This window comes from Erinaceus europaeus, chromosome 7 (assembly GCF_950295315.1).
Source record: "Erinaceus europaeus chromosome 7, mEriEur2.1, whole genome shotgun sequence".
Classification (NCBI taxonomy): domain Eukaryota; kingdom Metazoa; phylum Chordata; class Mammalia; order Eulipotyphla; family Erinaceidae; genus Erinaceus; species Erinaceus europaeus.
Genome location: NC_080168.1, coordinates 64,002,564 through 64,112,850, shown reverse-complemented (window position 1 = coordinate 64,112,850; position 110,287 = coordinate 64,002,564). Strand labels below are relative to the sequence as shown.

Here is a 110,287-nt window from a genome sequence, read left to right as displayed (position 1 = left end):
CTCCACCCAGCCCCCCTTCCCCACCCTCTCAATTTCTGTCGGTTCTGTCTAATGAAAATAGTCAGAAAGAAAAAAGGAAGAGAAAAGAAAAGAAAAATTGACTACCAGGAGCAGTGGTTTTGTAGTGCCAGTACTGGGCCTTAGCTATAACCCTGGTGACAATGAAATAAAGGTAGGAAGAGAGTAAGAAGAAAAGAAAGAAAGATCGATCACTGATCCAAGGGGTGTTCCCAGCACAATTTAATAACTGTGGCAGCAGCAGTAGTAATAATAGCAGCCACACGTGATTGTTTTTGGGGCTCCTAGGTGGGGCTAGGGCTTGAAGCCAGGGCCTTAGGCAAATGAGGTCCACACTCTTCAGGATAAGCTATCTCTTGACCCCTGGCATTCTTTTAAGCTTTGTCAGAGAGACATCTGCAGCACACTAAATGCCTGTAGGCTCCTGTTCTCATCCATGGGTGTGGAGGAACCACTGCCTGCAGACTTATACTTGGAAACGGGAGTCAAAAGTATAAAACGCTGTTACTGCAGCCCTGGAGCCCAGCAGCAGCTGAGAAAGCCTTCCCAGCCTGGAGGAAGAGAAGGCCATGACCACTACGATAAAAAGCATCACTCATTCCACCTCTGGGAAGCCCCTGGCCTGTGGCCATTGTATAAATCCATCAGGCCACTGTTTTCTAGGATGTGCAGAGCTGAAAGAAGAAAACTAGGAAGGAAAACTGTGCTGTGTTCTTTGACAGGAAGGAAAGGTCTTGGAAGCCAAATCTAGACATTTAAACTCTTGTATAAGAGTTAAGACACACCTTGAATGTCGAGTTTTTTAGTTTTTTTTATTTTTCCCTTTTGTTGCCCTTGTTTTTTATTGTTGTAGTTATTATTGTTGTTATTGATGTCGCCGTTGTTAGGACAGAGAGAAATGGAGAGAGTAGGGGAAGACAGAGGGGGAGAGAAAGATACCTGCAGGTCTGCTTCACCGCCTGTGAAGCGACTCCCTTGCAGGTGGGGAGCCAAGGGCTTGAACCTGGATTCTTAAACCAGCCCTTGCGCTTCGAAACACATGCACTCAACCCGCTGCGCTACCGCCCTACTCCCGAATGTCAAGATTTTTAAAGCAAAAGAGATGTCTGAGTCAGAGCGATAGAAATTGCTAAAGGGGGAGCCAGGCGGTAGCGCAGCAGGTTAAGCGCATGTGGTGCAAAGCACAAGGACCAGCGTAAAGATCCCAGTTAGAGCCCTCAGTTCCTCACCTGCAAGGGAGTCACTTCACAGGCGGTGAAGCAGGTCTGCAGGTGTCTGTCTTCTCTTCCCCTCTCTGTCTTCCCCTCCTCGCTCCATTTCTCTCTGTCCTATCCAACAACAATGACATCAATAAAAACAATAATAACTACAACAACAATAAAAAGGCAACAAGGGCAACAAAAGGGAAAATAAATATTAAAAAATAAATTGCTAAAGGGATTGCAGAAGGAGAAAGATAAGGGTTAGTGATGCTCATCTAAGGACTGAAACATCCGTATAAATCCCTTCTATGGTAGAAACAGCTTCCCAGCTCCCTCACCTCTTCACAGATGTCCATCAGCTGCTGATCTGACTCAGGCTGTCTCAACCTTCAGTAATCAAAAAATTTTTTTTTCCTTTTTAACTGTAGCTCAGCTCTGGCTGTGGGTGGTACTGGGGATCAAACCTGGGGTCTTTCGCTTCTTAAGGCTGTGTATTAACCTCTGTTTTCACCCCAGCTTCAGTCAGTGTTTAAGGAATAGCGGATGTTGATCGGCAGGCAGAGTAAGCACTACCCAATTTCAGAGCAAAAGGGTATGGGGAGGACTGGGCAAGTTCGGCTTTCTTAATCCTTTTCTTTCTTTTTGTTTTGTTTTGCTGGGGTTCACTGCATGTCTCCACTACTCCAGTGGTCATATTTTTGAATAGAGATGGGGAGAGAGAGAGAAGGAGAAAGACCTGTGGCATTGCTCTATTGCTCTTGAAGCTTCCTCTCTACAGGTGGAGACTTGGAGGGGGTTGAGCCATCCTTGCATATGAAAACATGTGCACTCTAGCAGTCGAGCCACCACTGTGTTTCCTAATACACTTATTTATTTATTTATTTATTTATTACCAGAGCACTACTCAGCTCTGGCTTATGGTGGTGCTAGGGACTGAACCTGAGAACTTTGATGCCTAAGGCATGAAAATTATTTGCATAACCATCATACTATCTCCCCAGTCCTCTCCTAATACTTTCAGAGAATTTCATACCAGAAGTGTGGCTTACTAATAAATGGAGCATAAATAGAGAAGACAGTGTTCTCTTACTCTTATTTATTTTGCCTCCAGGGTTATTGGTGCGGCTTGGTGACTGCACTCCACTGCTCCTGGAGGCTGTTTTTTCCCTTTTGTTGCCCTTGTTGTTTATCGTTGTTGTTATTATTATTGTTATTGCAGTCATTGTCATTGGATAGGACAGATAAATAGAGAGAGGAGGGGAAGACAGACGGGTGAGAGAAAGATAAGACACCTGTAGACCTGCTTCACCTCCTATGAAGTGACTCCCCTGCAGGTGGGGAGCTGGGGCCTGGTACCAAGATTCTTACAGCGGTCCTTGTGCTTCACGCCATATGCGCTTAACTCGCTGCGCTACTGCCTGACCCTCCACCCCTGTTTCTTCTCTATCTGCCTCTCCCTCTCTTTCTCAGCAAAGTGAAGAGTGAAAAAAAAATTGGAATGCCACTCTGTGGTGGTATCCTGCATGTAGAAGGCCCTGGGGTCATGCCCAAGGCGCATTACAAATAGTAATAATAATAATAGTAATAATAAGGGGGCCAGTGGTAGTGCAGCAGGTTAAGCACACATGGCACAAAGTGCAAGGACTGGTGCAAGGATCCCTACCTGCAGAGGGGTTGCTTCACAGGCGGTGAAGCAGGTCTGCAGGTATCTATCTTTCTCTTCTCCTCCTCTGCCTTCCCCTCCTCTCTTGATTTCTCTCTGTCCTACCCAACAACAACAACAATGATAAACAACAAGGGCAACAAAAGGGGAAAAAATAGCCTCCAGGAGCAGTAGGTTCATAGTGCAGGCACCAAACCTCAGTAATAACTCTGGAGGAAAAAAATGGTAATAATAATATCACATTGCATATGCTTAAGGAACAGAGGCTAACTAAATATTTCTGGAAGAGGGAGCCCATGAGGCAGGAGCTCGTAACCTTGACTGGACACACTGTCTGCAGTTGCTGCCAGCTCACCTGTATCCCCTGCAGGGTGACATGAGGTGTTGTATGCTTCACATTGGTTTGGTCTCGCTCCCCACCCCACCCCCACCAGGAGAATTGGTTTGGCCCTTGCTATTTTGGCGCCTTTCTCCCTGCCCCCTATGCTACATAGTGCCAGAGTTCTTGGTGCGGCTGCGTGAGGGGATGCAGAACAGATCTGTGTGGTGATTAGTTTAAGGGTCTCTCTCTGCTGCCAGAGCAGAAAGACAGGAGAGCACGTTTGCCCACTCGTGAATAAAGCTTCACTGCCCAGCCGTGTGTCTCTGGTCATCTCTGTCTACCGCCGCAAAGCTAGCCCGGCCTGCTGGAGCCCTGAACATTAACGACAATGGGGGATGAGGGCAAGGCTCCAATGTTATGATTCCTGTCAATCTCTTAGTCCCATGCCCATCCTTTGAGGACAGACTGAGCCACACCCTGCCCCCTCCCCGCCTGCAGGTGGCAGGTCCTCTGTAATTCCAGGGATCCATCACTCAGGAACTCTTGGGATGAGAGGCCTGTAGCTCTGGTGTGTAGGATGGAGACCCATTGAATCTAGCAGGGTCCTCTGTTCTGAACCCCAAGGCCCTAGGCCCAGGGGAGCTCACTGTGTGGCTCCACACTGAAGGCTGGAAGGAGGGTGAGACATGCCAGCTCAGGCAGGGAGCCAGAGGGAGGGCCAAGTCTTCCTTCATCTGCTTTGTTCTGTCTGGCTACTCAGTGGGCTGGGTGATGGCTGCCCCTTGAGGAGGGCTGTCTGCTTTAATGAATTCCAGGCACCAAACACTAATCTCCAGAAGCACCCTCACAGTCACCACTCCCCATGTCCCACCTGCACCCCCATGGCAGGTCCAGCTGATGCCTAAAATTCACCAGCCCCCTGTAGCTATCACGGTCAGCTTGGCTGCCTCCTTCACCTGCAGAGGGTCCTTCAGCAGGAAAGCCTAGACATTTGCCCTTCCATCCTGTTTTTCCAGCCACCTGCAGCTGACAATGGCCCACTTTATGCCTTGTCCAGATGAAGAGAGCCAAAGGTCATCATGTGTGTTCATCCAAATGCTGCTTATATGACGTTTGGTCTGAGTACAGCCATTCAAAGAGGGTAATGACTGGCCCATTTGCTCCATCCCTCATGAGGCACCCCATCTTCAGGTGAGATCCCCAAGCCCATCATCTCAGCAGAGCATGTATTCAGGCTCAGAGTCTGTAGAGTGACAGAGGTTTGGGGGACCTGAGTCAACATACTGTCCAGTGTACTGTGGACAGAGAGCCCCAGTCCTCTCACCTTCTCTCACCTCTCTTACCACCCCCTCTCCGGTCCTTTTAACCCTCTGATCCCAGTGTCTGTCATTTCATCCTTCTCTCTCTTTCCCTTCTCTTCCTATCTCTCTCTCCTCTGGGTTAGGAGTTAGAGGGGTTGGTATCATGTGGCTGGAAGAGGGTGAGGGTACACTAGTGATCACAGAGACAGTGTCACAGAAACTGCCAGGCTGATCCCAGTGAGCGTTGTAATCTCTGGCACATGTGTCTGAGGCACAGAAATAGAGACAGGTAGGTAAAACCCTTAGAATCCCAGTGTCCCAGAGCCTGGCTGGGACCAGGAGGTCAGCATGGCTGGGGAATCCATGTTTGAAGCTTGTCTGTTCTCATTTGCACACTCGACTCCTTATGCTTGGCATCTGGAGATGCAAGATAATTGGGATAATTGGGTTCAGTTGAGGGCCTGAGCTTGGGCCCAGGTGAGGGCCTGAGCGTGGGTTCAATTGAGAGCCTGAGGATGGGACCAGGTGAGGGCATGAGCGCCCTTATAAAAAGACACACCCAGGGGGCTGGATGGTAGCGCAGTGGGTTAAGTGCACATGGCACAAAGTACAAGGACCAGCATAGGGATCCTGGTTCGAGCCCACCTGCAGGGGGGAGGTCACTTCACAAGTGGTGAAGCAGGTCTACAAGTGTCTCTTTCTCTCCCCCTCTTTTTCTCCCCTCCTCTCTCCATTTCTTTCTGTCCTATCCAATAACGATGACGACATCAATAACAACAACAGTAATAACCACAACAATGATACACAACAAGAGCAACAAAGAGGAAAAAGATGGCCTCCAGGAGCAGTGGATTCGTAGTGCTGGCACCAAGCCCCAACAATAACCCTGGAGGTGCAAAAAAAAAAAAATATATATATGCCCCAGGCTTCCGCCCTTTCTCTCTCTTCCCCCCAAGTTAGGATGCAGCATAAAGGCATCCGTCTACACTGGCCTCATCAGTTCCCCACACTGGCACCTCCCTGAGGACTCCCCAGCCTCCAGAAAGGTAAGAAAGCCAGGCTCTGGGACACTGGGATTCTAAGGGTTTTACCTGCCTGTCTCTTTCTGTGCCTCAGACACACGTGCCAGAGATTACAACGCTCACTGGGATCGGCCTGGCAGTTTCTGTGACACTGTCTCTGTGATCACTAATGTACCGTACCCCTACCCCTACCCCTACCCCTAGGTTTCTGTGGTTTCTCTCGCCCAGGAACTGGCATTGAGCTAACTAGACTCGCCTGCTGTCTCTGGTGCCCATGGGTCCCCAGTGTTGCCATGTGGTCTCATCTCAGAATTTGCAAGCTTGAGTGTTTTCTAGTGGTAACAGTTCAGTGAGAGCTCTATAGCATCTTCTGTGTCATGAACTAAGGCAGTGGTGTGACAACAGGGTTGCCAGAGAAAAATATAGGCTGTTCAATTAAATGCAAATTTAAGAAAAACAGCAAAGAATAATTTTTTAGAAGAATTTATTTAGGGCATAGGGTAGATAGCATAATGGTTATGCAAACAGACTCTCATGCCTGAAGCTCCAAAGTCCCAGGTTCAATCCCCTACACCACCATAAGCCAGAGCTGAACAGTGCTCTGGTGAAAAAAAAAATTTATTGAGGGTCGGGTGGTAGTACAGCAGGTTAAGCACACGTGGCACAAAGCCAAGGACCAGCATAAGGATCCCAGTTTGAGCCCCCGGCTCCCCACCTGCAGGGGGGTTGCTTCATAAGTGGTGAAGCAGGTTTACAGGTGTCTTTTTCTCCCCCTCTCTGTCTCCCCATCTCTCTCGATTTATCTCTGTTCTATCCAACAACAGAAGCAGCAATGGCAAAAATAACAAGGACAACAAGTGCAACAAAATGGGGAAAAAAATGGCCTCCAGGAGCAGTGGATTCGTAGTGCAGGCACCGAGCCCCAGCAATAACTCTGAAGGAAAAAAGAAATTTAAAAAATTTAAAATTAAAAAGAATTTATTTGATTCATGAGAAAGGAGAGAGAACATGAACCAGACATCACTCTGATACATGTGCTCCTGGGGATTGAACTTAGGACCTTATGGTTGAGAGTCCAATGCTTTATCCACTGCTCCACCTCCCAGACCACAAGAATAATTTTTAGTTTAAGTATGCACCCAATAAGGCGTGGACTTTACTTACATTGCAATTGTTGCTGGAAGTCAAAATTGAGGGCAAAATCACCCACTTGGACAATACACTGCTTTACCATGCACACGACCCAGGTTCGAGCCTGGCCCCCACCTCATTAATGAAAGATTTGGTGCTGTGGTCTCTTTTACTCCCTCTATGCCATTGTCTCTCTTAAAATATTAATAGGATATTTAGTGTTTGTAGCTGCTGAACTGACAACTTTCACCTTTGAAGATTCCTTCTGATCTCTTGCCAAAAGCTGGCTGAGTCAGAAGGGATGGATTTAGGAGCTGAGGGCAGCCAGATGGAGGTGAATTTCTCAGAGCAGGTGAGCTCACAGAAATCAGCTGTGGGCACAGGAAGAGTTCCAGGGCGAAGTTGGAAGGAAGTCATTCCAACGGTGGAATGATGGGAGAGTTGAGAGAGAACCCAAGGGGGCTGGGCAGTGACTCACCTGGTTAAGCACACTTAGTACTAAGTGCAAGGGCCTGGGTTGAAGCCCTAGCTCCCCGCCTGAAGCAGGGATGCTTCGCAAGTAGTGAAGCAGGTTTGCAGGTGTCTAGCTTTCCTCTCTTCCTCTCTAACTTTCCCCTCTCAGTTTCTGTCCTAGCCAATACAATGTAAAAAGAAAAGAAAAGAAAAAATGACCAGGAGTGGTGAATTTCTGAATTTGTAATGCCAGCACTGTCCCCCAGCAATAACCCTAGAGAAGCAAAGCAAAAAATTAAAAAAAAAAAAAAAAAGAGAGAGAGAGATTGAGAGAGAGAGGTGGGAGTGAGTTCTCATCCAGAGGCTGAGGACAGTTGCTCTGAGGACAAGGAGGTGACAAGGAATCCCCATGACCATTTCAGTGCAGGAGTGGAGAACGGGGTATCTGCAGGTGAGCAGATTGAATGCAGAAAAGTATGTGTCTTTGGGCAGTTGAATATTCCAGCCACACAGGAGGATGAGAGATGCAGGAGGACATGGGCCCAAAGGTGATTGCTTGATGCCTAATCAATTTATTATTTTATTTATTGGTTCATTATTGGATAGGGACCAAGAGAAATTGATGAGGTGGGGAGGTGAAGGAGACAGACACCTGCAGACCTATTTCACCACTTGTGAAGCTTTCCCTTGCAGGTGGGAGCAGTGGCTTGAACCTGTGTCTTTATGTGCTGTAATGTGTGTGCTTAACAAAGTGTGCCACTGCCTGGCCCCTATTTAATTATTTTTATGTAGTTCTAATATTTTAAGTTTTTATACTGATCATGCCATGAATTCATAGGGAAGGGGTTCCAGCAGCTCTGGTTCCTTTCCATTGGTTCTCACAAAGTGTGCTTCTCTGGGTGGAGCAGGCTGGCGCTTCAGTTGAACCCAAGTCCCCTTCTCTTTGGCTTACTTTTTTTTTCTGATCATTTTCCTTCACACGTTTCAAGAAGCTGTCTCTGCTCTTAGTGCTTAATATGCTCAATACAAACATTAATTCTCTTGGCAAGAATCTTGCCCTTTACTTGTTTGTTTACAACAATATCAACAGTATGCTGGGTAACATTGTAGACTCTTCCAGTTTTGCCATGGTAACATTTGTGGGGCATTCCTTTTTGAACAATGCCCATCCCCTTTATATCTACAATAATATCACCTTTCTTGTAGATCTGCATATATGTGGCCAAAGGAACAACTCCATGTTTTCTAAAAGGCCTAGAGAACATATAGCAGGTTCCTCTCCTCTTTCCCTTTGTGTTAGTCATTTTGGTGATTTACTAGAAGATGGCTGCTCCACTGTTTGTTTTTATTGCCACCAGGATTAATGCTAGGGCTTAGTGCAAGTGGATTTGTAAATCTGTTCCCAGTGGCCATTTTTCCTTTTTAAAATTGTATTTATGGGAGTTGGGGGTGGCGCAGTGGGTTAAGCGCACGTGGCGCAAAGCGCAGGGACCGGCGTAAGGATCCCGGTTCGAGCCCCCGGCTCCCCACCTGCAGGGGAGTCGCTTCACGGGCGGTGAAGCAGGTCTGCAGGTGTCTATCTGTCTCTCCTCTCTCTCTGTCTTCCCCTCCTCTCTCCATTTCTCTCTGTCCTATCCAACAACAAAGCAACGTCAACAATGGCAATAATAACCGCAACGAGCCTGCAACAACTAGGGCAACAAAAAGGGGGAAAAAATGGCCTCCAGGAGCGGTGGATTCATGGTGCAGGCACGAAGCCCAGCAATAACCCTGGAGGAGAAAAAAAAATGTATTTATTTTTATTTGATAGGACAGATAGAAATTCAGAGGGGTGGGGAAAGGAAGTAGATATGGAGAGAAAAAGACACCTGCAAGGTCTTTTTCACCATTCATGAGCTTCCTCCCTGGCATGTGGGGAAGTGGGGGCTCAAACCTGGGGCCTCATGCATAATAATGTGTGGGCTTAACTGGGAGCACCACTGACTAGGCCCCGATTTCCTTTTTTTCTCTTTTTTTTTCTTTCTTTCCTTTCTTTTCTCTCTTTTCTTTCTTTCCTTTCTTTCTGTATTTATTTTTGCCTCCAGGGTAATCGCTGGGGCTTGGTGCCTACACCATGAGTCCACTGCTCCTGTAGGCCATCCCTTCCATTTTGTTGTTGTTGTTATTGTTATTGTTACTGTTATTGCTATTGTTTCACAGGACTGAAAGAAATGGAGAGAGGAGGGCAAGGTGGGGTAGAAAGACAGACACCTGCAGACCTCTTCACCACCTGTGAAGCAACCCCCCTGCAGGTGGGGAGTCAGAGGCTCAAACGGGGATTTTCATGCAGGTCCTTGCACTTAGTACTATGCACTTTGCACTCGGTGCACCACTACCCAGCCCCCTTCCCTTTTTTGCCTCCAGGCTTATTGGGGCTCAGTGCCTGCACCATTAATCCATTGCTGCTGGAGGTCATCCCCCCCATTTTGTTGCCCTTGTTGTTACTATTGTTATTGTTGCTATTTCTGTTTTTGGATAGGAGAGGGGAGAAAGATAGACACCTGCAAACCTGCTTCACTGCCTGTGAAGTGACCTCCCTGCAGGTAGAGACCTGGGACTTCAACAAAGATCCTTACACTAGTCTTGGCACTTTGCACCATATGTGCTTAACCCACTGCGCCACTGCCTGGCCCCCTCTTTCTTTTTTATCATTATTTAAAATATGTTTTCGTGGGAGTTGGGCAGCGGGTTAAGCGCACATGGCGCAAAGTGCAAGGACCGGAGGAGGGCTCCTGGTTCAGCCCCAGTTCCCCACCTGCAGGGGGGTCACTTCACAGATGGTGAAGCAGGTCTGCAGGTGTCTGTCTTCCCCTCCTCTCTCCATTTCTCTCTGTCCTATCCAACAACAATGACAGCAATAAAAACAATGATAAAACAACCAGGGCAACAAAAGAGGAAAAAAATGGCCTCCAGGAGCAGTGGAATCATGGTGCAGGCACCGAGCTCCAGCAATAACCCTAGAGGCAAAAAAAAAATGTTTTTATTTACTTATTATTGGATATAGAGAAGTTAAGAAGGGAGTGAGAGATAGAGAAGGAGGAATACACCTGCAGCCCTGCTTCACCACTAGTGAAGCTTCCCTCCTGCAGGTAAGGACCAGGAGATTGAACCCAGGTCCTTGCACACTGTAATGTGTGTGCTTAGTCAGGTGCATCACTGTCTGCCCCCCCCACTTTTTATTATTAATTCATGGACAGCCCCCCATCCTTCCTCCTCATCAGGAAAGAGCTTGGTCCCCAAGGTGTGTGTGTGTGTGTGTGTGTGTGTGTGTGTGAGAGAGAGAGAGAGAGAGAGAGAGAGAGAGAGATGCAGAGCCCAGGGGAGGGGTCTAGAACAAGGACAACCTCTGATGGTGTCTGTGTATGTGTGTCCATGAGCCCAGGGGCTGAGGGCAGGAAAAAATGACATGTCTGTAGAGTTCTCTCATTGAGCGGACGCTTCCTTTGTGCTGTGTTTGTGCCTGTTGTGTTACACTATTGAGTCATGAAAAGTGAAAGCACAGACGTTTTCTTTTTTATTTATTTATTTTATAAATTAAGTTTTTATTTATTTTCCTTTTTGTTGCCCTTGTTGTTTAACACTGTTGTGGTTATTAATGTCATTGTTGTTGGATAAGACAGAGAGAAATGGAGAGAGGAGGGGAAGAGAGAGGAGGAGAGAAAGACAGACACCTGCAGACCTGCTTCACCGCTTGTGAAGCGACTCTCCTGCAGGTGGGGAGCCGGGGGCTCGAACTGGGATCCTTATGCAGGTCCTGGCGATTTGCACCACGTGCGCTTAACCCGCTGCGCCACCGCCCGACTCCCAGCACAGACGTTTTCTATCACATGAAGTGATAGAAAGCGTTTTCAGGAAGCTTAGCCCTTGGAAGACTCAAGGTCACTCACTACTTTTCTCCTTGAAATAAATGTGAACAGCACAAGTTTAAAAGCTGGCATTTAAAAAGAAGTCCCATAGGATTTTGTCCTCCTTTTGCTTCATCGTGCTGCCAGAGATGCAGGATTTCCTGGTTCACACAAGTCCATTTGAAGGACCTGCTCAAAAAATACAAAAGGCAGGGAGTCGGGCTGTAGCGCAGTGGGTTAAGTGCAGGTGGCGCAAAGCACAAGGATCGGCATAAGGATCCCGGTTCGAACCCCGGCTCCCCGCCTGCAGGGGAGTCGCTTCACAGGCGGTGAAGCAGGTCTGCAGGTGTCTATCTTTCTCTCCTCCTCTCTGTCTTCCCCTCCTCTCTCCATTTCTCTCTGTCCTATCCAACAACGACAACAACAATAATAACTACAACAATTAAAAAAACAAAAAACAAGGGCAACAAAAGGGAATAAATAAATTTAAAAAAATACAAAAGGCCCTGGTTCTAGCTCCAAAGATGAACACACAGAGACACATATTTGTGGTCAAAATAGCACCTTGCACAGGTATTTCTTTGTTATTCCCTGTTTAAGAATTATTTACCAGCACTCTTTCATCTAATTTCATTAATGCATGCTTGACAAAACTGCATATATTTAAGGTCTGCAGTATGCTATTTTGATGAGTACATGATTGACAAAAGCTGCATGTCTTTACAGTAAAGATGGACTGGTTTGATGTATGCATCCATTGTAAAATGCTTACCATAGTCAAGCGAATTAGCCTTCGTGAGATCAGTTCTATTTGTGTGTATGTTTGGGGTGCGGGAGGGAGGGGAGACAGGGTGGTGGCAACACTTCATATCCACTTTTATAACACGTTTCAAGCATACAGGGCTTTATTATTATCTGCTGTCACCATAGAGACGCTCAGTCCCCAGAATGTATTTTTCTTTTTTTTAACTTATTTTTATTAGTGATTTAATACTGATTTACAAAATTGTAAGACCATATAGGCATAATTCCATACTTCTTGCCACCAGAGTTCTGCGTCCCATCTCCTCCATTGGAAACTTCAGGAGTTCTGCCAAGGCCACTGATATCAGCTGATATTATCTATATCTATGTATATATAGATATATTTCTCCTCTAATTTTTTTAATTGTCCTGCCTTCACTTCCTTTCTAAGTTACTCCTACATTTATTACTACTTCCAAGTGTCCTTCCTTTTTTCGTCTTCTCTCCCAGAGAAGAGAAGCAGTGCCTGGCTTCCTCTACTGTTTTCCAGATTTGCTTCCCTTTCAGTGATGGTATAAAAAAAAAAAAAAAGATTCCTGGTGACAGATGCTTTGGGTCCTGGTGGAATGGGGGTACAGAGCCCTCTGGTTTACTTTCCTGATCACTTACCTCTCTGGGAGCATGGACCAAAATTCGTTTTGGAGTGCAGAGGTGGGAGTTGTGGTTTCTGTAACTGCTTCTCCACTGGACATGGGTGTTAGCAGGTGGATCCACACCCCCAGCCTGTTTCTATCTTTCCCTAGTGGGGTAGGGCTTCTTAAAATAGACTTATTAGCTTTCTTTCACCCTAAGGTCTCTACATTCATCTGTTCTATTCCTACTTTATGGTTCCTTTTCATTAAACATTGACTTGCTCTTTATATCTCACTGCATTTCAGCCACCCAGTTGCAGATGCTACTATGGTTCCATCCTGACTTCTCTGAATATCCTCACATAGACTTCCTGGAAACTCACCTCTCCAGAATGTATATTTCTCATAACTGAAAGTCGGACACGTCTCACCGACAGCTCCCCCACCCACAGCCCCTGCTGGTGACCATGTGCTACTCTGGCTCCTCCTCACCAACTCTGCCCCAGGGAGGGGCCCAGTGCTGCTTGTTGTTCAATATCTGTCCTCCCATCTGTCACCTGAGGCAGGATTTTCTGCTCTTTCCTAACTGCACAGAGTCATAGATGGCACAATCCAGGCACCTGTTCATGTGTCAGCACACACTGGGCTTGTTGCTGCCCTGCTGTCTCTGAATCCCTGGCAGTAAATGTGGGGTGGGGGGCAGTGTCTCTGTGATCCCTGTTTCATTCCCTTTGGATGCAGATGCAGAAGAGGGATGGCTGGGTCATACAGTGACTGTTTTTTTTTTTTGATAGAACAGAAATTGAGGGGGTGAGGTAGAGAGGAAGAAACAAACACTTGCAGCCCTGCTTCACTTGTGGAGCTTTCCCCCCGCAGGTGGGGACCAGGGGCTAGAGCCTGGGTCCTTGTGAATGGTCCTTTTTAATTCATTTATTTATTTATTGGGGGATTAATGGTTTCCAGCCAACAGTAAAATACAGTAGTTTGTGCATGCATAACATTTCCACATAACAATACAACCCCCACCAGGTCCTCCTCTACAATCATGTTCCAGGACCTGAACACTCCCCACAACCCCAGAGTCTTTTACTTTGGTGCAATAAACCAACTCCAGTCCAAGTTCTGCTTAATGTTTTTAACTTCTGTTCTTGTTTTTCAACTTCTGCCTATGAGTGAGATCATCCTATATTCATCCTTCTGTTTCTGGCTGATCTCACTTCACATGATTCCTTCAGGCTCCATCCAAGATGGGGTAAAGAAGGTGAATCCAACATTTTCAATAGCTGCATAGTATTCCATTGTGTATATATGCCTCAGCTTTCTCAGCCACTCACCTGTTGTTGGACACATGGGTTGCTTCCAGGTTTTGGCTATTACAAATTGTGCTGCTATGAACATAGATATACATATATAGAGAGATCTTTTGGGATGGGTATGTTTGATTCCTTAGGATATATCCCCCAGGAGAGGAATTGCAAGGTCATAGGGTAGGTCCACTTCTCTCCTGAGAATTCTCCAGACTGCTCTCCACAGAGGATGGACCAATTTACATTCACACCAGCAGTACAGGAGGGGTCCTTTGTCCCCACAATCTCTCCTGCATTTGTTACTGCTACCTTTTCTGATATGTGACATTCTCACAGGAGTGAAGTGGTATCCCATTGTTGTCTTTATCTGCATTTCTCTGACAATGACGTGGAGCATTTTTTTATGTTTGTTGGCCTTTTGGATCTCTTCTATGGAGAATATTCTGTCCATATCCTTTCCCCATTTTTGGATGAGGTCACTTGTGTCCTTGTTGCTGAGTCTGGTGAGCTCTTTATATATTTTGGTTATTAGCTGCTTGTATGATATATAAAGTGTGAAGATCTCCAATTCTGTGGGAGGTCTCTTTGGGTAGTGGTTTTTTATGCTGTGCAGAAGCTTTCGAATTTGATTTAGTCCCATTGATTTATTTTTGACTTAGCCTTCTTTGTAATTGGATTTGTTTCATTTGAGTTGTCTTTAAAATTTATACGGAAGAGTTCTGGCAGTACTTTCCTCTAAGTATGTGATAGTTTCTTGTCTAACATCCAAGTCCTTGATCCATTTGGAATTTACTTTTGTGTTTGGTGAAATATAGTGGTTCACTTCATTCTTCTGCATGTTTCAACCCAATTTTTCCAACGCCATTTATTGAAGAGACTCTTCTTTCTCCATTTAATAGTATGGGCACCTTTGTCAAAGATTAAATGCCCATGGGTATGAGAGCTTATTTCTGAGCTCTCAATTCTATTCCACTTGTCAGTGTGTCTATTCATGTTTCAGTACCAAGAAGTTTTTTTTCTTTCTTTTTTTAAATTTTTTTATATTTATTCTCTTTTGTTGCCCTTTTTTATTGCTGTAGTTATTGATGTGGTCATTGTTGGATAAGACAGAGAGAAATGGAGAGAGGAGGGGAAGACAGAGAGGGGGAGAGAAAGATAGACACCTGCAGTCCTGCTTCACCACTTGTGAAGCCGCCCGCTGCAGGTGGGGAGCTGGGGGCCTGAACCGGGATCCTTATGCTGGTCCTGTGCTTTGTGCCACATGTGCTTAACCTGCTGCACTACCACCCAACTCCTTTTCATTTCTTTATTGGGGAATTAATGTTTTACATTAAACAGTAAATACAATAGTTTGTACATGCATAAAATTTCCCAGTTTTCCATATAACAATACAACCTCCACTAGGTCCTCTGTCATCCTTTTTGGACCTGTATTCTCCGCCCCCACCCACCCACCCCAGAGTCTTTTTGGTGCAATACACCAATTCCAGTTCAGGTTCTACTTGTGTTTTCTCTTCTGATCTTGTTTTTCAACTTCTGCCTGACAGTGAGATCATCCCATATTCATCCTTCTGTTTCTGACTTATTTCACTTAACATGATTTCTTCAAGCTCCATCCAAGATGAGCTGAAAACAGTGAAGTCACCATTTTTTATATTTATTTATTTTCCCTTTTGTTGCCCTTGTTGTTTTTTGTTGTTGTTGTAGTTATTGTTGTTGTTACTGATGTCATTGTTATTGGATAGAACAGAGAGAAATGGAGAGAGGAAGGGAAGACAGGGTGAGAGAAAGATAGACACCTGCAGACCTGTTTCACCACTTGTGAAGCGACCCCCCCTGCAGGTGGGGAGCTGGGGGCTCGAACTGGGATCTTTATGCCGGTCCTTGCACTTCACGCCACATGCACGTAACCCACTGCACTACTGCCCGACTACCGAAGTCACCATTTTTAATAGCTGAGTAGTATTCATATATATATATATATATATATACCACAACTTGCTCAGCCACTCATTTGTTGTTGGACACCTGGGTTGCTTCCAGGTTTTGGCTATTACAAATTGTGCTGCTATGAACATAGGTGTACACAAATCTTTGAATGGGTGTGTTGGGTTCCTTAGGATATATCCCCAGGAGAAGAACTGTACGATCATAGGGCAGGTCCATTTCTAGCCTTCTGAGAGTTCTCCAGACTGTTCTCCACAGAGGTTGGACCAATTTACATTCCCACCAGCAGTGCAGGAAGGTTCCTTTGACCCCCACAACCTATAAAGCATTTGTTACTGCTACTTCTACTTATGTATGACATTCTCACAGGAGTGAAGTGGTATCTCATTGTTGTGTTTATTTGCACTTCTCTTTCAATCAAGGAGTTGGAGCATTTTTTCATGTGTTTCTCAGTCTTTTGGATCTCTTCTGTGGTGAATATTCTGTCCATGTCCTCTCCTCATTTTTGGATGGGGTTATTTGTTGTTGTTGAATTTGGCAAGCTCTTTATATATTTTGGTTATTAGCCTCTTGTCTGATGTATGGCATGTAAAGATCTTCTCCCATTCTTTGAGGGGTCTCTTGGTTTTGGTAGTGGTTTCTTTTGCTGTGCAGAAGCTTTTTAATTTGATGTAGTTCCATAGGTTTATACTTGCCTTAGTCTTCTTTGTAAATGAATTTGTTTTATTGAAGATGTCTTTAAAATTTATGCGGAAAAGAGTTCTGCCAATATTTCCCTCTAAGTATCTGATAGTTTCTGGTCTAACATCCAAGTCCTTGATCCACCAGTACCAAGCAGTTTTTATGACAATGGCCCTATAAAACAATTTAATATCTGGGTGTGCGGTGCCTCCAGTTCTGTTCCTTCTTCTCAAGATTGTTTTAGCAATTCTAGGGACTTTTCTGGTTCCAGATAAACATCTGTAGCTTTTGTTTTATTCTCCTAAAAAGTTATTTGGATCTTGATGAGAATTGCTTTAAATTTGTATATGGCTCTGGGTAGAATATTCATTTTAATGATAATTCTTCTAACCTATGAACATAGGATATATTTCCACTTTTTTTTTTTTTTTTGCCTCCAGGATTATCGCTGGGGCTTGGTACCTTCACTACTCCTGGAGACCATTTTTTCCATTTTGTTGCCCTTGTTATTGAATAGGACAGAGAGAAATTGAGAGAGGAGGGGGAGACAGAGAGGAGGAAAGATAGACACCTGCAGACCTGCTTCACTGCCTGTGACGTGACCCCTCCCACAGGTTGGGAGCCAGGGACTCCAACCTGGATCCTTGTGCCAGTCCTTGCAGCTTCATGCCATGTGCACTTAACGCACTGTTCTATCACCCAGCCCTATACCTTTTTCTATTTCCTTGAATAATAACTTACAATTTTCAGTATACAAGTCTTTCACTTTTCTTATTAGGTTTATTCCCTCTTTCTTGAGAGCATGTTTGGAGGTTCTATCAGGGGAGCACAGCTACTCATATACCCTCCACCGAAGACCAGTCCAGCTCTGTTCAGGGAAGGCTATCCTCTTTGTCTGAGGGTGCAGCTTCAGGAGGGATACACATGGAGCGGTGAGGGAGGAAGGGGACACCCGCCTAGCCAGAGGGATCAGCCAAATCAACTAGCGATTGGGTGACAGATGTCTCAGACAGATCACCCTCACATCCTATTCCCTCATGTCTTTATTGATTTTCTGCAGGGATGATCTGTCAAGTTGAAAGGGTGGGATGTTGAAGTCTCCTACTATTACTGTGTTGCTGTTAATATATTGCTGTAGCTCTTTCAGTAGATGTTTAATATATTTGGATGGCCTCTCATTGGGTGCATAGATGTTGATAATCATTAAGTCCTCTTGACTGACTAATCCTCTGAGCACTGAGTAATGTCCATCCCTATCTTTTTATATTATATTTATATTAAGGTCTATTGTGTCAGATATGAGAATAGCTATTCCTGCCCTTTTTTTGTGGTCCATTGGCTTGTATGGTAGTTTTCCATCCTTTTACTTTGAGTCTTTGTTTGTCTTGTTGAGTTAGGTGGGATTCCTGCAGACAGCATATGTTTGGATTGTGTTTTCTGATCCATCTTCCTACTCTGTGCCTTTTAGTAGGTGAATTCAGGTCATTGACATTTATCTATATTATAGATTGAAGATATTTTAATGACATTATTCTAAACTTTTACAGTGTTCTGATATATATGTTCATGGTAATGTGGTTGTTTATAGGAGACCTTTCAGAACTTTTTTCAGGGCAGGCTTGGTGATAACTGCCTCCTTGTCAGAGTTTTTTTTTTTTTTTTTTTCCTCCAGGGTTATTGCAGATCTTCTGAGTTCCCTAGTCAGTGGTCAGTTCTCTGCCCCCTGGTGTCAGCACAGGGCATCCCTGCTTCTGTTCCAGCCTCTAAGGGACAGTAACAATGGAGACTCACAGTTGTAATTGGTGAGCCTTAGGGGATCCTCTCCTTCCTTCAGCAGTCTTTTTGTTGATAAAACTCAGACCAGAGGTAGATCCTCAAATGGCAAACTGCCAGGCTGTTACCAGCCACTCTTGAGTAGATTTGGGCCCCTTAGCTCCTCTCTGTCCAGAAGCCACACATGTTTGCACTCACCGGAGACTTGGTGGCTGCCCAAAGTATTTCTCAGCTTGTTTTGGTGCATTCTCAGGTGATCCTCATTGTTATTCTTAGTTGACTCAGAGAGCAAAATGTACCTGCTGCCACTCTGTAGCCCTACTCCTGTTTTTAATTCTTTAAGGACTCTGCTTCCTGTTTTTCATAAAGACCAAAACCTAGTCAAGTTCCTACCACCCACCCAACTCCCACCCATCACCATCACGGGGCTTCTTCTACACTCTTGCCAACCCTTGGGTTTCTGGGGTCATTACTGTTCTCACTGATGGGAACAGTCTCACTGACATTTTGATGGCATTTTTCCCCCCAATGTTGAATATATATTGTACCTGTTGGGTATTTTTAGGTCTTCTTTGGGGAAAATGTCCATTCAGGTTCTTTGTGAAATGGACTCATTTTGGGTTTGTTTCCTATTGAGTCGTACCAGTCTTTGTATACTGTCAATCTTGATCCCTTTACCTGATATGTCATTTGGTATTTTCTCACATTCTGCAAGTTGGCTTTCCTTCTTAGAGGCAGTTTCCTTTGTACTGGACACACCGTTCAGCTTTGATGAAGGGCCACTTGTTTGTTTTGCTTTTCCTGCTTTTGCTTTTCCTGCTTTTGCTTTTGCTTGCCCTGTCTAAAAACATGATCACCAAGCTGTCCCAGAGTTTCTTGATCTCGGCACTTGCATTCCAGTGTGTGACCCATTCTGAGCTGCTTTCTGTAGATAGTATAAGATGGAGATTCTGTCTTATTCTTTTGCATGGGATATTCCCACATTTTTGAACATTATTTTGTAAAGCCATCCTTTCCCCATGATATATTCTTGGCTTCTTTGTCTAAAACTAGTGGACCGTATATGTGTGGGCTTATTTGGGAGAATTTTTGTAATATTCTGTTGGTCGTTATTCCTGTGTTTATGCCAGTACCACATTGGGTTTGGTTTTTGTCATCACCAGGGCTTTACCATTCTGAGCCAACTTCATCAAATAGAGACAGACATGTATGACCAAGCACAAGGAACTAGGTTCAAGCCCCCGTTCCCCACCTGCAGGGGATCACTTCATGAGTGGTGAAGCAGGTCTACAGGTGTGTATGTCTCTCTCTTCTCATTCTCTTTATTTTTTTTAAATATATTTTTATTTATGGGGCCTGAGAGGTGGCACACTGGATTAAGCGCATTTAGAACAAAGCACAAGGACCGGCACAAGGATCCTGGCTCGAGCCCTCAGCTACCCTGCAGGGGGGTTGCTTCACAAATGGTGAAACAGGTCTGCAGGTATTTATCTTTCTCTCCCCCTCTCTGTCTTCCCCTTCCCCTTTTCTCAATTTCTCTGTCCTATCTAACAACTGCAGCAGCAGCAACAACAACAGCAACAATGAGAAAAAATGGTTGCCAGGAGCAGTGGATTTGTAGTGCAAGCACTGAGCACCAGTGATAACCCTGGAGGCAAAAAAAAAAAAAGTATATTATTGGATAGAGACAGAGAAATTGAGGGGGGAGATAGAGAGATGAAGACAGAGAAACAACTGCAGCCCTGCTTCACTTCTCATGAAGCTTTTCAAGCACTAGGTGCTTGAATCTGGGTCCTTGAGCAATGTAATGTGTGCACTTAACCAGGTGCGCCACCACCAAGGCCCTCCCCATCCTCTAAATTTCTCTGTCCTATCTAATTAAAAAAAAAAATAGGAAAAAATGGCTGCCAGGAGGCATGGATTCATAGTGCCAGCACTGAGCGCCAGCAATAAACCTGAAGGCAATAGAGAGAGAGAGAGAGAGAGAGAGAGACCATAGCACAAAGCTTCCCATGTATGCTGGGGGGCTCAGACTTGGGTTATGCACATGGCAAAGTAGGGCCCCTCCCAGGTGAGCTATCTCACTGGTACCTCCCCCCCATTGTCTGAGTAACATAGCTCTGTAATAGCACATTGAAACCAACGCATGTAACATATAGAGCTTTGCTCTTTCTCAGTGTTGTTTTAAAATGGAGGAGTCTCTTGGATGTGAGGGTGATCTGGCTGCAACATCTGTCACCCCACTGATCACCAGGGTTGATACGGCTGATCTGGCTGGCTAGGCAGGTGTCCCTCCCTCCCTCACCGCTCCATGTGCGTCCCTCCCGGTCTTCAGGTTGATTGAGGGTATAGGAGTAGCTGCGCTCCCCTGCTAGAACTTCCAGACAAGTTCTCATAAAGTGAAGGAGTCTCTTGGTGCCACATAAATTTCTGTTTCTAAGGGAATAGCTACTTCTGTTAGAAATGAGAATGTCTATTTATAATTGAGTGCATTTCTATTTCCATGAAAAACTACTATCACATTTTTGATAGGGATTGCTTTAAATCTGCACATGGCTTTCAGTTAGTGTGGATGGTCTTTTTTATTTATTTATTTTTTGCTGTGTTTATTTTTCCCAACTCCAGTATTACTTGATGACAAATATTAATTTACAGGATTGTTGTTGTCACAATGAACATTTCTACACTTCCCCAAGATAGTGTGGGCATTTTCACAATATTCTTCTGCTATATGAGCACAGGGTTGCTGCCCATTTATATGTGTCTTCGATTTCTTCTACTAGTGTCATAGTTCTCAGTGTCCAGGTTTTTACCTTCTTGGTTAATTTACTCCCAAATAAATGATTATTTTTATTTATTTATTTATTTTTGCCTCCAGGATTATTGCTGGGGCTCGACACCTGCACTCTGAATCCACTACTCCTGGAGGCTCTTTTTTCCCTTTTGTTGTCCATGTTGTTGTTGTTATTATTGTTGTTGTTGTTGTTGTTGTCATTGTTGTTGGATAGGACAGAGAGAAATGGAGAGAGGAGGGGAAGACAGAGAAGGAGAAAGATAAACGCCTGCAGACCTGCTTCCCCGCCCATGAAGTGACCCCCCTGCTGTTGGGGAGCAGGATGCTCAAACCTGGATTCTTACTCTGGTTAGAGCACTTTGTGCCATGTGCGCTTAACCCGTTGCACTACTGTTCGTCCCCCATATGATTATTTTTATGATGCTATTGGATTGTCAGAAAAGTCACGACACATTTAATGAGAGGGATAGGAGGAGAGAGAGGAAAAACCAGACATCACTCTGGTACATGTGCTGCCAGGGATTGAACTCAGGACCTCATGCTTGAGAGTCCCATGCTTTATCCTCTGCACCACCTCCCAGACCACAATGAGTACAATTTCTTTCTTTTTTTCCCCTTTCTTTCTAAAGGAGGAAAGACACCTGCAGACCTGCTTCACTGCTTGCAAAGCTACCCCTCTGCAGGTGGGGAGCTGAGGGCTCAAACCAGGATCCTTATACCATTGCGCTTTGCACCAGGTGTGCTTAACCTGCTGCACTATCGCCCAGCGCCCCCTTGTTGTTTTTTATTGTTGTTGTGGTTAGTTTTGTTATCGATGTCATTGTTGTTGGATAGGACAGAGAATTGGAGAGAGGAGGGGAAGACAGGTGAAGAGAAAGATAGACACCTGCAGACCTGCTTCACTGCTTGTGAAGCGACCCCCTTGCAGGTGGGGAACCGGGGGCTCGAACTGGCATCCTAATGCCACTCTTTGTGTTTCTCGCCATGTGCGCTTAACCTGCTGTGCTACTACCCGACCCCGAGTACTATTTATCTCCTTGTGATAGGCATCTGTTCACCGCCAATCCAAGTCTTTCTCCCCAGTGGTGCACCAGGTCCCCAAGCCCTCAGCCCATCCAGCCTCCTCCCTTCAGAGTCTTTAGCTCTGCTGAATACACAACTAATCTTAAGTGTCACCCTGTGAGAGGTTAGATCCTATTAACATTTTGTGAAATGCTTTCCCTGCATCTGTTGAGGTGTGACGTGTGGCTCAGTCCTGCGTGCTAAGGTAATGATACAACATGATGGACTTTGCATCCCTGAAATAATCCTGATTTGATCCTGGTGTTTAATCTGTGTGTGTATACACACACTGTTGTGTTCAGTGTGCTAACATTTTGTTGAAACCAGGCTTTCCTTACTAATTAGTCTTCCTGGCCAGATCCATCTCTTGTTGAATGGTTTTAAAGTTCCCTGCTGTTGGTAAGTTGTTATTTCTCTGTCCAGGTCTGTTCATGTTTAGGGTCTTAAAACAAAAAGTCTTTTCTAGAATCACTGTGCTGATTCTCCAGCCCTGAGCAATGTTTTTAAAGTTCCTTCTCTTGGATTTTTGAAGTTTTCATTCCTAATTTGAATATATGCTAATATGCCTGATTTATTTATTATTTTAAAGGAATATTCTTGTTTAGCCATCAGATAACTTGTGGAGACCCAATTCCACAAGAGGCAAAATAAAGTCCTCTGACCTTTTTCCGAGAAGCCAGTGGTGTGACACAGGATCCCTCACTGGCCGGTGCCAGATCTGTTCCAGTGTTCCCTATATAGCTGCTACATGAAAATTGAGTTCCATGGTATGTTAATAGAAACAGCATCACAAAAGAAGCTGTCAGGACAAATGTGCTTAGGAGATGAGGGCTGAGCAGTGGAGCATTTCTTCTGGGAGCTGTGTTAGCTTGTCACCAGGAGTCCACAGTTAGTGCCTTCTCCACATGGTGTGTGTAAAGAAGCCGCTCTTCCTGACCTGGTTCCCAAGTACAGTGGAGGCCAGTAAGACAAATAGGTCACATCACGTCTAATAGGTTGCCTGAGTTGATTGTAAGTGGTTACCTAGAATTCTGGTGGGGGGGGGGGGTCGGGCGGTTGCGCAGTGGGTTAAGCGCAGGTGGTGCAGAGCACAAGAACCAGCACAAGGATTCTGGTTTGGACCCCCTCTCCACTCCCCACCTGCAGGGCAGTCGCTTCACAAGTGGTGAAGCAGGTCTGCAGGTGTCTTTCTTTCCCCGTGTTCCCCTCCTCTCTCCATATCCTCTGTCCTAGCCAACGACGACATCAATAACAATAACAATAAAACAAAGGCAACAAAAGGGAAAATAAATAAAATAACAGAAATTTAAAAAAAGATTAAAACATTCTGTGGTGGGAAAGATTCTGAAACCCAGTTGAATTCAAAGTCTGGTATTTTTCTTTTCTTTTCTTTTTCCTCCTCAGAGCTCTGGTGGTGCTGGGCATTGAACCTAGGACCTCAGAGCCTTAGGCAGGAGCATCATTTGCAGAGCCGTTATTCTTTACCCCCACCCCTCAGCCCCTGGGCTGGTGCTCCTGTAGCCATGCCTTGCAGGTGTACACAGAGAACAGGAGCCCCAGTAGGGTGGCTGGGCCCAGCTGCAGCTCACTTCGGGACCCACAGAGAGAGGGCTTTGTCTGTGTCAGCTGGCTTTTCCTACTTGCTATGCAGAACTGAATCAGAATTTGTAAAGAATTTTCTCTCTCCATATTTCAAGGTTCCTAAGGTCCTTAAAATACATTTCATCTTTTTTTTTTTGTCACTCGTTTTTCTTGTGTTTTAATGTACAATTAGGATGGATGCCTTAGTGACCGAGACGGTGACAGACACCCGAAGTACAGTGAACAGAAGCAAATCTTGAGGGTGCCGGGTGGCTGGCCTGGTGGAGCAAATACCCTACTGTATTTGTAGGCTGGGGGAGTTGTGGGGAGTTCTGCCCTCACCGAGCCAGGAACTAGAACTAAATACATCATCTGCCCACCAGCAGAGACAGAGCAGAGGACTCTGAGCTGGGGACATAGTTACCAGAGTGACCCAGTGACTGGAAAATGCCAGAGGCGGCCCAAGTTCAAACCAAACCAACAACTGGATCCTTCTCACATCCCTACCTAAAACACAAATCAAACTGGTGTGGAGGCTCAAGTCTACCACTGTGGAAACTCAGTGTCCCTTTGGCTGGTGGCTCTTCTATCTTCTGATAGGCTGCAGAGTTGACTGTTTTTCTACATGATACACCCCAAGACCGCTTTCCAAGTGTAAACATGTGAGCCAAGTCTGAATAACTTGTGTGTTCCAGCCTGTTGACCAACAGAAGGCCCACATGACACAAGATAATACAGTGGCCACTCAGAGAAGAAACAGGGAATGAACTGAAGGCTTCCCTGGTATGTGATTCCACTCCAAGTGGCCTCCTTAGGCTGGTTTTCATTCTTTGAGAAACACAGACATGTAGCTCTGCTGTGTCACCAATGAGGCTCCTTGTGATGCTCCATGTGGTACCAGGACTTGTACATGGTTAAGTATGTGCTTTACCAAGTGAGATGTTCCCTGGGGTCTAATATATTAGAGACTCCTCCCAACCCCCAACAGAGCTCTGTTGAACTTTGCCTTCTGGTGGCATTAGGGATTAAACCTGAGGAGACTTTTAGATACTTAATATATATTTTATTTTCCTTATTAATACAGTAGTTGGTACATGTGTAAGATTTCTCAATTTTCCATATGATCCTCAAATCCCTTTTAAATATATATATATATATATATATATATATATATATATATATATATGTAATTTGCTGCCAGGATTATTGCTGTGGCTTGGTGCCAGCACTATGAATCCACCACTCCCAGTGGCCATTTTGTCTTTTTTTTTTCTCTAATTTTTATTAGATAGGATAGAGAGAAACTAAAAGACGGGAATATATAGGAGAGACACACCTGCACCTGTTTTTCTGCTAATGAAGTGGGCCCCCTGCAGGTGGGGAGCCGGGACCTGAACCCAGGTCCTTGCACTTGGTAATACGTGTGCTTAACCATGTGTTCCACTGCCCGGCCCCCTGTATATTATAATTAAATGTTTGTAGAAAGCAAGCCAGAGTATCACAGAGTACCTCTCTTTCTCAAATAAGTTTAGAAAGCAGTATTACAAGTGGGACGGGTTGCTCCTCTTCAGGTTTATATATCTATTTATTCCCTTTTGTTGCCCTTGTTGTTTAACATTGTTGTGGTTATTGATGTCATTGTTGTTGGATAGGACAGAGAAATGGAGAGAGGAGGGGAAGACAGAGGGGGAGAAACCTGCAGACCTGCTTCACCACCTGTAAAGTGACCCCCTGCAGGTGGGGAGCCGGGGGCTCGAGCCAGGATCCTTACACCGGTCCTTGCACTTCATGCCGCCTGACTGCCAGTTAGTTTTTTACTAGAGCGACATCTGGAAGGTTCCTTGCACCAAAGTCCTTATCCTGTGTGGGAACAATCTCCCTGGACTTTTTAAAGAGCCTTTCTCAGGAAACACCCCACCCTGATCCTGGGCCCCAGGGGACTTGGAAACTGAAGACAAAGCTCTAACCTGCATGAAAGGGTGACACCTTGTGGCCACAGTGCAGTCCTGCCACTGTCAGCCCTGTGGTGGGGGGAGCATGTCTAGTCCCAGAGCCCATGGCTAAGCTGCCAGCTCTCCAAGGCAGGAACCGGTCCAGTGACTAGACAGCTGATGTTCTGCTTCAGCAATAGCCATTCTGTGTCCCAGAGCAGCAGTCAGACAGAAATAGAATTTGTGGAAAGATATTCAACGTTTGCTGTTGGGTGGTTGGAAAAGTCGTGATGCACTGTTGCTTTGGAAAACATAGAAAAATCTGTCACTATTCCAGCAATCCAGTTGGACAGTCCACAGGAGCCATGTGCCCGAGGCCCCAGGTTCAACCCCCAGCACCACCTCACGCCAGACCTGGGAGGCACAGGCTGGTGGTGGGAGGTGATGGGGACTCAGTGGCAGGGCAGGACAGCACCCTGGTTAGTTATTCTGGAAGAACCTCTCCAGCACCGCTAATGGAATATTTAGGTGTACAAGTCAATCCAGCCACCCAAATGGCCTTCAGTTTTCAATTAAAAAAAAAAAAACTAATAGGAATCTGTGAAACGCAGTTTTTATTCTTACCTTTGGTGAAAAAGCCTTTATGTCACCAGAACATTTTCTGGACACTCAAACCACCTAACACACTCAATAGTCTGATGAAGCATTTATATTGCTTCTTAAAAAGCTTAGGCTGCTTTATTTTTATTTTACTATATTCCTTTTTAAAGAGCAGTATTCCTCCACACACACATAAAAATCTGAAAGTTTTAAAATAATTATATTTACTGGATAGAGAGAAATTGAGAGGGAAGATGAAGAGAGACACCTACAGCACTGTTTCACCACTTGTGAAACTGCACCCATACAGGTGGGGTCTGGGGGCTTGAACCTGGGTCCTTGTGCACTGCAATGTGTGCACTCAATTGAGTGCACCACCACCTCTTTTTTTTTTTTTTCCCACAAGAGCACTGCTCAGCTCTGACTTGTGGTGGGAGGACTGAACCTGAACTCTGGAGCCTCAGGCTCCATGAGTCTCTCTGCATAGCCATCATGCTATCAACCCTCCACCTAAAATATGTCTAGTAGCCCCAAATGTCTTATGTTAGCTGAGTGTTACATTAAAACTTTTCAGGTGTAAGTGCACTCCTAAATAGAGAATATGATTCAGATAAAGACAAGAGGAAATAATTGTGGTCAGAGCAAAATAAGCATTTCTGAATGTTCAGAATCAGCAGTTTGGAGAGAAGTGTTTCATAGCAGGGACCTCTCTCCTGGTTAGTGTCCCAGTCCATTTATTTGCTCAAAGGGTGGAGAGCTGTCCCCTCATGGCAGAGACTGACCTACTGTCTGAAGGTTTTCAACAATGAACACCCAAACAGAATTTAAAAGATCTTAACTTACACAAAGCTGTAATTACTTAAAAACAAAACAGAAAAGGCATGCTACTAGAGAGATGAATGAACCCTTACTGGAACCTTCGCCACCAGTGGAAGTTTTGCACATTTCACACTTGTTCTTTTCCATTGAATTGATAGCTTCTTAAATCTACTACATATTCTATTCAGAAAAAATGTTTATAAGAAATTCCTTAATTTCAGACAACTGTGCCCTAAGTTTAAAGGTTTAAAGCTTAGTTGATAAGAAAAGTGCAAAAGAAAAATAACATAACTTGCTTCAGTACAGTTTTTTTAATAAAGACATCAGTCTACATTAGCCAGGAAATCAATAGATCTGAATTACATAATCTTTCTATATATGTAGAAAAAAGCAAACACACGTTTTATAATAAAACTCTTTAATTCAAAATAGAATTTAATTTAAATAAAATATTGTTCGGGATTAATTAGACAAGGTTTTGTCCTTTACAATGAAAGGCTTCACCTGAAATATGGGGTTATTTATCTGAGAAAGTCAATCCCAAAGGTACTTGCAAACTGTAGAGCTAATCTGCCTCTTGAATCAAATTCGCAGCTTCCAAAGGGCAAAGAAAGTCTTCCATTGCTTTTAAACAGGCACTGAATAACATGCTTTTGGTGAGAATAAGCCCCAAAGCTTGTGAACCACTTGATTAGCTCCAAGGAAGAAAATGAAACTAAACAAAGTTCCCAGAACCTCCCCAAGTCAGACCTATTTTCTCAGTTCTTCTTGTTAATCAGATGCTCAAATTCAATTAAAATAAATAGACCGGTAATTTAGTTCCTTTATCAGTCATGCTCTCAACATGAATCAGTGTTGTTCTATATTAGGTAGTAAACTTGAGAAGTTGAAACTTCCTCCCATCCTCCCATTCACTAGTACAACAGAGCAGTCTCAGTGAGGCGTCAGGCTGGCTGAGGACCAGCCCACCCCACCCTAAAACCAAGTACACATTAAAACAAATAATTTTTTTTTTTCAGTTAGAGGCAGTTATCAGAAAAATCAGTTAGTGTTAGATGACCTTACTAGTTTAACAGCTCTCTCGTAGCTACTCAGCCACATGATCCAGATGAGAATGATGAAGAGAAACAAACACCAGATGAACTCATGACAAAAATCAAACACTCAGTTAAAGGAGAGAACCTGTGGGGACCTGCCCAGGGTGGCAGGTCACCCACCCTGCCCTGAAGCCTCCCTTCAGAGTCTGGCTATATCTCTGTCATGTCTGCTGCATCTGAAACCCAACAACTGGCAAAAGCAGTGAGCTCTCTGATGAAGTCACTGTCCAGCTAGGGCCAAGAAACTGAAACTTGAGAGAGTCGTGTTAGAACAAGATGACAATAGCCCCTGGCCTCCCTCATCACCTCCCTGCCTGCACGTTGGTGATTCCATTTCCACGAGCCACAGCGATGGAACAAAATAGCAACAAGATGAATGGCTCTGGCTCAAAACCTAGTGCCACCTGAACTCTCCGGGAAAGGAAACCTCTGCTTGGTCATGAACTCTGTTTGGTCGGGATCTTTGGTACATTTGGAGCAGAAGAACAGAATGGCATGATAAGATTTATCTGATAAAACAAGGACTGTCAAAGGCAATGGAGGTTAGCCAGCCATGTTAAGTCACAACTTCCTAGAAGACCAAAGAGGCTCTTTATTCTCTCCAAGCCTATTTACATAATCAGAAGTCTGACACTTAAAAAAATAGTTTAATAAAAATACACTCATTCTACAAGCAGCCTTAACGGTCATTTCTTAATTTCCAATCACCACAATCAAGTTAAAATAATGCCATAATCTCTTGTTAAAAAAAAAAAAGGCCCTCTCAAGATGAAAGCAACTTTACATCTTACATCATATAGCCTGCCTCTCTGAGTGACAGACTACGTACAGAAAGAGGGCATTTCAGAACGCAAAGGAGGGGTTAGTGGAATGCTAGAGTGACAGCTACTGGAGGTAAGAGACTTGTCACTCCCTACTGTGAAGTGACAAGTGACGGGGAGCTCTACGCTTCCACAGCCAGTGCAGTGCCCTTCCCAAGTTCCCCAAGACCACTGCAGAGTTGTCGCCAGATGTGTTCCGCGCAGGTCCAAGCCTATGGGGCAGCTGCGGGCGGTGGCTTTGGCTGGCTGGACCCGTAAGGTGTGCGGTTGGTTGAACAGACTGATGGACAGCAGGGCTGAGGCGATCTGTGCTCTCTCTGCATCCTTCTGTGACAGGCGACAGCACAAAGCCACGGACCACATTGCCACTCAGACCTAAGACTTGTGTAGGCAGTACAGGTCCAGAGGGATACTTTCCTCTCTCTCATCCCAGTACCTTCATAATAATAAAGTCAAAAATAGTAAAAAAAAAAAAAAAAAAAAAAAACACAGCCAGCTGGCACTGCCAGCCAAGTCAAGTAGTCTCGGAAACCCAAGTCCTTCAGGATTTCTTTCTCTGTCGAAAGCACCACCGTCCCTCCCTCCCGGTAGTATCTGCTGGACAGGTGATGCAGCTACCTGAGCTCCTGTGGGCGCCTCTGCGCTCTCCTTTCACAACTTCCCCGCTTTAATGTAGGTGGGAATGGAGCCACGTTGAGTCAGCCCCTCAAAGCGTTTATACGTGTAGTTGAGGAAAACCCAGTCTTTGGACTTGTAGTCTGGTTCCGAGGCATTTGGCACTAAAGGGAGAGGGGAGCCAGGAGCAAAGGGAGGTGTAGTCAGTGAGCCCTGCCTCCCTCTACGGGAAGCTGCATCTGCCCTACCTCCATCCCCTCCCACAACTGCATCTGCCCTACCTGGTTGTAATATGTCAGACTCGGGAAAGTCATCGAAATTGGACGTATCGTCGATGCTTTTGATTTCGATGGGGATCGCCGCTGGCCTTTCCCTGGAAGACACACGGACAGTCAGGTCTCCTCCAGGCTTCACTGCCCAGCCAGCCTGTGACCTGCCTGCAGACCCTCCATGCTCTGCAGCAGCTAGCAGACACTTGCTGTAGGTCGGAAACCAGCTGAGTGCTTTCTACAGGTGACTATGCTTTTTGCTTTTTATTAAGATACTATCGTCTACTTGCAAGTCTCATTTCTTTACACCAAACATTATTTCCCCTTTTGTTGCCCTTGTTTTTATTATTGTTGTTTTATTGATGTTGTCATTGTTGGACAGGACAGAGAAATGGAGAGAGGAGGGGAAGACAGAGAAGGGGAGAGAAAGATAGTCACCTGCAGACCTGCTTCACCACTTATGGAGCGACGCCCCTGCAGGTGGGAAGCTGGGGGCTCAAACCGGGATCCTTAAGACGGTCCTTGCACTTCACACCATGTGTGCTTAACCCACTGCGCTACCCCGACTCCCACCAAACTTTTTTTTTTTTTGCCTCCAGGGTTATTGTTGGGTCTTGGTGCCTGCACCACAAATCCACTGCTCCTAGAGGCTATTTTTCCCCTTTATTGCCCTTGTTTATCATTGTTATTGTTATTGTCATTGCTGCAAACTACATTTTATGTATGTGTGTCCAGAATCATCAATGGGGCTCACTGCCGGCACTAGATGGCCATTGTTTCCATTTTATTGGAGACAGAGAAATTGAGAGAGATGGGGGAGAGACAGACACCTGTAGACCTGCTTCGCTGCTCATTAAGCATCTCCCGCTGCAGGTGGGAATCGGGGGCTCAAACCAGATGCCTAGCGCCCACCTGCAAAGGTGTGGCGGGTGTGTCACCACACTGCTGTGTGCAGAGAAGACTACACTGCAGAAAGGCCACTCTCAGGAGCTCCTGGGTCACTTGATTTTAGGAAAGGGGCTGCATCTGCATATAAATTAACAGAAGATTGGGTGGGGGGAAGACTGGAGAGAGGACAAAACCTTGAGGTTACAGTGTGAAGTGTAAATCTGTCTTTTCTATGTTAATGGCCAAATCATCTTTCTTGTTCTCTCAGATTGGGCATTAGCTAAAAGGAGTCCCCTAACCACAGCCCTCACAGCCTCCTTTCTAGCCTCCAGAAACACTGGTCAGTAGCACCAGAGGGGAACCACACCCTCGGTGGCCATTCCTCTCAGCAGACCTGGCCTGTTCAAAGCCAGTGAACATACCTGATATGTCCCCAGTCCACACCTTCAAAAAAGGAGTGCCCCTTGATTTCTTCTACTCCACTATTCCCAATTCTGTTTTCAGAGTCAATACAAAATCTAGATAATGGAAACAAATTATCATATGCAAATTACATCTCAACTACAATGGGCACTGTTTCAAAGGTGTCTTTTTCTTTTGTTTACTCAAGTTGCCTATGAGAGAAAATAACATTAAACTTCAGAGATGACAATTGAACAGATCAGTCATTTCCTTATGGCCTCATCATTTTTTAAATAGTGTTGACACAGTTACTATTTTAGAATTTTCTTTTGACTTAATAGCCTGAATGTTCTATAGCTATCTTTTTCTATAAACTTCATTTCTCTAATTTTTTCCACATGTAAAAATTACTGTTTATTTAGCCAGTTCATTACAGTGCAACATTAGGCTATTTTTCAATGTTTCATTAGTAAGCATATCGTGGTAAAACACTTTGTACCCAATTCTTTACACATATCTGTGTAAGCAAAACAGCCCGAGTGAACTGCTAGATCAAAGGTCACAAAGATGTCCAGTTATTAGCTGTTCTGACTGTCCATTTGTATTCCTTCAAGCCAATCACAGCAGAACCAAAATTATCTGAGCAGAAGGAGAGGATGGGATCCTTTGCTTAGAAGAGATCTTAAGTACCAACTACTGCAATATGAATCACTACAATTGATTTTCTCTTTTTTCTTTTTCATGGGTGGGGGGGGGGGGCTCATGGCATTCTAATAGGAGGGACCTTTGAAACAGTACCAGAACTTTCTCCTCTTTATAGCTTCCTCTTATTTATATATTTGTTTATTTATTTAAATTTATTTATGAGAAAGAACCAGACATCACTCTGGTACATGTGCTGCTGGGGATGGAACTCGGGACCTCATGTTTGAGAGTCCAATGCTTTATCCACTGCACCACCTCTCAGACCACTTATTTATATATTTATTTATTACTAGATGGAGACAGAAATTGAGAGGAGAGGAGACAGACACCTGCAGTCCTGCTTCCCCCCTGTAGGTGGGGACTAGGGGCTTGGACCCAGGTGCACCACTGCCTGGTCTGCCCTTCAAGAGTTTGCATTGCATAACAGATATAAAAAATACACATCTGTTAATCTCCTTTATACCAGTGGCTCCTCTTTCCTCCCCAAGACTGAAATGGGCAATTGAGTCTATGTGTCTGGAACATTTTTTTCTTACCACCTTCAGTATCATTTTACTGAGGTGATGTTGGTCTACAGAATTGCTGTCAAAGGGTCCATCTCCATGGGTGTCAGTATACCTCAGTTTGAGGACAGCAGCAGCTCCTCTAGGGGGTGAGTCACTGACCTGAGAATTAAGTCCTTGGCTTTCTCAGATATAGGCACCTCTGGAGGAAACACCAGAGTTTCTTTCCAGTTCATCACTTTTCGGTATGTTTCTTGAGGGGTTTCAGAGCAGAAAGGTGGGTATCCTGTGCACCAAGAAAACAAAGACTATAGCTTTTATGATCCTGTCTGCTTCACTAGCGGTACCACTGCCACAGGAATATAACAGCCCTGAGTGCTTTTATTAACAGTAAGAATGCCACCACTCACCAACGTGGAAGAAAACTACTACTCAAACATGGATGTGTGTTAGAAAATTTTCTTTTTTTTCCAGAGCACTGCTCAGCTCTGGCTTATGGTGGTGTGGGAGGCTGAACATGGGACTTCAGAGTCTCAGGCATGAGAGTCTCTCTGCATCACCATTGTGCTATCTACCCCCACCCCAGAAATTGGTTTTTCTTTTTAAAGTTTTATTGAAATAACAGATTTTTGTCCCCTTTTATTGCCCTTGTTTTATCATTGTCATTGTTATTGCTGTCGTTGTTGGATAGGACAGAGAAAAATGGAGAGGGGGAAAGACAGACACCTGCAGACCTGCTTCACCACCTGTGAAGTGAACCTCCTGCAGGTGGGGAGCTGGGGGCTCGAACCAGGATCCTACATGGGCTTAACATGCTGCGCCACCACCTGGCTCCCCAGAAACTGGTTTTTATGAGAGATTATGAAGTCCACTTGGTCAGTAGCACTCCTGGGGAAGTTACACATGAGGTACAGAATGCTGAAACATACCTATTAGCATTTCGTACATGATCACCCCCAAAGACCACCAGTCACACAGCTTGTTGTAGCCAGTCTGCATGAACACTTCCGGGGCGATGTAGTCTGGCGTCCCCACAGTGGAGTATGCCTGCAAAGGAGCAGCTTGTCAGTCACCTGTCCCTCGCTGGCCATGTGTGTCTACATGGGGAGCCTGTCACAGGCATCGAGTCGATGTACTACTGAGGACGTGATTTCTGGCTCCTAAGAAGCTCAGCTAAGTTATTTCTATGTTTGGCCCCAAAGCTACTTCTAAATGAAAGGGCTAAGCTCAGGTTTGGCTTCCCTGCTCTATACCACTGTGTCCTCTGGCCAGTTATCCTCTCTGAGCTGGGGCTCTTGGTTACAGAAAACTTGAGAAACAACCCCTCCTGAGACAAAAGTACTGTTATAATCTACAACCTGCTACACACAGGGCAGGTGACTTCCACCAGAACCTTAACTCCAGGCACTGCGTATTCACTATGAAGCAATGTTGTCTTCCTCTTCAATTCACGTGAAATCTTAATTTAAGGCGGTATTCTCAACTAAGAGCTAGGGGTCTTGTGAAAATGTGTGCCAGCAGACTTTGTCACGTCAGTGACCTGGCACTTAGTGGAAGGGGATTCCTGTTGTGAAGATATTTCTAGGCCCTTCACTGTCCCCATAGGTGGCAGGGTCACAAAGGCCATGTGACAACAAAACGACAAAAAAAAAAAAAAAAACAGTCCAAGCAGGTCCTAAGGTGTCTCTCTCCCTCCTCAGTTTCTTTCCTTTCCAATAAAGGGGGGGAAAATATGGCCACTTGAAGCAATGGATTTGTTCTGCAGGCATCAAGTCCTAGCAGTAACTGGCAGCAAAATAAAGTAGGAATGGTAAAATTTTCTCCTCAGTTGTAAAAAATTTGACCTAAAAGCACACAATTCAAATTACAAGTTCTTAACCTTAATAAGACATATCTATGTTTTAAGAACTTTAACTTTTAAAAAAGGAACTGCAATGTTTTATATTCACAGGAAGCTTGCAATTGCTTTGGGTAAAGAGAGGAGTCTAACAATGCAAAAAGCACTTTATTTGGGTTGAAAGTGTCAGACTATTACCTCTCAGTCTTCTGGCCTGCCTCAAAGAATAGTGGATTTGTTTCCCTCTTTCATCACCTGAGTTCAACTACCATTTACAGAGTATTTCTGTGTGGGTCTTGTACAAGAAATCGGGAAACCAAAGTCCAACAGCATGTTCCTATCCTCAACAATGTTCACAGAGCTGGTTAACCAGATAAAGGAAGAATGGAAAAGAAGCAAAGGAAAAACAAGGCTAAAAAGGCATCGTTCCCTCACTTTGCCATCTGTACCACCAGATTCAAGTCTGGTTCTTACCATACTTCGCTGCTGTGGTGTCTTTCTGTTTGAAAAAATCTGGAGTACAGTACCAGTGACAACAGGAAAAAAGTATAACTTGACATTAAAGGGGGTGTGTTTACCTGTAGTTTAGGTCTGTTTCCTAATTTATTTCTGTTACTGTACTAGTCTACAGGCCAAAATTTACTTTGCCTCTAAAAAAATTCTTACGAACATGCAACCACCTAACTCCTGCTGACTGGTTACTACATTAGGGTTTGTACCTCAGAGATAATGTTCAAATCGAGAATCACTAGCCACTCACTTATCAAACTCACCTCTACTTTTCATATAAAATGCTGATTACTAGTAAACATGTTAACTCTTATATACAGGACTCTGAAGTTAAATCAGAACTTGTAAAATGAGTGTTTCCCTTTACAGGCACAGAAATTTAACCAAGAGAAAACTGATCACAGAACAAGCCTGACCACTGCTACCCAGTAAGTATTAATTGTTCTCAAGATGTAAAATCCAAATGAGACTAGAGCCAGGAAAGAGTTCTTTCCTCAAAGCGTGGCTAACTTACCAGTTGCCTTCTGTTCTTCTTCCATGTTTCTGCTTTCCTCTTTGAGTTCATGTTCTGAAATGCTAATTTCAACAAGACAGAATTGTAACGAAGAGGGAAAAATCCTTGCCAAAGACTAGAATCCCATGAAGACATGTAAAGTACACTGGTTAGGAGGGAGAGCCTTCAGTTCTCAGCAATACTGAACTGTACCTGCTGTGACTCCCCCTCCCCAAAACAGCACTTACAGAAGTCACTTGGTGGATTGTGGGTAAGGTTCCTGTAGAATTCTGTCCTGTGAGCTTTCTTTAACCCCGTGCACAAACCAAAGTCAGACAGTTTTACGTGACCCTAAAAAAGAAAAGATCTCATAGAATCATGAAATACTAACTTGGAAAACAAAACCCTTATGGTAAACTCCCCTTTTAGGTGCAGCCATCATTTGTTTAAATTTAGGTTAGCATTCATATCAGTAAAATAGGAAAGTGCAACTTCTCATGATGGTTTTACAGAAAACTAAAGATAAATGGCAGCTGTACGTCCTGAGAGCATTTCATCCCCAGCCCCATCCTGTGATGTCACACAACTCAGCAATGAGTTGCAGCTGCCTGTCTGCAACCAGTGTCAGCTCTGTACGCTCTGATATCACCAGAGTCTTCACATGCCTTTGCGTCCAGTAAGAGGTTGTCTGGTTTGATGTCCCGATGGATGAAGCCGAGCTGGTGGATGGCATCAATAGCCAGGACAGTCTCTGAGATATAGAACTGGGTCTCCTCTTCTGTCAAGGTGTCTTTCTTCATCAGCAACGTCATCATGTCACCTAGGAGAGAGTGTCGAGTGTCAGGTAGGCCTCGGGGACCTTGTGCAGACCTGTGTGCCCAAGACTATGATGGGCTTCACAGTTGGTCCACCCAGTAGCTAACCCTCCAGTGATTTCCAAGTCCAAATGAAGGACCAGTCTAAAGATCTCAGGACACTTCTGGGTCTCTAGGTGTAAGTATGCAGAGTCAGGTCAGAGCAGAGCTGAGACAGCACACAAGGTTCTTCAAGCCTCTCCAAACTAGGACCTGATCCCAATAGGAGTCATTTGCACAGTCTTTCACTTTTCAAGGAACTTTTTCTTTAAAAGGGGATAAAGAAGGGCCAGGTGGCAGTGCACCTGGCAAAGCACACATTACAGTGCACAGCAGCCTGGGTTGAAGCCCCTGGACCCCCACCCGGTGTGTGCATGGGGGAGACGGGAACTCCATGAGCAGTGAAGCAGTGCTGCAGGAATCCTCCTTCTCTCTTCCCCTTCCCTCTCAATTTCTGTATCCAAAATATTTTTTAGAGTTTGAAAAAATATATATTGCTCCAGATTTTTAAAAAGGGTGTGGGGGTGTAGGGGGTAAAGAATAAATTTGGGGGGGGTGACCGGTTAAGTGCACATGTTACCAAGTGCAAGGATTCAGGCTTGACTTCCACTCCCTACTTGCAGTGGGGGGATCTGCTTCATGAGCGGTGAAGCAGGTCTGCAGGTCTATCTTTCTACTTAATTTTCCTGTCAAGAGAGAAAGGAAGAAAGTGGAAAAGGAAAAAAGTCCACTGGGATTCATAGTACTGGCACCAAACCCAAGTAATATCCCTGGAGGGGGAAAAAGAATAGATTTTAGGTGGTCCAAGAGATGGCACAGTGGCTATAGCACTGGGGTCTCAAGTAGGAGCTCTTGCATTCACTCCCCAACAGCACATGTTCCAGAGCACATGTTCATAATAAATTATATATATATATATATATATATATTAAAAGGGAATAAATTTGGGGGGGCCAGGTGGTGGCACATCTGGTTAAGCACACACGTTACAATGTATAAAGACCCGGGTTTGAGCCCCTGGTACCCACCTGTGGGGAAAAGCTTTGAGAGTGGTGATACAGGGCCACAGCTCTCTATCTCTCTTCTTTATCTCCCCTATAGTCTTGATTTCTAGCTGTCTCTAACAAATAAAGATTAAAAATTTTTTGCACTTAGAGAATTAATAACTGCAGCCAATTTTAAAATAAGTTCATATATATAACCTTCACTTGCTTTTTAACAGAGCACTGCTCAGCTGTGGCTTATGGAGATGTGGAGAATTGAACTTGGGACTTTACAGCCTCAGGCATGAGTCTCTTTGCATAACCATTATGCTTTTTTAAATTTTCTTTATTGGGGAATTAATATTTTACATTTGACAGTAAATACAATAGTTTCTACATGCATAACATTTCCCGGTTTTCCATATAAGAATACAACCCCCACTAGGTCCTCTGTCATCCTTCTTGGATTTGTATTCTCCCCATCCACCCACCTCAGAGTCTTTTACTTCAGTGCAATACTCCAATTCCAGTTCAGGTTCTACTTGTGTTTTCTCTTCTGATCTTGTTTTTCAACTTCTGCCTGACAGTGAGATCATCCCATATTCATCCTTCTGTTTCTGACTTAATTCACTTAACATGATTTCTTCAAGCTCCATCCAAGATGAGCTGAAAACGGTGAAGTCACCATGTTTTACAGCTGAGTAGTATTCCATTGTGTATATATACCACAACTTTCTCAGCCACTTACATATTGTTGGACACCTGGGTTGCTTCCAGGTTTTGGCTATTACAAATTGTGCTGCCAAGAACATATGTGTACACAGATCTTTTTGGATGGGTATGTTGGGTTCCTTAGGATATATCCCCAGGAGAGGAATTGCAGGATCATAGGGTAGGTCCATTTCTAGCCTTCTGAGAGTTCTCCAGACTGTTCTCCACAGAGGTTGGACCAATTGACATTCCCACCAGCAGTGCAGGTGGGTTCCTTTGACCCCACACCCTCTCCAGCATTTGCTGCTGTTACCTTTTCTGATGTATGACATTCTCACAGGAGTGAAGTGGTATCTCATTGTTGTCTTTATTTGCATTTCTCTGACAATCAGACTTGGAGCATTTTTTTCATGTGTTTCTCGGCCTTTTGGATCTCTTCTGTGGTGAATATTCTGTCCAAGTCCTCCCCCCATTTTTGGATGGGGTTATTTGTTTTCTTGTTGTTGAGATTGGCAAGCTCTTTAAATATTCTGGTTATTAGCCTCTTGTCTGATGTATGGCATGTAAAGATCTCCCATTCTGTGAGGGGTCTCTTAGTTTGGGTAGTAGTTTCTTTTGCTGTGCAGAAGCTTTTTAATTTGATGTAGTCCCATAGGTTTATGCTTGCTTAGTCTTCTTTGTAATTAGATTCGTTTCACTGAAGATGTCTTTAAAATTTATGCGGAAAAGAATTCTGCCAATATTTTCTGGTCTAACATCCAAGTCCTTGATCCACTTGGAATTTACTTTTGTATTTGGTGAAATATAGTGGTTCAGTTTCATTCTTCTGCATGTTTCAACCCATTTTTTCCAACACCATTTGTTGAGACTCTTCTTTCCCCCATTTAATAGTCTGGGCACCTTTGTCAAAGATTAGATGTCCATAGGTGTGGGGGCTTACTTCTGGGCTGTCAATTCTATTCCACTGGTCAGTGTGTGTATTCATGTTCCAGTACCAAGCAGTATTGATGACAACGGCCCTATACTATTATGCTTTCTACCCCTGCCCTCAACCTTTTATTAAAAAAAAAAAAAATGCATATCACACTGTACATAGAATTCCATAGGCTGCTTTGTATTTTCCCTACCAGAGTTATCACTGGGGCTCAGTGGGTACATGATGACTCTCCTGCACCTGGTGGCCATTTGTTTTTCCTTTGTACTTGACAGGACAGCAGTGGCAGAGTGGAGGTGGAGACCAAGGGCTCAAAGTAGAATCCCTAAGCATGATAATGTGTGCTTTACCTGGTATGCCACTGACTCGACCCTAGTAACACTTAAATCTAGACGTGTAATAGTCTCCCCTATGTACAGTGAGACCAGCATGGACATGGTCATTCCTTTTTATTTATTTTTTTAAATTGCTACCAGGGATATTGCTGGGGCTCAGTGCCTACATGACAAATCCACCACTCCCAGTGGCCATTTTTCCTTTTTTTTTTTTAATAGGACAGAGAAATTGAGAGGGGAAGGAAAGATGGAAACTCCTGCAGACCTGCTTCACTATGTGTGAAGCTTCCCCCTATAGATAGGGAGTGGGGACTTGAACCAGGACCATCACACATGGTAATACGCATGCTTAACTGGGCATGCCACCACCCTGTCTAAAGTCAGCAGTACAATGGGAGGAAATGTGGACAAGCCACGAGTATGTGAAGGGAGCCCTAGTCCTCGAGGTGGGGGCTGGGAGGGGTGCTCCTACCTCCGGGAAGGAACTCCATGATCAGATAGAGGTTCCTCTTATCTTGAAAACTGTAAAACATCTTCACCACCCACGCACCATCTGCTTCCACCAAAATATCTCTTTCTGCTCGGATATGGGCCACCTAGATGGACATGGTTTGAAGAAATAATCACAACGTGTGACACATTTTCCAAGCTCACTCTTATAATTATCTACCTGGTTCCTTAATAACAGCCAAGGAGGGAAGCTGGAAGTCTAGCAAAAGGTCTGCAGCATATTTATAAAGTCACTTTTTTTTTTGCCTCCAGTTGCTAGGGTTTGGTACTGGCACTATGAATCTACCACTTCTGGAGGCCTTTTTTTTTTTCTCTCATTTGGTAGGACAAAAATTGAGGCAGGGGGACAGAGAGAGAGAAAGAAGGAGAGACAGCTGCAGATCTGCTTCACCACTTGTGAAGCATCCCCTCTGCAGGTGGGGAGTGGGGACTTGAACCCGGGTCCTTGCATGTATCCTTCTGCATAGTACTATGTGCACTTAACCAGGTGTGCCACCATCCACCCCCTGAAGCCACATGTTCACTAAGCACGGAACGTCTCAGTAAACAGTTCACTTCAGCTGAGACCATCAGTCCTGACCAGCAGGGACCTGTAGGAGACTGAGGAAAGTCCCAGTCTATGAGTACGGATCAGTGAGTGTAAAGACCTGATCAGAACCGCCACCTAACTGAGGGTCCGAGTTTGTCAGGTGAGTTTCGGGCAGAGCTCTGACTCATGAGAGTTAGGAGAGATAAACTGCCCTGCAGACTGACAAGACAGTGCCAGGGTCCTCAGCAAAGACTATTTGAATCCCAAATAGTCAAAAGGCCAACAGGGGTGTGGTTCAGGTGATGAAGTGGTAGATATAGTGCTGGACTCTCAAGTGTGACGTCCTGAGTTCAATCCCCAGCAGCATATGTATCAGAGTGATGTCTGCCTATGTCCTTCATGAATAAATAAAATAAAATCTTAAAAAAGGCCACTGGGTCTTCAACTGATTAAGCAGAAATGTCTATAATAACTTCATAATAATTTATTATAATTAAAAGCTCTAATATCTATAAGCACATCAGTAAATTAGTGTGATTCTGGGGAGTTCTGCTACTTATGCTGCCCAGACCTATTACCTGGGGCTATGTATCTTCTGTTGTATGAAAAATGTATAGATCCAAGAGGTTTTGTTTTTTTTTTCAATTTCTGTCTCTATCCAATGAATCTGTGTGTGTGTGTGTGCTTTAACAAACTGTAAAGCCAGATTTCTGTGCCAGGATGCAACCTTGAAGTTAGTTCTCTCAGCAATGTGAAGATTAGGGTTTAGTCCCTCCTGACCTCCAGCCCTCAGTCTACTTATTTTGCAAATGAGAATGAGCAAACTACCAGAATATCATGAAAGCATAGGTCACATTCATAGATAAATTTATCTTTTAAATTCTGATCTGATAGTTGCTCCAGCACCTAGCAGGCCATGTCCCTTTGGTGACAGGTTAAAGAATCCTGCCTGGTGGCCCGAGAGGTAGCACAGTGGGTAAAGCTCTGGGCTCAGGCATGAGAACTCTGGCATCCCATGTGTCAGTGACGCTCTGTTTTTCTTTCTCTGCCTCTGTTCTCTTAATAAATATCCCTTCAAACATTGCCCGTCTGGAACTATGCTGTCCTAGGACTCCACAAGGCAGACACATCAAAAACAAAACAAAATAAATAAATCAATAAATGTCTTTTAAAAAGTGAACTCTTACCTGTTCTTTTTCAAGCATGTCAGCTTTCCTCAGGATCTTCATTGCATAGATATGGCCTGTGTCTTTTTTCTGAACCAGCCGCACCTAGAATGTGCAGAGAATATGCTACAGAATCATGTTCCACACTCACTGCTATTGATTTCTGCTACAGAAGCATGTTCCACACTCACTGCTATTGATTTATAACAGTAGCAAAAGGCAGATACAAGGAGTCTGTCTTGCTCACACCTTAACTCTCATGAAGCTCTCTGTTTTAAACTATCTCAAGATATCTATTTTCAACAGCAGTGACTTAACAAAGCAGCACACCTCCCCAAAGGCTCCTCTTCCTATAACTTTCAGAGATTCAAAGTCATCCAGGCCAAGTCTGGTTCTCTTGAGTCGTAAGAACTCTGTTTCCTTCCGAGCGTGTTGAGATCGACGCAGCTTTTTCTGTTAGCGCAAGAGAGAGAGAGAGAGAGAGAGAGAGAGTGCAATGTAAGAGTGATCTGAAAAGCACCTACATTATCAGAAGGTGAAAGAAGATGGACGTCCATTCTGTTACACGTCGCATACTGATGCTGCAACTTACCACATCAGTGACTGGCTGAGCATGGAAATGACAACACAGTCTATAGAGACCAGTCTGTTTTCTAAATGAAAGATGCATTCTGTGAGTCAGTGCCACATATGTGGTGCATGGGGTCAGACCCAGGGCCCCTGGGAAGTAAGGGGGATCTGTAATCTGCTTGCCCCGCCCCCCCCCCCCCCCCCGCTAAAAGGTGTTTAATGCTTGGTCAACAGCTGTTTCTTGGACTCCAAGAAACATGCCATCTTAGCTAGTTCACCATACTCTTCCATCTACAGGACAGCCTGAGTCAGAAGAATTAAACTTTAACAAGTGGCTACTGGCATGCTGATACTGATTTTAATGTCAGGTCGTCAACTCTGCCTTGACTCCGATTTCCAAAGTTCTTTCAAAACCACAAGCACGCAGTACCAGGGCAGTGCTGTTATGAAGACTTAAGGTAGAATCTATTCTGGGACAAATCTGAAAATATAAAATTGGTGGGAGGTGGAGGGAAAGACTTGCATGAAAAAAAATTAACTAAAATATGCAGTCAAGGAGCATTCTTCATTCTCAAAAACAAACAAAAACCCACCACCTGCCTGAAACAACAGAGGAGTCAAACCTGGCCCCCCTGTGCTCAGGCTCCACTTCCCCGCTAAGCAACAGTCCAGTTGGGGGCATAACTGACTTCTGGTAGAGGTAACAGAGAACAGGAAATAAAACTGGCGGGAAGTTTAAATTCCTCTCAGCCTCAGGGATGGGGGGTGTGCAAGTCCACAGGAGTTTGAGAGTTAATCAGCTCAAATATCCCCCCAGCTGTTTCCAGATGAGGATGAACCATCCCTGTGTGCCATCCTGGAAGGGGATTCAGACGCTTCTAACCAAGTTAATTGGAGAGAACACAATCAAGAGACAGATGTCTCCAATTCAAACATCCTTTGGGAGCAAAATGAACTTACAACTTTGGGGCTATCAGTGATAGACTATGAAGACTCTTTGTTCAAAATGCCTACTGAATAATTGAACAACCAGAATTGTAAGAAACACCCAGGTGAACACCCAGGTAGTTTTGAAAAGGTTTGATTCAACCTCTGAGACCATAACAGAAATGGCCACATGGTGGCACTAGAGCACCGCGTCTTTCATAATCACCAAGCCAAGTGGTTTTTGAAAAATGATCTGTGGATCAGGGGTTGGGCGCAAGGTTAGGGTAAAAAGAAAAATGACGTGGATAAATATATGAATTTTGAAAGGCATGCTGGATTTCTCACTTGTCTAATCTGAATGGAAGTGCCACCCTCAGCACAGTTTCATCAACTGCTCAAAATTGAGACACAGAGGCAAAAAAGATCATGAACAACCACTGGCCTGTGTGACCTGCACTGCATAAACAGTGTATGTGGTTCTGGGCACGGCTACTGCACTCAAGGGAGTCTCGCAAGTGTGTAAAACAGCATTTCACTAAACTGAAATCACCAATGACAATTCTAGAAACCTACTCTATGAGAGCCCTTAGGTCAGAGTGGGGAAGTAGGTGCTCTGGTGTCTCAAAATAAATCGTCAAAAAAAAAATAGCAGTGGGACTTGCATGTCAATATAATGAATGTGTTATGTATATTAACACCAATAAATAAAAATGAGGAAAGGTGTGTTGGTAGTCTCAGATTTTTCTCTGTAGGGCCAATGAGATAGCTCATCTGTACAGTGCAACTCAGGCTTGGGACTGGTTGCCCTACACTGGGGGAAACTTATGGCTGTGGTATTGTCCCCTCTCCATCTGAAAGTTAGCTCAGTGGTCAGCATGGCCCTAGCTCTATGCATATGTCATTTCATAGTAGTTATTTTTTTGATTGAGTCAGGTAACAAAGTAATATCTCTGGTGGATATCAAAAGACCTTTTTTTAGTTGATCTAACATTACAAATATAAAAACAGAGGTAGACTCCAAGGAAAGATGCGGAAAGCATGACACGCTCTAGCCGTGCGTGAGACTGCCCGATCACTGAAAGCTGCTAGTGGAGCCAGGTGGCATCTCCAAGCCCGAGACGGTGAAGTCTGGTCCTGGAGAGCCAGGCCTCCTCTCCTCAATGCCAGCTGCCAGTCACCACTCGCTCCCTGCACAGGCGCTCGGAGTCTAGCATGTGCCTCTTCTCTCTAAAATCATCTAATTTTATTTCTCTTCCTCTCTCTCTCTCTCTCTCTCTCTTTACACACACACACACACACAAATCTTTTTTTTTTTTTCTACCAGGATTATCACTAGGGCTTGGTACCAGCACAATGAATCCACTGCTCCCGGTGACCATTTTTTTCCCTTTTCTTTTTTTTCAATTTTTAAATTATCTTTATTTATTGGATAGAGACAGTCAGAAATTGAGAGGGAAAGGAGGGGGAGAGACAAGAAAGATACCTGCAGCACTGCTTCACCACTTGTGAAGCTTTCCCCCTGTAGATGGGGACTGGGGGCTCGAACCTAGGTCCTTGTACATTGTAATATATGCGCTCAACCAGGTGCACCACCACCCGGCCCTCTTTCTATTTTATTTGATATGACAGAGAAATTAAGAGGGGAGGAGGAGATAGAGAGGGAGACAGAGAAACACCTGCAGACCTGCTTCACTGCTTCTGAAGCTTCCCCCCTGCAGATGGGGACTGGGGGCTCAAACTTGGATCCTTGCTCATGGTGATGGGTACACCCAGCCCTCCATTTCCTGAACCCCTGAATTTAAGGGGGGAAGATGTATTTTCAGGGCTACCATACTCCCCCATGTATACAGACACATGCTCTCTCCTTCCGTTGACTGGTGGAGGGAGCAGTGTTGTAGTCATCTCTCCTTCTCTCCCTGCCTATCTGTCTGTCACTATCAGAAAGAAAGAAAAGCCTTAGGTTCTGAGGTCCCAGATTCAATCCCCAGCACTAACACAAACCAGGGAAAAAAAAAAAAAGGCCGCCAAGAGTGGTAAAGTCATCTCAGAGGCATCAATGATAACCCTGGTGTCAAAGAAGAAAGAAAAAAGAAGGAAAAGAGAGAGAGAGAGAGAGAAAAGAGAACAAAAAGGGGGGGCTGGGGAGATAGCATAATGGTTATACAAAGTTCTTTTTTTTAATCTCCAGAGTTATTACTGGGGCTCAGTGCCTATACTACAAATCCACTGCTCCTGGAAGCTCCATCACCCTCTCCCCCCATTGCCCTTGTTTATCCTTGTTGTTGTTGTATAGGACAGAGAGAAATCGAGAGATGAGAAGGCAGAGAGGGAGAGAAAGATAGACACCTGCAGACCTGCTTCACCACCTGTGAAGTGACCCCCCAGCAAGTGGGGAGCCGGGGGACTTGAACTGGGATCTTTATGCAGGTCCTTGCGATTTGCGCCATGTGTGCTTAACCCACTGCACTACTGCCCAGCCCCCTGCAAAGGACTTTTTTTTTGCCTCCAGGGTTATTGCTGGGGCTCAGTGCCTGCACCATGAATCCACTGCTCCTGGAAACCATTTATTCCCCCTTTTGTTGCCCTTGTTGTGGTTATTATTGTTATTGTTGATGTCATTTGTTGCTAGATAGGACAGAGAGAAATGTAGAGAGGAGGGGAAGACAGAAAGGGGAGAGAAAGACAGACACCAGAAGACCTGCTTCACTGCCTGTGAAGCGACGCCCCTGCAGGTAGGGCGCCGGGAGCTCGAACTGGGATCTTTACGCAGGTCCTTGCACTTTGCACCACGTGCGCGTAACCCGCTGCACCACCACCCGACCCCCCAACAAAGGACTTTCATGGCTGAGGCTCTAGAGGCCCAGGTTCAATTCCAGGCACCACCAAAAGCCAGGACTGAACAGTGCTCTGGTATCTGATCTCTCTGTCATTAATATCAATAAAAGGTTTTTAAAAATTTGCTTCTCTTTTTTTTTTAATTAAAATCATCTTTATCATCATTTCTGGATACTGCTTCAAATTTCCATAGCATTAAGTATTGTTCCTTTCCTCTAAGATCCAACTCTTCCCGGTTTATACATCTGTTCCCCACGGTGAAACAAACACTTATTATGCTGAATAATAACTGTCTATCTTTCCTTGCCTGGAACAAAAAGGTCCTTGAGGGCACGATAATTTTTTTTTTTTTCCTCCTCCAGGGTTATTGCTGGGCTCGGTGCCTGCACCATGAATCCACCGCTCCTGGAGGCCACTTTTTCCCCCCCTTTTGTTGCCCTTGTTGTAGCTTCAAGGGCACGATAATTTTTAATTGCTTTTCTGTAGTTAACTACTACTGCTATAGGATGGATGGGTACTCAAAAATATTCATAAGATGAATGAATACACTTTGAATAACTCATGTATATATTAAGCTACTTATATGTAACTTGACTTTTTTTTTTTTTTTTTACAACTATCAATGACATTTATTTCATCTGTGGCATGTTAACGTATTTACTTTTCACCACCTATATGTGCTTTTGAAGGTGGTAAATTGAGTTGCTTCTCAAATTGTACTTATTTGATCTTTTGCTCATGTGAAATGATAGTGTCACAAACGTCAAAAAAAAAATTGCTTCTCATAACAATAACCACAACAATAAAAACAACAAGGGCAACAAAAAGGAAAATAAATAAAATATAAAAAATGCTTCTCTTTTTAAAGAATACCCATCCTAACAACAAACACTCATATTCAAGTGATGAAACCCTATTACTCATAAGATCCCTGACAGATAACTGCAAAAGACTGCACACTTAAAAATTCCCACAGCTTGACTGAGGTAAGTAGACACAGTGCATTAGTTCAAGGCGTGCAGTACGAGGGTTTGATGCATACATGGATTGCAAAATGATCACCAAGATATGGTCAGCTACTTTTTTTTGCAGTGACAACATCTGAGAGCTATTCTGCACCTTCGAAGGCCACCACCCAGCCTGCGCATGGCAGTGCAGCCACCAGCCCACATTACCTCTTCATCTGCCAGCCCTTCTTCCTCCATGGCCACTTCTAATTTCTTCTGCCTTTTCAGAGAAAAAAAGATGACATTTTACATACGCTCCTAACTACTCCCATGTAAGAAATGTACATGTGTTTACTTATTTAAGCTCAAGGCTTCAACTTACTATGCTAGAAGTTAAAACCTTTCAACTGGAATCAAAATAATCACCAAGAATAGCTTCTTTCTCAAAATATAAACACAACTTCCTTTCTCATACTGGCCAAATAGTTTACTTCTGAAGCTGAGTAATTCTTAGCAAGATGACTAATGCTTCGCTAACGTGGGGGAACTCATGTAATGTATAAACCACCAAAATCATTAACATCTACCAGTGTTTACACTAGAGATGAGAAAAAATGGTCCCCAGGTTGACTGACAGTACACACTCCAAAGCAGATGGACATCCTTGTGTTTGACTCATGGCTGAACAGTCAGCTGTGGCTAAGATGTATGGTTCTCTGTCCCCTTCCAGCTTTGTCTGCGATTGCTTCCCCTGTCTGAGTGGACTCTTTAAGAGTCTGTCCTGCTGCTCCACTTTCCCCTCATTCTCTCTCATGTTTCACGTCTGGCTCAGAACCACCTTCAGTCCACCTTCTCTGTTTTCTTTGTTGAGTCACACTCCTAGCTCAAGCTTCCATCCCATTTATGGGACTATATCACTGGCCTTCCTTGTTCCTGTTTCTGCTCCCACAATCCACTGCAGAGCACAACCTAGGCATCCTTCCTGAGAGCCACTTGAGATCATTCACCACTCAAGAATGCTCAGGGCTCTCTGCTATTGTACGCTGACAGAGTGCCGAGGGCCCAGGAGATGCTGGGATGTGCCCTGAGCCACACCAGGCACTTCTGCCTGGCCATCTCCAATGCCCTTCCTCCTGATCTTGTTTCCCTCTATCTGCCCCTTAGTGGTGTATCAACACTGCTCTTCCTGTCTAAAGAGCACCACCTCCACGAAGCCTTCCCTAGTGCCATGCTCAAAAGTGCTCTCTCATCTTCCTTTGTTCTCTTAGTGACACTTTTCCCTCTTTCAGGCAGTGCTTACATGCATGGTCTCATGTTCTTTTTTTTTTTTTTTAATTTATTTCTTTATTGGGGAATTAATGTTTTTGGTCTCATGTTCTATGTCTCTGGGAGGCAACATTATGACCCTTTTCTCATTCTTCCACCCCCACTGCTATGGACACTGCATTCTGAATGGGGAATAAAGTCATTCATTCACAATGCACCCTCCTTATGGGAAACACAATGATAGTCCACAACCTCCTGTTTGGAAATACTAGATTATTTGACATTTAACATCAAGACAGAGGTCTCTGGGTGTCTCAAGGACCTCTCCTACAAAAACGACACCAGCAGGTTGCTGCCTGAGAGTAGGAGGGGGGAGCACAGCGAGCCAGGGTCCTGTTACGACTGGGCACGCTCCCTGCCTCCTCGCAGCGCTGCGGCCATTGCAAGGGTCAGTGAGTCCGGCCCTCGGTGCATACCTGGTCTCTCTCTCCTCGTGCTGTAAGATCAGGTTGCTGTAGAAGTTCTCCAGAGTCAGCTTGGCCACGGTCACCCGTTCCCGGGTGTGGTTGCTCATAGGGAAGGTGGCTGCCGTCCCTGCCGTCATTGCCATAGTCACGGGCTGAAATGACATGCACCATGTACATTCCTCCATGGAAAGAAATGCTCTGCTCCTCCTGCTAACTCTGGAAATGGCCTGGCTGCTCCTGTACAAAGTCCCACCCAGACAGCACATGCAACTCTTCTGATACCTCTTCCTGAAGCAACAACGACCGATTCTGTGCAAGGCACAGAGCAGAGTCACAGACAGGACACGATGGGGGAGGATACACATGGCTTGGGCACGTTTACAGATGAAAGCATCCAGAACAAGGCAGGTGCAGCTCGCTGTGTCGCTGTTTCATTGGTTACTACATAATATCCACAACATGTCACTAGTTCTTTTTTGTTTTGCCTTCCCATTATTTAAATAATGTATTTTTAAAGATTTATTTTTCCTTTTGTTGCCCTTATTTTATTACTGTAGCTATTATTGTTGTTGTTATTGATGATGTCATTGTTGGATAGGACAGAGAGAAATGGAGAGAGGAGGGGAAGACAGAGAAGGGGAAAGATAGACACCTGCAGACCTGCTTCACTGCCTGTGAAGCAACTCCCCTGCAGGTGGGGAGCCGGGGGCTGGAACCGGGATCCTTACACCAGTCCTTGCACCACGTGCACTTAACCCACTGAGCTACTGCCCAACCCCCAAATAATGTATTTTTTATTGAGGAAATATCTCATAGAACTGCTGTCACGGGCACTGTTTCATATCACCCTGAGACAGACATCAGATATTGTCCCCCCTCCCACAACCAAGATCTTGCTAATTCTTACATCACTGACATTGTGACCTTGAGAGTCAGCTGGTTTAGCTACATGCTAAGATATAGTTCCTCCCCACTTGCAGGGGGTAAGCTTCACAAGTGGTGAAGCAGTGCTGTGAGTGTCTTTCTGTCTCTCTGCCTCACCACTGATCAACCCCTTCCCTCTCAATTTCACTCTACCTTATCAAAAAAAAAAAAAAAAAGAAAGAAACGAAACGAAACGTAATTCCCCCCCCAGCATCTCACATCTAGGTCCTCGTGCATGGCAACATGTGTGCTCTGTCAGCTGAGCTGTCTCCCAGGCCACCGGCAGTCAGTCCCCTTCATGAGCGGTGAAACATGTCTGCAGATGTCTCTTTCTCTCTCTCTCTCTCTCTCTCTCTATCTCCCACTTCCCTCTAAATTTCTGTACCTAAATAAATAAATGAAAGAGTTAAAGAAATATCGAACTGGGAGTTGGGTGGTAGCACAGCAGTTTAAGCGCATGTGGCGAGAAGCACAAGGACCTGGGTAAGGATCTCAGTTTGAGCCCCCGGCTCCCCACCTGCAGGGGAGTCGATTCATAGGCGGTGAAGCAGGTCTGCAGGTGTCTTTCTCTTCTCCTCTGTCTGCCCTCCTCTTTCCATTTCTCTCTGTCCTAACAACGATGACGACATCAATAACAACAACAATAAAAAAGGCAACAAAAGGGAAAATAAATAAATATTTTAAAGACTTTTAAAAAATATCAAACTAATGTTTAAAATTAGGCCAGACGATTGGTCGATGATAGCATGAAATAAACAATGGTGAGGGAAACAGTACCCCCAAAGTGTAACAACATGAGAAATAATGTTAAGTATGCAGGATACAAAGTTCTGGCTTCATGCAAAGAATGAGCTCAACTGTCAAAAAAAAGGGTGTGTGTGATCATGATGTGAAAATATGATTTAAAGTTCTTTACCATTTGTTGAATTTTTATAAAGTAAAAATAGTCTTTATATTGAGACATTCAGAGTAGCTATGAGGTTGCCAGTTTGCAGCCCGTGGGGGCACAGAGCCTGCTACCATTCTTAGGTTTCTAAGAATCAGATTTGTGGGTCTGAGCAATGGCGCACCCAGTAGAGCCACATACCTTATTACCATGCACGGGAACTCAGGTGCAAGCCCCTGTTCCCACCAGCAGGAAGGAAGCTTCATGAACGGAAGAACAGTGCTGCAGATGTCTCTCCTCTCCTCCTCTATCTGAAAAAGACAAAGGGAAAGCACTTTAAAACAAAATTCTTTGATAGGATTGAAAGAAATTGAGAAGAGAAAGGTAGATAGGGAGAGAGAAAGTGAGAAAGAGATATACCCACAGCACTGCCTCAATGTTTATGAAGCTTGCCCCCCTGCAGATGGGGACTGGGAGCTTTTACCTGGGTCTTTGTGTAGGTAACCAGTAAGATTAACCAGATGTGCAATCACCCAGCCCAGCCCCCTGTACCTGAGGTTTTTAAAGAAATACTTCTTTTTTAGATTTTATTTATTTATTAATGAGAAAGATAGGAGGAAAGAACTAGCCATCACTCTGGTACATGTGCTGCTGGGGACTGAACCTCATACTTGAAAGTCCAGTGCTTTAGCCACTGCACCACCTCCTGGACCACAGAAATACTTCTTATTGACTTATTTACTAGATGCGGTCAGAAAAATCAAGAGGGAATGGGGGAGACAGGGACAGAGAGAGAGAGACACACCTGCAGCATTGCTTCACCACTTGTGAAGTTTCCCCCTGCAGGTGGGGACCAGGGGCTTGAACCCAGTGGTTGTTGCACATGATAACATGTGTTATCATCACCCTGCTGCCACCACCTGATTCTTACTGGGGGGGGAGGGGAGATAATTAAAAGGCCACCGGAAAGGAGCCAATGAGAAAAGAAAAAAAAACACACACCCATATTCATATGAAAAATATGCCGAAGTCTGAAGTCAAGACCAGAAGACTGAGAGACTCTGCGCAGCTTCTCAGCAGCTTCTAGCTGTGCACATTCCAGGCCCACACTCTGATCAGTCAGTACTTTCACTGGGTACTCAAAGGGCTACTTCAAAATCAAAAGGGAAGACAGTACAAGTTTTAACTACTGTGGCTTCAAGTCTTTATTTTGCCTTACTATGTATTTTTCCTTTCACTAAACAGCTGTTGACATATCAGTAACATCTCTCACCTCCCTGTGACAGCTGTCTGCTATACTTGATTTTTTAAGAATTCTTTATTGGGGGATTAATGGTTTACAGTTGGCAGTAAAATACAATAGTTTGTACATGTGTAACATTTTCCAGTCTCCCACATAACAATTCAACCCCCACTAGTTCCTCCTCTGCCATCATGTTCCAGGACCTGAGTCTTCCCAGCCCACCCAGTATTTCATTTTAGTGTAATACACACACACACACACACACACACACACACAACTTTTAACAGAACTAGTCCCCCAAATTCCTAAAAAGATGTAAGTTTTCTGGCATTAAAGATCATGCCTGATTCCAAATAAACAGCATCTGCTTTGTGCTGATGAGTGCAGGTGTGGCAAGACCAGGGAATACTGGTGATTGAGTCAAGGAGAGGAGTGGGGAGGCAGGCCGACAGGCAGGGCCTGACCACACAAAGCTGCCCTCCTTCAACAGTAAGCTTCTAAATAGACTCACACACAAAATGGAACTTGAGAATCAGACTGAGTTTAGGTAAGGATGTAGACTATGACTCTCCAGGGGCTGGGCCATGATAACTACCTGGTTGAGCGCCACTGCCCGCCTGCAGGGCAGAAGCTTCACAACCAGTGAAGCAGGTCTGCTGGAGTCCCCCTCCCCTCACAACTTCTCTCGGTTTCTATCCAAAAATAAAATATTTTTAAAAGTTCAAAAAAGAAAAATAAAAAAAATATCAATCTCCCAAAGGTTACTTTTTAAAACTATGTTATTTATTATTTTTTTCAATGAAAGAGAAAAGAGAGAGAGAGACTGACTGACCACAGCATTGCTCTGATCACCACAGTAGTTCTGGGGATTAAACCTGGGATCCTGGAGCTTCAGGAATCAGACTTTTACAGAACCATTATGTTGTCTCTCCAATCTCCAGGCATAACTTTAATGAAAATGTAAGCTCATATTTTCATTTTCTCATTTATTCAAAATATTCTGGGGGGCCAGGTGGTAGTGTATCTGGTTGAGTGCACATGTTACAACATGCAAGGACCCGGGTTTGATATGCCAATCCCCACCTGCAGGGGGTGGGGAGGGAAGCTTTGCAAGTGGTTAAGCAGTGCTGTAGGTATCACTCTGTCTACCTCCCTATCACCCCTTCCCTCTTGATTTCTAGCTGTCTCTATCCAATAAGTAAATACTAAAAGTTTTTTAAAAATATTTCAAGCCATCTACATCACTCATTTTATGTTTTCAGGACAGAACTGTGGACTCACCCATTCCACCAATTTCTCCTTTATTCTGTAACAGTAATCTTTATTTTGTTTTATTTTTTACCAGAGCACCACTCAGCTCTGGCTGATGGGGGTGGGGAGAGTTGAACCTGGGACTTTACAGCCTCAGGCATGAGAGTCTCTTTGCATAACCATTATGCTATGTACCCTCCACCCCTGTAACAGTAATCTTCAAATGGCAGTGTTCTTTTGTTTGCTTGTCCTTTTCAGAGGGAAACCACTTAGTGAAGGAGTTCAGGCTAATGTAACACCTAGAGGGAGGAGTAGATCTCTACTGGGGGCAGAGATCTCAAAGAGACTCAAAACATGGTCTCAACAAGCTTCCAACAAGTTTCCAATTTTCAGACCTGAGTCACCAGGAGATACTTGGAAGCATTCTGAAGCCCTAAAGCTTTCCCGACTGGGAACATCACAAGTGATCAAACCCCCTTCTCTCAGGACTTACCCAGCCTGTGAGCGAAGCACACGGGTGACTTTCACAACCAAGAGAAAAGCCACAGCCCAGGGAGGCAGCATAAGGAGCACCTCACTGAGCACCACAGCACAAGACAGGAAAGTTTTAGTGCCAACACCCCTTACAATGACTATCTGAAGAGCACAGCACGCAGGTGTCTGCTGGTGACGCATCAATGTTTGGAACTGTGAACTTTAAAATGCAATTCTGATTTATTTGGGAAACAAATGTAGGAGAGGGGGGAAAATGCCTAAAATGGAAGAAAATGTAAATTGTGTGGCTTTTTTTGTCATCAAGGATATCCTGTGATTCAGGCAAGTGCCCTGGCAAACCCTCCCAGAACCCAGACTCAAGGCTCAATTCAATGTGGCGCTTTTCTGCACCCTAGGGAGGGTCTATGGTGGCAAGCTGAGTTCACCAGCAGGCAAGACCATGTGCCTCCAGGCCGGAAAACGGATGCTGGGCCCTCTCCAGAGCAGGACTGGTGCAGGGTGGGCACTTTGGTGCCGGGCTTGAAGACTCTGGGGGAGGGGCAATGTGGCATGCCAGACATGTGAAGAGGTGTGAATCAACATAGAGGATTGCAAGCCAATGTTCTCTAAAGACAAGTGCACCACTGCTTATGACTAAGGACACAGATCAAGTAACTGCTCAGATGACCAGAGAATGACATTTTACCCCAAACTGTCTGGAAACCACAATTACCAAGACCAACGGTAGGTTTCTATCTCAGTGCTCAGTTTCATTTCATGCCAATGGGCTCATCTACACACTCTGCCCAGTGACTTGCTCTTCCTCTCATTCTCCTGCAGACATCCTTTGATCTGATGCAGACCGACTGTACCTTGTAAGCAGCCCACAGCAGTAACATTTTATAACATAGAGTCTGACTGTGCTTTAGGCTTACCATCATTTACCCTTCACACCAGCCCCACTGAGGAAGAAGAGTGAGACTTCCATGATGAAATGACTTGGTAAGTGGACTCTGAACTCCCAAGCACTCTGCCTCTGCAGCAACAGGGCTGTGGTTCCAAACTACCGCTCACTCACAGATTCACGCACACGTGTGAAGTGTCTGTCTGGGGAGGAAGGTGCAGTGAATGCATTTGGTCAGAGACTGTACGCTCCTGGTTTCCTTATCCTGTAAATCTCCACGTGCAACTTTTGCACCAAATGCTGACAGTTTAACTTTTTTTTTTTTCCTCCAGGGTTTATCTCTGGGGCTTGGTACCAGCACTATGAATCCACTGCTCCTGTGGCCATTTTTTCGATTTTTTTTGGAGAGGAGAGCGAGAAAGATAAGACACCTGCAGACCTGCTTCACCACTTGTGAAGCCACTGCAGGTGGGGGGGTCAAAACAGGATCCTTGCCTGCATGGGTCCTTAAACTTTGTACTATGTGCACTTAACCCAGTGAGCCATGACCTAATGCTTCAACTTTTGATACTCTCTGCCAGAATGCTTCCCAGAAAGACCAGCTGACCCTCTTCCTGCACATGAATGAGCCTGCCCAGGCGCTGAGCCCCTTCCCACTTAGGGCCAGCTTGGCAGCTTAGAAGCACCTCAGTTCTGCCAAGACACTTCTCTGCTGACAGGAGTTAAACATGTCTTCGGGAGTCAGGTGGTAGCGCAGCAGTTAAGTGCACGTGGCACAAAGTGCAAGGACCGGCATAAGGAACTGTAGCGCAGTGGTTAAACATGTCTTCATATCTCTTCCATGATTGGTTCTTCTTTTATAAACTGTGTCACTTGGGGAAATTACTGGATAGAGACAAAGAGAAATTGAGAGGGGAGATAGAGAGGAAAAGAGACAGAGAGACACCTGTAGCCCTGCTTCACCACTTACAAAGCCTTCCCCCTACAGGTGGGGACCAGGGGCTTGAACTTGAGTTCCTTGTGTACAGTAATGTGTGCGATTAAACAGGTGCACCACCACCTGGCCCCTGATTTAAATTCTTCATCCACTATTATTCTTAATTTGTTCTTTTTAAAAAGGGAGGTATGTTGGGCAGGATAGTGGCTATGAAAAGTCATTCTTTAAGTGACTTAGACTATCTGAAAAGTTACCACTACTACTCATTTTTAGCAATTTTAAGTTGCTGAAATTATAGTGTTGATATTTATTTATTTTTGTCCTCTCCAGGGCTTCACTGTTGTGGGCTGAGTGTTTCACATGGAGACAGAGAAAGAGAGAGGGAGAGAGAGACACACACAAAGCAGCAAAGCTTTCCCCAAGTGACACAGCAGGGGCTCCAACCTGCACTAGACACATGGCAAAGCAGGTGCCCTCTCAGATGAGCTATCTTGTCAGCCCAACCAACACTTAATTAATCCCAAACCTCACTACTTAAAAAAAAAAAAAAAAAAGGCAGAGCACACCCTAGCTCACATGGAAACGATCATCATCACACTAGAAGCAGGACAATTTTCTCTGAAATGACAACACCAATAGCTTGAAGGCGGGAGACGTACATAAAGTTTCCCAAACTAAGCCCAATTCCCCTGTCTGAAAGGGACAGTTTCCAGAGCATGTTTATCTGGCATTCACAGCAGGGGCAAGCTACTCTCCAGCAGAAAGCTTCCCAGCCCAGAGAATGACCCTCTAGAAGGAAAATAACCAGTGCCCTGTCGTTGTTCCGTCACTGCCACGCTCCTGCCTGCTGTGCCCAACAGGCTGGGTGTGAGGTGGGCACTGTCCCCAAAGCACAGGGGAGAAATGGGCCCAGAGATAGGCAGGGGAGCACCTGGTTGAGTGCACACATTACAGAGCACAAGGACCCAGGTTCATGCCCCTGGTCTTCACCTGCAGGGAGAAATCTTCATGAGTGAAGCAGGGCTGCAGGTGTCTCTCTCCCTACCTCCCTCCCCCTTCATAATTTCTGTCTCTAATAAATAAATAAGTATTAAAAAGGGGGACCAGAGAGGCCTCTCAGCTAGAAAGTGGCAGTGTTGCCTGACTACAGGCGATTGTTATACTGTTCTCATATCAGGCCTACTCTTCACAACCAAGCTCAAGGAGTGAAACAAGTGAGTGCTAAGATTAAGCCTGGGACTTCCTGAAGGCTACTCCTTGAGAGAACTGCTGGTCATGTCTTAGGTGGTCACATTATATAGTTGAGGCAAGTCTGCAATTATTGTGGAGTTCCAGATTTCACAGAAACAACTATCAGCTCACCCATCCTCTGAGGAGAAACGTGTGTGTGACAGATACTGTGCAATGCTAATGGCCAGCACGCACACCATTCCTGCACCTTCAAGACCACTCTACCCAGCAGGTATTTCCCACCTGACCATCGAGGTACCTGCATCCCAGACACGCATGAACACGTGGACCCTGGGCTGCTTCATCCCACCACATCCCACACGACATTTACTTTCAATGAGTGAGACACCTTACAGAGGTTTTGTTCCTCAAAGCCCCGTATCTTAAGGACTAAATCTTATTTTCCTCACCTTTCTCCATTCATAAAATCTGTGGGGGGAGGGAGCTGGGCAGTAGTGTAGCAGGTTAAGTACACATGGAGTGAAGTACAAGGGCTAGCTCAAGGGGGGGTCACTTCACAAGGGGTGAAGCAGGTCTGCAGGTGTCTTTCTCTCCTCTCAATTTCTCTCTGTCCTATCCAACAACAATAGCAATAACAAGAACACAACAACAAGGGCAACAAAAGGGAGAAAAATAGCCTCCAGGAGCAGTGGTTTTGTAGTACAGGCACCAAGCCCCGGCAATAACACTGGAGGCAAAAAAAAAAAAAAATTGTAGGGGGGGAAAAACTATCTCAAATTTCCTCTTCTCTCTCCAATATAAGTTATAAGTTATTTGTAGAAACATAACTCCAAAGGATTAAAAAAACTATTGATGAGAGAGCATAGGAGATAACATAGTGGTTTATGTAAAAAGAATTTCTCATCCCTGAGGTTTCAAAATAGACCTTTTCCAGACATGGCAGCCATCAGATGGGGCCCAGTAGGGAAGCAGAACTCTGGCCACCCAAAGAAACTAAGGAAGTGGGAGGGAGGCACCATCTCAAGGACCCACACAAGAATCTGGGTTTGAGTCCCTGCACCCCAACTGCAGGGGGTTGCTTCATAAGCAGTGAAGCTGGTCTGCAGGTGTCAGTCTCTCTCCCTCTTTATCTTCCCCTCCCCTCTCAGTTCCTCTCTGTTCTATCAAATAAAATGAAAAAAATGGCCACCAGGAGCAGTAGATTTGTAGTGCTGCACTGAGCCTCAGTGATATCCCTAGAGAGAAAAAAAAGAAATAGTGATGCTCTAGATTCTATACATGAGTAAAACCATCTGGTAGTTGTATTTCATCTCTTTACTTATTTTGCTAAGTATAATCTCCTCCATTTTGTCCCAAAGGACACAATATCACCTTTCTGACTTCAGAGTAGTATTCCATGGAGTATATATCACATGATTTCTTTAGCCAGTCATCTGTGAATGGGCGTTTAAAGCTGCTCTACCAAAATGAAACATAAGAACTTGCAAAACCAAAACCAAACAAAAAACAGAAGCAAAGAAACTTTTTCTAAGACTTAGGAGAACTCTGGTGGTAATCTTTGGGAGGTGGTGGAGTGGGGACATAGAACTCTGGTGGTGAGTGCAACGCCCAACTATACACTGCAATCTTACAATCCTGAAACCCACTACTAATTACAACTAAAAATGGTGGTGGAGGGAGAAACTGCTGCTATCAACATGGTTTGAGTCATACTTCCGGCAGCCACTCAAAGGCAGCCGTCCTCCAGGCAAGCACCTCCCCCTGCTCTGCTCTGCAACAGTGACTCAGGTGACCCAGGTGATGGCAGCCTGGCCTGAGCTGGACTAGCCCATGGGAAATCCCCCCAGCAGGACCAGAACCTAAGCACACACCCCTTCTGTTCTGGGCCCCCACAAAGGCCCCACCCCACTTCCCTGACACCATGGAAATGTACTCCTCACTCAGAAGGCCTAGTATGTAGACTCATCTATTTGGGGAAAGAGGTAGTTCTTTCCAAAATCAAAATCACTGAGTCAGAGATTTTTTTAAGGAAAAAAAGTTGTTTGTTTTAGTTGAATCAACAGGATTGATTCAACTCAGTTGCCTCCTGAGGAACAAGAAAACAAGGTTAAACACAGTTGGGAATACTGGTTGGGAGGAACTGGGAAGAAGGCTTATTCCTAGTTAATTTAAACCGTGTGCAAACTACAGTTACTTCATTTTCAAAGCATTACCAGATTACGCAAATCATAGCTTCTTGATCAATTTGTTGTGCCATCAAGTATGGTGGATGGTACGTATGTGGTAGAAACTAGGCTGTAGTTCCAAGGCAATGAGACTAACATACAGAAGTCGAACCTGTGTAACCCTCATAGCTCCTTCTAGTCTCCTTCCTGTGTGTGCCTATAAAGGAAACCGCTGCTGCTATGGGTTCAGCCGAGAACACAGCAGCCTCAGAGCTCTTTCCAATCAGGTACACTGGCAGTCATGAAACAGTACTGCTCACCCCGTAGCTGTTATTAAATGAAAATGGGCTATCTGGTGAGCTGCACATTTTCAGAAGTGATATAAATGCTGTGGAGGCTTCCCTGTGTACTTCAAGAGATGTAAGGATCAAATAGAAGAGGTGAAATTAATTTATAAAAGGAAAACACCACTCCCCACATCAGGTGATCGATACTCTGGAATAGCACGGATTCTAACTCCAGGTCAGTGGTCCTTTCTGGCCTTTTCCTGAGGCACACGGGCATCTCAAATGCTATTTACACTGCTTGATTATTTAAATAAAAACTGAAACAAGCTTGTGGATATAACAGTTCATAATAAAATTTCAACTGTCAGTTGTAATCCTGAGATAATAAAGATGTCTAAGATTCCAAGGAATCTTAAAGGTTTCTCATGGGTAATTAAAAAAAATTTTTTTTTAAGATTTTATTTATTTATTAGAAAGATAGAAGAGAGATAGAACCAGACATCACTCTGGCACATGGGCTGCCGGGGATCGAGCTCAGGACCTCATGCTTGAGAGTCCAAAGCTTTATCACTGCGCCACCTCCCGGACCGCAATTTTTTTTTAATTTTTTATATTTATTTATTTATTTTTCCTTTTGTTCCCCTTGTTTTTCATCGCTGTTGTAGTTATTGTTGTTATTGATGTCACTGTTGTTAGGACAGAGAGAAATGGAAAGAGGAAGGGAAGACAGAGAAGGGGGTAATTTTTAAAGCTGCTTATGGTTACAGCAATACAAAATCAGAGCACCTTGCATCTCCTAACAAGCATTCTCCTGATGAATACCACCACAGTCACTTTCTTCCTTACAGCACACCTAACAGTTGAAGTGAATAAGCACCACCTTCTCCAGGGCATGTTGACAGAGAAAGTGCAGAAAGCTGGGCTCAGGGCACTGGTGGTCCTGGGGAGGTGGGAAGAGAAAGGAGAGTGTGGAGACAGAGACCACTGGCCCACAGGAAGGGCAGGGCACTAGGCATCTGAACAAGGTCTTCAATGAGTCTTCATTATTCTGTTTGAAATAGTATGATTTCCCAGAGCACCAGAGATCTACTATGGTGGTTATGCAAAACGACTTTCATACTGGAGGCTCTTAAGTCACAGGTTCAATCCCCTGAACCATCATAAGCCAGAGCTGAGCAGTGCTCTGGCAAAAACAATTACTTAATTAACTAAATGACAGATACCCTGAACATCCAAGCATATTTCTGAGTGAAATCATACAAGGATTTGCTATAAAATAGTAAGGAGGGAGTAGATATAGAATGAACAACTAATCAGGGCTTGATAGCTATTTATGTTGGCAATGAAATAATGCTGTCCTAGCTACTCTTGTGTTATTTACATTGTGCTATAATTAAATTGTTTAAAGTGGTCCGGGAGGTGGCGCAATCATAAAGCACTGAATTCCCAACCATGAAGTCCTGAGTTCGATCCCTGGTAGCACAAGTACCAGAGTGATGTCGGGTTCTTTCTCTCCTATCTTTCTCATGAATAAATTCTTTTAAAAAAAAATAAATAAAATAAAATTGTGTAAATATGACCCCCAATTGAGAGTGAATTATTATTATTGTTGTTGTTGTTATTTAAAATATTTATTACCCATGTCTGTGGCCTTGAGTGAACTACTGCAGTTCCCAATGGAGGGAATGGGGATGCAGAGCTCTGTGGTGGGAATGGTATGGAATTATACCCATGACCTCATGATTTTATAAATCAATATTAAATCACTAATGAAAAATTAAAATATGGGAGTCAGGCAGTAGCGCAGTAGGTTAAGTGCACGTGGCACAAGACCAGCGTATGGTTCGAGCCCCTGGCTCCCCACCTGCAGGGGAGTCACTTCACAGGTGGTAAAGCAGGTCTGCAGGTGTCTATCTTTCTTTCCCTGTCTGTCTTCCCCTCCTCTCTCCATTTCTCTCTGTCCTATCCAACATCAATAACAACAACAATAACTACAACAATAATAATAAACAATAAGGGCAACAAAAGGGAAAATAAATAATAATGATAAATAAAATTAAATTAAAATATATATCTATTAAGTACCACAGCACTGCTCAGCTCAGACTTATGGCAGTGTGTGGGACTGAGTTTGAAACTTTGGAGCTCAGGCATGAAAGTCTTTTTGCAGAACCATTAGGCTATCTCCCTGACCTGCAAAATAAATGCTTTAACCATCACTCAATTAACAGTCTCATGGGGCCAGGGAGATGCATAGTGGTAGGTTACCAGACTTGCCTGTCTGAGGTTCCAGAGGTCCCAGGTTCAATTCCTGGTACCATCTAAGGCCAGAAATGAGTGGTGTGCTGGACTCTCTCAGTAAAATAGACAATTAACTCTCTAAAGTAAATAAAGTCAGGGCCAGGCAGTGTGGCACACCAGGTTAAGCGCAAATAATAGAAAGTGCAAAGATCTGAACAAGGATCCCAGTTCGAGCCCCCAGGTGCCCACCTGCAGGGGTGGGGAGTCAAGTGAAGAGGTGAAGCAGGTCTTCAGGTGTCTATCTCTCTCCCCCTCTCTATCTTCCCCTCCACTATCAAATTCTCTCTGTCTTATCCTATAAAAAAAAAAAAAGGAAAAAAAAATGGCCACAGAAGCAGTGGATTCATAGTGCTGGCACCAAGCCCCAGCAATAACCCTGGAGGAAAAAAAAAAAATTAAAATAAAGTCTCCCATTTCAACCTGCTAGGCCTTCCATGCTGTTATGTGAACTCTGACTAGAGTTCTACTGGTTGTTGGAAAACTAAAGATGAATTTTTTCCGTGTTTTTCTATGCAAAATGCATCATGATTTTTCTGACAACACAGTAACTCTAGTCAGACCAGCACTAGTCCTGACTCTCTCATTAGCCTGCTATGTGTCCTGGTCTTATTTAGTTGCTTAATCTCTTGGGTTTTGAGTCCACCAGAGAAAACGGAAGGGCTGGATGAGGTAATGTAAGTTCCCTTTTAGCAGTAACACCATTATTAGAACTACAAAACTGACAGTTACTGCTTCATGCAGTTAAGAACTGCAACACTGGACTGAAGACACAAGTGTGCATCCCAGACTGCATGCCTGAGACTCTAGAAACTGCAGGTTCAATGTCTGGAACCACCATATGTCAGAACCGAGCACTGCTCTGATCTCTTTCTCTCCCAGGAAAATAAAAAAATCAACTAATCTTAAAAAACACCACCAAAAACAAAACAAACAAACAAAAACCCCTATTACTAGGGATAGATGAGGGTCTGATGAGCATGCCTTCAATCACTCAGTTTATTTGACAAAAATTGAGAGAGTATCCTACGGACCAGGCCATGTCACATGGGGTAAACACAACAGTAACTGCCGCAGGACTCTCTGGCTTCAAGATGCAGTCTCATCTAGGAAAGCAGACAAGCAAGCAGACAGCAGTGACAGTGACCATGGAGTGGACAAAGTCATGAGGCCTTCCCAGGGTGAGGGCAGACAATCCACATGCAGAGATGCAGGCTGGTGGTGTCCTAAGTGCAGAGAGAGAGGTAGGAGAGAAGGGAGATGGTCCGCCTAAGCTGCCTGGGTTTTGGGGAAGAGGAAGACAGCTTAATGAGTGGCATGAGTGAGCAGTTGTGAGTGTGCAGTAAGGCTGATCAGCATCCTCCCCAAAGAACAGATGAAGTCGAGATTGAGACAGGTAGATTTTAGGAACTCACCTTAACCCCCCCCCCCAACCACCATGTTCCAGAATGACATAAGCACAGAGCTAAAGCCTTAGCAACCATCTCATCATCACCAGTGAGCCAGAGCTTCGAGCACAGTACCTGACACACACAAGGTGTTTAATAAATGTGGGCTGAGTGTGCTGAGCTAGGAGTAGAGGAAACAGCAGGGTAGGCCAGGCGGTCAACTCCCTGCATGGGCAGCACCGGCCAAAGATGCCAAGAAATGAGCAGCAAGGAGGGAAGCTGGTGGCCCTAGAAGGTTCTGCAACCTGATCCCAGCTGGGCTTTCAGGCCATCAGCATTGCTGTGTCTCAAAACAGCAGAAGGGGGAGTCAGGTGGTAGTGCAGTGGGTTAAGCGCAGGTAGCACAAAGAGCAAGGACCGGCATAAGGATCCCAGTTCCAGCCCCTAGCTCCCCACCTGAAGGGGAGTCGCTTCATAAGCAGTGAAGCAGGTCTGCAGGTGTCTATCTTTCTCTCCCCTCTCTGTATTCCCCTCCTCTCTCCATTACTCTCACTCCTATCTAACAATGACGACGACATCAATAACAACAACAATAACTACAATAATAAAAAACAAGGGCAACAAAAGGGAAAAATAAACATTTAAAAAATTAAAAACAAAAAAAATAAATCACAGAGGACCTTTGTCTGCCCTGAGGAGGGCACTCCAAAGCCTCAGAAGTGATAGGTATGTCCTGGGGCACACATACCAGCGGCTGAAGCTGGTTTTTAGTTTCTGAAACTAGGAAAGTCCACCTACTTGTAGTGATGCTCTCCCTGCCAGCAAAACCTAGGCCAGTCATCCCATTCCCTGCTGGGACTTCATAAAGTACCAGCACCGCCCCAAACATAACCAGTAGCACACACATCACAGATGAACTGGGCATAAGTATGTGCCAAGTGAGGAGCTGGGCACATGCTCATTTGATTCTCGTCCTGATATGAACCCCAAGAAATGCAGGTAACTGCCACTGAAAGGAAAGGTGTGGGGCTGGGGAAAGGCATGTTCTGTCGGACCACAAACCACAACTTCCACACCCCTGGCTCCACCCAGCAGGGCTGCCTCCTGGCCATGTGGAGGGGTGGGCAGGCTGTGCTACCCCCACCTGGAAGATGAAAACTCTTGAGGCTCCCAGGTCTAGGAAGGAAGCCTGTGCTAGGCCCCCAGCTCAGGCTGCCAGCAAGCTAGCAAGCCACCACTCACAGTGCAGCTGTCCCCTTCCCTCCTCCCTCACCCACAACAAATCAAAGCCACTCAGCAAAGTGTGAACTCTCAGGGTCCTTCTTTAAAAAAACTCAAACACAAATGACTGTGTCAAGATAGCATTAAGGTCATGGCACTCTTTTTTATAAAACACAAAACTCTTATGAATTTCCCTGTGGACAGATGAAGGCCCCTTTCAGCTCAGGTCATACAAAAGGAGGGGGGGTTGCCTATGGCTTGTTAAATGCCTGAGGGGTGAGTTTTCCTCCTATTTGTTTTGGTTTTCCTCCTATTTGCTGATGGGTTTTCTTCTACAGTCCACATTCACTACCAAGGTTTGGGATGCTTATCAGAACTCGAGAGAAGGTGAAGGAGCAAGTTTCAACAGGGAGAATCAGGCAGACGTCTAGTCCTCAGCGAATCTACCACGGTGGCAGTAGGTGGTGCCCAGCTTCTCTGCTTTATGGGGTGGGGGAGGCATGACAAGCCAGCTAGAGCTGGGCACCTCTCTGGATGGGGCTCCCACCTCCTGGGCACTGCCAGTGTCAAGCCAGTCCCACCTTCCTTGAATACAAGGAAGCTGCACCCAGCCTCACAAAGCAACCCCAGCCACCCCAGACAGAGCCTGGACCAGCCTCCAAGACAAATAAGGAATTCAATCTGCAAGAAGCAACCCAGTAATTAGTGTTCTGGCCATGACCATACAAGGGTGGGAAGGGCTGCCTTCCTGGTCCTCCCTCTGGGGGAAGCACTGGAGGAAAAGGCATAACACAGGACCCATGACAAAGTTCTCAAACTTTTCCATGGAGATGCACACCCTCCTGAGTCACCCCACTACACCCCAAGAGGCTCACCTAGTTCTAGATGCTTCCCCAGCACTCCACCATGCCAAGGCCAGCTAGTACTCCTCAGGAAAGCACGGCAGGGAAGCCAGAACAGACTCCTTTTCGCTGAGTCATTTAGCCCCATCCAGCTTCTGGATTTATTGAGCCACCGAGTGTGCACTGGGGCTTGGTGCTGGCTCGACCCCACTCTTCCCACTGGCCATTTTTTTTCTTGCTTTCAGATAAAAAGCCACACCGCAATACTGCTCCCCTACCTCTGAAGCGCTTCCCTGTTCAGGGCCTGAACCCTCTGCAGCAAGGCTATATCTATTTACACATACACACATACATACACACTTGCATTCTCCATTCACAGAATGGGAAGCGTTTTAGGGATGCAGAGGCCACACAAGGTAGAGCCTGCTCCCATGGCTGACATGAGAGCTTCCGTGTAAGGCACTCAGCTGTCTACCTACAGAGGCTGCCCAGCTAAGCCAAGCCCCAGACATACGGGATCACAACCCACCACCAAACACAGCCCTTCAGAAACTAAGGCAACAAATATTCTCCATCGCATGGATCCAGTCACAGCTTTCCTGAGGCCAAAATATGGTGCAGGGGAAAGATCTAGGTGGACCAGAGAGAGGTTTCTGTGACTCTGAGAGACAGAGGAGATTAACAGAAGAGGAAGAGTCTTACTTGATTTAGAATGAGTCCAACAGAAGCCTCCAGCATAAAACTCTTTCTCAAATCAGATCTCACCTTACACATTTTTCCATTTGAGTTAACAAGACAGCTCACCTGGGAAGGTGCCTGCTTTGCCCAGATTTGAGATTGGGCCCCACCACACTGGGGGACGCTTTGGTGCTATGCTATTTTTCCCTCTCCCCCGCCTCTTTTATCTATTTGGGAAAAAAAATAGCAATGATTAAAAAAAAAAATCTCATTGGGAATTCTCTAATGTCCTACTAAAGTTTTCCCTACTAATGTGTGTGTGTGACCTGCCTGAAATTCTTCATAATGTTTATATTATCACAGAATTTTTTTTATGTGAGGCTGGGGAGGTAGAGCAATGACTGGAGCATTGGTGTGAAAGCCTGAGATCCTGCATTCCAGAGGGATGCTCTGGTTCTTCCTACCTGCAGATAGCCCTTGAACCACTGCCCCATATTCAGAGTGCCTGCTGATTCTAGCCGGCCTCTGTGACAGCTGAGGGAAGGAAGACAGCCTGCTGTCTATCCCATCTGCAGGCACCCACTTATAGCTGCCTCCCGAACATTCCAACAGAAATGTCTCACAGAGAGCCAAGATTTGATGAGCAAAGGGGACACCTAGCCATCTGCTAGCTAAAGGATAAGGTCCCTCAGGCCATCAGCCTTTCTCCATCAGGAAACTTGGGAAGCATACGCACTGCCATTCTCTCACCAAGTTCACCACCAAACTCTGCCGAAGTCTCTCCCATCCCGCCCAACTCTTCCATCTCACTCCATCGCCTCCAGCCAGGCCAGATGGGGCAGTAGGTGACATCACTGTCCCTGCAGTCCAGAGCTGCCTTTTGGCTGCCTTTCTCCATTCCTTGAGTGGAAGCGGCTGCTCCTTAAAAATAAAGCTTAGGTGAGATCATCCCTTGGCTCGAAAACTTTGAAAGCCACCACTCTGATCTGAACTTGTAGGTCTGGCTCTCACTAAGCCCATCATTTGGCCCCACCCTCACTACTGGGCTTTATTTTCCATTATCCACTAGTCTCCTCCCTCATCAGGCGACAGACACGCCATCTGCTGATGGGACTCAGGACTCCCCTCTTTTGTAAGCTCTTCTGTGTGTCTCCTGAGCTCTTCACCCTTGGTGGTGTTTCCATTCTCAGTACCTGTCTAGCACAGAGGGTGAACGCCATGCTTAAGGATCTAACCCCACATTCTGTGCAGGTGGGCTTGGAGCCACGAGTGCTAGTCACCCACTTGATTTCACACTCCTGAGGATAAAGCCCCAGCACTGAGCATGGTACAAGGCACGGAGGAAGTACTCAGATTCATGACAGTCCTGCAAGGAGTGATAGACCTCAGCCCTATCCTTTATAAAAAGGAAGGAGGGATGAGGGTGGGTCCGGGTCCTTCTGAAGGGGCATGAAGAGGGCCAGCAGATAACAGTGGGGGCCCAGGAGTGTAAGCAGAATGAAGGCTGGCCCCACTGTCTGGGACCAGCGACAGCAGAGACAGAGTGAGGTAGTGGGCAGCACTACAGGGTAGGAGGCTGAGACCCCCACTCTCTTTGGGAAGGGGCCCCGACTAGTGTGACTAGAAGTCTGCTGTGTGATAAGTAGATTTGCTGAGCAGCACCTCACCTCTAGGGCACAAGCTGGCTGTGCACAGGCCTCCTACACACCGTCTGCCCAGGACCTGCCCTGCTGCTTGCCGTCAGCTACAGACATCGAGGGCCTGCCTCCAGGACAGCTCACAAGGCCTGTAACACTCACATTCCTGCAGGTATCCAGTCTGAGAGCTTTCGACACATGTTGCCTTAATGATCTGATCTTGCCTGGTGGCTGGTAAACAGGGCTCCACATCAAGTGTGACAGCACAACTCAATTAACCCTCATTTTATTTTAATCCTTTTACTCTAAACACACACAGGGACCATTCCAAAATTAAGGACAGCTCTGCAAACTCACTGCCCTGTGACATTAGCAATCTTCGTGTATGGGGAAATGTAATGCTTGACACAGTGCTTAGACCCAGTAATGCTTCCTCCCACTTAACAAGGCATTTCAGTTTACCCATTTTCTACTACATCAAGAATAAAATGTGTATGGAACTCAACAAATCGAGATTGCTTCTTTGTTTTTGAAAAATAACGGTTTTAGGGGCCGTGCAGTGGTACCCCTGGATAAGCTCACATAGTACCATGCATAATGACCCAGGTTCAAGCCTACACTCCTCACCTGCAGAGGGGACATTTCACGACCAGCCATGAAGCAGGTCTACAGATTTCTCTCTCCTTCTTCATTATTATTATTATTTTACCAGAACACTGCTCAGCTCTGGCTTATGGTGTGTGGGGAACTGAACCTGGGACCTTAGATTCTAACTCTCTAGGCCTTAGTCGTCACAAAATTCAGTTTTTTTTTTTTTCTTTTTGAGACAAGGAACTTACTCTGAGGCTTTTTGCAGCTCCTCTTAGAAACTGGGTGTTGTGAATACATGGTGAGTGCCTGGGTCACAGCAAAACACACAGGTACCAGCCATAGATTCTGGGCCAGTGGGAGGTGTATTAGGCAGAGACTGAAAGGTCTATTTGCACACAGACTGGCTGCTGCTAACAGAAGCCGCATCACCAACTCTGCCTTTGTCCTGAGTGCTGGTGCACACAAAGCTCTCAGAACAATGGCCACCATGAGTAAACCCTCAGGAAGGCGAATCCTCACCCCTGCAAGGTCACGTCTGCCAGAGAGTGGGTTGTGAGGACTCTACTGTGACCTCTCCCCCATCTCATTTTACACAGATAAAATCAGGTTTAGCTGGCTTCAGTGATGCCACTTGTTTGAGGTTACACAGTTCAAATGCTGTTTGAGATTTTTCTACTCATTCTCTAAGGTTGACTCACTGATAAAGTATACTTTTAAGCCTAAAATGGAAGAGACAGAAAAAAAGTTCAGCTACTGCTCTAACCATGGAAGAAGCCGAGCAGATTCTGAAAAATGTCAAAAATGATGAGTTTAGCAAAGTATTTGTTGCAGGAAAACAAAGGGGAGGGGGCTTAGCAACAACGTGATCCTAGATCCTGAAACCATGAGTGTTGAAGAGACATTTAGCACTTGGCAAAGATACATATAAAGTACCAGGGACATCCCTGAGACCTGAGGGTATAGAACCCTGAACCAGAATGCAGTGATGGTGGACATGCAGTTGTGTGAACAAGTGTGGGTCTGGAATATTCTGGAGACTGAAGTCAGCACAAAAAGAAACTTTGGGGGCAGCTGCTATAATTCTGCAACAGCTAACACCAATGGTACCAGATACACAACATGCTAAGTCTTCCGCCTCTCACTAGGAAAACAGACATCCTGGAAATAGACGTGACCACCAGGAAGGAACCAACTAAGAAAATGGAAGCACTGGGGAACCTGAGAACAGCTGAGCAGGGAACTAACTGGGAGGTGTGTAAGAAGGTCAGGGAGCAAGAATGCGGGACATAATCAGGGGACATGAATTGCAGAAAGCTTGAGGAAAAGAAAGTGAACCCTGCCTGAGACACTGAGAGGGAAAGTACAGCAATGCCTAGGAAGCACCTGAGAACAGTGCTCAAGCTAAACTTGCCAGCGCTCAAGCTAAACTTGCCGGGGAGAGCCGTGAGTGTGCCCACAGGGGAGGAGAGCACAGAGGTGCAGCCGGAGGGGAACTGGCATGTGGTGAGGCTACCTAGAAGAGTGTGTTGAGACTCAAGTCAGATGAGGTAAATAAGAGTGGCTTCAAAATTGAGGAGAAGGAGCCCCACCCCAAACTGTAAATGCAAGGGCAGGAATGCATGCAGGGACCGGCATGGCAGGAACGGACAGAGAAGGTGCAGGGTGTGGCAGAGCTCAGGGCTGAGGGGCAAGCGTGGTCAGGCTGTGGCGCAATGGGGAGGGTTGTGGACAGCTCCTCAGTTACACAGGAGAAGCCAGATGCGCCACTATCTTGCATGAACTGCCTGCATTCTACTAGATGATGTGAGGACAATACCCAGGAAATGAAAGTTTTTAGAAAAAACAGGTCTGATACCCTGAAGACAGTGCCTACTATAAACCCTTGAAAGTAACTATAGGGACCAGGGAGGTGGCTCAGTGATGCAGTGAATGCTTTGCATAGGGGGCCTAGGTTCGATTCCTGGGAGCACATATGGCAGTACTCTGGCCTCTGTTTAAATTAAATAAATAGGAAGTCGGGCGGTAGCACAGCGGGTTAAGCACATGTGGCGCAAAGCACAAGGACCGGCGTAAAGATCCCGGTTCAAACCCTCCAAGCCCTCGGCTCCCCACCCACAGAGGAGTCACTTCACAAGCAGTGAAGCAGATCTCCCCCTCTCTGTCTTCCCCTCCTCTCTCCATTTCTCTCTGTCATATCCAACAACAATGACATCAATAACAATAATAAAACAATGGCAACAAAAGGCAATAAATAAATAAATATATTTTTTAATTTTAAATGAATAAAGGAAGGGAGGGAGGAAGGGAAGAAGGAAGGAAGGAAGGAAGGAAGGAAGGAAGGAAGGAAAGAAAGAAAGAAAAGGAAATTACACCCTGAAAAATAAATTTAAAAAAACTAACAAGGAGGGGGCCAGGCAGTAGTGCAGTAGGCTAAGCACACAGGCCCAAAGCACAAGGATTGGTGTAAGGATCCCGGTTCAAGTCCCTGGCTCCCCATCTGCGGGGCGAAGGGGGGGGGGTGTCACTTCACAGGTGGTGAAGCAGGTCTGCAGGTGTCTTTCTCTCCCTCTCTGTCTTCCCGTCCTCTCTTGATTTCTCTGTCCTCCCGTCCTCTCTTGACTTCTCTGTTCTATCCAACAACAACAGCAATAACAATAACAAGGGCAACAAAATGGGGGAAACTGGCCTCCAGGAGCAGTGGATTCATAGTGCAGGCACCAAGCCCCAGCAAAAACCCTAGAGGCAAAAAAAAAAAAAAACTAACAAGGAAACCATTCTCCTTACTGGACTGTTCTATAACTATGGCAGGTTTAAATTTCTGGGTCTTATAGCATGTTATTCCTAAAGCTACATTATTAGAAGTTTCTAGGGAAGACAGATGAGGGAGAGGGAGGTGATTAGAGAAAGAGAATGCATCAGAATAACAGGGAGGGAAAGCTATCCTGAGCAGTACTACCCAACTCATCCCGGCCATGTGGAATGGCAGGGCTGGAATTCTGGACAGAATGGCAAAGAAAGGGGGAGATTCTGAAGACAGGTTACACGAAAAGCTCTGCGTTTTTTGAGGAACTCAAGAGCTGGAAAGAGGCAGGGGAAGAGAGGAAGCACAGGTAATGCAACCCAGGAGAACAGCAGGTAGCCCAGAGCCCATGGTGAGCTGGACTTAGGGGGACACAGGGGCTCTGGAGTTGGGGTGTGCAGGAGTGCTGAGCAGAAGACACAGCCAGGCTGTGTGAGGTAAAGGGCACGGTGAGTGACAGGAAGGGAAGCACAATAGCCTCTGTTCCAATTCCTGCCTTTTCAAAAGGCCCCACTCTTAAACCCACTGTCTTACAGCTTCTTGAAGAGAGTTTCTCCCTGATTTTACAGAGGAGCCCCACCCCTATGTGCACCCCACTGCCTCTCTGCTCATCCGACAAGAATGGCAGGGGAGACGGGGCCCCAGAGAAACAAAGCGTGCCCTGCAGCGGCACCCAGGCAGAGGGCTTGCAGGTCACACACCCGCACACATAGCTTGCTGAAGGCCTGGAGTTCTCAAGTGGATGATGAAGACCAGACAGCTTGGCTGAAAATGTGGGCACAAACTACCTGACCTTTCCAAATGAAGAAAGGACAAGCACATTACAAAAGAACGTGGGCATAATGAAACACTAACTGGGGTGCATGTCATCCAACCTGAGGAAAATTCTAGGACAATGCAGCAGATGGCTTGTCAATAGACAAAGACAGGTGAGCACGAGAAATCGGCAGATTCGAGAGGAGCAAACCTCACCAAGAAACTTCATCTCTTCCGTTGGCACATCTCCAGAACAAACAAGCTTTGTGACTCATTGACAGGTGCTGAACAAACTCCATTCTCACTTTTTCTCTTGGGGGGGGGCAGATTATGAAAACGGTCAGATGATAAGTGTATTCATACCAACACTGGGGGCTAGGTGGTGGTGCACCTCCTTGAGCACACACATTACAGTGCACAAAGAGCCAGGTTCAAGCCCCTGGTCCCTTGGGAGGTAGCGTGGCCGAGTGGTCAAGCCCCTGGTCCCCACCTGCAGGAGGAAATCTTCACAAGAGGTAAAGTAGGGCTTCAAGTGTCTCTATGTCTCTTTGCTTCTCTATCCCCCCTCCCCTCTTAATTTCTGTCTCTATCCAATAATAAGAATTTTTATAATAGTTTTAAAAAGGGAGTTGGGCTGTAGCGCATCAGGCTAAGTGCAGGTGGTGCAAAGCACAAGGACCGGCGTAAGGATCTCGGTTCGAGCCCTGGCTCCCCACCGCAGGGGAGTCACTTCACAAGCGGTGAAGCAAGTCTGCAGGTGTCTATCTTTCTCTCCCCCTCTCTGTCTTCCCCCTCCTCTTTCCATTTCTCTCTGTTCTATCCAACAACAATGACAACAATAATAACTACAACAATAAAACAAGGGCAACAAAAGGGAATAAATAAATATTAAAAAAATAGTTTTGGGGAGTCAGGCGGTAGCGCTGAGGGTTAAGCACAGGTGGTGCAAAGCACAAGGACCAGCATATGGATCCTGGTTCGAGCCCCAGGCTCCCCACCTGCAGGGGAGTCTTTTCACAGGCGGTGAACCCGGTCTGCAGGTATCTGTCTTTCTCTCCCCAATCTCTGTCTTCCCCTTCTCTTTCAACTTCTCCCTGTCCTATCCAACAATGATGACATCAATTACAACAACAAAACAAGGGCAACAAAAGGAAATAAAAATATATCTTTTAAAAATAGTTTTAAAAAATAAGCAACAAAGCTCAAAATGCTCATGAGTGAGTCCTGCAGGACCCACTGGACTCAGGCAGCACTGTTACCAGTGAGCCAGAAGAGAGATTCTGACAGTATCTTCCCCCAAAGGCAAGGGTGACCAGAACCCCACAAGCTAATGGTGACATGAGGTCAGATGCCCAAAACAAACAACAGACTCACTTAAACAAGTGAAACGTAACAGAGAGAGGAAAAATAGTATATTTGAACCTGGAAAGCCAAATGCTAAGTATAAGCCAGGACACCATGTAATATACAGGAAGAACTCAAGAATTTTGTTGCAGAGAACTTGACACTCACTGAAGTTAAGCCCTTACCCTAATCTACTCTGAGTACTAGAGCCAGGCCAGGAAAAGAAAGGCCTTCTTCCCTCACTGGAGGTTCAGCTCACCTGGAGGTGGTCACCTGGTGCTGCCCTCATTCTGTCAGCACACAGAGGCAGAGGAAATGGCCTCATGCTCTGGAAACCAAGTTCCCTGGGGGACATTATCAGCACCAGTCACACAATGGTAGAAAGCAGCTCTCCACTTAAGCAGTTCTAAGAAGTATGATTGGAAATATTTGGAAATATTCAAATTCACTAAAAAAAAAAAAAGTGAATGGATGTTCCTAGAGAGTAGGGCTGGAATGTGCATTAAGGCATCAAAGAGCTATGGAAATAGCGAAGTGGTAGCGTACCAGATTCACATGCCTGAGGTACCAGGTTCAATCCCCAGCACCACCACCTACCAGAGCTGAGCAGTGCTCTGGGGGTGCACACATGTGCATGTTCGTTCATTTGCTCACATGCTCTCATGAAAACTAAAAATAAATAACTCTTATTTTTAAATTCTTTTTTTATATTTATTTTCCCTTTTGTTGCCCTTGTTTTTCATTGTTGTTGTAGTTATTATTGTTGTTGTTGTAATTGATGTCGTCGTTAGATAGAATAGAGAGATGGAGAGAGGAGGGGAAGACTGAGAGGGGGAGAGAAAGACACCTGCAGACCTGCTTCACCACCTGTGAAGCAACTCCCCTGCAGGTAAGGAGCCGGGGCTCGAACTGGGATCCTTACACCCGTCCTTGTGCTTTGCGCCACATGCATTTAACCTGCTGCACTGCCACCCGACTCCTTAAATAACTTAAGAAAAAAACAAACTGAGGCAGGTGGTAATGCATCTGGTAGCAAGCACATGTCACCATGTTCAAGGACCTGGGTTCAAACCCATGCTCCCCACCTGCAGGGGAGAAGTTTCACAAGTGGTGAAGCAGGTCTTTGGGTATCTTTCTTTCTCTCCTTCTCCCTTGTCCCCTCAGTTTCTCTGTCCTATCAAATAGGAGAGGGAAAAAGGATAAAAATGTCTATGAGGAGCAGCTGATTCATCTCATACAGACACAAGCCTCAGTTGAAAAGCCTCTGGTGGGTGGACAGGTGGGTGATTCTAACAACTGCCTGGGAGGTGGCGAAGTGGCTAGAATGTTCAGCTTTCCAGCATGAGGTCCTGAGTTCAATCCCTAGCACCCCATATGCTAGAGTGACACTCTGGTTCTCTCTCCCTCTGGTTACTGAAAATCACTCTATCATACATTCATGAATAAAAATAAATCTTACTAAACAAGGTAAATAAATAACTCTTAAAAGAAAGCAAGCTGAAACCTTGTCGTCAGTTGTGCTTTCTTCTACCTAAGACAAGAAGGAGTTGACAGAAGAGTGTTTGTTACCTTTGTCGGCTTATGGGATTCTGCCTGCATGTCCCCAGCTCTGCAGGCTGAGCAGGGTCAGAGCAGCCAGGCACAAGCAGCCAGCAGAAAAGAAGCTCCACAAGGCCCTGGGCTTCCAACACTCCCCAGTGAGATTCCTCGCCAGCTCCAAAGGGCTGGCTGGACAGCTTGAGGTCAACTTAAAGTCTACACACCTTAAATTTACATCACGTTATAATGTAGTGTCAATGCAATTAAAAAACAAGAACTTCTGGCTCTCCACATGGACTCCTGCTGACAAGATGACGCAGGCTTTTGCTCAGTTACATCAGTGAGTACACTCACTGGTTGACACTTTCCTATTTGTGTCAGTCTCCTGGTCATATGCTGAATGTAACTTCCCACAATCCTGATATAGTCTCTCTCTCTCTCTCTCTCTCTCTCTCTCTCTCCCTCCCTCTCCCTCTCCCTCTCTCCCTTTCCTTTTCCCTCTCCCCCTCTCCCCCCACCTACATGTACGTACATCTGAGACCTGGAAAAGTGAATTCATATCTGACACACAACACTCAACCCATAGCCAGACCAGACCCTACACTCCTGGGGTTGGGGTGGGGAGGGTTGTGCCTGATGCAGTGTGTGACAGTTCTATTTCATCTATAGCTGCACCGCATACTTAAGAGAAAACCTAACCAAATAAAGCATCGTAGGTCAGAGAGGGAAGGGAGTTCACTGGGTAGGGCACCTTGCTTTGTGATGCCAGCAGCCTAGGACTGAACCTCAGCACCACATGACACTAGAGAAGTTCTGGTGGAGTGGTCTCTACTATCTCTGGATCTTAAAAAAAAAAAAAAAGGTTTCCAACAACAGGTGAATGGCTAAGAAAGTTGGGGTCTATATACACAATGGAATACTACTCAGCTGTTAAGAATGAATTCACCCTTTTTACCTCATCTTGGATGAAGCTTGAAGGAATCATGTGGAGTGAGATCAGCCAGAAAGAGAAGGATGAATCTGTGATGATCTCACTCATGGACAGAAGTTGAGAAATAAGAATAGGAGGGGAAACACAAAGCAGAACTTGGGCTGGGTTTGGTGTACTACACCAAAGCAAAGGACTCTGGAGGGAGGGGTTGGTGGTGGGAGGAGAATGGGACCAGGTCCTGGTGCTGATGCTGGGGTTGAGAGTATTTTGCAGAAAACTGAGAAAGTTTATACATGTATTAACAACTGTATTCAATTAATCCCCCAATAAATAAAAAGAGAACTTACCAAAGAAAAAAAAAGTGACTCAGAGCAGGAATGAAATTGTTCATTCTCAAAACCTGGACTAGATCAACCAAACAACCACAAGGTGGGAAGAGGTCTGGAAACTGTGGTCTCCGGACAAGGTAAATGAACATGCTCAGCCTGAACCAGACCACACGCAAGGAAACCGTAGACAGACACAGGGAGCTCTGTGAGACTGAGGTGTTAGAAGCGCTGTGGCAGCCAGGCAGAAGATGGACTGCAGGCCCAGCGAGATAGCTCAGTCTGTCAGAGCACCAGCTTGAACACCTGAGGATTCAGAGGTCAAAGTTTAGCCCCAGTAACACATTACACTAAGGCTGAGCAGTGCTCTGGCCCTCTCCCTCTCTCCCTCATAATGAATACATCTCATAATGAATAAATCTTAAAGTGGGAGATGTACTGGGAGGTGGCACATGGAGACGTAAAGAGGGCACGTAAAGAGCACTTAACAAAAGACTTGGAGTGATTGATAAACAAGGAAGGGGAGTCAGGAGCAGGACTTGCTGGCTGATGGGCACCCAAGGGCAGTAACAAATCAAGGCTAAGGAATGCACTGCAGAGGTAAGGAACACGTAGAAGATTCTGGGAGTGGAGCTTGCTTTGCCTGTGACACACAGCATCAGTGGTGACATCCAGGGGAGAGGCAGATGGGGAAGGCTCAAGCCCAGAAGAGAGGTCTGAGCCAGAGATAGGTTCAGAAAGACCTGTGGCAGAGTGGCTGTGGAGAGAGCAGAGCACACAAGCCCAGTAGTGTCTCCTTGGCACGAGGAGAGGAGGCAGAACACCAGCCTTGCAGAGAATGGGAGCCAGGCAGCCGAGCAGGCATCGGACCAGGACTACCAGGACTCAGCACACTTGGGAAAAGCCCAGCATCCCCATGTGGGGGGGAGAAGGGAACTCACTGAAGGAAACTGTACTAAGTGACCACCGCAGCATCCTTTCACTCTGAGAACAAGCCAGAGGCATGACTTCAGTCTTATACTTGCTAATGCCAAGAGAGGGCACTTTCTGGTCACTCCAGAAAAATTGAAGTCAAACCTAGTTTTACACTGGCTTTGCGAGCACAATTATGAGAGCACAGGTGAGAGAACAGAGACAGCTTCTTGTTTGCTAAGCTCACCTTCCAGAAGGGGCCGAGTACCTGCCCTAGCCAGACAGGACAGGGCAGCAGTGAAATCTGTGCCCTACCTCCCCTCTGCAGTCAGTATGAACAGTTTCACCTGAGCCCGGGCTCCCTGCCCTCCCCTCTCTGCCACCGTCTGCCTGACTGGGGATCTACCTCCTGGATGCCTTTAAGCCTTAAATATCTGACTATATTTCAGAAACAGACCTTTAATTTCCAGTAGTGTTTTCAGTATGCTGGCCCATGCTTTCCTTTCTGCTGAAATCTAGAAACAGACATAGGTATACATACAAACTGTTAAAAGTGTGTGTGGGGGGGTGTTTGTTTTTAATATGGGAGCGGAGAGAAAATAAACAGAGCACTGCTCTGGTTAAAACAAACTATCGTTTGGGGCATAACAATACACCTAGTTTATTTTTAGAAGGGACTACAGGCAGTTAAACCCGATCCTCCATCATGGCGCTGGGCCCAGCCTGCAGCACCTGGTGCAGGTGTGAGGGAGGTGCCCACCTACTGCCACGTGCAACTTCTCCCACCCCACCAGGGCCTCCCCACCCCTCTGCGGGTCCCCTGCTCCTTCTTCTGGGTCTACATTCCGTTTTGTAATTGTTCTAGCAGGATAGTTTAACCATATTCTGATTCCCTGGCCCAATCCACAGAAAAGGGCCAAAGCTGAGTACAGAATAAAACCTGTGAAGATCCTGAAAGAGGCCGGCATCTGACATGGATGGTACATGCAGCACCCAGAATCATGATGAGCAGGTGCAGGTCTCTGATGGACCCAGGGGTGGGGGCAAGCTGAGACTGCGCCTGCCTCCAGGTCAAGTATCATGGAAGTCCTCAAAATACAGTAAGACTGTGTGTAGATAAAGAAAGAAAGAAAGAACCCTAGGCTACCCTCAGAACAAAGGACTTCAGCACTAGCTAGTCCTGGGAAATCTTTTACAGTTCCATAAAACTTTTTATGGGGGGGGGGGCGCGGTAGCACAGTGGGTTAAGCGCATGTGGTGCAAAGTGCAAGGACCAGCGTAAGGATCCCGGTTCGAGCCCCCAGCTCCCCCACCTGCAGGGGAGTCGCTTTACAGTCGGTGAAGCAGGTCTGCAGGTGTCTATCTTTCTCTCCCCTCTCTGTCTTCCCCTCCTCTCTCCATTTCTCTCTGTCCTATCCAACAACGAACAACATCAACAATGGTAATAATAATAACCACAACGAGGCTACAACTACAAGGGCAGCAAAAGGGGGGAAAAATGGCCTCCAGGAGCGGTGGATTCATGGTGCAGGCATCAAGCCCAGCAATAACCCTGGAGGAAAAAAAAAAAAAAACTTTTTATAGGAAAGGTAAATAATCTGCTCCAGCCCCCAACCCCTCCTATACCCCCAGTGCCTTCCTTTCCAACCACCAGCCCAGCCGTCCTGGGCCTCTACCAGAGAAAGGGGCTCTAGTGGACTTGTTCCTTCGCTCCCTGGTACAGGACAGCGTTACTGCTCCCATTCAGTATCACAGACTGGAAGCAATGACAACCTACTGCTGGCAGTACACTGGAAGCTGAGGGTGGGAAGCACAGGGGAGAGAGGGGCTTCAGCCAGTCTGGAAGAGAGAATGGAAGCTCAGAGCACAGGGGTTGGGTCAAATAGCTATTTTAAAACATGGCGTGAAGACTTGTTTCATTGAGTTCAGTTATCCTGTCCAGCTTCATGTCCCAAGACAGAGATGACCCAGGTTCCTGTGGCTCCCAAAATGGTCTCTCTTACCTCCAAGCTATGATGTCCTGCTGCTTGCTGACCTGAAAACTGTTCACTCTCCTGGACTGGCCTCAAACACCCAATGCGGTGTTGCTTTCCCTCCCCAGACCTCACGAGGCTCTGCAGACAAACAGTTATTTCTGGACCCAGGAGTGTGGCTGTGTAGTCACCCGCCTACCTCCTCAGGGAGCACCATTCCTTCCCTCACTGCAAGACACACTGAAAGCCTCAGAGGACACTGGCAGAACAAAGGAGCCCAGCTCGGGGGCTAAACACCATGCAGCCCAGTCAGTCTCTCCTCTCCACTCCCGCCTGGTGAAGGTCTGGGTATCTGGTTCTATTGGTAGATTGTTTGGCCTTGTCTCTTCATTGGTCTCCCCATCTCTGGCCCCTCTCCCCAGGACTCCATTCCACAAACATACCACTCCCATTATGGCACTGACATGCAGCGTGAATTACATGTATCAGGTTGTGCAATGGATGGGGCAGAGATGGAAAAAGCTGAAAAACACCTGCTCTCTAGACGCAGCAGGCTCATAGCCAACAGGGCAGAGAGAGAAGGCAATCATTACCCTGCACGGTTGATCATTAACACACCTGTCTGTATGGTGTTACAGACATAAGCCCAACTCCTCCAGCCTGGCCTTCTCTCCTGGCCAGTTTCTACTTCTCTTTATCTAGGAAGCCGCCCTCATCTCCAGCCAGGATCTATCCCTCCTCGCCTCCCTCTGCTCCCATACTTAACACTTTCTGCTTGAATGAAGAGTCATCTGTACCCATGCATTCTGTCTCTTGCTAGGAAGAACCTCTCTAAGTGGAAGGGTGACACATTTTACTCAACACTCTTTTATGACAGCAACTGATCCAGGGTCTCGCAAGTTGCCAGTAAATCTTGAATTATGGTAATCAACCTCACTAAAACACTGTGGGTCTGTGAATCCTTTAGGATTTGTCAGCAAGAAGAATACCAGTGGGTCAAAGAAATGTGATTCAGGACTTGAGTGTTTCCACTCGAGTGACAAAAAAAAGTAGAGTCTCTTCAGTCTGATGAGAGAACAGTGGACATATGGAAACACCCACAGCTAGATCTAAAAGATATGTCCACATGAAGTGAGCTTCGGGGGCTAGGGGTGTTAAGCACATGTTACAATGTGCAAGGACCCAGGTTCAAGCCCCTGGCCCCCACCTGCAGGGTGGAAAGCTTTGAGAGCAGTGAAGCCTTGCTGCAGGTGTCTCTCTGTGTCTCTCTCCCTATCTCCCTTTATCCTCTCGATTTCTGGCTGTTCCTATCCAATAATAAATAGATTATTTTTTCAAAAACTGAATAATTGAAGTGAGCTTCTATTGTTTTTTTAAATTTTTTAATATTATTTTATTTATTCCCTTTTGTTGCTCGTTTTATTGTTGTAGTTATTGTTATTGATATCATTGTTGTTGGATAGGACAGAAAGAAATGGAGAGAGGAGGGGAGACAGAGAGAGGAAGAGAAAGACAGACACCTGCAGACCTGCTTCACCACCTGTGAAGTGATTCCCTTGCAGGTGGGGGAGCCGGGGGCTCGAACCACGGTCCTTACGCTGGTCCTTGCACTTAGCACCACGTGCTTAACCTGCTGTGCTACCTACCGCCTGACTCCCGGTGAGCTTCTATTGTAAAAACACCACAAAAGGCGACTACTCCCCAGTGCTCCAAGGCTGCCCCCAACCCCCTTGTCTCGCCTGGCTCTACTGCTGCCAAATCCAGAGAAACCATGAAAGGCGACCTGGTCTGGCACTCTCACGCTGGGAGAAAAGTCAGGAGACCAGCGCTGAGCTAAGCAAGTTTCCAAAGCTCAGATCCAATCCAACAAGGTAGTGCTGCAAGGTGATACAGCAACAATGGGTCATTGAAGATGCTTTCTGACCTCTCAAATCATGTAATTCCCCAGAAATGAATGCCGGGAGCTTCTCCACTCTCTAGAGCTTCCATCTGACTTCCTACAACAGTGTTCCCAGAAGTGGTTTCAACAAAGCTGCTAGGATGCCCAGTCTTTTAATGACACTTCTGAAATGCTGACGGTCCTCCTGTTGGCCACCCCATTCCCACATGGCAATTATCTGAGCCAAAAGCAAGCAGAGTTGTGTGTAAGGTAAGGCAGACAGCAAGTGCACAGTTCTCTAAATCACAAGTGCTGAGGACTTATAGCGTTTCAGGAGCCAGGAAGGCAGCTCAATGAGACAGCACAGGACCTCTGCACATGAGAAGCCAAGTTTCATCTCTGACACCACATATTCTAGAGCATGCTCTGCTTCTCTCTCTCTCTCCCTCTCTCTCTCTCCCCACCCCCCACCTGTCTCCTCCAGTCATTAAATAAAATTTAAAATAAAAGCAAAACTTAGAACTAAAATCCAACTTCTCAATTTTGACCAAGAAAAAAAGGAAGTTCAAGGTTCAAAACAATTAACACCTTTGAAGAAACAGGTACTTTAGTGATGTTTATCTGCTCTGAGTTGCCCTGGATTAAGTAGGAACATTTACTTTTTTTTTTTTTAATTTTTTAATTTTTTAATATTTATTTATTCCCTTTTGTTGTCCTTGTTGTTTTATTGTTGTAGTTATTATTGATGTCATCGTTGTTGGATAGGACAGAGAGAAATGGAGAGAGGAAGGGAAGACAGAGGGGGGAGAGAAAGATAGACACCTGCATACCTGCTTCACCACCTGTGAAGCGACTCCCCTGCAGGTGGGGAGCCAGGGGCTCGAACCAGGATCCTTACGCCAGTCCTTGTGCTTTGCGGCACATGTGCTTAATCCACTGTGCTACCGCCTGACTCCCGGAACATTTACTTTTATCACTGATCTCCACATTAAATTTCCTGAGGGCAAAAACCAAGTCTCCACCACTGATTCTGAAGAGACTTCAGCAAACTGCCTGCAGTAGCTTTTACTCTAAAGAGCCATGTTCATGTTCAGGCTCTGGTTGGGTTCTGAAATCTCTCAATCGTCATTCCTCTCTGCTCTACCAGCAAATAGATGTAATAGCATTATGGGCACAGTATCCTCACTGCCCACTCCAGACTGCCATGAGGATTAACCAAGAAAATGTGTCAAAACAACTTCTAGAACTCCAAAGGACAACCCCAATGCAAGGTGATACTAGTGTACTAGTCTTACAGTAAGCTCCCAGAGCAAGCCGCCCTATGGGAAATCAGAACTGAGCTGAGTGGTCTCAGCTTGCTTCTTTCCAAGAGGGTTCTTGTTGGCATGCAAGGCTGAAAAAATTCCTCAAAATGGGACAAGAGAGAAGGAAGAGAGAAGACTCAGGTGGGACTACAAGAAGAAGTAAATCAAGAATTACTGCCAAGGACATGCTCTGGTAATCAAATGGTTACTTACAAGAAGCCGCAGGCCGGAATTTCAGGGATTGATGCCTAACTCCACCACTGACTCTCTACCCAGGGGGCCCTGCCACCTGCCACCTCAACTCCCCAGACAACAGTTTCCTCCTGTGTAAGCCATGGGGACTGAATGAGGTAACACTTCTGTGGCATAGTTAGCACCCTGTGAGGTACACAGAATGTGGGAAGTCAGTGGCTACTGCTGAAGTGGTCGTCATTGAGGACATCCAGGAAAAGAGGAGAGAGCCAAGAGCATGGCAGAGGGGAAAGCAGTGCACAGAGCACTAAGCTTCTGCATGCTGGCCAGCTGGGCAGGTGGTTGGGAGGCAGAGCTGAGGAGTGTAGATTACAGTGCAGTTTCCAAGCTAAAGTCAAAGTGACTTAACTGTGCCTCCAGGGCTGCTGAGGAATCTAGTGAAGAGCAGTCACAACCTCCAAGGTATAAAAGCAGAAGAGCCGCCACTGCACAGGGAAGAGGGGAGGGGAGGGGAGGGGAGGGGGAGAGGGGAGGAAGGGGAGAAGAGAGGGAGAGGAGAGGGAGAGAGGAGAGGAGAGGAGAAGAGGGAGAGGAGAGAAGAGGGAGAGGAGGGAGAGAAGAGGGAGAGGAGGGAGAGGAGAGGGAGAGAGGGGAGAGGAGAGGGAGAGAGGGGAGAGGAGAGGGAGAGGGGAGAGGAGAGGGAGATGGGAGAGGAGAGAGAGGGGAGGAGAGGGAGATGAGAGAAAAGGAGAGGAGGAGAGGAGAGGGAGAGATGAGAGGGAGATGAGAGAAGAGGAGAGGAGGGAGAGATGAGAGGGAGATGAGAGGAGAGAAGAGAGGAGGGGAGGGGAGGGGAGGGGAGGGGAGGGGAGGGGAGGGGAGGGGAGGGGAGAGGAGAGGAGGGGAGGGGAGAGGAGAGGAGAGGAGAAAGTGCTTACTGGGGTGCACAGAAGCTTCTGTGCTCAAACTTTCAACTTTCTGTGTCTTTCCCAGACAGAATGGAAGCTAGGCTCCACAGCAACTCTGCAAGCCAAAAATAGATGGCATTAGCAATCCTGCACAGTCACTTAAGTTTCTGCCATCTTGTTCTCTATCCTGGGCAAGTTGCTATTTCTGTGATTGATTGTGAGGTATTAAACATCATTAACTCCATCAGATTCAGCAACTGCAAACGCAGTGAAAAATGTTCAGGAATTGGCAGGAGGAATAGAATCCCCTCCTAGGTCAGGAAAAGAACAAGCCCTTGTAAAAACTAAAAGGACAGGGCTGCTGTCCAGGGGACCTGAGCCTCACATACTGTGAGAAGTGAAAGGCTGACACCTGGCTTATCAATGCAAATTAGCAATGTGGACACCAAGCGGCAGCAGCAGTGTGAGGCCAGGAAACCAGGTGGCCGTGTGCTAATCCTGAGTAAGGCAAAGAGTTTAAGAATTAAATGCTGCGAACTCTACTACCTTATGTTTTTGTTCATTAATCCTTTCTTAATAAAAAATTTTTTAAAAAAAGAATTAAATGCTGAGGAGTTGGGTGGTGTTGCACCTGGTAGAGCACACATGCTACAATCCACAGGGACTGGTGTTCAAGCCCTCGTTCCCAACTTGCAAGGGGGAAGCCTCACTAATGATGAAGCAGCACTCCAACTTTCTGGAATTGGGTTTTATTCCATCTTTTATTGTCTTGTTGCAGTGGTAAACATATAAGAGCTTTAAATCTTGGCTTTGACTCTGCTCCTTTCCCCACTAAGTTTTAAGTTCATGAACCTGCCCCACTCTGTCAAGGAAGGCAGGCTCATATATTCATTCCCAGAGGGCAGGGCCTGGGCCTAGCTAGAGAGCCAGGTAAGGAAGGCAGTACCCCTTCTACTGTGTCACCTCTTCTTTAACTCCAATTGTTATTTCTAAGACCAGCATTTAGGGAACCAGGAACTATCTAAATATCAACTCTTCCCAAAACTTCCCAGAATGGATTCATTCATTCAAGGAGTGCCGCCTGAGCAGGGCTATGCCAGGCACCCAATGCTTACAGCACCTCCATTTCTCAATCCTCAGGCACTGCCAAAGGTGCCCCAGAACAAAGCACCAGGGACCCGATGTCTCTCATTTGAAACACAATCCACACTCCTCAAAACCATGACTCAGCATTACAAATCACAAGTTTAGCATCACAAATTTAGCATATAGGGCTGAGGCTGACATTCAATCATTTACTAAGTGCCAACTTCACAATTCAATCTAAAAATAAAAAAGGCAAAACAAAAAACAGGGCAGGCGAGGGTAAATAGCATAATGGTTATGCAAATAGATTGTCATGCCTGAGGCTCCGAAGTCCCAGGTTCAATCCCCACAACACCGTAAGACAGAGCTGAGCAGTGCTCAGGTTTAAAAAAAAAAAAACTAGTGCGAGTGGCTAAAGAAAACTGGAGGCCAAAATATGCAATGAATCAAATGTCCCATTAGGCAAAAGAGTTTTAGAGTTCTAGTAACTCACTTCTAAGCCCTTCTGGGCATACTACCTGCTCAGTGGTTTTGTTTCATTTACACCTGCCTGGAACTTTCAGAAACAGATTACAGATCTAATGTGTGCAAAATGACTAATTATCAGGGTTTTCATTACTATGTAGCTCTCTCTAGAAAGGTGGCCTCTAAAGGTGCCAGGAAATGCATTTGCCTCAATCAATTTTTTTTATTTAATTATTTATTCCCTTTTGTCCTTTTTTATTGTTATACTTACTATTGCTGTTGTTACTGGTGTTGTGATTGTTGGGTAGGACAGAGTGAAATGGAAACAAGAAGGGAAGACAGAGGGGGAGAAAAAGACAGACATCTGCAGACCTGCTTCACAGCCTTCAACTCCCCTGCAGGTGGGAAGCCCGGGGCTCCAATGGAGATCCTTAGGCTGGTCCTTGCGCTTTGTGCCACCTGCACTTAAGTCACTGCACTACCACCCAACTCCCGCCTCAATCAATTCTTTCAACTGACAAGCCTGAGAAAGACTGGAGAACAGGAGAGAAACCAAAGATTGTTAAGCACAGGGATACAGAGATAAGGCCCTGTTCTGGCACCTCAACTATTCCACCTGCAAAATGGCCCTAACTCCATCTGGTTCTTGTTAAAGGCCACCCAAGGTAGCAAGTATTTTTTGTTTGTTTGTTTGTTTTTAATATTTATTTATTCCCTTTTTGTGGCCCTTGTTATTTTATTGTTGTAGTTATTACTGTTGTCTGTCTTCGTTGTTGCATAGGACAGAAATGGAGAGAGGAGGGGAAGACAGAGAAAGGGAAAGATAGACACCTGCAGACCTGCTTCACCGTCTGTGAAGTGATTCCCCTGTATATGGGGAGCTGGGGGCTCGAACCTGGATCCTTATGCCAGTCCTTGCGCTTTGTGCCATGTGTGCTTAACCCACTGCGCTACCGCCCAACTCCCAGCAAGTATGTTATATAAAGGATCTGCTAGTCACCAGATCACCCCCACACTCAAGGCCACCTGCCTTTCATGAGTCTAGGATTTCATCCTCTTTCTCAGCTTCTCCACAAAAACCACTGTGCATCACAATTGTCTGGGGACCTCTCCCTCCCATTAAGACTGTGTGTCCTCAAAGACAGACCACAGCTCATGTGAGTGTGGCCATTCACTGCTGGGCTTCGCTCCCTCCTCCCAGATTCTGAATGGTCATACCCCACCCAGTAACCCATCTTCACCTGGAGGACAGTGCTAAGTCATAGGTGCATCTGAATACTGGCCATACCTCACTAAACATTGCAAGGCTTAAACAAAAGTTTGGGAGAGGAGGAGAAGAGAAAAGGAGAAGCCACTTGACTTTTTTTTTTCTTTGCTGGCCAAGAACATCATCTTAAATATTTTATTTAAAAAAAAAAGTCTTATGCATTAAAAGCTTGCTTTCATTAGCTCATTCAAAAAGTCCAGGGTGCTCTTCACATGAATACAGTAGCATAATTTCCAAATATGCCGATTCCATCTGCTCATTTTAATGGAATTATGGGGTTCTAGAAGACAATATGCTTGATTTATCCTACACTACTTATGCAGCATAGAATCCTTCTAACGCTACACAAACCTTTTCTATGCAAACTTTCCTGGCTTGAATTAATGCCCTGTTTGGCTCGCTTTAAAAAGTTCTCAAATGGGAGTTGGGAAGGTGGGGCTATAGAACTTTGGTGGTGGGGATACAGAACTTAGGTGGTGGGTGTGGAATGGAACATGAATGTACCCTGTAATCTTATAATCTTGTAACCCACTATAAATCAGATATAAAAAATGGGAGGGGTGGATATGCTGCATGGACACACATACACACAAGCTTCCAACTTACCCCAAGTCACTAGGGAAGCATTTTGTTTTATTTTTAATTTTTTTTTAATATTTATTTTATTTATTTATTCCCTTTTGTTGCCCTTGTTGTTTTTTATTGTTGTAGTTATTATTGTTGTTGTCGTTGTTGGATAGGACAGAGAGAAATGGAGAGAGGGAGGGGAAGACAGAGAGGAGGAGAGAAAGATAGACACCTGCAGACCTGCTTCACCGCCTGTGAAGCGACTCCCCTGCAGGTGGGGAGCTGGGGTTCGAACCGGGATCCTTACGCTGGTCCTTGTGCTTTGCGCCACCTGCGCTTAACCCGCTGTGCTACAGCCCGACTCCCCTGTTTTATTTTTTTTAGTATTTATTTATTCCCTTTTGTTGCCCTTATTGTTTTTATTGTTGTAGTTATTACTGTTGTCATCATTGTTGGATAGGACAGAGAGAAATGGAGAGAGGAGGGGAAGACAGGGGGGAAGAAAGATAGACACCTGCGGACCTACTTCACCGCTTGTGAAGCGACTCCCCTGCAGGTGGGGAGCTGGGGGCTCAAACCAGTATCCTTACATGGTCCTTGCGCTTTGCGCCACGTGTGCTTAACCCAATCTGCTACTGCCTGACTCCCGAAAAGCATTTTACAAGAGGGGGCCAGGCTGTGGCACACCCAGTTAAGTGCACATAGTACTATGCACAAGGACTTGGGTTCAAATCCCTCACTCCCCACCTTTAGCAGGGCTGCTTCACTAGTAGTGAAGCAGGTCTGCAGGTGTCTTATCTTTCTCTCTCCCTATATCCCTCTCCCCTCTCAATTTCTCTCTGTCCTACTGAATAAAATAGAATAAAGAAAAAAAAGAATAAGGAAAAAAAATGGCCGCTGGAGAGTAGTAGATTCACAGTAAAGGCACAGAGCCCCAGCAATAACCTAGAGGCAAAAAAGAAAGAAAAAAGAAAGCTCTTCTTTAGAGGGGGGTAGGGAGACAGAATGGGAGAATGGGGGCCAGGTGTTAGCACACTTGGTTAAAAGCACACATTATAATGAACTAAGACTCAGGTTCAAGCCCCTTTGTCTCTTTCCCTATCACCCTCTCTCTCAATTTTTCTGTCCCTACCCAACAATAAGTAAAGATACTTTTTGAAAGTTAAATTAAAAAAAAAAGAGAATGAGTCAAACTTCTTTATCATAGCATGCCCTTACTCTGAAAACAGATGGTTAAAATGAATAAATGAGTCTACTGCTTTAAAAAAAGAAATCTCTGAGGAGTCGGTCAGTAGCGCAGCAGGTTAAGCACAAGGACTGGCGTAAGGATCCTGGTTCCAGCCCCCAGCTCCCCCACCCCATCTGCAGGGGAGTCACTTCACAAGTGGTGAAGCAGGTCTGCAGGTGTCTATCTTTCTCTCCCCCTGTCTGTCTTCCCCTCCTCTCTCCATTTCTCTCTGTCCTCTCCAACAACAATGACATCAATAACAACAATAATTACAACAATAAAACAACCAGGACAACAAAAAGGAATAAATAAATATTTTAAAAAAAGAAAGAAAGAAATCTCTGGGAGTCCGGCGGTAGCGCAGCGGGTTAACCGCACATGGCACAAAGCCTAAGTACCAGGCTAAGGATCCCAGTTCCGAGCTGGCTCCCCCACCTGCAGGGGAGTCGCTTCACAGGCGCTGAAGCAGGTCTGCAGGTGTCTTATCTTTCTCTCCCCATCTGTCTTCCCCTCCTCTCTCCATTTCTCTGTCCTAGCCAACAGCGACAACAATAATAACTACAATTTAAAAAAGGCCAACAAAAGGGAATAAGTAAATATTTAAAAAATAAAATTAAAATAAACCTCTACAGAAGACAATCTTTGCTTTGCTGTTATGAGGTCCTAATTTGTGAAGTTAATTTTTTCCCCCTTTGGCATAAAAACAAATATAGTGGGTATCTGCTTCCTTCTGCAAATATATGTTGGCTCTATCTTTGACTTGCTTAAAAATAAACTCAAAAGCTAGAGGCTTTTGTGGAAAGGACGAATTTCACTCATCCGGTGTCAACTTTGTGAATTCTGAGTTCTTTCTTTCCCGAGTGGAGCTTAAAACACCACTAACTTTTTTCTTATTCTCAATACATCCCACAGCAGCGGGCAGAATTATCCACCCATTTTGTCAAGGGCAAGAACACAAAGCTAAGCCAAATCAAACACAAGCACCCTAACATTTATCCCCCCGCCTTTTTTTTTTTTTTTAGTTGTTTTGAGGTCAGAGGTTTTGTTTTCTTTTTCATGAAATTACTTAGAGGGACCTTAGCAATGAACTATTGTCACCACAGTGGTACATCCTATTCCAGACAACTCTCTCTCCCCTCACAACAGTCAGGAGGGTGGCTAGTTCACATACAATATCTCAGCCACTGGGTCCAGAGCACAATAAATGTGATTGTTTCCTCTATCCTGAAACATGCAAGGCCTTGCCGAACACAGAGGTTCCCAGCACCTCACAGGCGCACAGAGGACCCGGACAAAGAACTTTCACAAACCCGCCCCTGGCGACACCGGAGTGGCCTTCCCCAAGGACGGACCTTGCCCCTGAAGCCGGGAAGCTCTCCTTTAAAGTGTGAGCCCCCTCCCCAAGCTCCACCTTCAGCAAAGATAGGCTCTCCTCTCTCCTCCACCCCCCAGAGGACACCAAGGGAAACCCTTCAAGCTGTTCTTCCAGCCCAACCCCTCCGGGAAGCAGAGGGGATAGAGGAGACCGGAGCAAAGGGGAGAAGGGAAACAGGAAAAAGAGGGGGAGCAGAGAAGAGGGGAGCAGCCCAGGAACGCAGGTTTCGCCCTGGGTGCAGGTAGCAGAGACTTTGGGCAGCCCTCCACACACGGGGGAGGACCCTCCCGTGCACCCCCCGACTCTCTTCCCTGCTTTCTCCCAGTGATAGCCCGCAAAGCCGTCGCGCCCTCCCCCAAGGGCAGTGGCTGCACACCCCCCCAAGGGCAGCGGCTGCACCCCAGCTTCTGATAAAGTTTGTCCACCTGGCAACTTTAGGAAAGGTGACCTGTCTGCAGTCCGGGCGGCCCCTTCCCCGACGACACCCCGGGGGCCTCCCGTGCCTCCCCGGGAGGGGACAGGTGCAGTGGGGGGTTGGGGGCGCGAAGTTGCAAAGTGGGGGGATCGTTCCCGGTGTGGGGGCGCGCCGAGGTGCTGGAGGGTCCGAGGCCCGGGGGCTGAAGAGCTGCGCCTTGGGGAGCCCCGGGTCCAGCGGGCACTTGGCTGCGGGGTCCCAGCGGGGGTGACCCTAGGAGGAGGGAAAAGGGGAGCCCAAAGCTGCGGCGGCGTGCGGAGCCGTCCGCGCTCCCCGGAGGGCTCGTCCCCGGGCGAGGAGCCGCATCCCGGGCTCGCCGGCTCCAGGCCCCCTCCACTCTGGACACCCGTAGTCGCCGCACCCCGAGGACCCGAGGGCCGAGGCGGGGCGTCCCTGAGGCAGTCCATCCCACACGATCCCCGCGTCGTCCCCGCTGCTCACCTGCATCCGCGGCCCCGGGCCGGCTCTCTCCGCGCCCGCCGCCAGCAGACGCGCCCCGCCCTCGGCCCGCCCCCGGGAGGTGGTGCCCGCCGCGCGCCGCCGGCATCCGGCCGGCCGCCCCAACTCTCGCGAGCCCTCCCTCCGCGGCGGGTGCGTCCGGCTCGCCTCTGACGTCACGGGCGCCGCGGCCGGAAATGGCCATTTGGCGTCCGTGCCGCCGGCGGCAATGGCCACTTTGCCTCTCGCTCTCAGTTGAGGATCTGCTATCCTCAGTCGCCGCGAGCCCACACGTGTGGATGGTGAGGCTGGCCCGCGAGGAAGAATAAGTAAATAAAAAGCTGAGACCGGCGAGGGTGAAAGGGCCGACCATGTGGCCCCTGCGTAGCTTCTCAGCTTCCTTCCCACCCAAGTCCCTTGTCTTCTGGAGAGGGAGGGATTCCGATTCTGAATAGCCACGGCAGGGAAAGAAACCAGACCGGGGGTAGGGGCGTCACAAGTGAAGAGCTTGTTGGGCTTTCTAAAAAGTGACTGACAACACGGTGTCCTTCTGATTCAGGGTCAAAGAGCCAAGGTGGAAGCTTTGGGGGGGGGGGAAAGGTGCATTTGATTTGGGGGCAGAAAACCCACCTGGCGAGCCACCTAACTGTCTTTCAGAGTTCTTGCTGACTGGTTTTTCTGAATAGTGCAGGCTTTGCAAAGCACCCGTAGCTTTTAGATTAGGACCATACTATGCAGCGAAGCTGGTATGGTGCTTGCAGTGAATTTTTTCTCTCTTTTTTCCTTTATTGGGGGATTAATGTTTTACATTTGGCAGTGAATACAATAGTTTGTACATGCATGACGTTTCTCAGTTTTCCACATAATAAAACTCCCACTAGGTCCTCTGTCATCCTTTTTTGGACCTGTACTCTTCACCCACCCACCCCAGAGTTTTACTTTGCTGCAATACACTAACTCCAGTTCAGGTTCTACTTGTGTTTTCTCTTCTGATCTTGTTTTTCCAACTTCTGTCTGTGAGTGAGATCACCCCATAATCAGCTTGCAGTGTATTTAATTCAGAGATGACAGCCAATCTTTGGTTTCCCCTCAAGATACGAAAATAAAGTTTCCTCTTAGTCTTAAGGGTTTTCTATAAAAAGGCTATGCTATGTAACAATATGCCAATTGATTTTTTTTTTTTTAATGAAGGAGCAAGAATAGGCACATTTTGGTTGTTTTGGGAGGCTGTGCTGATGGAAATCCATGAGTTTTATGTTTGTTTGTTTGTTTTTCTTTTTTTCCTATCTTTAAAAAAATTATTTATAAAAAGGAAACACTGACAAAACCATAGGATAAGAGGGGTACAACTTCACACAGTTCCCACCACCAGATCTCAGTATCCCATCCCCTCCCCTGATAGCTTTCCTATTCTTTTTTTTTTTTTTTCTTCCTGCAAGTGGGGCTTGAACCTGGGTCCTTGAGCACTGTAACATGTGCGCTCAACCAGGTGTACCACCACCTGGCCTCAGAGACCAGTTTATTTATTTTTATTTTTATAATTTATTTCTTTATTGGGGAATTAATGTTTTACATTCAACAGTAAATACAATAGTTTGTACATGCATAACATTCCCCAGATTCCCATTTAACAATACAACCCCCACTATGTCATTCATCATCTTTCATGGACCTGTATTCTCCCCACCCACCCACCCCAGAGTCTTTTACTTTGGTGTCATACTGAAATTCCATTTCAGGTTCGACTTGTGTTTTCTTTTCTAATCTTGTTTTTCAACTTTGGCCTGAGAGTGAGATCATCCCATACTCATCCTTCTGTTTCTGACTTATTTCACTCAACATGATTTTTTCAAGGTCCATCCAAGATCGGCTGAAAACAGTGAAGTCACCATTTTTTACAGCTGAGTAGTATTCGATTGTGTATATAGACCACAACTTGCTCAGCCACTCATCTGTTGTTGGACACCTGGGTTGCTTCCAGGTTTTGGCTATTACAAATTGTGCTGCCAAGAACATATGTGTACACAGATCTTTTTGGATGAGTGTGTTGGGTTCCTTAGGATATATCCCCAGGAGAGGAATTGCAGGGTCATAGGGTAGGTCCATTTCTAGCCTTCTGAGAGTTCTCCAGACTGTTCTCCACAGAGGTTGGACCAACTGATATTCCCACCAGCAGTGCAGAAGGGTTCCTTTGACCCCACACCCTTTCCAGCATTTGTTGCTGTTACCTTTTCTGATGTATGACATTCTCACAGGAGTGAAGTGATATCTCATTGTTGTCTTTATTTGCATTTCTCTGACAATCAGAGACTTGGAGCATTTTTTCATGTGTTTCTCAGCCTTTTGGATCTCTTCTGTGGTGAATATTCTGTCCAAGTCCTCCCCCCATTTTTGGATGGGGTTATTTGTTGTCTTGTTGTTGAGTCTGGCAAGCTCTTTATATATTTTGGTTATTAAACTCTTATCTGATGTATGGCATGTAAAGATCTTCTCCCATTCTGTGAGGGGTCTCTTGGTTTGGGTAGTGGTTTCTTTTGCTGTGAAGAAGCTTTTTAATTTGATGTAGTCCCATAGGTTTATGCTTGCCTTAGTCTTCCTTGTAATTGGATTTGTTTCATTGAAAATGTCTTTAAAATTTATGCGGAAAAAAGTTCTGCCAATATTTTCCTCTAAGTAACTGATAGTTTCTGGTATAACATCCAAGTCCTTGATCTACTTGGAATTTACTTTTGTATTTGGTGAAATATAGTGATTCAGTTTCATTCTTCTGCATGTTTCAACCCATTGTTTCCAACACCATTTGTTGAAGAGATTCTGCTTTCCCCATGTAATAGTCTGGGCCCCACTGTCAAAGATTAAATGTCCATAGGTGTGGGGCCTCACTTCTGGGCTCTCAGTTCTATTCGACTGGTCAGTGTGTCTGTTCATGTTCCAGTACCAAGCAGTTTAGATGACAATGGCCCTATAATACAGTTTGAGATCTGGGAGTGTGATGCCTCCGGTTCTGTTCTTTTTTCTCAAGATTGTTTTGGCAATTCTAGGTCTTTTCTGATTCCAGATAAACATTTTCTGGTTCCAGATAAACATTTGTAGCATTTTTTCTATTCTCCTAAAAAATGTGCTTGGGATCTTGATGGGGATAGCATTAAATTTGTAAATGACTCTGGGTAATATATTCATTTTGATGATGTTAATTCTTCCAACCCATGAACATGGAATATCTTTCCACTTCTTTGTGTCTTTTTCAATTTCCTTGAGTAGTGACTCATAATTTTCAGTATACAAGTCTTTCACTTCTTTGGTTAGGTTTACTCCTAGATATTTTATTGTTTTTGTTGCTATAGAAAAAGGAACTGATTTCTGGATTTCAATTTCTTCTAACTTAGTGTTTGCATAGAGGAATGCCACTGACTTTTGAATGTTAATTTTATAGCCTGACACCTTACTGTATTGCCTGATGATTTCCAAAAGCTTCTTGCTGGATTCCTTAGGTTTTTCCATGTATACTATCATGTCATCTGCAAATAAGGAGAGTTTGACTTCTTCTCTTCCAATCTGTATGCCTTTAATTCCTTGCTCCTGCCTGATTGCTATGGCAAGAACTTCCAACACTATGTTGAATAGTAATGGTGATAGTGGGCAGCCCTGTCTAGTACCTGATCTGAGGGGAAATGCTTCCAGTTTTTCACCATTGAGTATGATGTTGGCTGTAGGTTTGCTATATATAGACTCCACTATCTTCAGGAATTTTCCATCTATTCCCATTTTTTGTAGTGTTTTGATCATAAAGGGATGTTGTATTTTGTCAAAGGCTTTCTCTGCATCTATTGATATGACCATGTGGTTTTTGGTCTTGCTTTTGTTGATGTGGTGGATCACATTGATTGATTTACGTATATTAAACCAACCTTGCATGCCTGGGATAAACCCCACTTGGTCATGATGAACAATCTTTTTGATATACTGCTGTATCCAGTTGGCTAGAATTGTGTTCAATATTTTCACATCTATGTTCATCAGAGATATTGGTCTGTAGTTTTCTTTTTTGGTTGTGTCCCTATCTGCTTTTGGTATCGGGGTGATGTTGGCTTCATAGAAGCTGGCATGGAGTATTCCAGTGTCTTCAATCTTCTGGAAGACTTTTAAAAGTAGAGGTATTAGTTCTTCTTTGAAAGTTTTGTAGAATTCATTTGTAAAACCATCTGGTCCAGGACTTTTATTTTTGGGGAGATTTCTGATAACTGTTTCAATTTCATTAGCTGTGATGGGCCTGATCATGTTATCCACTTCCTCTTTACTTAGTTTTGGAAGTTGGTAGGTATCTAGGAAATCATTCATTTCTTCCAGGTTCTCTAGCTTGGTGGCATATAGTTGTTCATAGAAGCCTCGCATGATATGTTGAATTTCTGCAGTGTCTGTTGTGATATCTCCTCTTTCATTTACTATCTGATTTATTTGGGTCTTCTCCCTTTTTTGTTTTGTGAGTCTGGCTAAAGGTTTGTCGATTTTGTTCACTCTTTCGAAGAACCAACATTTACTTTCGTTGATCTTTTGTATGGTTTTCTTATTCTCAATGTTATTTATTTCTGCCCTAACTTTAGTGATTTCTGTCCTTCTGGTTGCTCTAGGGTTCCTTTGTTGTTCTTCTTCTAGGTCTTTAAGATGTGCAATCAGGCTATTTATTTGTGCCTTTTCTAGTTTCCTAATGTGTGCTTGTATAGCTATGAACTTCCCTCTTAGGACTGCTTTAGCTGTGTCCCTAATATTTTGATAGCTTGTGTCTTCATTTTCATTGAACTCTCGAAACATTTTGATTTCTTCCTTGATTTCCTCTTTGACCCAGAAGTTGTTAAGAAGTGTACTGTTGAGCTTCCACATTTTGGCACTGTTACTAATCTTTTGTTGATTGTTAAGTGTTAGTTTAATTCCACTGTGGTCTGAGAAGATGCTCGGGATGATTTCAGTGCTCTTGAATTGGATGATGCTGTCTTTGTGGCCTAACATATGGTCTATCCTTGAGAATGATCCATGTGGATTTGAGTAAAATGTGTATTCCAGTTTCTTGGGATGAATGACTCTGAAAATGTCCAATAGTTCTAGTTTATCTATCTCTTCATTTAGCTCCCTTATGTCTTTACTGATTTTCTTCCTGGATGATCTGTCAAGTTGAGATAGTGGGGTGTTGAAGTCCCCTACTATGATTGTGTTACTGTTAATATATTGCTGTAGCTCTTTCAGTAGAAGTTTGATGTATTTAGATGGCTTCTCATTGGGTGCATAGATGTTAATAATTGTTAAGTCCTCTTGATTGACTGATCCTCTGAGCATTAAGTAGTGTCCATTCCTATCTCTTTTAATCTTATCTATTTTAAAGTCTATCATGTCAGATATGAGAATAGCTGTTCCTGCCCCTTTTTGTGGGCCATTGGCTTATATGATAGTTTTCCATCCTTTCACTTTAAGTCTGTGTTTGTCTTGTTGAGTTAGGTGAGTTTCCTGTAGACAACATATTGTTGGTTTGTGTTTTCTGATCCATCTTCCTACTCTGTGTCTTTTAATAGGTGAATTCAGGCCATTGACATTTATTGATATCAAAGATTGAAGATATTTTAACGCCATTCTTGTAGAGTTTTAGAGTGTTTTGATATATGTCCTATTTGTGGTGGTCTGGTTGTTTATAGGAGACCTTTCAGAACTTCTTTCAGGCCAGGCTTGATGATGGTTGCTTCCTTCAACTGTTGCTTGTCTGAGAAGGTTTTGATGCTTCCATCTAGTCTGACTGACAGTCTAGCAGGATATAGTATTCTTGGCTGAAAGCCTTTCTCATTGAGCACTCGATAGATATCTTGCCATTCTCTTCTGGCCTGTAGTGTTTGTATGGAGAAGTCTGCTGCTAATCTTATGGGTTTTCCTTTGTAGGTGACTCTTTGTTTTTCTCTTGCAGCCTTCAGGATCCTTTCTTTATCCTTATTCCTTTCCAATCTAAGTATGACATGTCTTGGTGTCTTTAGGTCTGGGTTAATTCTGTTTGGGACCCTCTGGGCTTCTTGAATCTTTATGTCTTTGGTGTTGTCGAGACTAGAGAAATGTTCAGCTATTATGGCCTGGAGAATGCTTTCTTCCTCTCCTCTTTCTTCCTCTGGTAAGCCAATAATGCGTATATTGTTTCTTTTGAAGTCATCCCATAGGACTCTGTTGTTGTTTTCAGCATCTCTTAATCTCTTTTTTGAGATCTCTTACTTCTTTTTTAGTTGTCTCTAATTCATCCTCAATCTTGCTAATTCTGTTTTCAGCCTCATAGATTCTATTCTCTCTGCCCTCTACTGCTTTCTGGAGTTCATCTATTTTGTTGCCCTGCTCTGATACTGTTTTAGCTTGTTCAGCTAGTTGCCTTCTTAGCTCAGCGATTTCAGCTTTCAGCTCTCTAATAACCATGAGATAATTAGAATTTTCTTCCATAGTCTCATTTGTTGTTCCTGCATTTCTGATTACAATTTTTTCAAATTCTTTACTCACTCCTGTTATTATTTCCTTAGCTAATGTTTGGATGTTGAACTCGTTGTTTTGTGCTTCACCCTCTGGAGGACTTTTAGCTGGACTCTTGTCCTGGTTCGAGTCTCCAATATTTTTTCTTGTTGTTTTAACCATTTTATATATTATGTTATGAGTTCCCTTCATCAGTACTTTTCAAATTATTGATCACTATTGCCTGGATTGACTTGTGTGTAAGTAATTTAGTAATTTAATTAAAGGGTTTACAGTGGTGGAAGTTAACAGTTTTTTCAATCGCTGAGTTGGAGCTCAGTGGTGTAAAAGCCTCTTTTTTTTTCTTCCCTGTAGGCTATAGGAGCCTGAGGGCTTTTAAACTATCAATAGGCTTCTTAGTTTAATCACTGACTCCTGACCAAGAGATAAAGCAGGGTGTGGCAGAGATAATCCAGTGGTTATGCAAAGAGACTTTCACAGCCCCTCAGCTATGCCACCAAGCTATAGGTCTTCTCCTGAGTTTCCCGGTTAGATCTCTGTCCCCTAGTGTCCCTCCCTGTTGCTGCTCCAGATTCTGAGGGTAGTAGCAATGGAGACTCAGAGTTGCACTTGGTGAGTCTCTGGGGAGTCCTTTCCTCCCTTCAGCTGTCCCCTTGTTGTGGAGCAGACTGGAGGTGGTGTCTCCACTGATAAACTGTTGAACTGTTAGCAGTCACTTAATCTCTCCTTAGGCCCCTCTCTCCTCTCTGTCACCAGACACGCGTGTTTGTACTCACGGGTGATTTACTGGGTTCCTGTGGTCATTCTAGTCCTGTCTTGTTTCGGTCCGGGTGGTCTCTTTTGGTATTCCTAGTTGATCGAGGAGAGGAGAGGAGAGGAGAGGAGAGGAGAGGAGAGGAGAGGAGAGGAGAGGAGAGAAAGCGATCTGCTGCTCGTAGCTCCGCCTCCGAAGTCAACCGCTTTCATATTCTTTAACCTGTTTGTTTTTTTTAATGTATAAAACATGGAAGGTTAATGGGAAAAGAGTTATTAATGGGCCTTTCCAACTTGACACCAAGGAAGCCTGACTGCTGAGTCCTTCCTCTGCAGTCCCGACTTTGAAAAGAGCTCAATTTCAGGCAGGTTCTGTCTGTTTGAAAATAAAAGATCTGCTCTTCAAGCTTCAGGCAACTTTTCATGGAGTCATTCAGTGGAATATATGACAATCCATTTAGAACTCTTTTGCAGACTACTTTCTGCAAAACTTTTCATAAACCTGCAAATCTGGAACTACTAATTGACCTCTACCTTCTCTTTTTTTTAAAGATTCACTAAATTACAAACTATCACCTAAGATTTAAAGCATTTCAGGGTAAAGGCTTGGATACATTGGATCGACCTTCTCGTGGTGCATCCCGTGAGTACCCATTTATTGGGGAAACTTACGATCTTTCCTAGCCGACTGAATTCACATGGATCCCAGTCACTTTCAAAGCCAGCAACAAGCAGACATCAGGCTCAACCTGACGCTGTTGACTGGCTACGGAAGAAGGGCAAACGCTAGAAGAAGAAGGGTAAAGGCTGTTTCTCCCCAAAGTGATCAGCACTTATGTAAATCACAAGCCTGCAAAAAAGCACCCAGGCAAGGCAGGACATAGATCATGTCTCTGTGTCTCTGCACTGTGCTGTTACTCTGCAAAGTAACAAAGAGCCCGGTGGCATTTGCACCAAAGACTTGCTTCTATTACCAGCTGTATGATCATACCCGGATTTAATACAACTTGCCTCAGAAGTTTGATGTTATCTAAAACACAAGAATATCAACAGGGTAGTTGCTGCAGACAGAAAATGATTGTGGGGTGGGGGTTGATAGCATAATGATTATGCAGAGACTCTTATGTCCGAGGCTTCAAAGTCCCCAGACCACCATAAGCCAGAACTGAGCAGTGTTCTGGTAAAAAAGAAATAATGGTTAAGCGCAGGTGGCCCAAGCACAAGGACTGGCGTAAGGACCCCAGTTCGAGCCCCCTGGCTCCCCACCTTAGGGGAGTCGCTTCACAAGCGGTGAAGCAGGTCTGCAGGTGTCTATCTTTCTATCCCCCTCTGTATTCCCCTCCTCTCTCCATTTCTCTCTGTCCTATCTAACAATAACATCAACAACAACAATAATAACTACCACAATAAACAAGGGCAACAAAAGGGAATACACACACACACACACACACACACATATATGGGTTAGGCAGTAGCACAATGGGTTAAACACACATGGCGTGGAGCTCACGGACCTGCTGAAGGATCCTGGTTTGAGCCCCCTGCTCCTCACCTTCAGGGAGGTCACTTCATGAGTGGTAAAGCAGGTCTGCAGGTGTCTTTTTCTCCTCCTCTCTGTCTTCCCCTCCTGTCTCAATTTCTCTTTGTTGTATCCAGCAACAGCAGCAATGACAACAATAATGATGATAACAAGGGCAACAAAATGGGAAAGATGGTCTCCAGGAGCAGTGGATTCATAGTGATATATATATATATATATATATATATATATATATATATATATAGATGAAAGCACTATGTACACTGTTACACTCCTCAGCCATATGGAAAAAAGATGAAGTAGAAGAGAGAAAAATCTATTTGAATAACATCAAACTTTTAGGGTTTCTGTGAGGCTTAAGTGAAATTAAATAAAATACTCTTTAATTGCCTTGGACCTGGAAAATGACTTGGCAGTACAGCTAGAGCCTTAAGTGCATGTGAACCTGGGTTCAATCCCTGTGGCCATATGAGCACAGCAAGGACAAAAAGTAAGTAGAACTCTATGGATGTTGTAGCAGTACTTTGATTTCCCTCTCACTCTCCCCCCTAGGAAAAACAAAAACAATGACAAGTTAAGAACCTAGTATAGGACTTGGAACATATATACACTCAATTCAGGCTGTTATTGCCACTGGTTAAAACTAATGATTTCTGATAGTGAAAACATATGTTGCAGATGGAATTCTGGTGCAAGAGGCAGAGGGAGGGTGAGACTAAGCACTTTGGCTTGGGGTTGAGGAAGGGGTTACTTCCACATCTGTCAAGCCAGCAGCAAGGGGCTACTCATCAGTCATTGGGCCCCGAGCCAGGGACTCAGCCTTCATTTGAACATTGCTGGACTAGCAGATCTCAAACGCAAGATTGGAGCTCACAGTCTAGTGGCCTGAAGCGGCATGATCTCAGACAAAAAAAAAAATCTTGACATTCCATGAAGGAGAGAAGGCCAACAACATTTGGTGATAAATAATCAGGACTCCCATGTATTGCATGAGTGGAAAACTTGGCCCAAATTCTAGACATTACATGAGCCTCTTTTTCCATCTCTTGGAGAGCTGACAAATAAATTCTTGACAAAAGGAAAATGCAAGGGGCTGAAGATAATTCAGGAATACAGTGGGAGACTTGCTTGCCTGTGGCTCTAGCTCCAGTGCCAGCACTACATATGCTGGAGCTTAATGGTGCTCTGACCCCTCATTCAAAATAAATATCAAAATAATAAATACAAAATACTATGCAAGGCACTGTAATGTTTTGTGATGATACATGCTTATTCACTATGGTTTAAATGTGATCAAATTAATAAAGGAAAAAATGAATGCTTAGTCTCCTAAAGATGATCTTTATTGACATTAAAGACTAAGTTAAAACCTTTTCTTTACAAAAAAAAAAAAAAGAGGCGGTAGCGCAGTGTGTTAAGCACAGGTGGCACAAAGCTCCCCACCTGGAGGGGAGTTGCAGGCCTGCAGGTGTCTATCTTTCTCTTCCTCCTCTGTATTACCCTCTGTTGTTAAAATTCGGAGGCTCTAGCTGGCCGGGCTAGCTTCACGGGCGGGTAACAGAGACGACCAGCAGAGTTCGAGAGTGCTTGGCGCCGCCGCGGGGAAAAAGGCAGCAGAGTTCTGTTTGGTGATTAGTTTGGTTTAGTTTATGAATCGTTGTTCCTGAATAAAGAAATACAGCTTCCCTGCCCAGCCGTATATCTCTGGTCGTCTCTGTTACCCGCACGTGAAGCTAGCCCGGCCAGCTGGAGCCGCCAAATTTTAACAACAAATGACGCCCACGTGGACCTGACCTGCGCATCTCTCAGATAAGTGAAGACAATTTGGCTACCTATGTACTATGGCCTTCTCTTCTGCTTGTGAAGAGATCTCCAAGGCCTCTGCTCTTTCTTCACGAGACTGTTTTGCTGTCTCTGGAACATTTATCTCTTGACCACTCTGTGGTTTCCACGCGCTCGGGCGCACTCAGAACAGCCAGAGGAGTCAGGAAGAGTCAGCGGATAAGAGGCGAGGTGCGGAGCTACCTTTTCCACCTGGTGGAACAGCCAGCCAGCCAGCTGCGCACAGAAAACCCCGCGCACCAAGCCCGCAGCCCCGCAGCCCACAGGAGCACGATGCCAGCACACAGGAGCCCGACGCCACCACACAGGAGCCCGACGCCACCACACGAGCCCGAAGCCACCACAAAGGAGCCCGAAGCCACCACAAAGGAGCCCGATGCCAAGAAGCTGGAGCCCGATGCCAACAAGCTGGACCCCGATGCCAACACGCAGGAGCCTGATGCCACCACGCAGGAGCCCAATGCCAGCACGCAGGCCAGCCCAAAGGAGCCGGCTCTCCACTGCGTGGCGCAGGGCACTGGACACGAGATCCAACCTCATTCTCTATCTCTCTCTCTCATTATATTTATTAAACTGTTCATTTAAAAAATTTTTATTTGAGTTCTCGGCCCATCAAGGATGTGTGGGAATCTCAGGCCTCAACAGCTAGGGCCCCAGCTGTGGATCCTGATATTGGGGCAGGTTGGAACGTTCCTACTGATGACCACAGGATGTGAGCTCAGACCTAAAGGGATGCGAAGGTCTCACAGGCTCCTAAGGTGAATATGGGCACCAGGACAAATTGATGGGGTCTACATCAACAATATATACACACCTTTCCCATATTCGGTAGGATAAAAACTACTGTAGTAAGATGTCCTTTGGAAGATAGCTTAAATAACCCTACTAGCAATCTTCAAAACGGAGATGCCGACAGTCATGGTGTGATGTTGAAAGCAGTGATGCAGAAGACTCAGAAGAGGGAGAGGGAGATGATGGAGACACTGGGGAGGCATGAAATCCAGAGAGAGAAATGATGATGGAGATGGGGGAGACTGAGAAGATGAAGCAGAGGGAAGAGATGATGAAGATAGCGGAAGGTGGAAGATGCAAAAATTGGAGAAGGTGATGGAAATGAAGGAGAGTGAGAAGATGCAGAAGAGGGTAAAGGAGATGATGGAGATGGCGGAGAGTGAGAATATGCAGAAGAAGGAGCAGGAGATGGTGGAGACTGAGAAGATGCAGAAGAGGGAGAAGGAGATGATGGAGATGGCGGAGAGTGAGAAGGTGGAGATGGTGGAGATGGTGGAGAGTGAGAAGAGGCAGATGATGGAGATGGCAGGGAGTGAGAAGATGCAGAAGAAGGAGGAGGTGATGGAGATGGCGGAGAGTGAGAAGATGCAGTTCTCCCTCTTCTGCATCTTCTCCATACCTGCCATCTCCATCACCTTCTTCTTCTCCCTCCGCTGCATCTTCTCACTCTCCGCCATCTCCATCATCGCCTTCTGTTTCTTCTGCATCTTCACCCACCCCACCACTCCATCATCTCCTTCTCTTCCCCTGCATCTTCAGCCTTCTTACTGTCTGCATCATCTCCTTCTCCCTAATCTGCATCTTCTGCCCCCACACCACCGGCATCATCTACCTCTCCCTTTTCTGTGTCCCAAAATGTGGACTTCATTATCAACCACTAGGCCTCATCCTATGTCCTTGTTGGTTCCTGCACACCTGGTTGGTTCCTTTGCCTGCCTTTTCTTTCTCGAAGCTTCACCAACTCTGTGCCTTCCAGTGTTGTCTATGCCTCACTGGCAGGTGACATGAGACATTTCAATATGTTCATAGATCTGTTAGGGTCTTTTTCTTTTTACTTATTATTTTTTTTTTTACTAGAGCACAACTCAGCTGTGCTTTGTGGTGGTGCTGGGGACTGAAACTGGGAGTTTGTAACCTCAAGCATGAGAGTCTGTTTATATAGTCATGATGCTATCTACCCTTGTCTAACTCTATTTGTTAAAATTACTTATTGCTGGGTAGAGACAGTGTGAAATTGGGAAGGCAAGGGGGAGATCGAAGGGAAGGCCTCGTGGTTGATATTGAGGTTCACAATTCTGCAAGTGTCCGGGCCTTGACTATGTCCCTAGGAGCAGAGTAGAGGCCGAAAGCTGACTGTGCATGCTTCCTCTGTGACACTATAGACCCATATACCTCACACCAAGGAAATTTACCTCTTTCTCATCCAACCTCATTCTCTCTCTCTCTCTCTCTCGCTCTGGCTCTCGCTCTCTCATTATATTTTTTAAACTGTTCATTTAAAAAATTATTTATTTGAGGTCTCGGCCCATCAAGTCTGTGTGGGAATCTCAGGCCTACACAGCTAGGACCCCAGCTGATGGGGTGGCCAGAGAGTAACTAAAGAGTCATCATTCATGTTTGCCAGTCTCTTGCCCGTATTCAGCTTTTGCAGTCCTTGCTTTTTAATAAAGTTAGCTTTGGAGTGACTGAGGGAAGTGTAGTAGGAAGGCGGTGAGGAGGGTATCTAGGTCTAAATAGAAACTTTCATTAGGCACTTTATGTTGTCTTTTTAGGTCTTTCTACTTGCTTGCTTCATTTATTGACTCACTGCAGACTATTGTGCAATTTTACTTCACGGATATGTTTTGCCCTCATTTATGGACACGTGTTCATATGCCCTATCTCTTGGAACCTGTCACTGGTCATCTCCATAAGGAACAACACAATAGACACCGTGGTGAGCCCACATAGGACCTTGCCCTCACTGAGGATCAACAGTTGTAGAGCATGTTCCATCCTCTGAAGGGTGTTGGACAACATACTCTATGCTACACCTGCGGAAGATAGGTCCTGATATTGGGGCAGGTTAAAACGTTCCTACTGATGACCACAGGATGTGAGCTTAGACCTAAAGGGATGCAATGGTCTCACAGGCTCCTAAGGTGAATATGGGCACCAGGACAAATTGATGGGGTCTACATCAACAATATATACACACCTTTCCCATATTCGGTAGGATAAAAACTACTGTAGTAAGATGTCCTTTGGAAGATAGCTTAAATAACCCTACTAGCAATCTTCAAAACGGAGATGCCGACAGTCATGGTGTGATGTTGAAAGCAGTGATGCAGAAGACTCAGAAGAGGGAGAGGGAGATGATGGAGACACTGGGGAGGCATGAGATCCAGAGAGAGAAATGATGATGGAGATGGGGGAGACTGAGAAGATGAAGCAGAGGGAAGAGATGATGAAGATAGCGGAAGGTGGAAGATGCAAAAATTGGAGAAGGTGATGGAAATGAAGGAGAGTGAGAAGATGCAGAAGAGGGTAAAGGAGATGATGGAGATGGCGGAGAGTGAGAATATGCAGAAGAAGGAGCAGGAGATGGTGGAGACTGAGAAGATGCAGAAGAGGGAGAAGGAGATGATGGAGATGGCGGAGAGTGAGAAGGTGGAGATGGTGGAGAGTGAGAAGATGCAGAAGAGGGAGATGATGGAGATGGCAGGGAGTGAGAAGATGCAGAAGAAGGAGGAGATGATGGAGATGGCGGAGAGTGAGATGATGCAGTTCTCCCTCTTCTGCATCTTCTCCATCCCTGCCATCTCCATCACCTTCTTCTTCTCCCTCCGCTGCATCTTCTCACTCTCCACCATCTCCATCATCTCCTTCTGTTTCTTCCGCTTCTTCTGCCACCCCACCACTCCATCATCTCCTTCTCTTCTGCTGCATCTTCAGCCTTCTTACTGTCTGCATCATCTCCTTCTCCCTAATCTGCATCTTCTGCCCCCACACCACCGGCATCATCTACCTCTCCCTTTTCTGTGTCCCAAAATGTGGACTTCATTATCAACCACTAGGCCTCATCCTATGTCCTTGTTGGTTCCTGCACACCTGGTTGGTTCCTTTGCCTGCCTTTTCTTTCTCGAAGCTTCACCAGCTCTGTGCCTTCCAGTGTTGTCTCCTGCCTCACTGGCAGGTGACAAGAGACATTTCAATATGTTCATAGATCTATTTGGGTCTTTTTCTTTCTTTTTACTTATTATTATTTTTTTTTACTAGAGCGCGACTCAGCTGTGCTTTGTGGTGGTGCTGGGGAATTGAACCTGGGAGTTTGTAACCTCAAGCATGAGAGTCTGTTTATATAGTCATGATGCTATCTACCCTTGTCTAACTCTATTTGTTAAAATTACTTATTGCTGGGTAGAGACAGTGTGAAATTGGGAAGGCAAGGGGGAGATCGAAGGGAAGGCCTCGTGGTTGATATTGAGGTTCACAATTCTGCAAGTGTCCGGGCCTTGACTATGTCCCTAGGAGCAGAGTAGAGGCCGAAAGCTGACTGTGCATGCTTCCTCTGTGACACTATAGACCCACATACCTCACATCAAGGAAGTTTCCCTCTTTCTCATCCAACCTCATTCTCTCTCTCTCTCTCTCTCTTTATATTTTTAAACTGTTTATTTAAAACATTATTTATTTGAGGTCTCGGCCCATCAAGTCTGTGTGGGAATCTCAGGCCTCCACAGCTAGAGCCCCTGCTGATGGGTGGCCCGACAGTAACTAAAGAGTCATCATTCACTGTTTGCCAGTCTCTTGCCCGTATTCAGCTTTTGCAGTCCTTGCTTTTTAATAAAGTTAGCTTTGGAGTGACTGAGGGAAGTGTAGTAGGAAGGCGGTGAGGAGGGTATCTAGGTCTAAATAGAAACTTTCATTAGGCACTTTATGTTGTCTTTTTAGGTCTTTCTACTTGCTTGCTTCATTTATTGACTCACTGCAAACTATTGTGCCATTTTACTTCAGGGATATGTTTTGCCCTCATTTATGGACACGTGTTCATATGCCCTATCTCATGGGACCTGTCACTGGTCATCTCCATAAGGAACAACACAATAGACACCGTGGTGAGCCCACATAGGACCTTGCCCTCACTGAGGATCAACAGTTGTAGAGCATGTTCCAACCTCTGAAGGGAGTTGGACAACATACTCTATGCTACACCTGCCGAAGATAGGTCCTGATATTGGGGCAGGTTAAAACGTTCCTACTAATGACCACAGGATGTGAGCACAGACCTAACAGGATGCGATGGTCTCACAGGCTCTTAAGGTGAATATGGGCACCAGGACAAATTGATGGGGTCTACATCAACAATATATACACAGCTTTCCCATATTCGGGAGGTAAATGCTTCCCTGATACAGCATTCAGGATACTTATCCAGGCATGACATTATCTCCCTGACAATCATTGGGTCCACCTGCATATAAAAGGTTAGGATAAAATCTAGTGTAGTAAGATGTCCTCTGGAAGATAGCTAAAATAACACTACTAGCAATCTGCAAAACGGAGATGCCGACAGTCATGGTGTGATGTTGAAAGCGGTGATGCAGAAGACTCAGAAGAGGGAGAGGGAGATGATGGAGACAGTGGGGAGGCATGAGATGCAGAGAGAGAAAAGAAGATGATGGAGATGGTGGGAGACTGAGAAGATGAAGCAGAGGGAGAAGGAGATGATGAAGATGGTGGAAGGTGGAAGTTACAGACACTGGAGAAGGTGATGGAGATGACAGAGAGTGAGAAGATGCAGAAGAGGGAGAAGGAGATGATGGAGATGGCGGAGAGTGAGAAGATGCAGAAGCAGCAGCAGGAGATGATGGAGATGGTGGAGAGTGAGAAGATGCAGAAGAGGGCGAAGGAGATGGTGGAGAGTGAGATGATGCAGAAGAAGAAGGAGATGATGGTGATGGTGGAGAGTGAGAAGATGCAGAAGAGGGAGAAGGAGATGATGGAGATGGCGGAGAGTGAGAAGATGCAGAATAAGGAGAAGGAGATGATGGAGATGGTGGCGTTTGAGAAGATGCAGAAGAGAGAGATGGTGATGATGGAGATGGCGGTGGGTGAGAAGATGCAGAAGGGGGAGAAGGTGATGCTAAAGATGGCGGAGTGTGAGAAGATGCAGAAGAGGGAGAAGGAGATGATGGAGATGGCAGGGAGTGAGAAGATGCAGAAGACGGAGAAGGAGATGATGGAGATGGCGGAGAGTGAGATGATGCAGTTCTCCCTCTTCTGCATCTTCTCCATCCCTGCCATCTCCATCACCTTCTTCTTCTCCCTCCGCTGCATCTTCTCACTCTCCGCCATCTCCATCATCTCCTTCTGTTTCTTCCGCTTCTTCTGCCACCCCACCACTCCATCATCTCCTTCTCTTCTGCTGCATCTTCAGCCTTCTTACTGTCTGCATCATCTCCTTCTCCCTAATCTGCATCTTCTGCCCCCACACCACCGGCATCATCTACCTCTCCCTTTTCTGTGTCCCAAAATGTGGACTTCATTATCAACCACTAGGCCTCATCCTATGTCCTTGTTGGTTCCTGCACACCTGGTTGGTTCCTTTGCCTGCCTTTTCTTTCTCGAAGCTTCACCAGCTCTGTGCCTTCCAGTGTTGTCTCCTGCCTCACTGGCAGGTGACAAGAGACATTTCAATATGTTCATAGATCTATTTGGGTCTTTTTCTTTCTTTTTACTTATTATTATTTTTTTTTACTAGAGCGCGACTCAGCTGTGCTTTGTGGTGGTGCTGGGGAATTGAACCTGGGAGTTTGTAACCTCAAGCATGAGAGTCTGTTTATATAGTCATGATGCTATCTACCCTTGTCTAACTCTATTTGTTAAAATTACTTATTGCTGGGTAGAGACAGTGTGAAATTGGGAAGGCAAGGGGGAGATCGAAGGGAAGGCCTCGTGGTTGATATTGAGGTTCACAATTCTGCAAGTGTCCGGGCCTTGACTATGTCCCTAGGAGCAGAGTAGAGGCCGAAAGCTGACTGTGCATGCTTCCTCTGTGACACTATAGACCCACATACCTCACATCAAGGAAGTTTCCCTCTTTCTCATCCAACCTCATTCTCTCTCTCTCTCTCTCTCTCTTTATATTTTTAAACTGTTTATTTAAAAAATTATTTATTTGAGGTCTCGGCCCATCAACTCTGTGTGGGAATCACAGGCCTCCACAGCTAGAGCCCCTGCTGATGGGTGGCCCGACAGTAACTAAAGAGTCATCATTCACTGTTTGCCAGTCTCTTGCCCGTATTCAGCTTTTGCAGTCCTTGCTTTTTAATAAAGTTAGCTTTGGAGTGACTGAGGGAAGTGTAGTAGGAAGGCGGTGAGGAGGGTATCTAGGTCTAAATAGAAACTTTCATTAGGCACTTTATGTTGTCTTTTTAGGTCTTTCTACTTGCTTGCTTCATTTATTGACTCACTGCAAACTATTGTGCCATTTTACTTCAGGGATATGTTTTGCCCTCATTTATGGACACGTGTTCATATGCCCTATCTCATGGGACCTGTCACTGGTCATCTCCATAAGGAACAACACAATAGACACCGTGGTGAGCCCACATAGGACCTTGCCCTCACTGAGGATCAACAGTTGTAGAGCATGTTCCAACCTCTGAAGGGAGTTGGACAACATACTCTATGCTACACCTGCGGAAGATAGGTCCTGATATTGGGGCAGGTTAAAACGTTCCTACTAATGACCACAGGATGTGAACACAGACCTAACAGGATGCGATGGTCTCACAGGCTCTTAAGGTGAATATGGGCACCAGGACAAATTGATGGGGTCTACATCAACAATATATACACAGCTTTCCCATATTCGGGAGGTAAATGCTTCCCTGATACAGCATTCAGGATACTTATCCAGGCATGACATTATCTCCCTGACAATCATTGGGTCCACCTGCATATAAAAGGTTAGGATAAAATCTAGTGTAGTAAGATGTCCTCTGGAAGATAGCTAAAATAACACTACTAGCAATCTGCAAAACGGAGATGCCGACAGTCATGGTGTGATGTTGAAAGCGGTGATGCAGAAGACTCAGAAGAGGGAGAGGGAGATGATGGAGACAGTGGGGAGGCATGAGATGCAGAGAGAGAAAAGAAGATGATGGAGATGGTGGGAGACTGAGAAGATGAAGCAGAGGGAGAAGGAGATGATGAAGATGGTGGAAGGTGGAAGTTACAGACACTGGAGAAGGTGATGGAGATGACAGAGAGTGAGAAGATGCAGAAGAGGGAGAAGGAGATGATGGAGATGGCGGAGAGTGAGAAGATGCAGAAGCAGCAGCAGGAGATGGTGGAGATGGTGGAGAGTGAGAAGATACAGAAGAGGGCGAAGGAGATGACGGAGATGGTGGAGAGTGAGATGATGCAGAAGAAGAAGGAGATGATGGTGATGGTGGAGAATGAGAAGATGCAGAAGAGGGAGAAGGAGATGATGGAGATGGCGGAGAGTGAGAAGATGCAGAATAAGGAGACGGAGAAGATGGAGATGGTGGCGTTTGAGAAGATGCAGAAGAGAGAGATGGTGATGATGGAGATGGCGGTGGGTGAGAAGATGCAGAAGGGGGAGAAGGTGATGCTAAAGATGGCGGAGTGTGAGAAGATGCAGAAGAGGGAGAAGGAGATGATGGAGATGGCAGGGAGTGAGAAGATGCAGAAGACGGAGAAGGAGATGATGGAGATGCCGGAGAGTGAGATGATGCAGTTCTCCCTCTTCTGCATCTTCTCCATCCCTGCCATCTCCATCACCTTCTTCTTCTCCCTCCGCTGCATCTTCTCACTCTCCGCCATCTCCATCATCTCCTTCTGTTTCTTCCGCTTCTTCTGCCACCCCACCACTCCATCATCTCCTTCTCTTCTGCTGCATCTTCAGCCTTCTTACTGTCTGCATCATCTCCTTCTCCCTAATCTGCATCTTCTGCCCCCACACCACCGGCATCATCTACCTCTCCCTTTTCTGTGTCCCAAAATGTGGACTTCATTATCAACCACTAGGCCTCATCCTATGTCCTTGTTGGTTCCTGCACACCTGGTTGGTTCCTTTGCCTGCCTTTTCTTTCTCGAAGCTTCACCAGCTCTGTGCCTTCCAGTGTTGTCTCCTGCCTCACTGGCAGGTGACAAGAGACATTTCAATATGTTCATAGATCTATTTGGGTCTTTTTCTTTTTCTTTCTTTTTACTTATTATTATTTTTTTTTACTAGAGCGCGACTCAGCTGTGCTTTGTGGTGGTGCTGGGGAATTGAACCTGGGAGTTTGTAACCTCAAGCATGAGAGTCTGTTTATATAGTCATGATGCTATCTACCCTTGTCTAACTCTATTTGTTAAAATTACTTATTGCTGGGTAGAGACAGTGTGAAATTGGGAAGGCAAGGGGGAGATCGAAGGGAAGGCCTCGTGGTTGATATTGAGGTTCACAATTCTGCAAGTGTCCGGGCCTTGACTATGTCCCTAGGAGCAGAGTAGAGGCCGAAAGCTGACTGTGCATGCTTCCTCTGTGACACTATAGACCCACATACCTCACATCAAGGAAGTTTCCCTCTTTCTCATCCAACCTCATTCTCTCTCTCTCTATCTCTCTCTCTCTTTATATTTTTAAACTGTTTATTTAAAAAATTATTTATTTGAGGTCTCGGCCCATCAACTCTGTGTGGGAATCACAGGCCTCCACAGCTAGAGCCCCTGCTGATGGGTGGCCCGACAGTAACTAAAGAGTCATCATTCACTGTTTGCCAGTCTCTTGCCCGTATTCAGCTTTTGCAGTCCTTGCTTTTTAATAAAGTTAGCTTTGGAGTGACTGAGGGAAGTGTAGTAGGAAGGCGGTGAGGAGGGTATCTAGGTCTAAATAGAAACTTTCATTAGGCACTTTATGTTGTCTTTTTAGGTCTTTCTACTTGCTTGCTTCATTTATTGACTCACTGCAAACTATTGTGCCATTTTACTTCAGGGATATGTTTTGCCCTCATTTATGGACACGTGTTCATATGCCCTATCTCATGGGACCTGTCACTGGTCATCTCCATAAGGAACAACACAATAGACACTGTGGTGAGCCCACATAGGACCTTGCCCTCACTGAGGATCAACAGTTGTAGAGCATGTTCCAACCTCTGAAGGGAGTTGGACAACATACTCTATGCTACACCTGCGGAAGATAGGTCCTGATATTGGGGCAGGTTAAAACGTTCCTACTAATGACCACAGGATGTGACCACAGACCTAAAAGGATGCGATGGTCTCACAGGCTCTTAAGGTGAATATGGGCACCAGGACAAATTGATGGGGTCTACATCAACAATATATACACAGCTTTCCCATATTCGGGAGGTAAATGCTTCCCTGATACAGCATTCAGGATACTTATCCAGGCATGACATTATCTCCCTGACAATCATTGGGTCCACCTGCATATAAAAGGTTAGGATAAAATCTAGTGTAGTAAGATGTCCTCTGGAAGATAGCTAAAATAACACTACTAGCAATCTGCAAAACGGAGATGCCGACAGTCATGGTGTGATGTTGAAAGCGGTGATGCAGAAGACTCAGAAGAGGGAGAGGGAGATGATGGAGACAGTGGGGAGGCATGAGATGCAGAGAGAGAAAAGAAGATGATGGAGATGGTGGGAGACTGAGAAGATGAAGCAGAGGGAGAAGGAGATGATGAAGATGGTGGAAGGTGGAAGTTACAGACACTGGAGAAGGTGATGGAGATGACAGAGAGTGAGAAGATGCAGAAGAGGGAGAAGGAGATGATGGAGATGGCGGAGAGTGAGAAGATGCAGAAGCAGCAGCAGGAGATGATGGAGATGGTGGAGAGTGAGAAGATGCAGAAGAGGGCGAAGGAGATGGTGGAGAGTGAGATGATGCAGAAGAAGAAGGAGATGATGGTGATGGTGGAGAGTGAGAAGATGCAGAAGAGGGAGAAGGAGATGATGGAGATGGTGGCGTTTGAGAAGATGCAGAAGAGAGAGATGGTGATGATGGAGATGGCGGTGGGTGAGAAGATGCAGAAGGGGGAGAAGGTGATGCTAAAGATGGTGGAGTGTGAGAAGATGCAGAAGAGGGAGAAGGAGATGATGGAGATGGCAGGGAGTGAGAAGATGCAGAAG

General features: G+C 45.4%; 1 protein-coding gene and 1 pseudogene across 1 annotated transcript; both read right to left on the bottom strand.

Moving 5' to 3' along the window:
- Window positions 1-7,913: 7,913 nt before the first annotated feature.
- Window positions 7,914-8,434, bottom strand: LOC103119604 (large ribosomal subunit protein eL21-like; annotated as a pseudogene).
- A 20,280-nt stretch (window positions 8,435-28,714) lies between these two features.
- On the bottom strand, window positions 28,715-88,763 carry STK38L (serine/threonine kinase 38 like). Its single transcript, XM_007529915.3, has 14 exons — window positions 88,727-88,763; window positions 48,051-48,193; window positions 46,537-46,588; window positions 41,360-41,482; window positions 41,051-41,134; window positions 39,297-39,420; window positions 35,673-35,827; window positions 35,256-35,358; window positions 35,029-35,090; window positions 33,097-33,214; window positions 32,330-32,453; window positions 30,980-31,075; window positions 29,682-29,773; window positions 28,715-29,564 (listed from the first exon to the last, which is right to left on the bottom strand). The coding sequence occupies exons 1-14, from the start codon at window positions 88,730-88,732 to the stop codon at window positions 29,437-29,439; spliced, it is 1,410 nt and encodes a 469-aa protein (XP_007529977.2). The 5' UTR covers window positions 88,733-88,763; the 3' UTR covers window positions 28,715-29,436.
- Window positions 88,764-110,287: the final 21,524 nt, after the last annotated feature.

Excerpts from the sequence above, each read along its gene's own strand:
- STK38L (XM_007529915.3), bottom strand. Across the intron at positions 32,454-33,096 it reads CATGTACGAAATGCTAATAG|GATACCCACCTTTCTGCTCT; the intron begins GTATGTTTCAGC and ends CTTGGTGCACAG. Across the intron at positions 29,565-29,681 it reads GTCTGACATATTACAACCAG|TGCCAAATGCCTCGGAACCA; the intron begins GTAGGGCAGATG and ends CTCTCCCTTTAG.